At 53.8% G+C, this 139,404-nt stretch overlaps 3 protein-coding genes across 14 annotated transcripts; 1 reads left to right on the forward strand and 2 right to left on the reverse strand.

The window, feature by feature from the left end:
• Nucleotides 1-2,088: 2,088 nt before the first annotated feature.
• MPRIP (myosin phosphatase Rho interacting protein) lies at nt 2,089-92,502 on the forward strand. 5 transcript variants are annotated; one of them, XM_081583435.1, is made up of 25 exons: nt 2,089-2,488; nt 24,952-25,029; nt 26,935-27,000; nt 48,019-48,170; nt 54,680-54,764; nt 59,380-59,593; nt 60,658-60,817; nt 64,193-64,334; nt 65,133-65,237; nt 66,543-66,599; nt 67,486-67,554; nt 69,659-69,748; nt 71,330-71,439; nt 73,519-74,053; nt 75,283-75,399; nt 77,823-81,470; nt 84,027-84,174; nt 84,720-84,837; nt 85,776-85,935; nt 86,653-86,772; nt 87,059-87,145; nt 87,583-87,745; nt 88,629-88,714; nt 89,071-89,132; nt 91,888-92,502. In XM_081583435.1, exons 1-24 carry the CDS (start codon nt 2,366-2,368, stop codon nt 89,101-89,103), a joined length of 6,666 nt encoding a protein of 2,221 aa, XP_081439561.1. In that variant the 5' UTR covers nt 2,089-2,365; the 3' UTR covers nt 89,104-89,132; nt 91,888-92,502. The 5 variants fall into 5 exon arrangements, with proteins under 5 accessions (XP_081439561.1, XP_081439560.1, XP_081439564.1 ...); XM_081583434.1 differs by lacking the exon at nt 89,071-89,132 and having other exon boundaries at nt 60,658-61,171; XM_081583438.1 differs by lacking the exon at nt 77,823-81,470 and having other exon boundaries at nt 89,071-89,136.
• An 11,970-nt stretch (nt 92,503-104,472) lies between these two features.
• On the reverse strand, nt 104,473-107,719 carry PLD6 (phospholipase D family member 6). Of its 2 annotated transcripts, XM_081583447.1 has the most exons (4): nt 107,296-107,719; nt 105,228-105,438; nt 104,747-104,819; nt 104,473-104,630 (listed from the first exon to the last, which is right to left on the reverse strand). In XM_081583447.1, the coding sequence occupies exons 1-3, from the start codon at nt 107,711-107,713 to the stop codon at nt 104,753-104,755; spliced, it is 696 nt and encodes a 231-aa protein (XP_081439573.1). In that variant the 5' UTR covers nt 107,714-107,719; the 3' UTR covers nt 104,473-104,630; nt 104,747-104,752. The 2 variants fall into 2 exon arrangements, with proteins under 2 accessions (XP_081439573.1, XP_081439574.1); XM_081583448.1 differs by lacking the exons at nt 104,473-104,630; nt 104,747-104,819 and having other exon boundaries at nt 104,960-105,438.
• A 7,836-nt stretch (nt 107,720-115,555) lies between these two features.
• Nucleotides 115,556-131,669, reverse strand: FLCN (folliculin). 7 transcript variants are annotated; one of them, XM_081583440.1, is made up of 13 exons: nt 131,345-131,421; nt 130,222-130,286; nt 127,770-128,041; nt 126,448-126,594; nt 125,459-125,680; nt 124,513-124,673; nt 123,159-123,250; nt 121,611-121,801; nt 119,677-119,790; nt 118,807-118,930; nt 117,686-117,817; nt 117,478-117,583; nt 115,556-116,836 (listed from the first exon to the last, which is right to left on the reverse strand). In XM_081583440.1, exons 3-13 carry the CDS (start codon nt 128,016-128,018, stop codon nt 116,635-116,637), a joined length of 1,740 nt encoding a protein of 579 aa, XP_081439566.1. In that variant the 5' UTR covers nt 128,019-128,041; nt 130,222-130,286; nt 131,345-131,421; the 3' UTR covers nt 115,556-116,634. The 7 variants fall into 7 exon arrangements, with proteins under 7 accessions (XP_081439566.1, XP_081439568.1, XP_081439567.1 ...); XM_081583442.1 differs by lacking the exon at nt 131,345-131,421 and adding an exon at nt 130,708-131,119; XM_081583441.1 differs by lacking the exon at nt 131,345-131,421 and adding an exon at nt 130,639-130,713.
• Between the last annotated feature and the right edge of the window lie 7,735 nt (nt 131,670-139,404).

Raw genomic sequence — 139,404 nt, forward strand, 5'->3', positions numbered from 1 at the left:
CACATCTCCTTCTGCCCAGCTGCAGACCCTTTCCATTCAAGGTAGGTGCCACATGTGTGTGCCGACTAGAGCTGAACATGCCAGGCATTTTCTTTTTCACTTTTCTTTATTTTCTGGTCACCCCACGCAGCATGCAGGATCTTAGTTCCCAGTCCAGGGATCGAACCTGTGCCTCCTGAAGTGGAAGTGTGGAGTCTTAACCCCTGGACCACCAGCGAAGTCCCCCCCACATTTTCTTAAGGCCTTTAAGTTGGCCTTCAGGCATGGGTAGGACTTTAAAAATTATTTTAAAACAAGTTATGAAGTGAAAGTTAGTGGCTCAGTTGCGTTCAACTGTGACCCCATGGACTGTAGCCTGCCAGGCTCCTCTGCCCATGGAGTTCTCCAGGCAAGAATACTGGGGTGGGTAGCCATTCCCTTCTCCGGGGGATCTTCCCAACCCAGGGATACCACATAATACCAAATCCAAAGAAACAAAAGGGCTCACAGTGAAAATTAAAAGTAGGTCACCTCTCACCACCCAGCTCTCTCCCCAGAGGCCACCATTGGTGTCAGTTTCTGAGGATTCTGTGCAATTCTCTCTGTCCCCTGCCACACACACACTTTTTTATTTTGCAAAAATGTAAACCAACATAAACATTACAAGGATAGGACAATAAACACCCTTTGCCAATTAACATTTTGACACATTATGCTAAAATATTTTATAAGGATTGTGTCATTTAATGGTCACAACAAGCACACAATTATGCCCAGTTTTGTAGATGAGGTAACTGAGGCAGCCGGCAGGTGAAGGCACTTGCCCAAGGTCAAGAGCTGGCCTTTCCGCTCAGGTGGCCACAGGACGTGGATCCACCTTTCTTCAGCTCCCTTTGGAGGGAAGTATTGTCTTACACCGACTTGAAATCCACCTCCCTGCGATGTTCACCGAATGCTCAGTGGAAAAGTACACAGCCCTGGAAGCATCTGCTGCTTCTAAAACCTTCCATTCCCTAAGCAACAGCTGCTGTCCCTGCCACTAACACATGCTTCAATGTCACCTCCTCTGTGAGGCGAGTTGGCTCACCCCCCTGTTTAAAAACTCTGGTGGTGGACTCCTGACTGCCAGCAGGATGATCTTTACCCGTCGGAGCTCCAAACCCGAGGTCCAGGCTGCCAGCCCCATCCCGTCCGCTCCTTCCTCCCTTAACCCAGCCCCTCCCAACCTCTCACCTTCTGCTTGGATTTCCCCTCCTCCCTGAAGCCATCCCTGATCTCCCCGAGGAGCCCCCTCTCTGGGCTGCTGAGCCTTCTGCCTGCGCCCCCTTTACAGTCTTCACCAAGTGGTCTTTTGGTTAGGAGGCTGGAGAGAGGACGACTGGAGTGAGAGTTGGCCCGCCTAGCACAGCGACCCCTCCCTCCCCCAGTGACTTCGGGCGTCGGAGCCTTAATTTCCTCCAGCTCGTCATGGGGGCAGGAATGCCTGGCTCAGTAGCTGGCATCGCGTCAGCCCTCACTAATCTCCCCCAATGGAACTGACAGCTCTTCCAGGCTGACGCCTGTTAGTCACCCCTCGAAACCCTACCTCCCTCTGCTTAACTTCTCCGCTCCTTAGTGTCCGCCCACGTAAAATGTGGATGGGGAGGCTGTGAGTCTCGCGAATATCAAGTACTTGGAACTGTATGGAGCCTTACTGACCGCCACGCGGGGCCCGCGCCCAGTGGGTGTCAAACTAATCCTCTTCGCGTGGGCGCGCGACCGCGAGGTTGCAAGAGCTGTTTGCGGAGCCGGCCGGTAGGCCCCGCTCCTTCCCGCCCCTCCCACAGGCCCCGCCCCGCCGGCAGGCCCCGCCCCCGCAGCTGTCAGGCCCGGCGGCCGCGCGCCCGTCCACCAAGCCTGAACGCTCCACCACTCCCCGCCTTCCTCCGCCTACACAAGTTACCTTGCGCCAAGCCGCCTTCTGTCCCTCCCCCGACTCCCATTGGCTAGAGGGTTTCTTTGTTAGTCGGGAGGTGGAGATGCCATTGGTCCGACGAGGCGCCGATCGCGCCGGGACGCGGGCCCGCCCCGCGCGCTGCCCCGCCCCGCGCGCTGGCCCGTCGCCTCCTCGCGCGCGCCCGTCGCCCTGGAGTGCGCCCGGCGCTCCGTTCCCCTTCGCTACGGCCGCGGGCGCCGAGGGCTGCGCGGGCACCGAGCGCGGGGACCGGCGGGGCGGTGGGAGCGGGAGCGGGCGCGCGAGGCCGCGTCCATGGGCCCGGGGCGGGCGGGCGGCGGCGGCGCGGGCGAGAGGCGAGGGCCGCGCGCTCTCTGAGGCTCTGGCCTGCGTGCGCGGCTGGAGGCGGCGGCCGGGGATGCGGCGGCGCCCGGCCTGAGCCCGCGCCCGGCCATGTCGGCGGCCAAGGAGAACCCGTGCAGGAAATTCCAGGCCAACATCTTCAACAAGAGCAAGTGTCAGAACTGCTTCAAGCCCCGCGAGTCGCATCTGCTCAACGACGAGGACCTGACGCAGGTGAGCAGGCGGCGCGGGCGGGGCGGACAAAGCGGCGCCCGCGGGACGAGCGGCGCCCTCCGCTCGCCGCCCGGTGACTCATGCGTTTCGGCGGCTCGGGGTGCCCGGCCGAGCGCGGGAACAAAGCGCGGGGCCGCTTGCGGCCGTGTGGCTCCGCGCCCCCCCCCCATCTCTCACCGGTGGCACCGGGCGGGGGCGGCCTGGGTCCGGGTCTCGCTCCGGGCGCGACCCTGGGCCGCCGGCAGGAGGGGCTCGCGGCCTCCCCGCCCCCAGAGTCTCCGCTCCCGGCCGCGTCCCTCGTCCCCGGGGGGCTTCGCAGGCTTCGGCTGCGGAAACCCGCCCACAGCGCGGCGCCGGGCCGTCCCGCGTGCCCGGGCGGGGTTGCTGGGGCGGCCGGCCCCTCCGGAGCTGGGCTCTGCGGCCCGGCGCGAGCCCTCCCGCTTCCCCGGCCGTCCTGCCCCCACGCGGCCTCTCCCCGGCCCCCGTCTCCTCGAGGTCTCCCTGGTCCCTCTGCGCGGGGCTGGGAGCTGACTTTGTCGCGGCCGCTCCTTCCACCGGCTCGCCGCTTTCAAGTGGCCTGGGCGGGCCGTTTCTCTCGCTGCGGAGTGGGTGGCCTGGCAGGGATGACGGCATGGGACCCGTCGCCGTCCCCAGCGGCCAGGAAAAAACTCCCGGTACCGAGACCCCACACCCGGGGCCGCGGAGTCAGAGCGTCAGGACCCCAGGGCCCTTTTCCCAGTGGTGGGTAGACTTCTAAGGGACATGCCCTCCTCTCCACCGGACTCCTCGCCCGGGGAAGCAGTTCCTGTGGCGATGAGGGTCCTGGACCAGGACTCAGGAGACCGAGCTTTTAGGCTTGCTGTCACTGGCAACTGCGTGACCTTGAACAAGTCCGTTTGCTCGGTATAGTTTCATTTCCTTCTCCATAAATTGCGATCAGGAATCTCTGGCTCTCTTCCCTCACCAGGCTGTTATGAAAAGTGAGGCGTGATATCTTAGTAAACGTTTTCCTTTTACAGTTTAAAAAACAAACAAGGATCACCTGCAGAATAGTAAACTTGAATTTAGAAAGTTTCTGGTCTTGGCAAGGGTTATTCTGAGAGTTTTCTAGTTATTCCAGGCAGCTGCTTAAATTGGGTGTTTACACCTCAAAGAGCTTGTTTTCTGATTCTTAAGCTTAGTTGAACTGGAATGAAATCTGCATATTTAAAATGTATCTGTTTAAAAAATGCTGATTATTAATTGGATTCGTGGGTGGATGTTACAAATTTAAAAGTACCTTATTCTTGCAGTGTATTCACAGTTGAGCTGTAGGTTTTGAAGTAGGCCTGGGCCCTCCCGGGGCACAAGTGGAATGGTAGTTTCTGAAACGATTGGGTTATTTGTGCCTGGAGGGCTTACGCCAGGCTTCTACCTCCTGGGATCTTTCAGGAAGAAACTGCTCTTGAAAAGGGGAGGGAGACTCAGGCGGTTGCCAACAGCCTTAGCTGCTGCTCCCTGCATCCGGCCCTCCACCCCCCGCCCCATCCTCATGGCTCCATTAGGAAACCTCAGCCAATCGGTTCCCATCAGTCTTCCCCAAGTCCTTGCTTCCTGTTGCCCCTCCCGCCCTGAGCTTATTTTAGACTGTCAAGGCTGGAAGATAGATCAGGGATCATCGAGGCCACCTCCTCTTTAAGGCGTTTATCCTTTAGTAGTTCTCCTATGCATTTCTCTGTGTACATATGGACTCAAGTACAGTTGAAAAAAATCTTTTTTAACCTAAACTGTGTGCGTTTTGGCTCTGCCACATAATTTTTTTCCCTCTTCTTGATGTCTTGTAGCCATTTTCCTGGCCATACATATCAGTGTACCAAACTTGTTTTGCATTTTGTATCGTCAGGGATGTACCATAGTTTAACCATTCCCTTATTGCTGGGCAGCAAGGTTCCTTACTGATTTTGTTGTTATAGATAGTGAATGCTTCAACAAACAGCCTTCTAAGTGCTTTTGTGTATGTGTGTGCACACCTGGACACGCACAAGGGCAAGTAGTTCTCTGGGGGCAGGTCCGTAGAAATAGAATGAGTGAATTGATATAAAGTGCATTAAATATATATATATTTTTTACAGATAATCATCAAATTGTCTTCCAAAAAAGACTGTATATCTTATCATTGCCACGACTGGGTATTATCAAATGATTTAGTTCTATAATAATTTCCCAAGTTACCAGTGAGGTTAAGCCTCTTTTAATAATATTTGTTGGATATATTTTGTTTCTTTTGTGGATTTTCATATTATTTCTCCATTTTTCTATCAAGTTAGTCCCCCCAACCTCCCATCCCATTGAGTTGTAGGAGTTTTCTGTATATATTCTAGGTCAGGAGTCCACAAGCTTTCTGTAAAAGGTCAGATGGTAAATATTTCAGCCTTGTGGGCCATAGACCTTTGTGGCTACTATGGAGCTTTGCCACTGTACCACAAAAGCCTCTGTGTGAAGTTACTGTAGACAAGATGTAAACTAAGGGGTATGGCTGTTTCCAGTAAAACTTTATTTACAAAAACAGGCAGTTGAGAGGATTGGCCTGGAGCCATGCTTTGCTGACTCCCACTCTAGATATTAATTTGGTACTTCTACAGCACACAGGCTCAGCAGTTGCGGCACCTGTTATATACTGTGTTTAAGTGAATGTATGGTCTTTTCTCTTTTTACATGTGTGTGTTAGTCATTCAGTCATCCGACTCTGTGACCCCATGGACTGTATGTAGCCTGCCAGGCTCCTCTGTCCATGGAACTCTCCAGGCAAAAATACTAGAGTGGGTTGCCATATCTTTCTCCAGGCGATCTTCCTGATCAGGGATTGAACCGGGGTCTCCCACAGTGGGCAGATTCTTTACCTTCTGAGCCACCTGGGAAGCCTTTATATGGTAGTTGTAAATATGAATGCAGTTAAGTTTCCATGTTTTCCTTTATAGTTTGTAGTTTTAATCTGATGCTTAAAAAGGTTTTATTTCCAACATTATAAAATAGCCTTTAATATAAGTAAGAAAATATTACTTTGTTTCTGCTTTAACTTTGTTTCTGTTTTTTTTTTTTTGGCCACACTATATGGCTTGTGGAACCTTAGTTCTCTGACCAGGGATCGAACCTGGGCCCTTGGCACTGAAAGGAGCATGATGTCCTAACCACTGAGAATTACGTATGCCTAGCTTTTTAACCCAGTGGGTTTGTGTTGTAGGAAGATAATAATTCTGGCTAAAGGCAGAAGCTCTAATAGATGCTCTTGAAGAAGTCCAGGTAAATGTCCGTAAAGGTCTTCTCCAGGTCAGTGCTGACACTGGGAAAAAGACATTGGCAGTTGATCAGAGGTGGGAATTGAGGAAACCTGATTGGGTAAAAGTACCTTTAATGGCAGTTGAGAATAGCAGATTTGGAGTAGATTTGGGGGAGTAGGGAATTCCTGAGTAAAAAAAGCGGTAAATTTGACTTCAAGGAGGTGGAGGTCCAATTTGGTCCTTAGGTGGAATCACCCACTCAGGTAGTTGGTTAGAGCTGGAGGAGGGGGTTGGGGCCGGGTGGGAATTCTGATGTCATAGGAGTGAATGGAGTCACTCCCGAGGCTGTGTAGAGTGAAACGAGAGGGGGAAGGCTCGTTGATCAGTGGGAGCCACAGATCTGGAACTGAGGGGTCTTGGCTTCCAGATCCTCGTCCCAGCCTGGGTTCCTGGTGGGTATTGGCTGGATGTCTCCCTCTCCAACTGACTTGTGGACCATTAAGCATGACTTTTTGTGAAAGAAATCACCAAACTTCAGTTCTAGTCCCTGGTCTAGCCCTATTTTGTTGTGGGACCTTGGCTGGGTTGTCTCTCTCCAGGAGAAAGAGGAGGTTGGTCTTGATCTTTTCCAGCTCTTCAGTCCTCCTGTGTCTCCCCTCAGCCCGCCAGTCTAATTCTGCCCCTTGTTGTGCTCATACTGTGACGCTGGGGCTTCTGGGGCATTGGGATAGGAATCCCAGACATAGAGGTGGATAGACCGAGCCTTGCTCTCCTTGTGAATCATTTCATCAGTCATTTCATCATTTCTCTTTGTTCTGTGACTTTCTTAGATGTTCCAGGGTATGGGACTTCTTTATTTGATTTAACATTTATCTCAGAAACAACGGGAAGATTTCGTGCCCACCCATTTTAGAAGATTTGTGATTATTCACAGATTGGTAGATAGTTTGGTAAAGGGTGTGTCAGAAGTCCCAGACCTTACAAATGACCAAACAAGCACATGAAAAATGGTTAATGTCGTTAGTCATTAGGGAAATGCGAATTGAAACCACAAAGAGCTACCACTTCATGCCCACCAGGATGGCTGTGGAAGAAAAAGGGAGAGTGTTAAGTGTGGTGAAGATGTGGCAAAGTTGGAGCCCTTGTGCATTGTTTCTGGGAGCGTGAAATGGTGCAGTTGCTGTGGAAATCAGCTTGGCAGTTCCTCAAAAGAATCAGCATGCGACTCAGGGATTCCATTCCTAGCATATACCCAAACGAATTGGCAACAGGTATTCAAACAAATAGTTTTATGCCTATGTTTCTAACAGCACTATTTACAATAGCTGAAAGTAGCACCAACCCAAATATTCATCAGTGGATGAACAGAGAAATTATTGTCTGTCCATATAATACAGTATCATTCAGTTATAAAAAGGAATGAAGTAATGAGACGTGCTGCAACATGATTGACCCTCAAAAACTGATATTAAGTGAAAGAGTCAGACACAAAAGGTCATATACTGTATGATTCCATTTATATGAAATGTCCAGAACAGGTAAATCTGTAGAAACAGAAAGCAGATTAGTGGTTGCTAGGGTTCTGGTTAGAGGGGAACGGGGTGTACCTGCTGATGGGATCAAGGTTCTGTTTTGGATTGATGAAATGTCTTAGAGATGCTGTTTGCCTAACACTATGAATGTACTAAATGCCACTGAACTGTTCTGTTGAAAGTGGTTAATTTTATGTGATGTGAGTTTTGTTTCAATAAAAAGTTCAAGAATCTCTCTCACACACACACACACACAAATCCTAAAACTGCCCTCTGCTTCTAGTGTCTCTGGAGTGAGTATCTGATTGTTTCGTTTCTAGAGTCTTGGAATTGGCAAATACTTTCTTAAAGGGCCAGATAATATTTTCAGCTTTGTAGGCCCACAGGCAAAATTGAGGAGTTTAGGTAGGTACTTATATAACCATTGGAAAATGTAAAAGCCTTTCTTGGTCTTGGGACCTAAGAAAAAGTAGCCAATGGGCTAGATTTGGCCTCTGGAGTGAGCATACATAGCTTTCCAACCCCCAACCCACCACCACCCCGCACCCCCTGCCCCCACCCCGTTAGACCAGCCCTGTCCAGTAGAACCGTGATGCAAGCCAGATAGGTAATTTAAAATTTTCTGGTTGCCACAAAGTAAAAAGAAACAGGTGAGATTAATTTTAATTATATTTAACCTAATGTATCTAAAACATTAATTACCATTTCAACATGTAAAGATGCTGTTATATGCACTTTTACCTTTACAGCACCTTTGGTCCAGACTAGCCTCATTCCAAGTGCTCAGTGGCCACGTGTGGCTGTTGTCTACAGTGATGAATGGGACGGCTTTGGCTGCAGTGGCCTGGCCCACAGCTGGGTCCTTGAGACCCTCGGGGGAAGTCCAGGGTGGGAAGGCTGTGCCTGTGGATTTTTTCTCCTCAGCTCGTGTTTGGAGTTGTGGAGCTACAAAAAGAGTATCAGCTGGGTACTGATACTCTTATCTGCATCCCCTCATGGTGTGTTTTTGCCAACTTCAGGGGGTTCTTTCTTTGAAAGTCGCTTCTTTTTTGGTGACTCCTTTTACTGTATTTGAGAGCTCTGGGCTCTGGTCCCTACTGCCCCAGCAGGGCAGAGGAGAGCAGGGTGCTGGAAGGTCAGGGCTTAGTAGACACATGCTGTGGGGAGCGACTGAGAGCCTAGGGTGGGTTGGTGGGGGCACATGGAGGTGGTGCCTGCATCCCGCACCACCCTTTGTGTTTGCTCAGTGCTCTGCAGCTGCATCCTAGTTGCTTTTCCCAGCGTTCTAGCCTGCTACTTGACCTTTCTTTCCGAGTTCTTGTTCCCTTGCCATGCAGAAGGGCTACAATGGAAGACTTGTGTTCTATTCTTGGCACAGACGTTGCAGGGTGACCCAGAAAGGTCACCTATGTTCTCCTGGCCTCGGTTTCCTACCTCTAAAACCATTGCCCACATTTTGTTCTCAGGAGTGGTCTAGTTCGCTAACGGAATGGGTGGAGAGTACTGACCAGGCCTGTGAAGGCTACTGAATCCCTTTGTGGTAATTAATATTCCAGAAAGGATGCCAAGGGCCTCTGCTGTGGGGAACAGCCTTTGTTTGGGCTCTCTCCAGATCACTGGCACCCTGATGCTGTTTATCTGAAATAAATTTAACTTGGAATACTTATCTTTAAGTTGTTACCAAGTTGCCATCTAGACTTGAAAGAAGAGAGAGCATGGAGCCAGGGAGGAGAGACTAGAAGGAATTGAGCTTCTGTTGCCTCCATCCTCGTGCTGTGGGGGGCGGGCAGGACACAGGGAGGAGTAGGGAGCACTGGGGGCTGGTTTCGAAGCAGTTAATCTGAGAAAACAGGCCTCCTTTATCCTTGAAAACTTACTCTCTGAGCATCACTTTCCCATCTGAGATGACATGGTTGAACCAGGTCAGTGGATTTCAAACTTTAAATTGCGGAGCCTTTTACTCAAAGGAGTCTCATACAGAAATGTTTGAAACAGAAAAAGTGACATGGTTCTGGGTGACATGCAGTTGGTGCTTGGCCTCTCAGCCGTTTGTCCCAGTTTCCCACACATGGGCCCTCCAGTTGTTTCTGAAAGTATGAGGGGCAGGTTTGAAGCCTCTGCCCAAGATTTCATGGTCCCTTTGATTTTAGCAGTGAGGGCTCTGGGAAATGGTCTGGGCTCTTTCACAGCTCCCTGGGCTGGGACCCCTGAATACCCAGCTCCACTGCTCTTATGCTCTCACTTCCTTTGGGGGCAAGAGAGCCAGGGGCTTGGCATTTTGTCTCCGGAGACTGGACTAGACTCTTCCAAACCACTTGCTGGTTTCTTCAGGGTCATCCTAGTTCACATGGAACCATAGCCTGATTCTTGCCTGGAGCCTGTAACTTTTCTGGCTCCTTCCTCCCCTTGCTCAGCTTGGTGTGTGTGCTGTTCTGGATGGTGTCCTGCCCCGGGCTTGGAGGCAGCTCGCAGTGAGGGTGAGTGGACGGGCCTGTGGAATCCTCCTGAGCCTGCGTCGCCCTGGATCGGGTGTTGTGTGTACCATGACCTCCTTCCACTGTCTGCAGCTGGGGAGGCGAGCAGGGCTGGGGGCAGCATGGCCACCTGTGGAGTAGGGACGTGGAGAACCGGTCAGGGTTAGGTTAGATCAGCCTGAGGTCACTGAGCTGCCTAGGGATGGGCTGTGTTCCACCTGGTTCCCATGCCAGCCTTTATACAGCTAGGAGCCCGGCCTCCCTCCTCCTGGGACGGCCACTGTGACTTGTTAACCTGTTACGATTTCAGTAGGAGGCCGAGGTCTGCAAACTAAGTTGAAGCTGTTTAATGGACTTCTAATTCCTACCCCAAGGAGAAGGGGCCTGAGGGGCTGGGTGATCCCCCCACCCTTAAGCAGGTGAAGGATTGTCCCCGTTAGCAGATGGAGCCACTGAGACCCAGAGAGGTTCAGCCTAGGGTCACAGGAAGGCTGTTGTGGAGTTTTCAGAGTTCTGTTTGCCCATTCTGTGTTGAAAGCAAATGTTAACCTTTGCTGTCAGAGACAGGGCCTTGCCCTGACTTGGATTCCTTAGTTGGTGGGGGGCATGGAAAGGGCAGAGCATTTCGCAGGTCCTAACGTCTCAGCTTTGGGGTATTGCACGTCTCCTGGACAGGCTGCTGGCCTGTTGCAGTGACCACACCTTTGGTGAGCCTTGAACAGGAAGCACTGTTTTCCCCTGAGGGATTCCAAATCAGGAAGTAGTTGTGTCCTTGATCTCCAGATCCTAAAGCCTTGATTGGAACAGGGAGACTCCATGTTCTCTCCCCTCCCAGTGTCCTGGTGTGCAGCTCAAGGGGCCAGGGAGGGGAGAAGCTGCTGGGAGTCCCAGGTGAACCAGAGAAAGAGTCCAGGTCCCCTGGGTGTCACTCTCAGAGCCTCTCTACATGAGCTGGCGGGTCTTCCGCTTGGGGACCGCTCTGACCTACAAATCTGACACAGTCCCACTTTTAGTTCACACGTGCTCAGGTAAGGGAATGGGAGGGTTGAGGACGGGGACTTTCAGCTCAGATTTGGGTCTTATGCTACTTATGCAACTTACTCAGAGTCTTAAGTGTCTGCATCCCTTCTCTGAAAATGGGGGCAGCAACAAGACCCACGTCTGGGTGCCTGTGAGGATGGGGGTTGCAGGAAAGAGCAAGCCTCAGCTCTGTAAACGCCTGAGTGTGTGGTGGGCACGTGGTGACCCAGAGAAGGGACCTGCCTCTGTGATGAGATTCTGCAGCATGGCTGCCCTCAAACTCTTTCTGTCTTCCTGGTGCCCACACCACAGAAGCCCAGGCTGCCCCTCTCCTGTGGGCTGCTTGGCACCACTTAGCAGCTGCCCCACATCAGCCCCTAGGGATTGGAAGGACCACAGTTCGTTTGCTTGGGTGGCTTTGATTTTCAGAACATGTTTAAGTATAAAGAGTGAACCAGTTTTAAGAATTTTTAGAGGATGAGAAGCGGAGAGGCAGGGCTCCCCTGGTGGTCAGTGGCTAAGACTCTGTGCTTCCATTGCATGAGGCACAGGTTCAGTCCCTTTAGTCAAGGACCTAAGATCCTACATGCTGCGCCGTGTGGCAAAAACAACAACAAAACTGGAGAGGCCAGGTAGGTTGGGCTAAGACCTACCACTGGAGGGTGTGGGCTGCTCCAGAGGCCAGCAGCCGGTGCAGTAGCCACCCCTGAGCACCTGCTGAGCCCAGAGAAATGCACAGTGCCAATCCCAGGAAGGGCAGTTGTTGTTTAGTCGAATGGCAGTGGCAGGTCCCAATTTCAGAAGTCACTTGGCGTGGAAATGTCTCAGTTGCCATTAGCAAGGTGGCAGAGGGTTAAGAGAAGCTGTTTATCCTGCAGGTGCCCCTGGGAGCAGTTGTCTGGGAGTCCAAGTTCTCGTGCACTGGGCCTGGGTGAAAGGGCCGGAGGAGCATAGAGAGCAGCCTGGGCCTCATACTGAGTCGCTGGGCAGTGAGCAGGAGATTGGGCCAGGCCCTTGGGTCACCAGCTTTGATAACTCGCCTCAGCTGGCAGGTGGGTCCTCTGGCTTCCTCCCCCACTGCCCCACATCCTTTAGGGATCACACACTCTTTCAGGGGGTGGAGCCTTCTGCCAAGGGCACCCTTCTGTGGGGTCTAAACGAGCAGACGTGGCTCCTTGTGAGAGTTTGCAATCTAGCTTGTCAACAGGCAGGTGCCATCTCGGCAGACAGCCTGTTGACTCTCATCCCCACGTCTCCCTTCCCTCCTGGAAACCTGTGAGCTTAGGGTTTTCTTCCTGGGAATGGGGCCAGCGTACCGGCCACATAGCTGTCTCTGGTGTGGTTTTCTATACTTAGTTGGAGGAGTAGTTGATGTGCTCTGGGATTATTTTCTGTGGCAGTGGTGGGATTCAGAGCTGACAGTAATTGCTGTGTGCCTGGCCACTGCTAACTCATTTACATTCATGGCAGCCTTATGAATTAGAGAGATAAGAAAACTGAGATGGAAAGAGGTCCTGGAACTTGCGCAGACAGTCTGACCTGGACCCTCCTCCTAGGGTTCCCAAATGGACCTGAGTGGGCTCAGGCCAGCCTTCTGGACCTTAGATCTCTGGCCCTGTGTGGCCTGTGGCCCCTCATGTCTGGGAGCTGTTCTGTCAGAGTGTGTGTGTGCTGGGAAGGGTGGAGTGGAGGCAAGGCTTGAGCTGAACTTGTTACATTTCCTGTCTCTCTCTTACTTCCTTTCATCAGACTCTCCTGTCCTACCTGTCAGTTTATAGGAAGCACTGCTTTTTGAGGGACAGGGTGTGACTTTTTCCTGCAAAACCATTGGCTCCAAAATTTGTCCCACGCATTCTCTAGCATTCCTCCCTTTGCCACAAATGGCGTCATGTTCCAAAAATCCCGTGGCCACGAGCTCCTAGTCAAGCCCAAACAGGGAAGGTTTTTTTTTAAAGTGTTCCTTTCCCCTCTTCCTCCAGCTGCTGTAGTCCAGGGAGGAGGCCTGGGCATGGACTGGACTTGCAGGGCATGTGTGTGGGCAGAGGGGTGAGTAGGCAGCTGAGCTGGGGAATGAGGGGTGATGGCCAGCAGGCTGGCGGCTGCATGCCCTCCCATCTCCGGGCCTGGGATCCAGTGAACTCTGTATGTGAGTTTTTGTTTTTTTGTGGTAAAATTCATGAAATGTAAAATTAATAATTTTAAAGAGTGCAGTTCGCTTGCATTTAGCACATTCATAATATGCTGAATTCACCAGCACTCTGTAACGTAAACATCTCATCACGATATGCTAAAGTCACCAGCACTCTGTAATGTAAAACATCTCATCGTGATATGCTGAAGTCACCAGCACTCTATAATGTAAACATCTCATCACACCAAAAGAACATCCATTACTACTGACCAGCTTTATCCCACTTTCCACCCCCATCCTTAACAGCCACCAGTCTGCTTTCTGTCCCTACAGATTTACCTATCCTGGAAATTTCATCAAATGGGATTGTAGAAATTGTGATCTTTTGTCAGGCTTTTTGCACCGAGCATGTTTTCAGAGTTCATGTGGTAACATGAAATCAGTGTGCACTGCTTGTTTCTGGATGAATATTGTATTCTAAGGCATAGAACATTTTGTTTATGTCTGTCTGTAGACGGACACTTGGGCTGTTCTTCCTCTGGCTGTTGTGAATCGTGCTGCTGTGAACACACATCTCAGAGGCTCTTCAGGGTGGAGACTGGCTTGTGGGGGTATTGCTGGGTCCCATGGAGATCTGCTGTGAACTGCGCCGGGAAGCACCTCAACAGGCCAGACCTCGTCAGGCCAGACCTCAGCACTGTGGACAGTGGGGTGCAGGGGCAGAGATGGCATGGGCGGGTGGAGGAGTCCAGAATGAGGATCTGGGAGGGCTGTGCCCGTGTACAGGAGCAGCCAAGCCCACCCCCCACCCCAACCTCCATTCCCTCCTGAAGATCCTATTGAGCAGGAGCTAAGCTGGGGCTTCAATGTCCTGGGGTAGGGGTTTGTGGGAGCTGAAGGCCAGGCGATGCAGGGAGATGCTGGTGTACCCCTGAATGGTGAGATGTGGGGAAGCTGCTGGGAGCCAATCTCCAAGGGGCTTGGGGTCAGTTAGACAGCTGTTGTTTACTTCTTTGATCTCTCCTAAAGGATTTTTAACAACGGTCACCAAAAGAGGGAAACAACCCCAGTGTCATCAGTAAACAAACGTGGTCCGTCCACACAACGGCACATTATTTGGCCATGAAAAGGAGTGAGACAAGCACCCACTACAGCACAGCTGAGCTTAGAAAACATCCACTCAGTGAGAGAAGCCAGGCACAAAAGACCATGTGTTACCTGATTCCATTCCTGTGAAGCATCCCTATTAGGCAACTTTGTAAAGACATAAAGCAGGTTAGTGGCTGCTGGGGACCCTGGGGGAGAGTGTGCGGAAATGACAGCTAAAGTGCGCAGGGCTTCTTTTCCGGGATGATGAAGCTGTTCTAGACTTGATGGTGGTGATGGTTGCAATACAAACCTGAATTTGTATTGAACTTTATACCTGTTGTACAACAGAGGAGTTGTATGGTATGTGAATTATGCCTCAAAAAAGTAAGTTGTTACAAAAATAACCCAAAGTCATTGTTACCCCCATCTCAGTTTTGGTTTCTGCTTGTTGTTGTTTTCGATAAGTCGTGTCCAACTCTTTTGCGACCCCATGGACTATAGCCTACCAGGCTCCTCTGTGCATGGGATTTTTCCAGGCAAGAAGCCTGGAGTGGGAAGCCATTCCCTTCTCTAGGGAATCTTCCCAACCCAGGGATCAAACCCATGTCTCCTGCTTGGCAGGCGGGTTTTTTTTTCACCAAGGAAGAGCCACCAGGTAAGCCCAACCCACATTTTGCCAAACCATTATTTGACATCTTTGGTTCCTGTATTTCTGTCATTTTGGGCTTGGCATCTGCTGCCCACGTGTAGCTAACACTACAGATTCCACCTCCGTCCTCTGCTCCATCCTAGTTACCCCAGGTCCCCAGGAGCATGCTGGACTGCCGTGGCATTGGCCTCACCCTGTCACACCCACGTGTGCACGTCTGCACACACAGCTTGGGGCTCAGCCATGGTCAGGTGTGTGGCAGCAGTGTGGATGTGTTCTGTGCTGAGAGCAGTTGGCATTCGGGTGATTGTTTCATCAAGTATTTACTGTCTTTGTCTACGTCCAGTGCTACTTCTGATTTGGCCGAAAGGTGGGACTGTCAGTGGATTCTCGGGGTTAGAGCTCTGGAGGAGGGCCCCAAAGGCTCCAGCTGCATGGCAGTTTGGGATGCGCCCTCCCCCCCAGGAGCCCCACTCTGTAATGTGCTGCCAGGGAGGGGGCGGCACTGTGTGTGAGGCTCTGCTACTTCTGGGGGGAGCGTGGGGCTCCTCACAGGCCAGCTGGCCTCCCTGACCTCCATCTCTGCCGTTGGCCTGTGCTCACTCTGCACGGAGGTCTCTTCCATGCCCTTCCTCTCTGCTCCCTGCTGCCGAGGTCCTTACCCTTAGCTCCATGTTTTGTGTCTTTGTCTCATTGTAGGTATTCTCGGTGGCTTTGTTGTCTTTGCAACCTGACCTTTGGCAGCAGAGATGTGTAAACTGCATTTCTTGTAAGTTTCTTTCTTTAGGCCCATGTGTCCTGGTGTAATTAGTAGGCTCCCTGCTCATTTCCCAGAGTGTCCCAATTTGGATGCTAAATGGATAGAGTCGCTCTACTTATGAGACTCTGCTTTTTCTGGGTGGAGGTGGGAGCCTGTGCTTGCACTTCTGTCTTTGTGTGCACAGATAGGAAAGACTCCTCCTTCTGAAGAAGAGCCCCATGGCCTCTGTCCGCTCCCTAAACACCTTCACAGCCCTTGGTGCCTGGCCACACCAGGTGGACAGCTCCACGGAGGGTGGCTTGTAGTGGTCCATCCTGTGGTGAGCTCCTTACGGGGACCACGAATCAGGGCTCCACGCAGGTCCCAGGCCTCAGGTGGAGGGATGTCTGGGGAAGCCCTGAGTGACGAAGTCAGGGCTAGATCCCCAAGGAGAATACCCACTAGGGTTGTGCATCCTGCTGGGGTGGCACCAGCTTTTACTCCTGGGAGTGGCTCACTGATGTGGCCAGCGTCCAGAGGTTACAGGCATGATACGGAGCCAGGTGGCCTTGACTCACGCTTGCTGAGACACTGACTGCAGTTTCCTTATATGTGAGATGAGGAAGAGTGGCACAGACTGCATGAGTGAGGTACCTGGAGCAGTGACCTGCCTCGTAAGCCGTGGGTGTTGACTGTGTTAGCGCTGGGGAGTAGGACGGCTGGGTAGCAGAGCAGACTGAAGGGCATTTCAGAAAGCCTTCCCATGTGCCCACTGGATGCAGCGTGCGTCCTTAGGGCCACTCACCTGGTGCTCCCCTTTCTCACTCAGAAGTTGCGCTTTCTTTCACCCTGGGTTCTGATGGTGTTGAGTCAGGTGCAGGGACTGCCCCATGATTGTGCTTGTCTTGGCAGTGTCCAATGACCCTCTGCTGGCTTTCAGAGGCAGATGACATGTCCTGGAAGCTCATGCCGGCAGGTGTGCCCATGTGGAGGAGTGTAGTTTGGGTCTAGAACTGAATGGCCGTAAAGCAGCAGGACAGTGTTCTCTGCTGAGGGCTTGAGACCCTTGGACGCATCTTAGAGACGAGTCCCAGCACAGTGGCCCACGTGGTGTTGGGAGGAGAAGCCTGAGGTGGGATCTGCAGGGATGACTGACCCAGTTGTCCCAGCAGGTTTGCTCTAAGTGAGAAGCCCATGCTCCTGAGGTCTTGCCCTACTGGCTTGTGGAAGTGTGTGCTGACCTAGGTGTGGGTCAGGCAGGTGGAACAGGCCTCCCTCTGCGGTCTGCCTGGATGGAGTGTTCTTTCTTAGGTGGCCGGGATAAGGCGAGGGCGAGGCTTCAGACTGACCTGGACGTGTGCCCACATTTCCTGTTACTGACTTACCTCCACATGTCCCAGAAAAGACAGGTGACCTTGAAATCTCCTGTGATTTACATGCTCATAAAGATAGCCAGATGGCTGCTACCCAGGCATCATTTCTCCTTTTGGAATAGAAATGCAGAAAATATTGAAAAGTCTGTTTTTCTATGAGTGCATGAAGCATTTCCACAGAAACTCTTGGGGAAAAGAAGAGCAGGGAGCCAACCTCAGAACCACAGAAGATGCGTTAGCTTCAGTCTACCCACACCCCATCCTTGGAGCATTCACTAGATCCTCACCTCCGGCCTCTGTGCAGCTCCTCATGCTCCAGCTTGTCCCAGAGGTGTCCCCAAGGTGGGACGCTGGCCCCCATAGTATGGGTCTTTCTTCAAGGCTGTGTGGAACCGCTCTCCTTGAAGAACTTTCACGGGGTTGGTCACTGTGCTTGGAGTTGACATGTCCAGCCTTGTGTGAGGGTGCCTTTGTGGGGTTCGCATGCTTTGCCCCACCTCAGAGTCAGGCATCCTGGGATCCCCTCTGGGCTGACCTTGAATACTCTACAGTCCTTCCTTCCACGCTGTTCTGGGACCATCTCATGTACCAGGTCCTCTCTGGGGTTCATTGCCCTGAGCACTGCTGGTCCCTAAGCTCCACCCCCGGTTTGGTCTAAGCTCCAAACCAACACCCGTTTGCTGCTCTGTGTTGTCTCTTTAGGCTCTGTGTCTGGCTGTGGGATTACCAGGGAGGAGCAGGGAGACGGGTTCTCTCCACGTGTGGCCGCCTGCCTGCTGAGAGTGCCGGCTTTCCTGGGTCGTCTTTGCTTTCTGTCGGGGCCACCGTGGCGCACGTGGTGTTGGTGGGGATTGGATTCAGGAAAGGGAGGACAGTGGGAGGCCAGCCCGTCCACGTGCTCCTCAGCGCTCAGCTTGTCCCTCGGTGTCGCTTTCTTCTGGTGACCGGGCTCCATGTGTGGAAGGTAGAGGTGTGGCCTGGGCTCTCCCTGTCCTAGCTCGGAGGCCTTGCAGCAGCACCTGGAGGACTAGTGGGGAGCAGCTGAGTGCTGCCTCAGTGTGTCCACTGGGCACCTTGCTGGACAAAGGTGGGATGTGAAAGCAGGAGGGCTGGAGATGGCGGGGGGCTTGGAGATGGACCTGGGGGTAAGCAGGGCGTTGCTGCAGGATGGGGTTTCCTCTCTACAGAGGCCTGTGTGTGCAGAGTCTCGAGGCCAGAAGACAGTTTTCTGTTCACGGGAGGTGTGAGTATCGGCACAGCTTGGAGGAGGGGAGCCCCAGTAAGTTCTCAGTAAGCAGCTGGCTCTGGGTTGGTTACTCTACTTGAAGGGGCTTGTGTAGAGAAAGGGGTTACTCCTGTCCGTGGAGGACAGGTGCTTGTGGGGGGGGCCTTTAGGGTGACAGGGGTGGGAAGGTGGTACCCACGTTTCTGCATGGATGGTTGTGGGTACAATACTGTGTGATGTGTCTGCCTTTCTCAGGGCCCCTTGCACTCTGGGGCAGGTGAATCTGAGGGGACAGAAGAGCGAGCTTCACAGCCTGTCAGAAGTTTGTCACATACGTCTCCTTTCTTTGAGCCTCAGATGGGCCCTGTGGAGCTGAGAGCCTGGCATGTAATGCCTGGACACCGTGGGGCTGGTCGTGATCACGCAGCTGTGTCCAGAGGCCTGAATGTGTCTGGGCAGCGTCAGGGTGGCAGCTGGGTGATGTTCTGTAAGACAGGCCGGGTGCCTGCTCCTTCCCTGCCTGCAGCCCGCCCCACCCACTTGGCCTGGTGCAACCCAGACCTGCCCCAGGAGGGTGGTGCAGGGGGAAGGGGACGGAGCAGCTCACGTGGTCCAGTCGGCAGCCCTCAAAAACTGCGTGTGCCTGTGGCCTCAGGAGAAGCTGGTGGCCAGGCCAGTGAGCTCATGCAATGCAGCTGAGGCCATGGCAGGCTGCTTGGCCTGAGGCTGGCCCCTGTGGACTGCAGAAGCCTTCGTGGCTAAGCCTCTTTGCTCTAGGATTGCAGTGGGTCCTCTTCCAGGGGCATAAGTCTGTGTGTGTGGAGCGAGTATCCTAAAGTAATAGGTTTTTGGTTTTTTATTTTTATTTTTTAATTAAAATTTTGATTTTGAGATCATTGTAGTTTTGCATGCAGTTGTAAGATACAATCCAGAGAGATCCTGTGTATTCTTTACCCAGTTTCCCCCAGTGGCTGCATCTTATATTAATAAAATTACAGGACATCGTTACAGTCCTCCTGTCCTCTTACCTCTGCTGCCTCCTTAACTTGTGGCAGCTGCAAGTCTGTCTCCATGTCTAGAAATTCCACATTTCAAGCATGTTGTGTCAGTGGAATGGTACATCACGTAACCTCAGGGTTGACTTTTCCACTCACCCTAATTCTCTGGAGACTCATCCAGGTTGCGTGCATCACCAGTTGCCCTCCTTTTAATTGCTCAGTAGTATTCCACAGTGTGCATGGATTAACCACTCATTTGGTGAAGGACATCTGCATTGCTTCCAGGTTTTTCTTGGCCTTTACAAATAAAGTGGCAGTAACCACTCATGTACAGTTTTTGTGAAGTGTAAGCTTTTATTTCTCTGGAATAAATGCCCAGGAATGCGGTTCCTGGATTATGCTGTAGTTGGATGTTTGTTTACTTATTTATGGCTGCACTGGGTCTTCGGTGCTGTGCCCCGGCTTTCGCAAGTTGCGGTGGGTGGGGGCTGTTCTTCCTTGCAGTGCTTGGGCTTCTCATTACTGTGGCTTCTCTTGTTGCAGAGCACGGGCTCTGGGTGTGCGGTTGTAGCACGTGGACTCAGTAGTTGTGGAGCGTGGTCTTAGTTGCCCTGTGGCATGTGGAATCTTCCCAGACCAGGTATCAAACCCATGTTTCCTGCATTGGCAGATGGATTCTTATCTACTGGACTGGCAGGGAAGTCCAGTATTTCATTTTTTTTTTTAATGATTGTAAGTAGTACTTTTAGAAAATATTTGTTTTGCTGTGCTGAGTCTTAGTTGCAGCACATGGGATCTTCGATCTTCATTGCAGCATGGTAGCTCTTGGTGGGACATGTGGGATCTAGTTCCCTGACCAGGGATCGAACCTAGGCTCCCTGCATTGGGAGCTCAGAATCTTAGCCACTGGACCACCAGGGAAGTCTTAGTATTTTAACCCTTCTCTCCTTCTAGGATTCTGATGACGCAGATGTTAGGTCTTTTGTTATAGTCCCACAGTCCCGAAGACTCTGTTCTCTTATTTTTCAGTCTGTTTTCTCTGTGTTGTCTGTGCAATTTCTATTCTTTAGTTTTCCAGCTCACTAATTCATTCCATGGTTCCCATCTTTCTGCTTTTTGAGCCCATCCATTGAGCTTTTGATTTAGTTATTGTATTTTTCAGTTTCAGAATTTTCACCTGGCTCTTACAGCTTCTGTTTCTTTGCTCAGGCTCTCTGTGTTTTCATTTATTCCAAGCATGTTCATAATTTCTTGTTGAACCATGTAGCATGGCTGCTTTAAACCTCCACCAGATAATTCTGACATGCCTGACACCCTGGTGTTGGCATCGACCTTCCCAGTTCTTGGTATCATGGTGATTTTTCAACCTGGGCAGTTTTGTGTCACGCTAGGTGACTTTGGGCTGTGTTTAACCTCTCTCTTTCAGTCGGGTTTTTCTAGCACTGTCCAGCAGGGGAAGCAGGGCTGCTGCCTCCTGCCTCTCGGTGGAGATAGGAGTCTGGCTCCTCACTGGACTTCATGGACACTTGAGGCAGGAGGTACATGGTTGCTGCCATAGGGGGCAGGGTGCAGCCCCTCAGGTGTCCTCCTCAGATAGCAGGGAGAGAGAGGGGACCTTTACTGCTGGGTGGGCAGGGCAGTCCCAGGCCCCTGCCTGCTGTCCCAACACCTCGCCCTACTGAGTAGGAAGTCTCTGGAAGTCTAGCCTCTGCTGGGGGAGGGTGGGAGTGTGGAGGTGTCTCTTCTGTCTGGCTGCAGTAGGCTGGTTACTCTGGAAGAGTTCTGTGTTTTGCCAAGTTGTCCCTTCCTTGGTTCTTCGACTAGGGAGAGCCTTTCCTGGGGCTTTTTCTGTCTGTGCCTGTTGGCACGTCCATGTGGCCTCTCCTCCAGACCCCTATCTGGGACAGTGAGGGCAAAGGAAACCCAGGTTGCACACCTCCCGGTGGTGCCTCGGCCCCTGAGCACCCAGCCCTTCTGCAGTCTTCTCTCCCGCTTTTAAGTCTCCTTAGGTTTGTCTAACATACAGTGTCCAGGCTTTTATTTGTGCTTAGTGGGAGACATAGGGACGTTACATCCACCGCATCTTGAAGCAGAAATGTCAAATGAGCATTTTCGAAAGGGCTTTGGGCTGAGGAGGATGCCCCAGCCACCAGCAAGCAGCCTCTTCCCAGAGGTCAGCGGAAGTGCAGCCTCTGGTTTATTGGTGTGTGAGGCAGGGCTAAGTTTGATGGAATGGAGAGAGGCCCAGCGGGTGGTCCCAGATGGTGACTTTTGCACAGGGACTGGACCAGTGAGCTTCCTCCCGGTGGCCTGCTTGAAACAGAACTCAGTCCCATCCTTTGGGTCCTCAGTATCGAGATGAGTTACCTGCTTCTCCTGTCCTGCTGCCCCTTAAAGTAAACCCCAGTCACCCTGGCAGAAAACAGCAACAAAACTACAGGCCACTAGAAGTTTCTAGAGCGCACTTCCTGTGCCAGCTGCCTTTGGGGTCACCAGAGTGTATGTCAGGTCACTGGGGGCTTTCAGGGGAGGTGAGGCGAGAATGGGAGGGATGCTGCCCTACAAACCTCTGGCTTGATGGGGTAAACCTCTCCTGTGGGGACAGAGGCTGTGTGGGGCGCTTCTGGACTCGCCGGCATGGCCGGGTTGGCTGTTGCCATTTTTAGCCCCTCTGAGAAATAGTGGGGGCAGCAGCTGCATGTCTGGGGCACTCTTCTTGTGGACGGAAGGCAGGTGGGCATGTCTAGCTTGAGGTTCCCTGAGGAGCAGGAGGCTCAGAGCGTGTGTCCCAGGTGCGGCTCTCCAGGATTGTGGAAGGGGTTCCCGGTCTGGAGCCCTCAGTGAGACGCGCTGGCGAGTTGAGGGAGGGCGACAGCCAAACCGGCCCCGCTGGTTGTCGGGCTCCTGCCTCTGACTTCGCTTCAGCCGTGCCGTGGTCACCAGGGCTCCCCTCCCCTGCCTCCTCACAGGTCATTTGTTCCCTGTGTGCTTGCTGTGGACTGTGAACCCGATGGAGGGGAGCAGTGTCTCATCTCTGCTTCCCCACTGCCTGACATAGGCCTTGGTAAATGATTTTTTTTTTAAATAGCTTTATTGAGATGAAACTCACATACCATGTGTAGTTGACTTATTTAAACTGTGCAGTTCAGTGATTTAATGTATTCCCAGAGATGTGCAACTATTATCACAGTCAGTTTTAGAATACTTTCATCCTCCCCAAAAGGAACCCTGTGCCCTGTAGCCATCACCCCCAGCAGCCTGTCCGTCCCCTCTGTCCTGGGCAACCCCATCTGCCCTTTGTCAGTAGAGTTTGCCTTAGTAAACGCTCCTGCAGAACACTGCCCACTTCCCGGGCTGCTGGACCCCTTGTCTCTTGCCCTGTGCCCTCCACTGACCCAGCCTTCCCACCTTTCAGGATGACCTACTCACCTGGGTGGGGTCTGCTTTGGGGTGATTCATATAAGGAAGTCACCAGGTGAGGCGGGTGCTGGTAGGCTCGCCAAGAAGATGTTTGTTGAGCGAATAATGATGCTGCTTGCAGGCCAGGTTCTGAGGGACCTGGCCAAGCCCATGTCTCTCACTGCCCTTTTGAGGGAAGGACAGGTAGGTGTAGCTGACAGTGTGGTCATCCCAAAGCCCTGGAGCCAGAAAAGGAGAGGGTGGTATGTGGTCGAAGCCAGACAGAAACTGAGGAGACACGGCCTTGGGCTCTAACCTCCTGATGTCACAGGTCAGAGACCTGCAGGCCCCGTGGCCATGGTGGGGAGTCACCAGACTGGGGTACAAGGGGTCATCCCCCAGCGCCAGCTCCTCTGTCCCGTGTGTGCATCTCCGAGTGGGGCAGAAAGAAGCCGCGTGTGCTTGTCTGCCTGGGGGACAGCTGGGTGTCTCTGGTGCTTGCTGAGAAAACAGACCTCTGTTCTCTTTGCTTCTGCTTTCCCAGGCAGTATTTCATCCCACGCGCTCCACGGTTCTTCTGGGCCATGTCCCTCTGACTCCTGGTTCCCTGCCAGCACCCACTCCCATGTTTCATCAAAGCCAGTCTTGCTTCCTTCCTTCAGTCTACTCCATACCCCATGCCCGAAAACCCTCTTTCTGTTCACGGGGAGAACCCAGTGCTTTCCCTGGGTCTCAGGGCCCTGCGGGAGCCTAGACATGCTCACCCCACATGCTCTGTGACCTCTGGCGAGTGACCTCCCCTCTGCGAGTCACAGATACTACAGCTTTTCAAAATGAGGTGATGTGATAGGGCCTCCCAGTTTGTAAATGTTGAGTAAAACGCATGCTAAGAGGACTCTAAGGCTCTCCCACGGGTAGTCTGTGTGTAAACAGCAGGCGGAGGGTTTGGGTTTTGATTTGTTTTGCTGATTGTGCCTCAGCCTCCCTTTCTCAGGTCTGGTGTGGCCAAAAAGAGAGGTGGGGTCTGAGTGTCTGTCTTCATCCTTTAACTCCTGCTGAACTCCTACTGCCAGGGTCTTGGGGGAGGGGGCACTCTTTGGATGTAAGAAATACATCATTTATTAAGGCTTTTTAGGCCAGACAGTGTACTCAGGTTGTTTTTTTCCCCCTTTTATACAATTTTTGAGATAATTGACATACCATAAAATTCAGTCTTTTAAAGCATTTGTTGTTTTTCAGTTGCTAAGTCGTATCCAACTCTTTTGTGACCCCACAGACTGCAGCCTGCCAGGCTCCTCTGTCCATGGGGTTCTCCAGGCAAGAATATGGAGTGGGTTGCCATTTTCTTCTCTAAGGGATCTTCCTGGACCAGGAATCAAACCTGGGTCTCCTGCATTGACAGAGCCGCTGGGGAAGCCCTTTTAATACAGTTTAGTAATTTTTAGCATACTTACAAGTTCATGCAAATAACTCCACAGTCTAATTCCAGAGCATTTTCATCACCCCCAAAGAAACCCACACCTGTTATCAGCCACTCCCCATTTCCTGCTCCCTCAACATCCTGGCAGCCACTCATCTGCCTCCTCTTTCTATGGATTTCCTTATTCTGGACTTTTCATGTAAGTGGAATCATGTATTTGTGTCTGTCTTCTTCACTTAGCATGAGGTCTTTAAGGTTCAGCCATGTTGCAGCGAGTGTGTCAGCACTTCATGCCTTTTAACCGCTGAATGCCGTTTCGTTGAACGGATGGGCCACATTTTCCATCCATCTGCTGATGGACACTGGGGTTGTCTCTACCTTTTGGCAATTGTGAATAGTGCTGCTGTGAACATTCACATCCAGGTTTTTACTTGGACACTTGCTTTCAGTTTTCTTGGGTATGTGTAGGAGTGGGATTCTGGGCCATAGGGATTCTAAGTGTAACCTTCTGGGCCATAGGGATTCTAAGTGTAACCTTTTGAGGAACTGCCAGACTGTTTTCCCAGCGGCCTTGCCATTTTCTTTCCTGTGCTGGGCTGTGTTCTACTTGGATTGTTTCATCACTCCTCACATAAGATTCGTGAGGTGCAGATACAACCATTGTCACACTCACCTTTCACATGGGAAGATAGAAACTGGAAAGGTTTTCAGCTCGATATCCTGCAGCTGCCAAGTTGATGATTCTCTGGTGATGGCTGAAGCAGTGTCTCTGCTCCCAGGCTTTGCACCCTCAGGACGAGGGCCTTTGGCTGTGCTGGTCACAGGCTATCCCTGGTGCCTGGTACTCACGTGGTGATGAAGAAAGTGACCCTGGTGGCTTGATCAGGAACTTGCAGGGTGGTGTCTGCTCTGAGGAGTCCTGTGTTCTTCATTTGTTTGGACTCTTGCTGGGTTTTGTGTTCCTGTCTCCATACCAGGTGCTCCAGGCCTGCTGGAGCCTCTTGGTCCCTAGTGTCTCCCGCTGGAAGTAGGTGCGTGCGTGGATGGCATAGAGCAAAGGTGGATTCTCTTCCAGTGGGCACTTGTCAGCTTGGCATTAGCTTGCCCGTTGAACCTGTCCAAGGCCACTGATGACCAGCTCTCCTTTTCTCCTCTAGGCAAAGCCCATTTATGGCGGCTGGCTGCTCCTGGCTCCAGATGGGACGGACTTCGACAACCCAGTGCACCGGTCTCGGGTAAGGACTTCAGAGTGAATTCTTGGGGGAGGACTCACCAGAGAGGGCCTTCTGAGGCAGATGGACCACGGGAGGAAGGAGGTGAGCTGTGGGTCTTAGGATGGTAGGATCCACAGGAAACCCTTACTCAGTGAGCTTGCAGAGCCCACAGTAACAGCCTTAGTTATACATAGTTGCACCTCGCCCTTCATTCAGAAGAATGCTACCTGCTCTGTGGATCAGCTTTAGAAACAGTTAAATGGAAAAGGTCAGAGGGCAGTTCAGCACATGTTTGCATTGTGCTCTTTAAGCTCTCAGTTCCTGCAGTGCTAGAGTCCTGCTCCCGCAGCCCCCTCTTCCCCCCCTTTCCTCCCCAGCTGGGGGCTCAGCAGATGAGCAGGAGTGAAGGGAGGCGGCCTCCAGGGCCCACTTGGCTTCTGTCCCATCTCTGCTGGGCACCCAGCCCCTGGGGGACAGGTCCTGCTGAACACAGGCTGCTGCTCAAGCAGGTCTGAGAGGAGCAGGGAGATATCAGACCAGCAGCACCCCAGTCAGTGCTTATTCCTCTATCAGGGATCCCCTTGGATTTGGCTCCAGTTAAAGCTCGCTTTCCTCTTCCATGCATGCTCATCTGGGAATTGCTGCCCTCCCCTGCCATCCCCTGCTTCCCTAGGGCCTCTGCCCTGCCTCTGGGTCTCTCCTGCCCCAGTCTGAGTGTCACACTCTGGGATGGGGCCATGGTACCCCTAGAACATGCCTTGAATCTGGGGTCTTCAGGCTTCCTCTGGAATGGGTTTTAATTTTAAAAACAACCAACGGGAGCCTTGAGAATATTTCTCTGGAAGGGTGCAGGTGGCCCAGCCTTCTGCAGACCCTCTTGCAAGGCCATGTGAGTGCCCTGTGCCTGCCACCCAGGCATGAAGACCATGGGGGCTACTGTGTTCAGTGGCTGCAGTAACTAGGGGGCAGCCCTTTCTCCTGTTTCATATTTAGGTCACATAGAGTTGCCATTTCCACCTTCTGATGGGAAAATCATTATTATAAATGATATAATTCTGGTCCAAAGCAAAGAGCCATGATATTTTAGTTCTTTTTTTTTTTTAAGTTCATTCTTATGGCCTTATTGCCAGTAGAAGTATGAATTTTGTTGGACTTGTGGAAATGTTGAAGATAGATCATGGGTCTTCATGATGAGCGCTGAGATTTGGGGACTAACAGTCTCACGTTCTAGACATGCCCCCTGCCCCCACACATTCAAAGGGAGGGCCTCTATTCCCCACGTCAGTGCCATTGGACCTCCATCAGCCCTGGTGGCCTGGCCTTTGGGTAGAGGGCAGAGACGGGCCCCTTTTTCTGGTCAGTCCCTCCCTAGATATCAGAACCGTTCCCACTGGTTGCCCCTCCTCAGTTTTGATTTTTATTACTTCTCTCTTTCTCAGTGAATCTTGGAGCCTGGCTCACTTTCCCCTTTCTTACACTCCCTGTGGTTCGCTGGAACAACTCTTTTGTATCACTTTTCCAGATTTTTCAGAAGTGGGGACTCAGTGCCTAGCAATTCTCAGGTTATCCCATAATCAGGTCAGGTAATTCAACAAATTATGAATTCACACATATTGTGTAATAAGTTCTGTGCTGGGTACATGAGGACTAGAGAAAGTTGATCCAGGCATGGCTCCTGCCCAGGAGGAGCTCGCAGATTGAAACAGACCAGGTGGCTTTTTCAGCCTCAGTAACTGGAGACATGCTGGGTAGTTTGGGCCTCTCGCTGGCCCAGTCCTGACTGACAAGGCCCTGCTCTTCCACCCCGGGGCCGCAGAAGTGGAAGCTGTGCTGCCAGTGGGCCTCAGCGGCAGGCCTGTCAGGCACAGGGGCTCTACATGAGGAGGCGGGCCAGAACCTTCCCAACTCTTCTGTGTTCTGTTACAGAAATGGCAGCGCCGGTTCTTCATCCTCTACGAGCACGGCCTCTTGCGCTACGCCCTGGACGAGATGGTGAGTGTCCTCTTCCACCCCATCCTGCCCCAGCTTTCGCCAGGCCTCTTCAGCTGCGTGCTCTCACTGGGGCTTCTGCTCCGAAGCCTGGAATTTTGAAGCACGTGTGGCAGCTAGTTGCAGTGGCCCTCAACAGCCCTGACCTTTGCTTTGAGGCACCTTCTGTGGCCACGGGTGAGAGTCAGTAGTGAGGGAGGAGGTCCTTTCTGTTCAGGGAGAAGGAGCCCCTCAGTTAGAAGTGGAGGGGCTGCAGGGCAGGTGGGGTGGCCCTGGGTGGGCCTGTGCCCGCCGGGCTCTGCAGGCCCCCCTACCCTGGCCCAGGGCTCCTCTCAGGTCTGTGGCTGTGATTGGTGTCGCTCATCCCATTTATTGTTCAGAAGCCTCCTGGCCACAGGGTTGGTGTTGCAGTCACTAAGTTGGGGTGTACAGGCCCCGTCCTATCCTGCCACCTTCCTAGTTTGCTTCCTGCTTCCTGAGCTGGAGGGATATTTACCAACCTGGTGGAATATTCTGGCTTTTCTTTTCCACTCATTTTGTCTCCTGGCCTTTTCTCTAAAGGAGATGGTCTCTCCTAACTGATCCTAACTGAATTCCAAAATAGAGTACCTTTTCCTGTTCCACTGGAATGTGTGAGTGTGTGTGTGCACAGCGTTTTTAATTGGGACGGTTTGGGAACATCCATTCACACGTGTAGCACAGTGGACCCCCCCCCCCTTTCAGAGTGCAGGGGTGTGAGCAGAGGACGCTGCAGTCTGGTGGACATGTGGATTTTTGGTGGTTGTCACAGCGGATACGTGACCAGGTCGTCAGTGCTGTTTCCACGTGGGGGTCCTCATCGTTGTGATGCCGCGTGGTCACCGTTTTGTTTATGGGACATGTTAATGGGTCTGATATCTAAGGAGGCAATTGATAGGTTTGGTACTTTGTTCTGTGTTGACTAGTGCCTTGTTTCCTTCTAAAAAAGAATTTTCTTCTTCTTTCTTTCTGATGAGGGTGTTTGTCAACAAGGATGGTCTGCAGGCGCTTTGCTGTGGACACATCTGTGTCCAGAGCAGCAGGAGGTACTGGGTTGGTGGCACTGTGGGGCTTGGGGTAGAGTAGAATTTGCTGGAGGCAGGAGCAGGTGAGTGGATTCACCTGGATACACGTGTCCTTTGGTGACTGCACTGCCCCGTGTGTTCTCCCGACCGGGCAGTCACCTCGGCAGGCGCCCTGAGGTGGGAGCTGGGCCCGATGCATGGGGGTTTACTTTGTCCTCTTTGTGCCTGGCTAACTGCTCTGAAGTCCTGCAACGACTGACCATGGGGAAGGGGCCTCAAAGTTCACATCCAGGCAGGACTGTGCCATGAACCATCCTGAAAAACAGTTCCTGGACTCGGCTTGCAGACTGGTGATTTTGATCAGAAATCTTTCTTTAGGTCCAGCTGGGGTTTGGTATAGGCCGCAGTCTCTCCAGCTCAGCTGCACAGCATGAGGGCGGCTGCTGTGTAGACACGCAGCGCACACTGGTCTGAGAGCTGGTCCTGCACGGCCGCCCGCGTCCTCCGCACTCCCCGCCGCCTGCCCGTCCTGCGATGCTTGGGCAGAGGTGGGGCGTGCTGCATTCAAGAAGGAAACCCTGGAAAAGCAGGGCTGTGGGGAGGGCAGTGGGTGCCAATTGGAGGAGTTGGCCCTGCTCGTGGGTGAAGAGGTAGGCCGGCGCTGCTCTTGGTGCAGGCATACGGCCCCTCCAGGCATAATGGCACTTCATTTCTCTGTGTGCCAGGGAGTGGTAGCCATTGTGCTGAAACACCTGTAAAGTGACATGTTTCCCTTTTGCCTTAGGAAAGCCCCCAGGGTGGATGTTCTGAGAAAGCCTCCGGAGGCTGGCACTGTGGGGCTTGCAGGGCTGGAGCAGTCTCTCCCACCCTGTGGTTTGTGTCAGGCCCTGTTCTTCACAGCTTACTCCCGCCTCCACCTGGAGCAGGTGGCCATTGCGCCGAAGTTGCCGTGCGAGGCCTCCAGGGCTGCACGACAGAGTTGTCGTCCCGAGTCTTAGCGGCGCCAGGGTGCACAGGTGCCGCTGGACTTCGAGGAGGCCATGTGCTGCCAGACAGAGTGCAGTGCCCAGGACAGCCCCACAACCAGTGCCGGCCCAGAGTCCCTGTGTGGCCTGGTCAGTGGCTTACTTATGTTTTTTTTAAGAGATTTAAAAATGTTTGACTTGTTATCATCTCTGTTCTTACAAGGTTCAGAAGGACTTCCCCATGAGATTTCCTGGGAGTGGGGGAGGTGATGGGGCGGGGTAGCCTGCTGGCTGGGGCGATGTGTGCCAGTGGAGTAGTCCTGGGCTTGTTCCTGCTGTGGGGGGTTTCTGTGGGGTGTCTGCAGATCAGGCAGCTTCAGGGCCAGCAGAGCTGCTTGTGCAGCTCACAGCCAGGGAGCGGACGGGCACCGCTTCTCGCGGCTGCTCAGGGCAGTCAGACCCCATCCCCACCCCGGCTTGTGTAACGGCCATCTGGTTGTTGGTCTCCGAAAGCAGCAGCTCCACATCCGAGCTCTAGCCAGGCCTCCGAGATCAGGCGAACAGGGCCCTGCCGAGAGCCGCAGCTCTGAGCCGCCCCCAGCCACTGCTAATCTGCCACTGTTGCCCAGTTTAGTTTTGCCCCATCCCTCCTCAGCTAATCTATTGCATGTAATAAATTGTAGTGTTTTATGGCTAGACCCTTAACACTTAGTCACAATTTGTTTCAAATTGTTACTTGGGCTTTTACATTTACAATATTACTATTTGTTTTCATTTGCTCAAGTGTGGTGTAACCAACTGGCCGTTTTTCCTGCGTCCCTAGGCCCCCCGGTAGTTCTTGGTCCCCCTCTCTGCACTGTCTGACCTGGGGTCTGGGGAGCATAGGTCCTGTCAAAATCGCTGAGTTGAAATCATCAACTTTGTAAGTGCGTTGCTGCAGGACTTCTGTTAAGCATGGGGAGTAGGTGGGACCTGGGTACTCCTGGGGGAAGGATTAGTGTGTGTTCTGCCTTGAAGCTCTTAGTGGTTCCTCAACAGAGAGAGACCACACTCCAGAGGGCTCAGAGCACAGGTGGGGACTCTGAGTGGGAGGGGGCTTTGGTCCCTGGAGGGCTGCTTGGAGATGCCTTCCTGTGTGGGATCTCCTGCTGGGTCTGGGGCCTCAGGCTAGTTTGACTCCAGAGGTGACTGTTGCCTTTCTCTTCCAGGCAGCTCTGAGATGGGACTAACCTTCGGAATCACTTTTCCTTTTTTGGGAAATTTCTTTCTCGATACACCCACATACCCTGTAACTGGTGGGTGTGGAGGAGAGGCAAATTGCCCAAAAAAGGAAAAAAAATTTCCCAAATGCAAGCAGAGGTGAGGTGGGCTCAGGGCAGCCTCACAGACAAGTGGGAGCCTGAGCAGTTGGGCTGAGCCTCTGGTTCTTGCGGAGAGGACAGAGTGAAGAGTCTGGAAGCCCAGACAGCTCCCCCTCTCCTCTGCCTTTGTTTCTGCCCCTGTGCTCTGCTGTTCCTGCGTGTCTGCCCTTGAGCTGTTGTGCTGGGGTCACTAGAAGGCTTTCCTGGGGGAGCTCCCCATCCAGAGGGGAAGCAGTCCCCAGTCTCAGGTGAAGTTGCTGGGCAGTAAGACTTGGGGCGGGGGGAACCTGTGGCCAACGAGCTCTGGCAGCCTGTCTCTTGATTTCATCTTCTCTTCCTTTTCCTCCTGGAAGCCAGGCAAAAACATTCGTTGTTGTTTGCTTTTAAACTATGGTAAAATATATGCAACAAAGTGTACCACTTTAACAACTACAGTTCAGCGGCATTAAGCACACTCACACTGGTGTGTACCCACCACCACCATCCCTCCACCCCTCTCTGGAGCTCTTCCCATCTTCTTGGGCCAAAGCTCTGTCCCCATTAAACCCTTACCACACACCCTTCTACTTCCTGTGCCTCTGGATTTGAGGACTCCAGGGACCTCCTGTAAGTGGGGTCATGGTATTTGTCCTTGTGTGTCTGGCTTATTTCACTTAGCATATGTCCTCAAGGTTCATTCATGTCGGAGCATATGATAGAATCTTCTTATCATGGAAGGTCTGATGCAGTTAACTCTGCTCTGAAGCGAACTGACCGTGGATCTCTCCTCTGTGATACCTGTGGAGAGGCTGTGCCCACACTTCCATGGCAGGTGTGTGGCGCCCTCCCACCATGTGCTCTGAGATTCCTGGAAAGTCAGCCCAGACCAGAGTTATGCTGAGCTGCCCTCACGGGGGCTGTGCTGCCAACTCTTCAGTGTCACACCCCAGTCGTGTAGTGGGGAGAGCTCTGGTAGCCCTCACATGCTTTGTTGGAGGGCAGCTGTGGTCTCCTCAGTCCCCTGGGCATGGCACTCCAGCCAGAGGAGTCACCTCAGGGTCTGTGCTGACAGGCGAGGCAGTGGGCTTGGTCTGAGCACTCCTCAGAAGAACTGAGAACTGCTGGGTTGTGGGTCTGCCTCCTTTACAGTTTTCTTCCTTAGGACAGTCCTGGAGGATGCTTGCTCCCAGGACCTTTGCCTACTTGGTTTTCCATGAGTTTGGGCCCCAGGGGAGAATGGGGAGGGACTCAGCTTGGCCCACTGCCCGTGAGGACACTCCTCTGCAGCCCAGTCTCCATCATACCCCTGCATCAGAGCCTCCAGATTGCAGGGCCCAGGGACCACAGTTTCAGTTGCCATCCCTGTGACATGAAGAGGTGTAGACACCAGAGCAGCCCTGCTCTAGGTGCTGGCCCTCCCTCCCCTCCACCACCCCCGGCTGGAGCTTTCCCAGGCAGACTGATTATTCTGATTCACTGGTAACCATGGTGGCCGTCATGTCCACAGCAAAGAGCCAAGGAGGGAGGACATGTGGCCACAAAAGGGTCCCTTTCACGGTGAAGCGCACAACTCGTTGGGACCCATGTGAATATTAAATACAAAGCTGAACCACAGTGCGCACCTTCTTCAGGGCAATGGGTGGATTGTGGAGTCAGAGAAGCTTTCTGGAAGGAGTGGGGGCCTTGGCCACCACCCTGCTGGTCATAGGGGTTGCAGGGATGCCATGTGCTCAGCCCGGTGCTCTGTGGCTGCTCTTCAGGCACCTCCTCTAACGTGATGTTTGCTCTAGTTACTGCTTGACAAGTACTGCCCTTCCATTTCACAGAAGAAACTGAGGCCCCAAGAGATGGTGGCATCACTCAACTTGTGAGTGGCAGAACTGGGAGTTTGCAAGCTGGTGAGATGCCTTCTGGGAGAAGGACGGGTCCTTTCCCCGGTGGCACCACCCCTCTGCCCACCACTGCTGCTGCTGTGTCTAGTGGTGGGCGGCTCGGCCGCACCTGGCCACTGTGTGCGGTGTGGGGAGGGGTGCTGGGTGCAGGCTGGCTGGGCTTTTGGCCTCTGGCCCACCGTCGGGTTTGTCTGTGGCTACAGATGGGAGCTCTGGTGGTTTTCCATGTGCCTTCCAGCTCCTTGAACTAGACTCACTTCAGGCTTGCAGTAAGGTGTGTGAAGGTACATTCAGAGATATGTGGAAATTGCAGTAAAGAGTTCATCCTGTGCCTCCAAGAGGCAGAGAAGCTTCCTGTGACCCCCATCTGATGCTTTATGAATCAGTCTCATGTCTTTAGATTTATTTGTAAACCTTTCATGCATTTGGCCTGGCTTTGACCTTCGTACTTTTCCACCTGGGTTCAGCTTTCAGGGCATGGAGGCAGACCGGCTGTGTCGGGGCCAAGGGCCTGAGGGGTGCAGGGAGAGGGCACTGGTGTGGAGTCTGTACCTGAAGGGTTTCCTCCAGTCCCCCCTCTCTGAGGAAGTGGCCGGTTCGCCCTCCACATGACCCCAGGGGCTGTTGGACCCACAGGGACCTGGACTGCTTTCCTTCCCTCCTCTGCTCAGCTGTGCCTCCTCAGTCCTGGTGGTTGCTGTGGTAAAGATGGCAGTTTTAAAAAATAACTTTAAACTTGGAAGTGTTTTCACCCTTATGTCAGCCTGTGAGCAAGATGGGGGCTGTGAAAGAGCGGGGGCCGCCCCAGCCCTATCGGTGCTCCACGTCCCGCAGGGCTCTCCTGGTGCTGTCACAGGCTGGTGACCTCTGTCTTCCCCGTAGAATTCTGCACAGAAACGTAACGGGAGCTTTAAACTGATGCAGTCTGGTGCTACTTCAGTTGAAGCTGTGCATGATCCCACCCTTCCTTCACCACCCCTGACCCCAGCAGCCCTGGCTGGACTGGACAGACCTCCCCAGACAGAATCACCCTGGTGCCTCAAGGCCCAGCCCGCAGCCTGCATGAGCAAGCCTGCACCACCTCTTCCGTGTCCGCCAGTTAATTATTTTTCCAAAATAATGAACTTAAAAAACATTTGCTAAAGTCTGAGTGCTTTACCAGTGTGAACAGCCACCCCCCCCCCCCCATTCTGTGAGTTCTGAGGCCTCTGCAGGGGCTGGGTGAAGGGGAGAGCAGCCGGGGGGGTGGGGGTGGAGAGGGGCAGCTGCAGGACAGCTCAGTGGGAGCACTCGGGAGCCAGGCCCCAGCCAGATGTCAAGAAGGTGACTCCAGGGTTGAGGCATTGCACCCCTACCTGCTTTCATTTTTAGACTTGAGTGCTGCAGCTGAATTCCTTGTCCTGTCTTTACTTAATCAAGACAGCTACACATCATTTTCACCTCTCTGGGCGGGATGTTATCACAGTTAATTCCTTAATGACTCTTAAGTATAAGTGCATTGGGGATGAAATATAGTCTGTAAAGGGCTCTGCCTCTGGGCTTTCTGCAGGCTGCCTTGCCCTAGAGCATCCTTGGGTCAGCTTCAGGTTACTTGGAAATGTTATGGTGGGTGACAGGAAAGGGCATGATGAACCCAGCTGGGACTGGAAACTCCTCCCAACCGAGCCCTGTTGTCCAAAGATCAGGGGTCAGCGGTGGCACTCAGAAGTGTCACGCACCTTCCTTTCTCAAGTATGACTCCCTGAGGCACAGAAGGCTGCACCCATTAGAGTGAAGCATCCTTTGGTACAGGTGTTCCCTGGAGACTGGTGGCCAGACTGTAGGCCCTTCTCACTGAGTGAAGGAGGAAGCCTGGGACACAGGCTTGTTAAGATGTCTGAGCCTGGTGTCTACTGGAAAGTACAGCATTCTGCCTCTGGTAGCTTTTTGTTGTCATTTACCACTCTACCTGCTGTCCTGGGTGACATTTCTCAGTGTGGAACAGCTCGGGGGTGGAGGCCACCAGTGGTTACTTATGGGGCTGATTGGAATGAAGAACAGAGCAGACTCCTGGGAGTTACAGCAGAGGGGTTTCAAGAATGACCAGATCCAGAAATCCGTTTGTGGCTGGGGAAATCCACCAGTAGGTATGCGGTCACCTGGTCCTGAAGGGAAGGGCTCGCTGCTTCCACGGGGCCTGAATCTGGTGCAGGATGGATGCTCTGTGCTGCCAGTGCCTCATAGAGCAGAGAAGTTAGAGGAGAACATGCAGGAGTGAGTGGGTGCAGAGGCTCAGATAGAAAGGAGCACATGCATGCCTGCCAGGTGGGGTGGGAAGGCTCTGCAGGTAACTCTGAATCTTTCAAAGAACCAAGAGAGGACATAGGCACCACTCCCAGGGGGGTCTCCTTCCTCTGTCCCTGGTCCCCAGGACGCAGATTTCTGTATGAGTCTTCCTGCACAGGACAGTGAGTGCTTCAAGGGAGAGCCTGCTATTTGCCTGCGTAGACAGAACCTTAAACTATGCATGTGGGTGTGGGAGAAGCCCGGCACCTGTCAGCTGACCCAGGGGTGGAGATCAGTCTGCCATCCCCTTTGACTCTGGCATGTCTGTCGTAAGCCTCTCCCTGCCCCGGAATCCTCCCTCTTTTGACTTTCAAACTCTACTGAGCGGACCTGGGGACTAGTGGCCCAGCGAGTGCCTTTCTGTGTCCCTGGGACCATCCTGTGTGCCTTCATTCCTTCCCAGTTACCCACGTGCTCAGTCATGGACAGCAGGGTAGAGATGAGCTCCTGACTGTGGCTGGTGCCCTCAAGCCTAATGAGAACCACAGTCCTCTTTCTGACTCCCCCAGTGTGCCCATACCTGTTAAGGGGACACCCATGTCTTGTGAACAGAGGGGCTGCAGGTGATTTTACATCTTCCTGTCCACTTGGTGCCCCTGCCAGCCCTCTGCATGTGCACGGCTCTTACTTACAGTGATGGAGGGGGTCATGGGATGGTTGGAGCAGCAGTTCTGTGAGCTGGTGGAGGGATTTCTGGGGACCTCACTCTCTGCAGGGGTAGCAGCTGAGACTGGGCTGTGGTGGGCATCCTTGTTGGAGGTGCTTAGAGCTGTGGGTGGACTTCTGTGGCGCTGTGACTCTGATCTGAAGGGTGAGCATCTGCGTTAATGGGCTGGGTGGGTCTGGCCCTCCTGCAGGGACAGGAGTGACTTTGGGTTTTAGGAAAGGGAGCAGCTTGGAATAATTGGTTAGGAAGCAAATTAAGTAGCAGCTGGGAGAGAACTGTCGACAAAGTCACTTTATGAGAGTTAGCAGCAGGAAACATTTGGGGTCCAAGAAACAAAACCAAGTGACTGGTATCCGTGTGTGCGTGTGTGCACCCATGGTGCCCCCACACATGCCTATGCAGGGCCAGGTGGCTTGAGGCCAGGCTGCAGAGTCCTCCAGGGCACAGCCCTGCACCCTGACTGCTTGGGACCCCATTATGAGCCCATCCCTCCCTGCCTGGCTGGTTTTTTTTTTTTCACTTTCCTGGGAAACAGGCAATACAAACAGTCTGATAAGCCAACCCATGTAAGGTATTAAATGGAGGGCTAGATCAGTAATGTTTATGTTATTCTGACCCTGTGAAAACTGCCACTCAAGCCATGTAATGACCATGGCTGTGTTTCCTTCCACACTTGGTTTCTCTTGAAGTTTATAGTTGCCCTCCCCCGTTCATTTTGATTTATATTTAACTAACCTTAGTTGAACTTTACACTTCCTGACAGAACTACAAAGTTCTCCTTAGTGTGGGCAAGTCCTTTGGTCAGAGAATCTTCTTTTTTTCACTGTCACAAACCTCATAGAGACCTCTCTCTGCTTGTCCCATTTGGCCTGGCTCTTCTCCAGGCCTGCTGCTTAGCTCTTGACCTGGGGTTCCCTTCAGCCTTCTCCTGAGTGTTTTAGGTTGATCTCTTGTTTTTGGTTTGCTTCTCTACTTGGTAAAGCCTCTTGAGAATGGCACAAGGGAAAGAGTTTTGAGACCTTGCATGTCTAGAAATGCCTTTCTTGCCTATACTCTCGATTGGTAGTTGGACTGGTTATAGAATGTCAGGCTGGAAACAGTTTCCCCTTGGAGTTTTGAAGGCACCATTGTCTCTCATTTCTACCATTACTGTGGAGAAGTTCACCTACGGTTCCTGACCCCGTCGTGAATGAAGGGCGTTTTCTCTCTGGAAACTCTGAGGAGCTACTCGTGAGCCCCTGGGCTCTAGAATTGCATGGGCTGTGCTTTGCTGTGGGCCTGTTTTCTCTCATTGAGCCCCTGGGCTCTAGAATTGCATGGGATGCATTTTGTTGTGGGTCTGTTTTCTCTCACTGAGTGTGTGCCTTTCAGTGAGGAAAGTTCAGTTCTTCTGGTCCAGGAGTTTTCTTGCATTTTTTTTTTTCCTCTGGTAATTTCTTTTGTTTCATCTTCCCTGGTCTTTACCCTCAGAGCTCCTGTTGGACAGTCTCTAATTTTATTATCTTTTTGCATGGCTTTGTTGTTCCTGAGACCTCATTAACCTTGCTGTAAACCCTTCCTATTTCTGATCCCAGTGATCCTGTTTTGTTCTATTCTGGTTCTTATGTCAGCTGTGATACTTATAGTTTCTTAGGGTTCACTTCTTGTTCTCTGTATATCCCTTGTTATAGCATCTTATTCCAGTTTCATGGACGCAGTACTGTCTCTTATAATTTCAGTTATTTTGAAATTCCATTCTGTCTCTGGTCTGACTTGCTTTCTTCTTAGTTCCCTCCCTGCCTGTTTTGGTCTTGGGCTTTCTCAAATGAGTATGACCCTTAGCTGTACATTTGTATTGAAGAACGAGGTTATGTGTGTGCAGGGCTTATGTGGTGATTGACTGGTCTTGTCTTAGAAGGACAGTCAGGCTGGGAACTAGAGAGCCCCCAGATCCAGGTCCTCCCCTCTCCTGTCTGGGGCGACCTCAGCTTTCAGGATGATGACTTTCATGGAATCTTCTACCTCTGCCACCCCCCTCCCAACACACACCCTGCCATGCACAACCCCCCCCCCCACACACACACACCCTGCCATGGTGCTCCCTGCCCTGAGTCCAGAACCTCTTCAGCGAGCACCTTGTGGGTGCTGCCTATGGGAGCCCACCCTATGAGCTGGTGCTCCTTGAACGGGGGCTGCCTAGCCCTCCTGCTCGTCTTGCCTCTGAGGTTGGTGGAGGTGCTGGGCCAGCCCTGAGCATGAGGAATTCTGGAACTGCATTAGTCGGCCCCCCCGGGTCCCTCTCCAGGTGTGCACAATTTGTTTACTATCCCACATCTGCTGCTCTCTCCTGTTTTTTGTCTTTGAGAGTTATACTTTTTAAAAATCTGTGGTCATTTTTATTAGAGTTTTATCAGCAACTTGAATTGTTGCTGTGTGATTTTGGCCGTGCTTGACTGGAGGCCCCTCATGCATTTCAGGAGTCAGTGTCCACCCTGGGCATCCCCCTCATGAGCCCCACTCCTCTGTCCTCTCCTACATCATCTGTGGGGCAGATCGTTGCCCTGGGTCTGCACAGCTCGTGTGCCTGGTGTGGTGTCTTTGAGAGTGAGCGTAAATGTGCCTGCTGCGGGTATGTGTGTGTTCACCTCCTGAATTAAGGCTGCAGTGCCTTTTATGAGAAAGAGATACTTTTCATCTCTTAGGAAACAGTTCTTCTGGTCCAGGAGTTTTTGGATCAAGATGAAATTCTTGATTCTCTGGTTGGAAACCCAAGGGTTAACGATGACCGCTGTTCCAGAAAAGTTAGAGGGAGACAGCCCGTCTAATCTCCCTTTGGTGAATAAGGCCCTTGACTGACTGGGCCCAGGCACCTACTTGCACCAACAATAAGACCCTTGTTGTCAGGGGCTGGGCAGGTTCTGTAACCGATACTCTGGCTGCCTTGAGAATGACCGTGGGGATGTGCGGCGCAGGCCTGTCCTTGCTCCGGGGCCGCGCACACGGTTGTTTCCTTCTCCCATGCCACGTGTTTTCCTCACGATGCTCCCTGCAACCTGAGGAAGCCAGGAGAGGTTGATTTGTTCATTCACTTGCTGTGTGCCGTGGGCAGGCTGGGAGTTGGAAAAATGAAGATGAGGAAGAGTCCTGTCCTCCGGGACCTCACAGCCCATATCAGACAGGAGGGTTAGCCGCCACAGGGGCACAGCGCTGAGAGACACATGCCCTGCCTGGCCCCAGAAGTGCTCCCCGCAAGCTCCGGATCGCCCCGGGGAGGGACAAACTCAGAGCATTCCGGAGGTGGGTGTTCAGGGTTGGTCAAAGCACACAGATGGTGGTAAAAGATGGGACTAAAGAAAGAGGGATTTCTGCCCCCCAAAGCCACAAATAAATATTTCATGGCAAAAAATTTGGGAAACAGTAAAAAGCATGTAGAAAACAATGTTGCCCTATGCCCCGAGGTCACCAGGTAGCTGTATTTACTCTGTTCCATACTGCAGGCATTCAAGTCGCTTTGAAGTGTTTTCTTTTCTTTCTTTCTTTCTTTCTTTCTTCCCTACTCTCTTCCTTTCCTTCTCTCTCAGTATAATGGTTCAGCTGACGTTCCCAGAAGCAGAGTTGCTGGGTCCAGGCTGTGAACCGTGTTGAGACAGTTGATAGTAACTGCCAGATTGTGCTCTGGAAACTCCGTGCTCCTCAGCTGGGAGGAGGGTGTCCTCTCCATTTTCTTCCCTCCATGTCCGGATCCCCCAGATTTGTGTGGTTGTCCTGGAGGTTGTAAGAGGGCTGCTTTCTGAGTGAGGCACCCCACAGACGGTTAGACCATATTTGTAGTCTTAAAGAACTGAGACAGCCTGACTCATTGGAACCCTGATGATAACTGAAAAGCCTTGTTATAGCTTCCATTTCATTCCTCCACAGTCAGACCAGAACCAGCAGCAAAGGAAGTTGGAGTGGTTGGCATCACACCTCGGCCTCTTGCACCTCCCCATACTTCTGAGAGCTAGGGGACTGGAGCAGGCAACTGGGGGGCGGCCCTGCCAGGAGCTGGGCACCACTGTTCCATGCCACAAAGCTGCTGTGTGACCATGACATCTGCCCGGCTTATAAAGCGTGGCAACAGCCTGGAGGGGTGGGATGGGGTGGGAGGGGGCTGCAGAGCCCTCTGCTCCTGCTTGCTTCCTTTTCCCTGGAGTCCAACGCCCCCTCCCTGCCGCGCGTCGCCCCAGGCCCTTCTCTCTGTCACCCACTGGCCTTTCAGAGTTGGATGGAGACAAAGGTTTCCGGCCCCAGAATGTCCCTGCTTGCTTAATTCCCATGCTCTAAAAATATCCATACAGAGCTTCTTCCTGCCCAGTCTCCAGTCTCCTCCCTACAGAACCCGCCTCCCTCCCCCCACCCCTCCCCCGGGGAAGAAATAAGATCTCCATTTCATTGCTCTTTCCAGGCTGAGTGGAATAAATAAGAAACGCCGGGTTTCCACAGTTAAAAGGGGAAAACTGCCTTTGTTCGGCCTGGAGGGCTGCCACCCGCCTGGGTCTGGGTCCACACTCTGAGGATCCTGCCTCCTGCTCTGGGAAGGGCACCAGAGAGGAAGAAAGGAGGGAACAGGAGCCCACGTGGGGTGGCGGAGGGAGGCCAGCCTTCTGCAGCCGGTGGGCCTCCTGCAGTGAGTTGGTGTGGGAGTGAGACCGGGCTCCCAGGCCCCTGCCCGCCTGGTCAGTGTGGACCAAAAAGGAGTCTGTGGGAAGCCTCCACCCTGGGAGGCTGCAGAGGCTCCTGCAGCTTTCTCAGGCATTCCTGGATTGGGCTGGAGCCTCGGCCCCTCCCCCCACCCCCAAACCCTGGATGCGTGCCTAATTGAGGCTTCATTTATTCCCCCATTTTCCCAGCTCCGTAGAAAGAGACAGGCAAGTGGGTGAGGCCTCCCTATCCTCCTCAGAGCATGGGGGTAGTAAGGGGTAGCTGGGGGAGAGAAGTACTCCAGGGTGGGCCTCCTCCATCCCAGAGGGGCTGTGGAGGGGGGAGGGGGAGGGAGGGGAGCCAGGGCAAAGGGGCTGCCAAGCTCGGCAGTGGTGGGAAGAATTTCTTTTTTTCTCCCCACTCAGAAACCCAAAAATAGCCATGTCAAAGGCACAGCCTTGCAAGCTTGGGGCCAGCTGAAAGCCATTTGCTTCTCAGCCCTCCCTCTCTTCCCTCCTCTTCCTCACAGGCCCTTTCTTTCCAAACTCCTGCTTAGTTGCGGGAGGACGGGACCCCCCCCCACCTCCCCCCCACCCCCGCTGCCACCAGCCACAGGAAGAATGGACATCCTCTCTTCCATTGCTACCCCAGACTGCACCTTCACTGGTTCCCACAGGGAAATCTAAACCCACTGCCCTGTACCCTAGTGTAAAAAGTCGCCCCTGCATTTGCTTTTCTTGTAACTTTGAATTTGCTGATTAAGATTTCTTAAAATGAAGCAAATCTGTAGCTAAAATGTAGACAATTAAAAATATGTAAAGACTGGATTGGATCTTGAAACCAGGGGGAGTGGTCATACGCAGGGGAGCAAATGCCACAAAAACTGTTTGCTGTTACAACTGTTTTTCCCAATCATAAAAGTAACATACTCATTGTACAGATTTTGCAAGAACAGGACAGCACAAAGATGAGATGATAATCCGACAATTCAGAAAATTCTCTGATGTGAACTTCTGGAGTTTAAATGATGAGATGCCCTTTCTGGTTTCCTTGCTCAGAGTTACTCCTGCTGGGCATCATGTCTCTGCTGCTAGCCTGTTGCACAGCCCTCAGCAGAGGGCAGAGTGATGTCCTTCTGCAGGGGCACCCATCCTCAGGGGTGCTGCAGTGGGGGCTGACCTGCTCTGTCTGGGCTGCTGTGGCTTAACAGACAACACGGTTTATTTCTCAAGTCCAAGGTCTGTGTGCAGCATGGCCGGGTTCTGGTGAGAGCTCTTCCAGGTCCCAGACTGCTCCTGTGTCCTCACATGGCGGAGAGCAGAGAGGACCTCCCAGAGGCCCTGCCTCCCGGCACCGTCTCATTGAGGGGTAGGGCTTTAGCGAAGGAGTTTTGAGGGGGCACTAACGTTCAGTTCATAAAGAGGCCCTCCAATAACGCTGACCAGGCTCTGCCACTGCCCTGCAGCCTCCTGAGTGTAGGATGATGGCCAGTTAGCCTGGAGACCTGTGTCCCTGCATCCTGGACGGACTCTGTCTCGAGGTCCAGGTTGTCCGAAGCGCCATCAGTCTGGCCAGGGAGAGCACAGCACCGGCACAGGCTGCCCAGGCTCACCGGTTTTTAGGCTGCGCTTTCCCCTCTTGGAACCCGTCGAAATGAAACTGAATTGGCTGGTCCTCAAGCAGTTTGTCAGAAAACACCTGGGTTGTTGTGTGTGGGTTGACTTCCAACTCCGCCTGCTAGCTGACTGTGGTCACTTCTGTAGCCTCACTACATCTCCGTGTTCTCAGTGGTGTGGGGAGAGGGGCAGTGTTTTTCAGGATGAGCGTGGATACTGGACGCTCTGGACGAGACTGCAGCTTCATGGCCTGTCTTCCCGCTGCCCTCCTGTCTCGCTGCAGTGGCGAGGTGGGGGAGGGTCTGGCACTGCTGTCAAACAAAGGCCCGCTTCCCCAAAGGAGCAGCTTCCCCTCAGGTTTAGGGACATCTGTCGCCTAATTAAGAGATAAATGTTTTGAAATAGTACATTCAGATTTTTTAAAGTGTTTATTTTCTGTGTTTTTTTAAAAGAAACAAATTTTTAGAACCATTTTGACAGTAGCATGGACAACAGGGATTCCAGTTGTGTATGTTTCCTTGTTTTTGAAATTATTTTCTGCAGTGGTGACAGCCCCCACCGCAGGGTCCTGAGGGTTCCAGGAGACCCGGGAGGGCGGGGGCGGTGCAGAACACACGTCTCCAGGGTGCGCGCCTCCGTGCCTGGGCAGCGTCTGCTGGTAGCACCTCTCCCTCCCCGTCCTCTGCGTCTCCAGGCAGCTAACAGGTCCGGAGAACTCGGGTGCTCCCAGGCCTCCATGAGAGGCTTCTCTGAGGTCTTGCTGGGGGCAGACACCTGCTCTCAGAAACCAGGTGTGGGTGCCAGGAGAGCCAGTGGCAATGGCGGGGCTCCAGGGGTGTGGGTGGGGCAGACGAACTAGACCTAGAGGAGGTAAGGCGGGAACAGACTGTAAAGGTGGACCTTAAAACGTTACCGGGTCAGCGCAGGGCCCAGGAAGTGCACACCTCCGAGCCCTTGGTTGGGAGTTTCCAAGAGGAGAGACAAGCGAGACAGTCCTTTCTTAGATGAGGCCTCATCAGCCCGCTAGGCCTCAGGTTCTCACAGCCCTTGTTGGGCAGGGAAGTCTTTGCAAGCAGAGAATGAGGCAGAGAACCTTGCTGTCAAGCCCCTTCTCTCTGGAGGTTTTCCTTCTTCTCCCACTGTTGGGAAGTTGAAGCAGGAGGGCATTGGCATTGATGTGCTCCAGGCTTCCTACCCTGAGAGGGAGAGGGTCGGTGCCTGTGGGTTCTCTTGTGGACTGCGAAGCACTTGAGTCTGGGAAGAGCAGGGTGCTTGTTCCAGGGCCCTGGACTCACTCCAGGAGGCTCCAACCTCTCTTGCTGATGAGCCCCACGGATCCCTGGGAAGGAGCCTAGGAGCCTGCATGGGATGGGGCTTCAGTCCTGCGGCCGGGTTTTGTGGGTCAGAGACGGGAGGGCGGGATGCATTGCTCAGCACCATGGCATTTGGGCACAGGCTTGTCCTGAGACGGGTTGGGGATGTCAGCCCCAGTCTCACAACCTGTGTGCCCTGGACCCTTGTGCATTCTTGCTGCAGGTGGGCCTTTGGGTGCCCGAGTGTCCCTGGAGCCTGGGGTCCCTGGGGGGCATGAGGAGGGCTGGGGGGCTGTGGCTGTGCCTGGCCTGTATCCAGGCTGAGAGTGCCCTGCTGGACACTCTCATTACTGCTCTGCTCCACTATGTTCTAAAACTTGGACAGCAGGCAAGGCCCAGTGACTTCTGATGTGGTGTGAGCTCAGAGCAGACTTTCTCTATTGTGTGGATTCTTGGAATAAATCAGAGAATTTCTCCATAAAAACGCTATTTGAAGTCCTTTGGGCACCCACCTTGTATGGGTCCTGCCTAGCCATATTCTGTAGTAGCACCAGCCCCACTTGCTTTCAAGGCTCAGCAGTGTGGTTGACAGGAGGGTGTGTGTGTATGTGTGTGTGTGTATGTGCGTGAGCAGCGTGGGTAACTGGAGGGGTGTGTGTCTGTGTGTGTCAGCAGCGTGGTTGGCAGGAGGCGGGTAATGTGTGTGTCGTGTGTGTCAGCAGCATGGTTAACAGGAGGGGTGTGTGTGCACCCATGTGACCCGCCTGCATGCTCTGTGTGGCAACAAGCTCCCCCCATTCTGTGTTCCAACCGGACACTCACACTGGGTAGGAGCCAGAGGAGCTGGATCCGGTGCTCAGGGCCGGGTGGGGAGGCGGGAGCTTGTACTTGTGTGCGGTCACCTGGGCCCCGCTGGGGACAAGGACTTTCGTCTCATCACAGAAAGTGTGGCAGCCCCACCATGGCCCTCCTTCCCGTGGGTGGTAGGGTTGCCTGGCGTGGCCTTCACCTTCCCAGTTGGTTGAGGGCCACACAGGGTCACCCGAGGAGAAGACTCGTGTCCCTCCTCCTCCCCTCAGGCTGCTGAGGTTTCGTTTTCTTTCTCACTGTGGACTGCAGGGCCTTTGGGGGTGCTAACCCGAGCCTTGGGTGCTGGGGCCTGATGATACCACGCCTCCAGTAGTGCCCCCTCCCTTGTGAACCCCACTGGCCCTCACCCCCAGTGGGCTTGCAGCAGCTGTGTTTTCTCTCTCCTCTCCCCTCTGTTAACGCTTTCATCAGGTCCTCTTTGGCCCAGCCACAAGCTGCCTAGTGACCTAGTACAGCTGGCCAGGGCCTGGGCCAGCCAGCCCGCAGTGCCAGGCCTGCTGTGGCAGTGAGCAGACCAGTCTCTCTTCCAGGCAGTTGTTCCCAGCCTTGGCATTAGAAGCATGAAGGGGCTTTTTGGTAATTCTGATGCCCAAGCCCCACCCCCATAGAGTTTAAATCTGGGCATGGAACCTCCATTTAGTTATCTTTCCAGGTCATTCCATTATTCAGCAAAAGTTGAAAACCATCGTGTTAAGCACTCAGACCTTATAGTTTAGGACCTCTCACCTTCTCTGGTGGTTCCTGGTCCCCAAGAGTCTCTTCTGGTTGCTTCAGACCTCAGCATCGGGGGTCTTTCAGCACCAGGGTGAGCAGGGGGTCCTGCAGGAGGGCTTGCTGAGTGCCACAGCCCCAGCAGCTGCATGGCTTCCAGCCCACCCATAGCAGATGATGGTGTGTTCTCTCCCAATCTCCCTGGAGCCACTGGGCAGGAGACCAGCACTGCCTTCCTCCCGGGCACGGCACCCTACAGACCAGAGCTGGGGCGTGCATTTCCACAGCAGACCCCGCTGCCTGTGTGCCAGTGCCCCCCGCCCCCGCCCTCTGTGAGCAGCCCCGATCTCCATCTTGGCTGGAAGAATGGCTTCTGCTAGGAGGTGCCTTGAGCCCCTGGCCTTTCCCCTCTGTGCCCTCCCTCCTTCCCTCTTTACCCAGCACACCCTGGAAGAGAGGGCTCCGAAACTCATGCCAGAGGCAGGAAGTGTAGAACTAGTGTCTACTCCCCCCACAGGGCTCTCAGATATACAAGGAGCTGTGATGGGTTCTTCTCTAGGACTTCCCTGCAGAGTCCAGGTGGGAATGTGTAAGGTGGTGTGTGCCCTTGGATGTGAGTAGAGTCTGTACAACTGAAGGAAAAGGGATCATGCTGGGTGCCTTGTGCATGGTGGTGAAATTGCCCATGGAGCACTGATTCACAGTCTGGGCCACTTGGGTGTGCTGGGGCCCAGGCAAGCGAGGGGAGAGTCTGAAAGGATCCACGTGGTCCTGGATTGAAGTGGAGGACACCAGTGTGTTTAGCTTCAGAGACACACACTCAGGAGAGAGAGATCCTGCAATTGATAGATAGGAAGAGGTGGGGGGCGGAGGGGAGATGAATGTAGACGTGACTCTGCAGAGGTTATACGCACCTGTGTTTCCTTGTCCGTCATCTGAGAAGGCCTGAAGGCAGCAACGCCCCAAAAGCAATGAGCATACCTAGTTCCTCAGTATTGATTTCTAATTCTGTTCTCCAGTGAAAGGAACCAGGGATCCTTGGAGAAATGGCCGATTCTAGGATCAGGGTAGGTACATACAAGCTAAGCCTAGGGCACCTTACCCTGCAAACGGTGGGACGTGTGCATGCTGGTAGGCCACGTGGTCAAGGCCAGGACAGCTTGAGTCACAGACCCATCGTGTAGTACTGGGTTACAGTCTATACTGTATGGGAGGCAGGTTGCAGTCTAGCAGGGAAGGGGCCCGTGTGGGTGTTCCTGTGCTGCTTCTTCCTGGGCTGGGGGCGGGGGAGCACTGTTGAGACCAGAAGGGCTGGCCCCTGTGAACCTGGACAGGTTTCCCAGGTTTCCTGTCTCTTGCTCCCTCTTCTCTGTGTGTGACAGGATGAAGTCATGCCTGCCTCACGGGAGGTCATATTTAAGGAAGGATGAGAGAGACTATAACTGGGTGACCCCGGTTTAGAGGTGGTAGAGAGATGCTTGTGCCCTTCAGCCCTCACCTTTTATGTCTCTGCCTTTCGTGGCCCTGCTGCAAACTTTGTGGAGGAGGTAGCACCTTCTTATCGTGGATAGGTTGCTGAAAGTCTCAGGGTACAGTTGGTGCCTGAGTCCCCTGATGCCACGGAGCTGCGGGGCTGGCAGGGAGCCTCACCAGGCGAACACTCGCTGTGCAGAGGGACCAGGGAGCAGCTCAGGCTCCGAGCCCTGGAGCAGTGGCCTCTGAAGAGGAGCACGTGTTGGCCGGGGCCCTCTAGGTGGTCCAGTGAGGAGAAAACACTAGAACTTCTGATGATGTACTCTATGGCCCCCACTGGACTTACCTGTTTGTGTTGTGTGTGTGTAACACAGGGTGACTCCTCAGGGCCGTGCACCTGCACTGGCAGCATGAGGGACAAGGGAGGAAGGGCTCGTGCAGGGCGGGGGAGGATGGCAGAGCAGAGCACTGGGCCTGCCCGCTCTTGTGCTCGTGCCTCGCTCCACGCGGTGCCCTGGTCCTTCCTGTGGCCCCGCCTCAGAGAGGCCATGTGTTTTGTCAGGAGTCTGCCTTTGGAGAGGGCAGAGGCCACCACCCAGGGAGGGTTTTGCTGGGCACTGGCACGATGTGGGGGAAGGAAGTAGGGCCTGGAGCTGAGGCAGGCAGGTGGGAAGACAGCACTTATCCCAAGGGAGGTGGGCAACCTGGGCCACCTCCCTCGTCGGCTGCTTGGTTGAAGACCACCCACCAGGCTCCCTTCTCCAGCTTAAGGACCGGCCAGGAGCCTCCAGGAGAGGTGCCACAAGGTTTTACTTCACTCGGGAAGTGCTCAGCTTGGCATGGGTGTGGCCCCCTCGCTCATGCCCACCTGGGGGCACTTCTGAGACAGGACACACTTTGAAGACACAGTGAGGGTGCATGATCTTCTGTGGGCGCACGGCTGCTTTCCTGCCCTGCCGCCTCCATCCTGAGCTGGGCCCCAGGAGGACGGGTGGATCCCAGAGGCCCCACAGAAAGGCTTCTTGGAGTGGGGAACTTACTCCCTGCCCTGCAGTGACCCAGCGAGCTGGTGGTCGTGTCAGGGCGAGGACTCCGGAAAGCCACCGCCTCTGGGGTCTGGCTCCTGGGTGGGGCCCCAGGGGACAAAAAGAGAGTTGGCTGGCGGTGGGTCAGCAGAGCTCGGCATCTCATCTTCAGACCAGGTCCCCTTTCTCTGTGTTGCAGCAGGGGACTGGCTGGCGGGAGGAAGGGAGCGCAGCCACCATGTGGGCCTTTTCTGCCCCTGCTGCTTCTCCAGGACCAGTCCGGAAGTACTGGGCCCTTGGGATGGGCTCCTTGTTGTGGAGGTGGAGGTGGGGTGGGAGTTGGAGCTTGGGCTCCCCTCCCTTCACGGAGTCTTTGTGCCTGGTGTGGTGGCTGCCACAGCCCCCTGCCTCCTTCCCCAAAGCCTCCTTGCGTTCCAAGAGGGTCCTCACTCATCCGCTCGGTATCTTGTTTTTGGATTTCTCTCCCTAATGTCAGTGTCTCACAGCTTTGGCTGATGGGAAAGGGGGGAAGTGCTAGAATTTGTCCCAGACCTGGCCGGGCAGCCCTGAAGGAGGGCCGCCTCTGCCGACCCCAGGTGCATGGCTCTGGTCTGCCTGCCCCCTAGTCCACCTTCAAGGTGTGCTTCTCTCTGGCCCCTCCTAGCCTTTAAAAATAGCCTTGCAATTTCAAAAGCACCTCCTGTAGCTTTTCTCACTGCTTTCTGGATCAGCCACCCTCCGAGACCAGGCTTCCAGCTGCCTCCGTCACCCTAGCTGTCCTCAAGAGGCGTCTCCTGCCTGTTCCCCACCACACACAGCCCCCACCCTCACCCAGCACTTGTGGGCTGTTCTTCTGTAGTGGGAAGGAACATCCAGCTGGCTGTCCTCTGAGAAGAGCAGGCCTGTCACCGCTCCCCCCCCACCCCGGGTGGATCAGTAGGACGCGGGGCTGAGAGGTCCAGACCGAGGCAGCCCACCCCCATGCTCTGCGTGGCAGGGAAGTCTGCACAGCTGTGAGGCCCCAGTGATTGTGGAGAAGCCAGGAGGGTCCGGAAGGACCTGAGGAGACAGGGACGTTCCCTCTGCCCCCCGAGTGACTCCTGCCCTGTCTTCCTCTTGCAGCCCACAACCCTCCCACAGGGCACCATCAACATGAACCAGTGCACGGACGTGGTGGATGGGGAGGGCCGGACGGGCCAGAAGTTCTCCCTGTGCATTCTGACCCCTGAGAAGGAGCACTTCATCCGTGCTGAGACCAAGGAGATCATCAGTGGGTGAGTTTGCTGCATGTGTGTTGAAACGAGGTGCCCCACCTGCCAGGGCTCCTCAGACTGTCTGCGCCTCGTGTCTGCTGAGTCCCTCTCTCCACCCACCTTTGCTTCATCCCCGCCCACAGTCGCCCAGCTGCCCCTGCCGTCTCCCTCTGCTGGCGTCAGTGCGTCTTCCAGGTCTCTCTCTGGTCTCCCGTTCCATCCTCACCTCACTCTGGCCTCCTCTCACTCAGCCATGAGGGGTTCGGTCTCCAGAGCTCATCCAGCCTCACCGCCCTCCTGCCTGAAAGGCCCTGGGGCCCTTCCCAGCCCCCCACCCACAGCCCCATGCACTGCAGCACTGAGCTGCTTGTCACGCACATCCCCTGCTGCCTCTCCCTTGCCCTCCCTTCCATCCTCCAGGCTGTGAGGCCCCCAGGAAACTCCCCTGTGAGGCGTGTGGCTCTTGTCAGCTGGCGCTTATGAAGGCTGGGGTTTGCCCAAGTGTGTTGTCCTCCTCAGCCAGCGTTCAGCCCTGGACCAGAGGCCGTGTCTCCCTCATGACCCCCGTGTCTGCACTCAGAAGTCACCACAGGGTGACCACACGCACTGCTTTTCTTGTCTACATGGACAGAACAAAGTTCTGGGCCACCCACCCCCACCCCCCCACCCTCAGCATGCCCTGGTGGAGGCTGGGGGAAGCCCTTCAAAGTAGAGAGACCCAGATTTCCAGGCAGCCGCCAGCGCAGGGGACTGAGCTCCGTGCTCTGAGCCCTGTCACAGATGCCTCCTGGGGGCCCTGCTCTTCTGTGCACGCAGCCGCACAGGTATGTGACATGGTGCATGACAGCGAGCAGGCGCCCCTAGCCCAGCCAGGAGCTCGGGCACTGGGTCATGGAGAAGCTTGTCATTCTCTAAGGTCCACAGGAGAAAATGAACTCTCGGGGTTGAGGGGCCAGGCTGCACAAGGAGGAAGAGGATTTGGACGTCAGGCACCCTGTGTTCGGGAAATGGAGGTGGCTGTGGGCGATGGGCTGGGCTTTGGGGCCCCATCAGCTATAGCTGGCCAAAGCTGATATGGGAGGAAGTGAGATCTCGTTTTCACTGAGGTGGGTGTGGAGCGGGGGCCAGACCCATGCTCCTGAAGGGTGGGTGGCTTCTTCGTGGGGTGCCAGCTCCCTGCTATAGTCATCTTCCCGTGGGGAGAGGCAGGATTTCGTTTCTAACGCCAGGGGCTGATAGGAGGACCAGTTTCACTGCCTCTCCTTAATCCTCCTCTTAGATTGTCATGGATTATAAGAGCGTAAAGCATTTTCATTGTTGTTCAGTCTCTCAGTCATTTCTGACTCTTTAGACCCCATGATCTGCAGCACACCAGGCTTCCCTGTCCATCACAAACTCCCAGAGCCTACTCACACTCATGTCCATTGCGTCGGTGATACCATCCAACCATCTCATCCTCTGTCATTCACTTCTCCTCCCGCCTTCAATCTTTCTCACCATCAGAGTCTTTTCCAGTGAGTCAGTTCTTCGCATCAGGTGGCCAAAGTATTGGAGTTTCCGCTTTAGCATCAGTCCTTCCAATGAATATTCAGGACTGATTTCCTTTAGGGTTCACTGGTTTGATCTCCTTGCAGTCCAAGGGACTCTCAAGAGTCTTTTCCAATATCACAGTTTGAAAGCATTAATTTGTCAGCGCTCAGCCTTCTTTATGGTCCAACTCTCACATCCATACATGACTACTGGAAAAATTGTAGCTCTAACTATACGGACCTTTGTCGGCAGAGTATTGTCTCTGATTTTTAATATGCTGCCTAGGTTGTTCATAGTTTTTCTTTCAAGGAGCAAGCATCTTCTAATTCCATGGCTGCAGTCATTGTCTGCAGAGATTTTGGAGCCAAAGAAAATAAAGTCTGTCACTCTTCCATTGTTCCCCTGTCTATTTGCTGTGGAGTGATGGGACCGGATGCCCTGATCTTAGTGTTTTGAATGTTAATTTAAGCCAGGTTTTTCACTCTTTCACCTTCATCAAGAGGCTCTTTAGTTCCTCTTTGCTTTCTGCCATAAGGGTGGTGTCACCTGCATATCTGAGGTTGTTGATATTTCTCCCGGCAATCTTGATTCCAGCTTATGCTTCATCCAGTATGGCATTTCACGTGATGTACTCTGCATATAAGTTAAATAAGCAGGGTGACAGTATACAGTCTTGACGTACTCTTTCCCCAATTTGGAACCAGTCTGTTGTTCCATGTCCAGTTTGAACTGTTGCTTCTTGTCCTGCATACAGGTTTCTCAGGAGGCAGGTAATGTGGTCTGATATTCTCATCTCATTAAGAATATTCCACAGTTTGTTGTGATCCACAGAGTCAAAGGCTTTAGTGAAGTCAGTAAAGCAGAAGTAGATGTTTTTTTGGAATTCTCTTGCTGTTTTTGTGATCCAACGGATGTTGGCAATTTGGTCTTTGGTTCCTCTACCTTTTCTAAAACCAGTTTGAACGCCTGGAATTTTTTGGTTCACGTACTGTTGAAGCCTAGCTTGAAGAATTTTGAGCATGATCTTGCTGGCATGTGAAATAAGTGCAATTGTGCAGTAGTTTGAACATTCTTTGGCATTGCCTTTCTTTGATATTGGAATGAAAACTGACCTTTTCCAGTCCTGTGGCCACTGCTGAGTTTTCCAAATTTGTTGGCATATTGAGTGCAGCACTTTCACTGCATCATCTTTTAGGATTTGAAATACTTCAGCTGGAATTCCATCACCTCCACCAGCTTTGTTCGTAGTGACGCTTCCTAAGGTCCACTTGACTTCACACTCCAAGATGTGTGGCTCTAGGTGAGTGATCACACCACTGTGGTTATCTGGGTCATTAAGATCTTTTTTGTAATAGTTCTTCTGTGTATTCTCGGCTTCCCAAGTGGTGCCAGTGGTAAAGAACATGCTTGCCAATGCAGGAGACATAAGAGACGTGGGTTCAATCCCTGGGCCGGGAAGATCCCCTGGAAGAGGGAACAGCAACCCACTCCGGTATTCTTGGCTGGAGAATTCCATGGACAGTGGAGCCTGGTGGGCTACAATTTGTGGAGTCGAAAAGAGTTGGACATGACCGAGCGACTAACACTTTCACTTTTCTGTTTATTCTTGCCACTTCTTCTTAATATCTTCTGTTTTTGTTAGGTTTGTTCCATTTTTGTCCTTTATTGTGCTTATCTTTGCATGAAATGTTCCCTTGGTATCTCTGATTTTTTTGAAGAGATCTCTAGTCCTTCCCATTCTGTTGTTTTCCTCTATTTCTTTGCATTGTTCACTTAGGAAAGCTTTTTTCTCTCTCCTTGCTATTCTTTGGAACTCTGCATTCAGATAGGTATATTTTTCCTTTTCTTCTTTGCCTTTCGCTTCTCTTCTTTTTCAGCTATTTTTAAACCCTCCTCAGAGAACAATTTTGCCTTTTTGCATTTCTTTTTCTTGAAGATGGTTTTGATCACTACAGTGTCATGAACCTCTGTCCATAGTTCTTCAGACACTCTGTCTATCAGATCTAATCCCATGAATCTATTTGTAACTTACACTGTAAAATCATAAGGGATTTGATTTAGGTCATACCTGAATGGTGTGGTGGTTTTCCCTACTTTGTTCAATTTAAGTCTATATTTTGCAATAGGGAGTTCATGATCTGAGCCACAGTCAGCTCCCAGTCTTGTTTTTGCTGACTGTATAGAGCTTCTCCATCTTTGTCTGCAAAGAATATAATCAGTCTGATTTCGGTATTGACCATCTGGTGATGTCCATGCATAGAGTCGTCTTGTGTGTTACTGGAAGAAGGTGTTTGCTATGACCAGTGTGTTCTCTTGGCAAAACTCTGTTAGACTTTGCCCTGCTTCATTTTGTACTCCAAGGTCAAACTTGCCTTTTACTCCAGGTGTCTCTTGATTTCATACTTTTGCATTCCAGTCTCCTATGATGAAAAGGACATCTTTTTTTGGTGTGAGTTCTACAAGATCTTCTGGGTCTTCATATAAGTGTTCAACATCAGCTTCTTCAGCATTACTGGTTGGGGCATATACTTGGATTACTATGATACTGAATGGTTTGCCTTAGAAATGAATCGAGATCATTCTGTCATTTTTGAGATTGCACCAACGTACTGCATTTCAGACTCTCGCGTTGACTCTGAGTGCTAGTCCTTTTCTTCTAAGGGATTCTTGCCCACAGTAGTAGATACAATGGTCATCTGAATTAAATTTGCCCATTGCTGTCTATTTTAGTTCACTGATTCCTAAGATGTCAGTGTTCACTCTTGCCATCTCCTGTTTGACCACTTCCAATTTACCTTTATTCATGGACCTAACATTCCAGGTTCCTACGCAGTATTGTTCTTTACAGCATCGGACTTTACTTTCACCACCAGACACATCCACAACTGGGCGCTGTTTCCGCTTTAGCGTAGCCTTTTCATTCTTTCTGGAGCTATTTCTCTCCTCTTCTCCAGTAGCATATTGGGCACCTACTGACCTGGGGAGTTCGTCGTTCGTTGTCATATCTTTTTGCCTTTTCATACTGTTCATGTGGTTCTCATGGCAAGAATGCTGACGTGGTTTGCCATTCCCTCTTCCAGTGTCAGTGGTTCTGCAGCTGGAGACAGAAGGCCAGAGATGAAGGGAACCTGATCTCCCCAAGCATGAGTGGCAGCAGAGCCAGTCGCGGGTCCTGGTTCACACCTGCTGCCATGGCCTGTCTGGCAGGCACCCTTGGCTGAGGTTTCACTGCCCAACCAGACTCCTCAAGGAGATCTAGGCAACACACACACACACACACACACACTAGTTGGGAGGGGTCTGGGTGACGTAGGACAGGAAGGGTGTCTGAGGTCCCAGGGCACTAGGAGATGGGAGCCGGGGCCTAGGTCAGCACCACATGGTCTGGCCTCTGATGGGACCTCCATCTGGCACTTGGCAGGGGCTTCAGGAGCTCTGTTCAGTCAACTGTGTGGCCGTGGTGCAGGTCTTCTCTCCTTTCCCCTCAAGGCCCTGTCATGTAAGGTGCACAGGTTTGCCCAGCTCGGTAGTGTTACCAGTCAAGAGCGACAGGGCCATTGTTCATGGGCTCAGGGCTCCCTGACTGCTTTGCACATGCCTGCCGCAGCCCTGTTCCCAGGCCCTGGAGGATGACGTGACTTCGCAAGCAATCTCTTTTCCCCTCTCAGGTAGAGCCTGGAGAGGGGCCCTCTGCAGGCGGGGTCCTTAGTGTGAACTTGACAAAGGAAATTTGTTCCCTTTGCCAGGCTAGAAAGCAAGTCTGTTAACCCACAAGCACTCGAACTCCTCAGGGTACATGGGTGAGCCCTTGGAGCCTGCTCATCTGCTGCTGTGCAGAGTGAGCCGTTGTCTCCTGGCTTCGGGGCCCTGGGAGCAGAGCCTGTGCTCAGGTCTCCTCATGCAGGGCACTCACTCGCTCACTCGCTCTCAGGCCCAGAACCCCCGCTCTCACCTGACTGGGCCTCAGCTCCACTGCTGGAGGGGTGCACTCCACATGCAACCCCTCTCCCAGCTGCCAGCAGCACAGCTGCCCCAGCGGCACCCCACACACAAACACATTAAAGGAGCACTTCTGAGAACTAAAGACAAGCTCTTCTGCCTGCCCTGGGCTTGGGGTGCTGGTCTTTGCTGCTGCCTCAGCCAGTATGCTGGCAGTGCAGATCCTGCCTCCGTCAGCAGTTCGGCCATTGCCGCCAGGCCGTTGTCACAGGCTGGCTGCAGGCCCACACAGACCCTTGTGTCTGGGCAGAGTTGGCCCAGCATTCCCTGTAGTACTGTCCCTTGTGGAGAGAGCACTGCCCCTCCCCCCATCACATCTCCTCTTTCCCCTTGCTCCGACCTTCCCAGCTACCACAGAGCTCCAGAGAGGCAAGCATTCCCCCCCTGGTTCCAGAGATGAGAGGCCAAAGCCCCGAGGGCTAGGAGCCACCTGGATCTTGGTTTGAGGGGAGCAGAGCCAGATCTGAGTCCATGCTTCTCCCTGTCTTCCCTGCTGCTGGTCCAGAGTGGACCTTCCAGTGTATGGGCCCTGGTGTTGGTCCCTGGGCATTCTGCCAGGCCTTCCCCAAAGATGCTCCCGAGGTGCCCCCAAGGGTGAGGTGAGCCCCTCCAGAGTGTGGGAGGTCAGCTGCACAGTGCCCAGAAGTGACCACCATGGGATAGTTTGGCAATGACTCCTAGGTTCTTGCCCCCATGGTCCTTGGGGCTTCCCAGTCGCAGCGTGTCTGTGCTGGCCAGCCACACTCCAGGAGGGTGATTTTAGAGTGGAGTCTCAGCCCCAGAGGAAGGCTGGTAACAAAAACAGTGCCAAGTCCTCACCAGGCCAGCGGTCAGCCTGCCACCGTGCCAGTGTACTCTCTGCTGGTGCTGTGGTCATTGCATGGCCAGTGCCTGGGCGTGGTCTTGGCTCAGCCTGTCTGTGTCCCAGCTGTGCTGCTGGCACTTCCTGCCTTGGAGTGGCAGCTCTGGTCTGACTGGTGCCATGCCCTCCTCTCTCCCAGGTGGCTGGAGATGCTCACAGTCTATCCCAGGACCAACAAGCAGAACCAGAAGAAGAAGCGGAAGGTAGAGCCCCCCACACCACAGGTGAGGCATCCCCTCGGTGGAGGTGGGGCAAAGAAAGAGCGCCCTGGAAGATTGGGGGATTCAGGACCCAGCCTAGAATTGGAGGCAAGGGAAGGAAGGGGTCATGCCAGGGCTGAGGCAGCCCTCAGCCCAGGGGTTTTCGCCTTCCTTCTCCAAGTCTGTGGGCTGCCTTCTGCATACTCCTCTGCAAGACCCAGGGCAGGACCCCCACTTGGAGAGGGTGGCCTGCTGTGGGGCTGCCCCCAGAGGCATCACCACACAGTGCCCATCCCTCCCCTGACTGTCCTGCCAATTGCTGGGAGCCAAGAGCATGCTGGGAGGAGAGGCTCAGCTCAGCTCCACCTTTTGCACAGACAATTCTGCAGACAGCAGGCTGGGCAGGGGGCCAGGAGGGGTGGTCCTGCAGTGCCTGGCCATGGGGGGCTCCCAGGGGAACCAGAAATGGAAAGCACTGGCACAGCCTTGATTCTATGCTCCTACCAGCTCCCACGAGGCCAGACTAGGAGGTGGCTGGGGCAGTCCCCCATGTCCAGGGCTCCCCTCCCCTGGCTGGTCTGCAGGGGCTCAGGGCACCAGAAGGGCTCAGGGCCTCAGTGGACTGATTTGTGAAACGAGCCTGTTGAAATCGAGTTCTCAGATTACTATGAGCAGTGGCAGAAGTGCCAGGCCCCTCCTGGGTGCTTAGTACAATGACCCTGGAGCTACACAGGTTTCCACTCTGGGAGTCCACTTTGTGTGGACTGTTTTCAATAGTAAATCCTGCAGGACTGCACAGTCCTCAATTGGTTGAATTCATGGATGTGGAACTATGGGTACCGTGGGCCAACCTAAGTCGTGCTGGATATCTGACTGCTTGGAGGGTCAGCGCCCTAACCCCGCTCATTCTAACAGTCAATCTATTGTGAATGTGCACCCTCTGCCCCACATTTCCCTGTGACTCAGCGTGCTTGCCTTCCCTGCCTGAGCCCTTCCACACCCTTGCAAGGGAACAGGATACAGACCCGGGGCCTGTCGGCATCTTAAAAGCCCCAGAGCCTGACAGCACTCCCATGGAGAACCTGGCAACCCCTGCGCTCAGCAGTCCCTGCCGGCTCCTCTGGGCTTCCCTGAGGGGCAGCCTGGGCAGGACAGGGTGGTATGCCTGGCCAGGGTCCCCCTCCCTGCACACCTCTCAGAATCCTCTGGCCTGCTCTCAGCTGATGGTCCTTGTCTGCTCTCTGCCCACCCGTCCTGAGGGGATCCCAGGCTAACACCCTCTTGGAAGGTAGTGTCCCTGGCAGGAAGTGGGCAAAATGCAATTGCAGTCATTCCCGGAAATGCAAAGTGGAGCTTCCCGCTGGGAAACAGCAGATATAGGAAATCCCCCAAAACTTCTAGTTTGAGAGAACCCCAAGTGGGATCACAGCATTTAGTGTTACATGTGTTTCTGCAGCGATGCCTCAGGAGCAGTGTCAGGCAGAGCTCCTGCCTCTAAATTGGGCAGCTGCACAGCAGGAGACACTCCAGCCAGACTAGGGGATCTTCTCCGCTGTCCCCATCCCCATGAACACCCTCTCCCCTCAGTGTTACTTCACACTCTGAGTGGGGACATCACCCACTTGCCGGAGGTTGTCTTGGCCCCTGGGGCATGGAGGGCCCCAGCCTCCTCTGCTCAGCCTCTGGCTTCCTGAGCATCGTGCCGGAGGCTGCGGGTTTCTGGCATCCGTTGAGTTTTCATCAGGGACCATCCCCATGAGTCAGTCTTGAGTAAGGATGTGGGGCCTCTCCAGAGGAGAGCTGGGGATCTCTGGGCCAGCCCCCTCGGCAACCTGAGATGGAGCTGTGAGGAAAGCCTAATGCCTTAGGGGCCCTTATAGAGAGAAGAATCCAAGACCCCAAACCTAGCCTTTTTCTCATGGCCCCAGAGTTTTGGGTCAAACTAACAGGGAGCTGGGGGTGTCCCTTTGCTGTACCCTGCCCTCCAGGAACTCAGGCAGGCAGGGGGCCCAGGGTCCTGGTTCAAGGAGGGCGTTCAGGCATCTGGAGTTGGGGCCATGGAATAGGCAGGCACCCCTCAGGCCAGAGGGAGGTCGAGAATGGGGCTGTGGGGGAGAGCAGACACCCCTCGGCCGGGGGCTGGGTTGCAGCAGAGCCCAGGGCAGTGGGGAGACAGGCTGGCCTAGGCCTTTAGAGCTGGAGCCTGAGAGGCATGGGCTCCCAGGAGCCTCTTCCTGCTCTGGCTGTTTGAGGAAAGGCGTCCTGGTACCTAAATGCCTAGAGAGGAGTGGTTATCCACTCAGGGTGTGACCAGGGGTTCCCCTCTCCATCTCCCTAGACCCCAGAGCTGGGAATTGGGCAAGGCCAGGGGCTGTGTGTTCACCCAGCCTGGTGTGCAGTTTAGGGGCACACATCCTTGGGCGGAGCTCTGGGAGACCGGCTCCTCCGTCTGCTCACCCGCTTGGGCTCTTGGCCCCTGCTTCTCGGTCTTTTTCAGGGATGTGTAAAACACCAGGCCTCTCGCCGTGATTGAGGCTCCAGTCAGGCCCTGGTCCGACCCACCTCAGGCCCACACATTTGCTGTGAGATGCCACCTCTTTTCAGGCATCTTGTTTACCTGTTGGGACCTGCTGCCATGCCCACTCTGGGTCAGAACCCTCCTTCTTACTGGCCCTCTGCTCAGCTCCCACACCCCAGGGGTAGAAAAGGTGGCTTTCTGTGGGAAACCTGCTCAAGAGGGGCCTGCTTAGCGTGTGAAGGCTGCAGAAGCCCCTTGACTGGGCCTTCCTTCCTGCCCCATTTTCTCTTTCCTCTTGGCTGACTTCTTTATGGTACTGAAAGCCCTAGGCCTGCAGCAGTCCTGGCCACGCAGAGAGGGGCACCTTGGGGCTCTGGGCCTTTCCCCCACCTCGCCTGGGCACCAGGGCTCTGTTGGTGTGAACGCCAGCACCCCCCACCACAGTGGTGACAGTGTGGGGAATGGCTGTGGTGCCATGTGGCCCTGGCCCCGCCCTTGCCGAGTCTTTTCCATCCATGTACTCTGGAGGAGAGAAGTGACTACCCAGAAACCAGCCCCTGCCCTGCCCCTCTGCCCCTGCTGACTCGGTGAGGCTGGGCACACAGGCCAGAGACAGCACGGCTACCACAGGAGACTTACCATGGACCTTGGCGGCTCCAGGGCCCTTTTCATCTGGGCTGAGTCCTAAGAAGGTCAGGGGCCCAGGAGGCAGGCCTGGAACTGCCTGGTGTGAGGAAGCCCTGTCACTGACCCTCACATCTCAGGCCTGGAATTTCCACTTGGAGATCCTCACCAGCACCCTGCCCAGTGCTGGGTTCACCTCAGCATCAGGAAGGCTTGCATGTGCCAGGGCCCTACTCTCATGGGCACAGTGCTACCCTTCCTCCACAGCCCATGTTGGCAGCCTCTGTGTCCTTGATCCAGTCCCCCTCCACTGAGGGGACAGACTCGTCAAGCATGGTCTCCAGGTAATGCCCACATGGCTCCACCCTGAGCCCGCAGAGCCATGCCCGGCCTCAGAGCGTGGGCCCCAGGTCATTGTGGGGGCACAGCAGGGCACCCAGAGAGACCTTTGCTCAGAGCAGCATGGCTGCTGGGGTGTGGAGCCAGGGCGCTGATGACGACAGGCTCAGGGGCTGCAGGGCCAGTGTCCTGGGGTCATTGGAGCTGGTTCTGTTGGAGCCTTGGGGAACCATTAGAAGCCGTGTTCTTCCAGGACTCTACCTCTTCAACCATGGCTCAGAGCGCTCAGGAGTCTCCAGCCAGGGAGGCATGGCTACTGATGGCTGTGACAGAAGGGGTGGTGGGCATTCCCGGGTCTGCGGGAGAGCCATCCTGGCTTCATCTATCCCAGGAGGCCTGAGACCCTTGTGGAACTGAGGAAGCTCTGGACTAGGCAAAGTGCTGGCTGTCTCACTGTGGACACAGGTGCCCACCCAACAGGCAGCCCCCGTCCTGGGCCCTTCTCCTCTCCCAGGGGTCCCTGGGGGTGCCAAATGCTCAGAGCCCCACTCTGCCTCTTACTGGCCATGCAAGCGTGGGTTGCCACCTCCTCTCAGCCGAGGTGAGCTCCCTTTGTAGGAGCTTTTGGGGTGGCTGGTGGGGACTGTAAGGTGTGGTGCTAGTCAGAGCCCAGCAGGCAGTCTGTTTTGGGGAAGGACCGCCAAGATGTGCCTCACTTTGGGGGGTGCCCAGAGCCATCCTGCTGGTGGTGGGTCAGGAGCAGGCACCCCAGTGCCTGGGTAGGCAGGGGCTTGGGCCCGGGGCATGGGCAGGTGCCACAGGCTTACAGTGTGGAGTTACACTTCTCTGTATGCTCTGGCTAAGTACCTCGTACACAAATGCTGTCCCTTGGGGCAGCACCAGCTCCAGCTTGGGCTCCCACCTGGGCTCCAGGCTCCCATTCTGCGTGCCTAGAGGCTTTGGGTGCTGGCTGGGGCTGCAGAAGAGAGAAGGCTTCCAGCCCAGCTGGGACGTCTCTGTGCTGAACCTTGCTTTCTGGCATCTGGGCCTCTGACACTGCAGCTGACCTTGGTGGCCAGGTACTCGGGCAGCCCAGACCTGTGCGCTGGCTTGGGCAGGGTGCTCCGAGGCTTGCGTGGACACCGCTCTCCCCTGCAGGAGCCAGGGCCGGCCAAGATGGCTGTCACCAGCAGCAGCAGCAGCATCCCCAGTGCTGAGAAAGTCCCCACCACCAAGTCCACACTCTGGCAGGAAGAAATGAGGGCCAAGGACCAGCCAGATGGGAGCAGCCCGAGTCCAGCTCAGAGTCCCAGCCAGGGCCAGCCTCCTGCGGCCAGCACCCTGAGGGAGCCAGGGCTTGAGGGCAGAGATGGTAAGTGGTAGCCAGGGTGGCCACCGTGCCTGTATGTCTTGGTGCCCCACCTCCGAGCACTAGGACGGGCCTCCTGACAGGGCGAGCTGGTGCTGGGGCTCGGGCATCCTTGTGTGTCTGCTGGCCCTCCAGCCTTCAGGCACTTCCGAGCCCCAGCCTGGTGTTATGAGAATCGGGATGCTCTGTAGTGAGCTCTGTGTCCAAAGGAGCCTCTGCTCCCCATGGCTGCTTTGTGTTCAACGCCTGGTTATCTGAAGCCCACTGTGTTCTGCGAGCAGCAGCAAGGGCTGTGCAGTCCTTCTCCCACTGTTGCACCAGGCGCTGGCTGAAGCAGGGGAACAGCTGGCACGACCCCATGTCTCCTTCCAGGACTTGTAGTTGTCTGAGCAGAGCGGGGCGGCACTTGGTCTCCGTTGTCCAGGCCTAGAGAGCTCTGCATGACAGGCTGGCTTCCCCATTTCCATCTGTCCACTAAAGACACATGGACAGCTGAGACTGCTCACTCAGGCAAGATGCACCTTGTTCAGGCTCTGGACAAAAGGCTGCTCAGTACTCCCCAGCCGTGGGTGCCCACCACATCCAGGACTGGCCCTTCCTCTGCTCCTCCCGAGTGCTCCTCCCTACCCCTTAACGACACACTGAGAGGCTGCACGGCCTCTCATGATGTACTCTCCGTCATGATGTACTCGGTTTCCAGCTTGACTGTGTGATATTGGGGATCTCAGTTCCCCAACCAGGGAATTGAAGCGCACCCCCTGCAGTGCAGCGTGGAGTGTTAACCACGTTCCCTGGGTCCTCCTTGGTGTTCAGTGGGAAGTGGTTGTTGGTGGGATGTCCCTTCCAGGGGATCCTGCTGTCCCAGCTGAGCCCCCAGACTAGAGCTCAGGGACCCCTGGCCATCTGGCTGAGAGGTACCCGTTAGGGAGAGGCAGGTAAGGATGCCCCATTCCTTTCCCGGGAAAGGGCTCTGCCCTGGGGGGCCTTGGACCTGTACGCCTTCTCCAAAGGTCATAGAACCAGAGGTGGCAGCAGGCTGAGCACGGTTCTTGCCCCTCGTCTTCCAGAGGAGAGCACCACAAGCGGAGACCGCGTGGACTGTGGCCGCAAAGTCCGGGTGGAGAGTGGCTACTTCTCCCTGGAGAAGACCAAGCAAGATGTGAAGGCTGAGGAGCAGCAGCTGCCCCCGCCGCTCTCCCCACCCAGCCCGGGCGCCCCCACCAACAGGTACAGCGACTCCAGCCCACCCTCCCGAGAGCCTGGCCATCCCCTTCCTCCCCCAGGTCCTCAGCCCCCTGCCCGAACCGTCTGCAGCAGCTCCTTCAACTCCTTGGATGTGGCCAGCCATCCCCCTGCCCATGTGGACTCCAGCAGTGCTGGGGGGCGGGGAGCAGAGAGACTGGGGCGTGCCTATGCCTTTAAAGCCAGCAGGCAGTATGCCACCCTGGCCGACGTCCCTAAGGCCATCAGGATCAGCCACCGAGAAGCCTTCCAGGTGGAGAGAAGGCGGCTGGAGCGCAGGACTCGGGCCCGGAGCCCTGGCAGGGAAGAGGTGGCCCGTCTGTTTGGCAACGAGCGGAGGTAAGGGCTGGGGGGACTGGAGGGCCAGGGGCTTGCACACACTCTGCGCACTCCTCCAGCCCCTACTGTGCATACTCAACATGCTTTCTCACAGGTACCCACATGTGCACTCACACACTCGTACATTCTGTGACATTCTGTCACCGATTTGGAGATGGGCCAAGGCCAGGTGGAGCTGTGGTCTGAGGCAGGGAGGACCCTGCATTTGTGGAGAGCGAGGGAAAGAGCATGATTCCATCTCTGAAGTCTCCCAAGTCCAGGCCTGGACCAGAGTGCCCCAGTGCCCCTTCCAGTAGAAGCTTCCAGCCCCACGTGTAAACAGAGCCTCTGTCCAGCAGCAGGGCTCTCACCCTGGCGTGTGGTGAGCTGTGCAGGGGTTCAAACCTCCCAACATGATTCCAGAGCCTGTAACATGCTCCGGGAAGAGGAAATCGAGGTTTTCACTCATTTCCAAAGAAGCTGCTTTCTAAGGAGGAGATTCAGACCCACTGTTAGCGTTGTGTCCTCCGGCCCCACCCCCAGGCCCAGAACTGGAGCGAGTGGGGACATCGGCTGACCCTTTGCAGAGCCCCGGTTGCTTTGCTCCCCTGCTCCTTCCCACCCACCTGCCCTCCCAGGTATCCCCTCCAGCACTAGGAAAACACACTTGAAGAGAGAAGCAAACAGAAGGTGCCTCAGTCCTGGAGGGGTAGGGGACACGCCCTCCAAACAGCATCTCCGCCTGGTTTACTAGTAACCCCTTGAGGTGTGTGAGCACTCCATACCCAGGGGTGCAGGAGCAGGGCTCCTCCTCACGGGAACAGCCTGGGACAGCAGAGCTGGGGCAGGGCTGAGGTTGTCCTTAGTGCACTTAAGTGAAAGGACTTGCTAGATGTAGGAGGCCAGTGGCCTGGGCAAGGGGGCTTCTTACTGAGTCCTGGAGGCCCCCAAGCAGGCAGCCACACCTTGGTTTGGCGGGGACCGAAGAATTAACATTCAGCATACCTGCTTGGCTTGGAGTTCCTTCCCGGCTATGGCTGGGATAGATGGCACCTCTGGGGCTGCGCTTCGCCTGCTCTGCCACCATGGGGAGGGGCTTTCGCCTGGTGCAGCTCCCCTGGGGCCCTCTCCTCTGCATCCTAACACTGTCACATCACTTCTCACTGCTCTCGTGTCCTCTGGCTGCTGTCCTGTCCGAGGCCTGCTTTCTGGTCCTGAGCCACTCCTGGTGCTGGACCAGATCCCTGTCTTGTGGTGCAGATCAGAGCCCCAGATGGGCAGGACACCAGCCACCATACCCAGGGGGCGGCTGCCGGAAGCCTGACTGAGAGGCCTCAGGGTGGGTGTCCTGACCAGTCCTGGCCCTGAAGTAGTCTTTGGACTGGCCCCCGAGCCTCCCCAGTGTTTCTCAAATGGTGAGCTGCTGCTGAGCTAGTGTGGAGGGATGGCTGGTTGATCCGCTGGTGACTGACACCAGGCCCAGCTGCCGAGGTCCCATCTGCCCCTTGGCTGGGAGTCCGGAGCAGGCTCACCGGGATGCCTTTGCTGTCCCAGCTGTAGGACTACAAGGACCTGAGCTGAAAAGGCCCCACTTTACAGTCACCTGAGGCGGACTCCCCCAGACCCCTGGCAGGCGGCACTTGCCTCCCTCTTCTGACCTCTCTCATGGCTGGCCCGGCCCGCAGCATGCAATTGGCCTGACTCACTGGCCCCTGCACCTCGAGCCCATCGTGGGCTTTCTGGTCCTGAGGTCGGTTGGAAGAGCTCTTGTTCTACCTGTGAGCGGGTCTGTCCTCTAAGCCTAGCAGGACACTTGGGACAGGCCACCTTGGGGGCGCAGCCAGTCCAAGCACCAGCGAGAGCTCCCCATGGTTCCCAGGCGCTCCCACGCCGCCTGGCTTCCTGCACTCGCTCGCTCGCTCCCCCGCTGCACCTGCTGCTGGCCTGCAGGAGACTCCGCGGGAGCAGAGATGGCTCCACAGGGAGCTGGTCCCTGGGAGTTCTGCCTTCTTGAGGAAGGACCCCCAAGAGCCCCTTCTGCTGGTCCCCTCCCAAGGACGAGCTGGCCTCCGGGTTCCCCTCCCCTTCCTCATGAAGTTAGGCTTCAGGCTACTGGGCGCAGCGGCCCTTCACTTGCTGCCCTCGACTCTGTTAGTCCGATGCAAGGACAGCCCTCCCTGTGAGACGTCTCAGGGGGAACAGGCCTCTGGCCTGGGGACACGTGGGCAGCTCATGAGGGTGCATCCACCAGGCGGATGCGCGTGATGCGGGGGCAGGACAGTCTCCCTCCTCAGTGATCGCCTTGGGTTTTTGCTTTAATTCTTGGGATGATTTTGATTTACCATATTTGATTTTTACCAGCAGTTCTTTCTGTTTATTCATTCTCCAGCCTTGTTTTCTTCCAGGTCTTGCCCCTCTCCACTCCTCCTGCTGTGTCGCTGTGACGTTCCTCGCCCCTCCTCCGCCTGCTTCGCTCCCATCTCAGCTCCGTCTCCAGCCGTAGATGGCCTGATGATGCCGCCCGCCCTTTCACACGAAATCAACTTGCTTTGTTTTTAATTTGGGTTTTGATTCTTTTTACTGTTGGCAGAAATAATGTTAATTCGTGGGTCTTTTTCTTGCTAAATTTTGGACGCCCTAGGGTGGGGGCTGCATCCGATCTGCTGAGGAACGTGGTGAGGACGGGGCGCCTGAGGTGCTGGCTGCCTTCCACCAGTCTGTGGCTCAGGAGGGGGCGCTGGCGTGTGAGGGCCAAGTGTGTCAGCACGACAGCCCGTGCGGCGTCTGCGGTGTGGGGCTGGGAGGCAGAGGGCAGGGCCATGTCCAAGAGCTTCCCCGTGTGGAGGTGGGAGAGGAAGTAAGGGCATCAGGCGAGCTGGCCGAACGAGGTGTGTGTGCGGCCAGCACCCCACACGAGGGTGGCCCAGGAGCTGGGGTGAGCCAGCATGGGGTGCTGGCTGCAGGAGCCCCTCAGACTCTGTGTCCCCTCAGGCTCCAGGGACCCTGTCTCCCTCCTCAGTGGCCTCGTGCCCTCTCTTGCAGGAGGTCCCAGGTAATAGAGAAGTTTGAGGCCCTGGACACAGAGAAGGCAGAGCACATGGAGACCAACTTGTCTGCCGGGCCCTTGGCCTCAAGTGACACTCGACAAGGCCGCAGCGAGAAGAGGGCGTTCCCTAGGAAGCGGGTGAGCGTCCGGGCTCTGGGCAGTACTGAGGCAGAGCAGGCGGTGGGAATGGGCAGCATAGGGCCCCCCATACAGCCCACTCACATGTGGGTGGGTGCACTTCTGCCTGGCTTCCTGCTCTCGTTTCCTGGTCGTTTCTTGCGCCTCTCACCTTCTTCCCCGAGTGAACTTCTTGAGGGTGAGGCCTGTCTTCTTCATTTTCCTCTCGGAATTCCATCCATCTCTGCTCAGAGCTGCTGTCATGTGCCTTGGGTCCCAGGTCCTAACTAGAGCCGCTCTCTTCCTCTCTGAGGCCACCTGGTCTCCTCTCTTCTTGTCTTTTCCGGCCATGGCCACAGCCCTCATTTCTCTGCTGAATCTCCAAGGTGGATTCCACTTCTGAAACTCCTCTCCAGGGCCCCTACTTCTTGAGGCCCTGCTAAGTCCACCCTCTGTCTTCCTCCCATTCTCTCTGGGCTCTCCTGCTCGCTGCACAGAGCCCAGCTTCTTCCCTCTCTGAACCTGCGAGGCCCAGGGAGAGTGGGGACCAGGAGAGCCAAGTGGCTGGTACATATGCAAGAAAAGGCTGCCCTGTCCACCAGAGCGGCTCAAGCCCTGGCAGGCAGTTGGAGGCTCAGGACCAGGAGTCTGGGCGCGGGTCCCATCTGCACACAGGTCCTGTCCACGGGGGCAGAGGTGCCGAGGCACCAGACAGCAGAGCCCCACTCCTTGCCTGCAACACGGCCCTGAAGCCCGCCCTCCTGTGGCTCTACCGGACAAGGGACTGGCTGGTGCTGACGGGGCTGCTCTCTGCCACAGGACCTCCCCAGCGAAGCTCCTCTCCCAGACGCCTCGGCCTCCCCCCTGTCTCCACACCGAAGAGCCAAGTCACTGGACAGGAGGTCCACGGAGTCCTCCCTGACGGTGAGCCCGGGCGCCTGTGCTCCGAGGCCTGGAGACGTCGCCCCTGTTGCTTGTCATGGGGCTCTGTCTGCTGGTGTCCGTGCTGGCTGCCCCCTGTGCACGGGCCGTCGTGTCTGTGTGAGAAGCAGATGCTGTGTTTCTGCTCCTTCTCTGGGCTACGTGGGCATCCTGAGCTCTGAGATCTCCGGCAGAGGAGGCTGCCAGGACCGCAGAATTTCGGCTCCGGGGGTTGGGGCCACAGCACGAACCTCTGTTCTTCTCGTTTTGAGTGTTTGTCTCTGTGACGTCTTAGAGGCAGGAGCCCCCTTCCCACTGGGCACGTCTCTTGTTCGTGGGGTCACCATGGAGGGAGCCTGGCCTTCGCTCCAGGCCATGGGAGCTGTGGCCATTGGGTGGAGATAGGGAGTGGTCAGGCAGGTCTGCGGGACCACCACACCCTCAGGGAGCCCCGAAAGGCAGGTCAGAGCCCCAGGAGTGAAGACAGCGGCTCACATGGGTCCCTCTTGCCTTCGTCCTCGGCCTCCTGAGGAACCAGGGCTAGTCCCACTCCTCCAGGCGTGGGGCCCCCAGCGGCTCCCAAGCTGGGCCAGGGCACATGCTCTCTCACCTGGAGTCTGGACTTTGCAGCAGAGGCTCCAGGGCACCCACAGCTGATGGGTGTCCGGCCCCGGGGCACATGTTCTCTTAACTCTCCTTGGGTCCTTGGACATTGCAGTGCTGCATCTCTGTGCACCTGGCCTTGCCCACACCCACACAAGAGACACCAGCCAGGCCCAGGGCTGCGAGGGCCCTCCGGGTGCTCTCAGGTGCTGTCAGCACCTGCTGTCCTGGCTCTGCTGCTCGTAGGGAAGCAGGGGCTCAGGGTCATCCTGGCAGGCCAGTGGCTGCAGGGCCCTGGCAGCTCACTGCTGCGTCGTGCTCACACCAGGTGCTGTCAGTCTTCCCGTGGCTTTTATGAGCCTCTCAGTCTCAGCCATCACTGCTCATCTTCCCTCCATGCGAGATGCCGGGTGGCTCTGGACTGTTCTCTGCTTCCTGGAGGCCCTGCTGCGCTGCTCATGGGCTGAGGGGGCCGCATCTGCGCCTTGTGCGCAGCCTGGGCCTCCTTGGAGATGCACAGCCTGGAGTGGCCTGGGCAGCCCCCGCCAGGGCGAGGAGCCACATGTGCTCATCCGGCACGCGGAAAAGCCCCGTTTCCTAGGGCCCCTCACCAGGAGAGAAACGCCTGCCTCGTCAGTCCGCTTCTGCACAGAACCAGACACCAGGCTGCTTTTCTCTGAGCTGTTCTTTATTCCTCTCTCTTAGCCTGACCTGCTGAATTTCAAAAAAGGCTGGCTGACCAAGCAGTATGAGGATGGCCAGGTGAGTGGCTGGAACTGCCGTAGCCCCAGGCACCAGGGAGCAGGTGTGAGGTCCAGCTGGCCTTGTCCCTGTGGGTGTGTGAGCACTGGCCCTTGTCCACCACCTCCAGGACTGTGACCACGACCCCATCTCCTCAGCATGTGGACTGCTCTCCCGCTTCTGGTGGGCATCAGCCTCAGGCCTGGGGATGCCCTTCAACATGAGCTTCCCACCTGGCCACATTCTCCAGAGGTTTCCTGAGAGCCCAGGTTCCCCAAGAACAGGCTCCCTGGTTGTGAGGTGGTAGGCAGCAGCTGAGATGCAGCCGCAGGCCTGGGAGGAGCTAGTGGACTTGAGCAGAAAGAGTGAGCCACTAGGGGCTGCTGGGGTGGAGACCAAGCCTCCCGGGAGGCAGGAGGAGCCTCAGGTCCCTCTGTGAGACCCCCGGATCCCCCTCCCGGCCCTCCTTTTCTCTCTCTCTCCCCTCCGTATCCGCTCCCTCGGCTCTGCCTGCAGACTCAGCGCCCCTGTCGTTCCTCACAGTGAAGACTGGGGAGTCTGGCTGGTTGTGATTGGGTCACCCCTGCTGGCAGCAGGTGGGCAGCCCTCTGGCTAGATAGTAGGTGGCTGCAACTCACAGGCTGCCTCCTTGGGCTTGGGGGGCCTGGCTCCCCTCTGCAGCCACACTCCTGTGGGTGGAGTGCCCACACTGCCTTGTCACCGGGGAGAGGGCGTGTGCATGTGGCTGCCTGTGGCCTGAGCAGAGTCCTGTGTGTGTGCCCCAGCCAGAGAGGCCGTCCACTATCTGTGTTCCCTGTGCTCAGGGAGGTCCCCCAGGACCCTGGCTGTGGAGCGCCTCGGAGCAGGAATGTGGAGTTCAGTCTTGACTTTCCCCTTCTTTTTTTAGTGGAAGAAGCACTGGTTTGTCCTTGCTGATCAAAGCTTGAGGTTCTACAGGGATTCTGTGGCTGAGGAGGTGAGTGTCTCAGGTCCACGCTGTGTGCTGACGGGAGGCCCAGTCCAGCCCTAGGGCAGAGTCTGATGTTCTGGGACTGGCTTCTGCTGGAAGTAGGCTTTCCAAGCCCTGCTTTAGCACCAGGGATGGCGGGCTTCAGCTTTTCTTGTCTGTGTTCTTTGAAAAACACTGAAAGATGTCTCATTTTAAAACTCAGGATGAGCAGTTTTGTTCTTTCTACATGGAAATATTGTGGTGAATTGTCTTGCAAAGAACCAAACTAATATATCTTGTCCCTTGTTTTGTGGACAAGGATGGGATGTGGCAGGTGAACTTGGCAGCCTGGTTGAGAGCCCTGGTTCCGTGGTTGAACACCAAACAGAAGGGCTTTTTCTTCACCTACAAAAAAAATCTTCTCTTCTGAGTTTGGCATTCTGTTCCTGCACCTTTTCCCTTGCTTCCCACTCCTTGCTTCTCCTTTGGGAGATACACTCCCAAGTATGAATGACGTTAGTGGTTCTTATGCCTCTGTAAGCGCAGGCGACAAAGGCTGGTGGGAAGGCAGATGGGGAGTAGCGTGGGCGCCAGGGGCCGCAGGAGCACACGCAAGTGCTTAGTTGTTCTCACAGTGTGCTTTATGGACCCCTGGAGACCCGTCCAGGGTTTTATAACAAAAATAGTGCTGTAAGACTACAGTGCCATTGACCTCTACCCTTGTGCTGACCTTTGTGCTGACGGTGGGTGCCTTAGCCAGCCAGGCTGCAGGAGCAGATAGCCAGTGTGTCCTTCACAGCCACACATTTATAGCCTTACAGAAAGGGCCTTCACAGGACAAGAAAGGTGCTGATGTATTAGTCTCAGCCTTCAGCACCCGCCGGAAGCTGGCGAAGTCCCTCGTGCTGCTTGTCCAGGCGTGACGCCACCTCATGGGGAGCACCCGCTGCGACCGCGCTGCCCTCTGCAATCCCCCCTCCTCGCAGCCCACCATCTCTGCTTGAACACCAACGCACAGATGCTCACTCGATTAAATAAACCGAGTCTCTTCCTTCAAGGAAAACAACTGACAGAACTGATATCAATGATTCAGTTTGAGCTTTTAAGAAAAACTGGAACTTTGAAAAACTTGTATTCATCATCGCTCACCTGACAGCGTCCCTGAGCCTAGACTTTTCCTGATGAAATAGGATAGGTAGTGATGACAATAGACACAGCGTTTGCTCCGGAAGAAGGAAATGTCAGTGTCTGGGGACTCTCCCAGGAGACGAGACATGGTGTCACCAGGTCACGCGTGGGTCAGAGGTCCATTCACAGAGCAGGGCAGAACCATGGGTTTTAACATAACAGCAAGGACAGAAAGATTCCACTATGCAGTTCACCTTTAAGAAACTAGCACTTGTCAAAGAAGAACAGCCACAACTGTCTGAAAAGACTTAAAATTCACCTCTCTTTTCGAGTGAGTCTGTGTGAGCCCAGGCCCTCCTCATACACTTCAGCCAAAAGCTACCAGCAGACTGAGTTCAGAGACCCATGTGAGAATCCAGCTGTCCTCGGAAGTTAGGCATTAAAGGCAGGTGCAAAAAAACCTCTTGCTGTTTTTTTTTCAAAATCTTTTTGATGTGGACCATTTTTAAAGTCTTTATTGGATTTGTTACAGTGTTGCTTCTGTTTCATGTTTTGGTTTTGGTTACAAGGCATGTAGGATCTTAGCTCTGCAACCAAGGATTGAACAAACACCCCCTGCATTGGAAGGCAAAGTTTTAACCACTGGACTGCCAGGGAAGTCCTGCTGGTTTTTTAAAATAATACTTTTTATTTATGAAATGGGTTTGTGCTCTTAAATGAGTAAAAATTTTTCTTTTCCCTTTTTTTTTTCAGTTCCTAATATGGCAAATATCAATAGATAAAACCCCCATGAACAAAAGCTCTTTGGGGCCCTCAGTTTTTAAGAGTGTAAAGGAGGCCTGAGAACCCCAGCCTGGATGTCCCTGGCAGATGGGGGTGGGGGGTGGCATGGATGCTTCTAGGTGGTGTGTGGTCGGCAGCACCTGCGAGAATACCTGTCCAGTAGCCATAAAGCTCACGGGACACTGACCTTTACCTTCTAAATCTCTCATCTTCTCTGCAGGCAGCCGACTTGGATGGGGAAATCGACTTGTCTACATGCTGTGATGTCACAGAGTACCCAGTGCAGAGAAACTATGGCTTCCAGATCCATGTGAGTGGGGTGGGGCTGGGTGGCAGGCTGGGTGTGAGGGGAGGGCCATGGGCCTGAAGGGTAGGTACCCCATCCTCTCCTTTTCTCTGTCCTGTAGCTCCTCACCCCATCCCCACTCTGTGATCTCAGCAGAAAGCAGATGTCAGCATCTCCCCCTCGAGGCTGTCCAGAGCCTTTGTAGTAATAGGGTCTTTCTTTCAGTAGAATAGGGACAGTTGGAAAGAGGTGGGGTATGGGGAGTAAGAGTGAAGGTGTTGCTTCTTCAGCTCTCAGGGCACTAGCTTCTCATGCACTTACTCTTCGCTCATCGATGTAGCCACTCACCGGAGTCTTTCTGCCCCACAATCTTGTGAAGGACTTCAGTGTGCAAGGTGCTGTCCCATTCTCAAGAAAATTATTTGACTGGACAGATGGAGAAATTCTCAATGGCCACTTCATCAAAGATGGGGATTCAAGGACTATTCAGGGGTAGCCAGACTGGAGGTGAGGGCACAGACCCCAGGCTATGCCAGCTGGCTGATGGCCACTGCAAGTCTGAGGGTGCCCTGGACCCCCCACATGTCCGATAACTAGCCGGGAGGACTCAGAACACAGGGAACACTCTCCTTAGAACTGTAGACACACTCTAGCAAAGGGTACAGACTGGGACCAGCCCGAGGAAGCACCTCATGGAGAACTGCACTGAACAGGAAGCTTTCATATCCTCGGGGACAGTCTTCCTATTGGTGCTGACGTTTGGTAACACACAGAGCTTCCGGCCTGGGGAGCTTGCTTGGGCTTAGGCCTGGCACCAGGCCCAAGTATGTCCAGAGTGTTCATAGCAGCTTCCTAACCCATCAACTGGATCATCCAGCCCTTCCCTCAGAGGCCAGCTGACATCACACAGCCAGAGCATCTCCCTCTGCCTGGTCCTTCTGGCCTGGCTAGCCCCCAGTCTGCACCACAATGGTGCAGGGCAAAAGCCAGACCTGTCTTTGTGTACTGTGCTGTGTTTAGTCGCTAGGTTTCCTGAATTGCAGGCAGATTCTTTACTGACTAAACCATGAGGGAAGCCCAGACCTGTCTTTGGGAAAAGCTAATTCCTCCCTCCTGAGAGCCTGAGGTGTGCGACGGGCACCCAGCTGCCTGCCAGCTGCCACCCTGGGCTCCCGGGCTGGGACTCCCCTCCTGACGTTTGGGCCTAGATCCAGCATGTGGCAGTGACCAAGGTTAACCAAACTCAAGAGGAGACGGAGTTCAGACCTGAAGGCCAGTGAATTCATTAGAAGGAGAAATCCATCCCCCAGTCCATTGGGCTGCAGGGCATCTGGCAGGGCACTCCAGCTGTGACTTGGTGGCTCCGATGATTCCCTGTGCCCGTCGTGCAGGAGGGAGAGGCATGCTCAGTAAGCTAGACCCCTAGCCACCTCTGCAGGTGGTGCCAAGTTCCCGCTCTCTGGACCTCCTGCTGAGATCCCCTCCCTCAGCCCCACCCATCAAGAGCAGTTCCTCTGGGAGGGGCATCCTGGGGGTGAGTCTTTCCTGCGAGCCCTTCGGGGGCAGTGAGGGGCACTCATGGTTAACGCCTTGTCTTCCGTGCAGACGAAGGAGGGCGCCTTCACCCTCTCTGCCATGACGTCCGGAATCCGGAGGAACTGGATCCAGACCATCATGAAGCACGTCCACCCGACCTCTGCCCCGGACGTGACGAGGTGAGTCAGTCGGGTGCCCAGGAGGCTCAGTGCAGCCGCCCTGTCCCTCTGTCCGTTACTTGCACTGCCCCCACCCCCTGCCAGCCCTGCCCAGTGCATGAACTCCCTGGGGCCTGGGTGCAGGGCATCTCCGGCCACTGAGCTCTGGTTGGTCAAAGGCAGCATCAGACGCTGTGTCCACAGGCCACCTCAGCGTTGCCTTTTCTTGGTCTTCCTGCCTCACTCCTGCATCTGTAGGATATCTGTGCAACCAGGACAGATGTCCCTTTGGAGCTCTTGGTGCAAGGGGCGAAGCTGGGGACGTTCCCGTGTTGAAAGCCATGCTCTGGGAACCTCATCGTTTGCCCCACACTTTCCTCCTACCCTGATGGTTAGAAACCTGTTGTTTTCATTTCACAAAAAGCAGACAGGACAGGATCTCTGCATGCGGCTGGTTCTGTGACACCCAGAATTCTGCTGCCCTCACCTCCTGGCCTCAGTGCCTTCACTGGTCCTGAGAGTTTCTCCCTCACACTTTTCCCTCCTGGAGTCCCAGTGCTTCTCAAGTGCCTTTCTTAGGTTGGAGGCCATGCCTGGAGGGTGACCCTCGTGCCCACAGAGCACTCACGCCTCTTCCTGGGGGTGGCTTCACACCTTTGCCAAGTCCTGCCTCCCGGCTGGTGACCTACATTTTTGAACAGAGTCAGGAAGGGATCCTAAAGGGACTCTCCTCTCTACTCCTTCTGTCCTGTGCTGACTGTATTCCTTCTTTCATTAGATGAACAGAATATCTGGTTGTTCCTGAGTCTGTACGACCAGGAGCAGAGACCAAGGCCCTCTGTGGGCTCTTTGAGGGACCCCGTGTAGCCGGTCCAGCCCCAGGTTGGGGAACGTCGGCATCAGGGTGTCACAGAGCAGGTGTGGGGCTCTGGCCTCAGAAGCAGTGTGGAGGACGTGCTCAGGCCCATGTGGCTCAGGACAGGCATCTCCCCTCCATGTCAGGGCCACAGCGTCCTCCTGACAGGAAGAGACTCCAGTGTCAGTGGTCTGAGCCAAGGTGCTTGCCTCACTGTTTGTTCTGTGTGGGGGCTTTTACGCTTTGATGAAAGGATAGATTATTTTAGTGCAGGTAGGCCATGTCCCAGGAAGGTGTAGACGCCAGAAGTTGTAGCTCAGTCCAAGTGCTGTAGCCCCAATCTGGTGGGGTCGCAGGGGCTTCCTCTCCAGAGAGAGTGGCAGAGAGGTTCTGTGTCGTCCTGACCATCACACAGTTGGGGCCCTGGGCCAGCTTGCAGTTGGGTGTTGTTGAAAGGTCCATCCTGGAGAAGTGTGTCCAGGCATGTGGTCCTGACCTGGAAGGCCCCAGGACAGAGGGCACCTCTTCCGGAGGCTCCTTGTCTGTGTTCCCTGGAGCCCCCCAGCCCCAGCCCTTGCCACTCAGGGGCTTCCCACCCTGTGCTTAGGGCTTGGGTGGGACCAGAGGCCACTCTGCTCAGGTTGAGGGGGGGATCTCGGGGTCTTGTCCTCAGACAGCCACAACTTATGGTTGTGGGGGAGGGGTGCACTCAGCTGCTGGGCAGGCGGGGGTGTCCTCCAGCATCCGGCCCAGGTGGGCCACCCAGTCTTCTCAAGTCCTGACCAGTGAGCCCCTGTGTGGTGCTGGCTCGTGGGAACCACCTGGGTCAGCCAGCTCACTGGCCCACAGGTGGTCCCAGGGCCGTCACGCCAGCCACCAGAGTGGTTTTTTAAAACACAGACCTGACTGTGTTCCTTACCTGCTTATTGAAAACCCACAAGCCTTGAGGAAAGTAGCTGCTCCCGTTCACTCTGTCACTGCTGGCCCAGCACACGCTTCCCTCCCATATGGCCTCGTTGGGATGGTGGCTGTGCCCAGCAAACCTGACAGGGCTCTCAGACCCTAGCATCATCCAGCAGGAAACCTCTGGGCCGTTGTCTGCGGCTCTTTCTCTGCTGGCACGGCTCAGAGCCCCTTGGGATTCCCTCCAGGGACCGCAGCTGAGCAGGAAAAGCACATAATGACAGCAGGGGCTGGGCCTGGTGGTGGGGGCCCCACCTGACCACTGTATCCGGCCCCCGCAGCTCGCTGCCGCAGGTGAAGGCCCGGAGCGGCTCCCCCTCGGAGACGAGGCCGCTGGAGAAGCAGGACGGGGAGCTTGGGGAGCCCGACCCTGAGAAGAGGAGCCGGGCGCGTGAGCGCAGGCGCGAGGGCCGCTCCAAGACCTTCGACTGGGCCGAGTTCCGCCCTATCCAGCAGGCCTTGGCCCAGGAGAGAGCCGGTGGCCCTCGGGCCGAGGCGGAGCCCGGGGAGCTGGAGCGGGAACGCGCACGACGGCGAGAAGAGCGGCGCAAGCGCTTTGGGACGCCGGACGTGGAGGGGCCCAGCGCAGACGATGTGGCCCTGCGCATGGAGGTCGACCGGGGCCTGGGGCCGCCCACAGCTGCTGAGCTCAGGACCCAGAATGTGCATGTGGAGATCGAGCAGCGCTGGCACCAAGTGGAGACCACCCCACTCCGGGAGGAGAAGCAGGTGCCCATCGCCCCCCTGCACCTGTCCTCCGAGGACGGCAGCGACCGACTCTCGACGCCCGAGCTGACCTCGCTGCTGGAGAAGGAGGTAGCGGCCAGGGCGGGTGCGAGGGCAGGTGGGTGGGCTGGCTGACTCCATGCAGCCCCCTTCCTTGGCCTCCTCTGTGCCCAACAGTGTAGGAACCATGGGCCTGGGCCCAAGGGCTTGTAGACCCCTCAGCAAACCAGGCACACAGACAGGTCCCAGATAAGTATTAGGGGGAGGGTCGGGTTGGGGGGAGACGTACACCAGGCCTTTCTATAGACCAGAGGGGTGAGTACTGCCATTGAGAGCCAGAGGTGCCAGAGGTGGGGGTAGAATGGGGTGTATGTTTTACCTGCTCTGTTTCTGGGGTGCACTGGCAGAGAGAACGGCGAACAGGTAGGCTCCCGTCTGGGCACATCAGCCTGGCACCCTGGGTGAGCCCTGAGGGTGTGCATGGCCGGCCTGCCTGCTGATTCAGATGTGCTGTTGACTTTGGGGGCTGATGAAACCACAGGCTGGGCACCTGTCCTGCCTTCACCTCTCATCTTATTTTGTTAGATTCATGAGGCTGATATTTACCACTAGCATCAACACTTTTCTATGCCTGTTAATACAACAATAGAGGCAAAGCACAGTAAATTAACAGTCTAAAATCAGATTGCTCTAAACAGCTGGACTGCAGGTCAGCAGGCCACATGCACTGGACTCTGAGACTGTTTCAGACAGCAGGGTTTGATACAAAGGTCCCCATGCCAGTCAGAACAGCCTGCTGCACACCCAGCTCCCCACTGACCAGGGTGCTGCAGCTAGAAAGGGGCAGTAGGCGACAGCTATACTCGCAGCTGCTAGGAGCCACAGTGAGAGGCCGCTTGCTTCTTGAGGACCCATCCTCACCAACATGATTTTATACAAAATCCATCGTGTCCAGCTGGTCGAAAGGGGTTCTGTAGGAGCTGAGGTAGAGCCTGGCACAAGGCCTGCCTAGAGTAGCACAGGCCTGTTTGGCCATGCTGAGGACACTCAAATGACCCAGTGGGCAGTCCTTCCTCAGACACAGGCATGGAGTCCTTGTTCCTGTAGGGCCTGGCCTGGTGCAGCCCCCAGCAGCTGGCAGCTAGTGGCGCCCATGCAGATTCACAGCCTGAGCTGAACCGTTGGTGCAGTGTAGACCCGACAAGCGCACCTGCCGGCAAGCTCTACCACGCTGTACCGGGAGGACCACAAGGGCCATGCTGCGCTGCTCCTGACCACTGCTGCCGTCCTGCTTCACACGTGTGTCTTTCTGCCCGCAGTTGGAGCAGAGCCAGAAGGAGGCCTCAGACCTTCTGGAACAGAACCGACTGCTGCAGGACCAGCTGAGGGTGGCTCTGGGCCGGGAGCAGAGCGCCCGGGAGGGCTATGTGCTGCAGGTAGGGCTGAGGGGCTGCCACCCTCTGGGCAGCCACGGGCTTCATGTGCAGGACCTAGGCAGGCTAGGAATGTGCAAAAACCTGTGCCAGGCTCCAGGGCCCTCTGTTGCAGGAGCAGGCGCTCTGGACAGTGTGCTTATGCTGCTCATATAACATTGGGAGAATCTGATGAACCCTCTACAGCTAAGGCTCTTTTGTTTTTTAATAAAATAATTCTGGTTGTCTTTCTCTTCAGTTCTCAAAGAGCCCAACATATATTTATTAGTCAATGTCACATGTTTGCAAGTCATTTCTAACTTCACAAGAACAGCGTTAGTCTCATTTTACAGAAGAAACTGAGGAATAGGCAAGTGCCTCCTTAGGATCCGCCGTGGCAGAGCTAGGACTGGTCCCCTCCCCCGACTGTATCTGTGCCCCGTCCAGGGGGCAGCCTGGGACTGTCTACTCGCCTAGCAGCCCCACTTCTTACTTTCTGCCAAGCCTGACGTTTGAGGGGGAAACATGGCTGCCCAGTCCCGAGCCAAGAGTCCAGACCCATCGTCTCCCCAGAGGTCTCTGTGCCAGAGTGCCAGCCGCCAGGTGGTCTCAGGGAGCCGCGGGTGTCTCACCAGGCAGGAGGGCATCTGGGCAGGGCAGGCTGGTGTGAGCTGCCAGTCCCGCAGTGCTCCAGGCCCTGCTCCAGTTCTGGGGTACAGCACTCCGCTGCCCCCTTAGCAAATGTGTGGTGAGGAGAGGTGACAGACAGATGAGCTCCAGGAAGAGCAAAGCAGGACGGTGGGACTGAGAACGTTAGTCTCGTCATCCAAGGCTGAGGTCCAGTCCGGGTCCTGCACCCCGCCCCCCAGCACCAGGCTCCTTGTCTGTGTAGACCGAGACACGGTCCCAGAGGGCCCCCTGACTCTCCAGGCCCCTGAGTTGCTGTGATACGTCTCTGCATCTGCAGACCGCAGCACACTGGTTTCCTTGGTCCGGTGGACCTTCGGGGCAGTCTGTCCTCCTGCCCCTCTCCACAACACCCTCTGGTGGACGTTTTTTCTGCTTTCCTTTTCCCCAGCTTTGGCCTCAGCCCTAGGCACCCCATGTGCCCTGGAGCCTCCTCCCAGCCCTTCAGCCATAGTTGTTGCCATGCCCCGTTCAGACCCTGAGGCCCTGGGACTTGGTGTGGGGACACCCCTCTTTCCTGCACATGTCACTCCAGGACTTTCTGGGACATCTGTGCAGAACCCTGCGGGTTTGGGGATCACCTTTTTAAACCCCGGTTGGGCTGCCAGCTGACATCAGGCCGAGAAGATACTGGCAGGAGATTTTGCACATTGCTAACCTCAGAACCCACTTGTGTCTGACCTGGATGGTTGCATGAGCCTGCTCCCAGGCCAGACATGTTAATAGTTCCCTGCCAGGTCGGAGGGCGGTTACTCTTAACCTCCCTCTGCTTTCACACTGCTTACGATCTCAAATCTGGGTGAGCCAGGAGGGCCTCTGGGGTAAGGGTAAGGAGGGTCATGGTGGCGGGTGGGCGCCGTGCTGCCGGCCGGGAGGAGGAGCCGGCATGTGTGGCCGTGGAGTGTCTCTTAACTTACGTAACTGAGTGTCACACCTGTGGCTTCCCCGCCAGCACATCTTGAGGGAGCCGTGGGCAGGCCAGTTTTCAGGCTGAGCTGTTCTCACTCCCTTCATGTTCTTGTTTTTTCCTCCGTTAATTAGTTCTGTCTATTTTGCATGCCTTTCAGTTTGAGGAGTTTTGTTTCAATTGTTTTATTTTCTGCATGCTTCACTTTGTTATTTTGAACTCCACAAAGGTTTGTTTGTTTTGTTAACTCTCATGTTTTACTCCACGGTTTCCGTTCCCCCTCGTTTTGTCTTCTTGCAGGTAGAGGTTAGTTCTTCCTGTCACTGTGGAGGACGGGCGCCACCTCCCACAGGAGTGTCTCGGATGTCACCTCACTGACGTCCACCAGCGGTGCCACCCTTCCTTCTCCTGTCCCAGAAGGAAGGGGCAGCGTGTCGGGTGCTGCGCTCTTGTGGGGTTTGTGGTCTAGAGCCATGTGCCTTTTGTTTCGCAAAACAAATGATGCTCTGCTCTGCTCCTGCCCGCGCCTCCTGCCAGAGTCTCTCGTCCTGCAGTCTTCGTTTGCTTACCACTGTGCTCCATTATTCAGTTTTGTTTGGTTTATTTCTCCTAGAAGCTGTGCAGTTAGAGCTGTTTTGATGTTACTGTTCATGTTTTCTGTTTTATCTGGAAACAGCTGCTTACCAAAAAAATTGAGATGATTTGTTAGTCTTTTTTAAATGGGAAAAAAAAATTGTGCAAAGGATAAAAGACCCACAAAGGAGCCTTTCTGTGGTTGACCCTGGCCAGAGGTGTGACACTCAGAACTGGGAGGCCGAGTGTTACTAACCCGTGTTTCATCGGTTTTTTTAAGACCGAAGTGGCCACCTCCCCATCCGGCACCTGGCAGAGGCTCCACAGAGTCAACCAGGATCTGCACAGCGAGCTGGAGGCCCAGTGCCAGCGCCAGGAGCTCATCACACGGCAGATTCAGGCCCTGAAGCGCAGCTACGGGGAGGCCAAGGATGCGATCCGGCACCATGAGGCCGAGATCCGGAGCCTCCAGGCACGGCTGGGCAACACCGCTGCCGAGCTTGCCATCAAGGAGCAGGCGCTGGCCAAGCTCCAGGGTGAGCTGAAGCTGGAGAAGGACAAGGTGCGCGAGCAGCTGGAGGAGCGGCAGCACAGTGAGGCCGCGCTCAACGCCCAGCTGCGTGCCAGCGAGCGAAAGCTCCAGAGCGCAGAGGCCCTGCTGCTGGGGAGGACACAGGAGCTGCGGGACCTGGAGCGGCAGCAGGCGCTGCAACGGGACCGGCACAAGGAGGTACAGCAGTTGCAGGAGCGCATCGCCGACCTCAGCCAGCAGCTGGGCGCCAGTGAGCGGGCCCAGAGGCTGATGGAGGAGAAACTGCAGAGGAACTACGAGCTGCTGCTGGGGAGCTGCGAGCGGGAGAAGCAGGAGCTGCTGCGGAGCCTGGTGGAGGCAGAGGATAGGGCCCGTGCCTTCGAGGGGCGGCTGCAGCAGCACGAGCACCAGGTGGAGGCGCTGCAGGAGGCGAAGCCGAGCGCCGGGTCTGAGGGCAGCGAGGCGGTGCAGCGGCTGGAGGAGCAGCTGGAGATGAAGGAGGCCAGCATCCAGAAGCTGGCCGAGCATGTGCAGAGCCTGCAGGATGAGCGTGACCTGACGCAGCAGCGCTTCCAAGAGCTGCTGGGCCGCATCACCCTGTCCGACGGGGATGTGGCTGCACTGCAGGAGAAGCTGAGGGGGAGGGAGGCCGATTACCAGAGCCTGGAGCACTCCTTCAGGAGGGTGGCCGGCCAGCTCCAGGGCGCGCACACACGGCTCCAGGAGAAGGAGGAGGAGCTGCGGCGCCTCCAGGACGCGCACGGCAAGGCACTAGAGAGGGAGGGGCGGGGCCTGCAGCAGGCTCTGCTGGGGACGTCCACCCTGGGGAGCAGCCTAGATGAGGCGGACAGGAAGCTCCAGGCAGAGGGAGAGATTGAACGGCGACTGGCCACAGAGTCTCTGGAGGATGCCGAGGACAGCCTTGCTCGTGTGGGCCTGCAGTGCCAGACTGCCAGCAAGCCTCTGGGCCTGCCCTGCTCTGGGCTGGAGGATGTGGCCCCAGGGGAGGAGCTGGGGGACAGCAGCCCCATCAGAGAAGAGAGCAGACCCCTGAGGTCGGAAGTGTCCTCAAAACCTGACCAGGGAGCACCTGGCATTAAGAGGCAAAGAATCCGATTCTCCACGATCCAGTGTCAGAAGTACACCCACCCTGACGGGTGCGAGAAGACCGGGGCCAGCAGCATGTCCTCGGACACCAGTCAGGAGCGCTCACCCTCGGAGGAAAGTATGTCATCGGAGCCTACCCCCAGCTCACTCCCCATGCCCAGTGACCCGGACACTTACCTGTCCATCATCCACTCCCTGGAGACCAAGCTCTATGTCACCGAGGAGAAGCTCAAAGGCGTGACAGCGAGGCTGGAGAGCCAGCAGGGCCAGAGCCAGGAGGCCCTGCTTGCGCTGCACCAGCAGTGGGCCGGCACCGAGGCGCGGCTCTGCGAGCAGCTCCGAGCCAGCCTGCTCCAGGTCACTGCGCTGGCCGCCCAGCTGGAGCAGGAGAGACAGGCCAGGGCGGAGGTGGTCGAGAGCCATGTCGGGAAGCTCAGCGACTTCCAGGTGAAAAACAGCCAGGCCCTGGCTTGCCTGGAGAGCTGTCGAGAACAGCTGCGGTCCCTGCCAGGGGACGCAGGAGCGGGGCCCTTGGCTAGTCTGGAGAGTCTGCTTGTGGGTGCTGTCCAGGCCCTGCATCTCCAGCCAGCTTCCATGGGGGAAGCAGGCTTCTCAGAGAAGGAGAAGGCGCCATCCCAGCAGCTGCCACACATGCTGACGCTGAGCGAGCAGGAGCAGCTGCAGCTCCTCTCTGAGCAGATCGCTCTGGAAGCCACCTTCATAGACCAGATCGCAGACTCCCTACGGAACATGACGTCAGACATGTTGCACGTCTTCCTGGAGATCGCTCAGTCAGGACAGTGGCCGCTGGAGTCTGAAAGTGCTGTGGTCTGTCCAGGGGCCCCAGCAGATGCCTGGGCCAAGAAGGTGCTGGTGGATGGAGAGTTCTGGAGCCAGGTCGAGTCCCTGAGCCGGCACCTGGAGACGCTGGGCGGAGAGGCAACCAGTGCCTCGGGAGGCAGGCAGTCGTGTGCCCGGCCAGCCCCAGCCCCTGCCCTGGTGGACGCCACATGGGTCAGGGCTGAGCTCAGTCTCGCCGCGTGCTCGATGAGGGAGTCCCTCCACCGCAGGCTCCAGAGCGTCCAGGAGACCCTCCAGGGGACACAGGCGGCCCTGCAGCAGCACAAGTGCATGCTGCAGGAGGTCCTGGGGGCCTACCAGACCCCTGCCTTTGAGAGGGTGATGCAGCAGGTCTCGGAAGCCCTGCAGCTTCCACTGGGCACCAGAGACGGTGACCAGGTGTCCTGGGCCAGGCGCCCACCGGTAGAAGCCCCGAGTCATCAGGACCCAGCTGGCTCCCTGGCTTGTCCCTTGTCCAGCCAGAGTTCTGGGGTCTTAGCTGCTATTCAGGAGGAGCTCGCCCTGCAGCTTAAAGATAAGGCCAGTCTCCTGGGGGAGATTTCTGCCTCCCTAACCTCGCTTCCCTCTGCGGAGGCACTCGGGGATTGTCAGAAGCTCCTCCAGGCTTCCCAGCATCTCTCGCGCCGTGCTTGTCTGGGAGGCCTCGGCCAGTATTCTTTATTAGTTCAGGATGCAGTTCTTCAGGCTCAGGTGTGTTATGCAGCCTGCAGGATCCGGCTCGAGTATGAGAATGAGCTCCGGGGCTACAAGGAGTCCTGGCTGGGCCAGGGGGCCCCCTACCAAGGGCATGAGCAGGCCTTGGGGGCCCTGCAGGGGGAGTCCGAGGAGCTTCTCCGCAAGCAGAAGGGCGAGTACTTGGACGTGATCGCCTTCGCCCAAAGGGAGGACGTGGAGCTCCAGACCAAGGTCGCCCAGCTGGACCAGCAGCAGAGGCGACTGGAGTTGGCGCATGGCGAGCACGGCAAGAGCCTGGCTGCCCCACAAGAGCAGTTCAAGGAGGAGGTGGTCCAAGTAGAGGGCGTGCTGCAGGCTGCATGTGGCGGGGTCCAGGGCCAGCCTGACGCCAGGGCCAGGGCCGAGGAGGACCTGGGGGGGCGGCCTGTGGAGCAGGTGCAGGCCCTGGAGGCCAGGTTCCAGCTCAAGGTCAGGGAGCTCCAGACCATCCATGAGGAGGAACTGCGGGTCCTGCAGGAGCACTACTCGCAGACCCTGCGGTGCCTGCAGGAGACTCTGTGCCACTACCAGGGCCAGCCCCCCTCCGGCTCACCAGCCGAGGGCGAGGCCGAGTCCGTGGCGGGGCTGAGGGAGCGCGTCCAGGAGCTAGAGGCACAAGTGGACGTCCTGCGGGAGGAGCTGGAGCACAAGGACCCGGCGGGCGGCGTGGCCTCGCTGCAGGAGGAGCGCCAGAGGGACTTGGAGAGCCTCAAGGTCTCAAAGCAGAGCGGTCGGGGTGGAGCTGGGGCAGGGTTCTTAGCTCTAAATGCGCTGTTCCCCCTTGACTGCCTGTGGGCTGCAGGGGGTCCCAGCAGAGCCCGGGGTGGGGGGCCACCCTCACCTCCAGGCTGTGCAGACCTGGACTTGGCAAGGTTCCTCTCCTTCTAACTGTCCTGGGAGCGCAAAGTCAGGCTTTTCAAAGGACAGGGATGTTTGCCACACAGTGTCAAGGGCCACTTCCCACCTCCCTCCCAGGGGCCGCATCCAGTCGGGAGCCTTGTGCGGGAATGGTTGTTTTCTCAAGGAGATGGAGCCTTCTTTTCTCCACAGGTTTGGAGAAGTGACCTTCCCCCAACACATCCATCCTGTTTCACACCCCTCCTTGGTGGGCAGGACGCCATGGCCCTGGCCTGTCCAGGTGACGTTCCCAGCCCTGGAGCATTCAGCTGTGTGGAGCTGCCTGGGCTTTGGGCCACCTGCTCTTGGGCTCCTCACCTGTCCCCCTTCCTCTAGCCGGCACCATGTGCAGTGCTGAGGTGGCTCTGTGCTGCTGTGATAGGCACTTGGGCATTAGCAGGCACTCTGGCACCTGCCAGGCTGTTTCCACTGCCTTTTCCCAAGTCAGTCCAGACCTTTTGAAAGCCATTCTGAATCCCAAAGAAGCTTCAAGGGCTGATGGAATGTGCTGCACGGTCCCGTGCGGTCAGGGCACACCAGCAAGGCGTTTGAAAGTAACATCCCAGCTGCTTCCCCTGACACTCAGGGTCTGCATGGGAGGCAACTTAGACAAGGCCCAAACCAGCCTCTCGCGCAGTCGGCCTGAATTCAGGAGGGAAGAAGCCGCTGTGCTGATGTGGGCACATGCTGGGCCCCTGCGGGGATGTAGGCTGGGCTGGGGACTTGGGTAGCATTCTGTGTCCTGAGTCTGTTCTCGTTGGGTCCTGTGAGACACAGGAATTACAACCAAACTGCTCTCCTGGGTGCCAGGCTGACAGCAGTCACTTGAGGGAGACTGGGGTCTCAGTCCCTCTCCTGATAGCTGCAAGCTGGTGCCTTTTCTGGCAACTCTGCACAGTAGTCATTGAGGAACCGAATGACCCCAGGGTTTACTGTCTTAAAAGTTAGAATTGTGTTTACAGATTAACATATGCTCTCCAAGGAAGTACCTGAGTGTTTCTGTAAGAAGAGTTCTGACCCTTCCCTTATCTTGAAATACTCTAAAATATTCCCATCAAACTATGACTTAGACCCTCCCCCGTGTGTTGACCGAGAGGCCATGCTGAACCAAAGCAAGTGGGAGGGCAGCTCTAGGACTCTCCAGGTGTCCAGGGGTGTGAGAGCTGCAAAGAGAAGACAGGGGCTCCATCTGGAAGCCACTGTGAGAAGGAATGCTCAGTGAGTGGTGGACAGCAGGTCTGTCCCAGGGAAGTGCAGACTCCGAGTGTGAAAATGCTGACTGGGGAGTCCAGAAAGGCCTGTCCACTCCTCTGTCAGACAGAGGTGCCCAGACACAGACTGGATTCCTGGTATCCTTCCTGGATCCGGGCACAAGAAGATCCCCCAGACTTACATTGGAGGTGACGTGGCCACATTCTCGCAGCTCTGAAAGAGGACTGAGAAGCACAGTTCCAGCGCCTTACTGAGCGAAGCCCTCTCTTTTAGAGAGGTCCCATTGTGCCTCCATCCACAAAAAAGCTGCACAGACCAGCCCTGACGGCCACAGGCACACTCACTCACCCAGCGCAGAAGACTGACCTGATACGCCAGGCCTGGGGGATTCAGGGTGTGTGTGTGGGGTAGTTGGACCACTTCTTAGCTCCCCAAGCCCACGTCCAGGTCATAAACCAACCCAGGCTGGAGCAAGGCACAGACCAGGCCGGGGAGCAGTTCTGCCATAACCTCGATGCAGTGAGCAGAGGCACCTGGTAATTAGCCCCCTCTTTGTACTCCTTCACGAGGAAAAGGAAATGTCCCACACCCTGATCTAATTCTTTCAGCGCATGCCTGAGAAGTTCAGTGACCATCTCAGAGTGGCCGGCTGGGCAGTGGCAGGGCTGGGTCCCCAGCTCCATGTCCTGGGTCACTGTCATTCACAGGGTCTCTCAGCTCCTGGCAGCTGACCAAGACTCATCTCTGTTCACAACTGTGCCCAACACCCGGGGTATGGTGGTGCTGCGCACATCAGTGGTTAATTCAGACCAGACATGCCAGCCTCTGCCCATGCTCTCTGTCGTCCTCCTATCAGTCCTACCTGGAAGTCACTCCATAAAGGGCCAGGGTGGGCTGTTTTCAATTCCACGGCAGCCTCCTCCTACCCACAGTACCAGCTCTTTGCAGAGAAATGGAACTCAAAACAACCACAGGAATCAGGCAGGACTCACCGGGTGAACACCCTTTTCTAACTGCTCTGGGAGTGAGTTGGTGTTGGGCTCAGCTCCAGAGAGCAGCTCCCTGCCCGGTGGCCAGGCGGGGTGGGGCTGTGGTCTGCTCAGTCACAGTTTGCTCAGGGAGCCGAAGGGAAGTGGGTAAAGCCCCTCGTGCACCTTTCAGGCTACGTGCGAACGGGGGTTTGCAGCCATGGAAGAGACGCACCAGAAGAAGATCGAGGACCTGCAGAGGCAGCACCAGCGGGAGCTGGAGAAACTGCGGGAGGAGAAGGACCGCCTCCTGGCTGAGGAGACCGCGGCCACCATCTCAGGTGGGAGTCGCGCACCCCGGGATGGGTGATGGGCTCTCCTGAGCTGGGTACAAGCTCTAACACTTCTCCAGGGGGACGGCTGGCTTAAGGAGCCCTTTGGGAGCTCATGAGCCCCGAGCCAGTCACACCTGTGCACCGGAGGGGCTGTCCTCGTCAGCCTCTTCGCTGGTACTTCTCTGATAGCGGACACTTCTGCAAGGCCTTGGTCCGTCAGAGCCTGGAGCGTCAGCACCGAGCACTGGGCCTCGGCCGGTGCACCCTCCTTTGTGTTCCAGGGCAGCCTTGGGTCTTAGCACCGAAAGAGAAGACAGGCCAACCCGAAAGCCTGCTTGTTCTATATTATATTGGACGTTTATGGAATCAGTTTTTGTGGGTTTTTTTAAAATATTAAAACCAAACCACACCTGATCCTTTTTGTTGGGGAGTTCCCTGGGAATCCTCCTGGCCCAACTGCCAACGGGCCAAGCCTCAGTCATGCGGGATGTCCCCTTCCTGTTGGTCTCGCCCCAAGCCTCTTGGTACTGAGGGCCACATCCTGTCCACAGCCATCGAAGCTATGAAGAACGCCCACCGCGAGGAGATGGAGCGGGAGCTGGAGAAGAGCCAGCGGTCCCAGATCAGCAGCGTCAACGCAGACATCGAGGCCCTGCGGCGACAGTACCTGTGAGTTGGGCCGGCCGGCTGGGCGGGCGGTGCCTTCTGCCTGTCTTTGTACAAGCCTCTGAGACATGGGTCCCAGGAGTGCAAGTGGAGGCCCAAGGCACTGAGGCCACTCAGAGCCTCCTGTTCAAGGTGCCCCACACCACCCTGGCCTAGCACTGCTCTCACGACCCAAGTGGTCCCATTACTGAGCTGAACAGAAGCCAATCAGTAAAACATAAAGAGTAAGATGCGGCAGAAGAGGTCTTACACTGTCAGATCTCCAGGACCCACCTGGGAGACCCCTGGATCCCTTCTCTCCATCAGCTGCCGCTGCTTCAGAAGCGGGGGGGGGATGGCCACAGTGCAGACACCCTGACTGTGCGTGCAGATGCAGCCACAACCCCCACGTCTTCAAAGAGCACTCACTCCAGTGCTCTCTGCCGAGGCGGCAGGGTGAACCGCATCCACCCCACGGCCACTCTTGAGCTCTGCCCTCAGGGGAACCCAGCACCCCTGGGAGCTTTCCCCTCGGCCACCACAGGCCATGCAGAGCTGCCTTCACGGGGGCCACATTCACGGCAGAGGCGGGCAGGTAGCAGCAGCAGCTCACCTCAGCTGGAAGCAGCCTGTAGCCCCTTGGCCTTGGTTTTCCAAATCTGTGTAGAGCTGGTGTAGACTGTCAGCCAGCGCCAGAAATGGCCCAGTTCTGACCTCCGTCAGAAACAGCGCGTTTTGGGTGCAAGGGTGAGGCTCTCCCAACACTGAACTTCAGGACAGGAGTTCAGACTACTGGGGGATGGACAGAGCCACCAGGCCGGGCTGCACACCTGCAGCTGTGATGGGGCACGGGGCTCTCTCGTGGCTGCCCTGCCTGGTGGTGTCCCATCGTCCCTTGAGTTCGTGAAGGGGACGCTGGGCCCAGGGTGTGGCCAGAGGAGTGAGCAGTGCCCTCTCCCCAGGGAGGAGCTGCAGTCTGTGCAGCGTGAATTGGAGGTCCTCTCGGAGCAGTACTCGCAGAAGTGCCTGGAAAACGCCCACCTGGCCCAGGCTCTAGAGGCCGAGCGGCAGGCCCTACGGCAGTGCCAGCGCGAGAACCAGGAGCTCAATGCTCACAACCAGGTGAGCCTCATGGGGGCCCCGCTCTGCAGGCACCACCAACGTCCGGCTTCACCAGAGTGTGGGCGGAAGTCACCACCGCTGCTAGCCTCGGGCTCTGTTTCTCTTTTCACTGTGTGGTTTGGGTCCAGGGCTCCATCCCCAAGGCTGGGACTGTGTTTAAACACTTCCCAGTCAAGACCATACAATGCTCACATAGGATTTTGTCAGATTATTCTCTTAAAACGTGCCTGCTGCTTAGAAAACTGGGGCACACGTAAAATACTGGCAGATGGGACAGCTCAAGGTAGATCTAGTCTGAAGAGAGCTTCTCTGTGTGCACTGGACCACTCATCCTCCCAAGGCACTGAGCAGACAGGCCTGTCGGCCTGGCCCCGGCTCGAGACCCCGGGGGCCCACAGCTGCCTGCCTGGTCACTGCAGTGGCCAAAGGCGACCACCTGTCAGCTGGAAAGAAGGAACACAAAGTGAGGGCTGAGGGCAGCAAAAGGCCCCAATCCTGCAGAAACTGGGGGACAAACGGAGCTGCTCAGCACTGGCTGTGGTGACAGAGGGGCTGGGAGCATGGCTCCTGCCAGGGCAGTTCCACGGAAACCTCTGGCCCATGCAAACGGCTTCTGCACAGGTGTCACAGCTCACATGCTCACTCAGACGCCCAGCTGCACCATGATCACAGCCCCAGGCAGCTCTGAGAGCTCCTTGTGGTTGTCGCTGTCTCCAGGAGCTGAACAACCGCCTGGCTGCAGAAATCTCACGGCTACGGACACTGCTGACTGGGGACGCCGGTGGCGAGGCCGCTGGTTCACCCCTCACACAGGGCAAGGACGCCTACGAGTTAGAGGTACGGCTCAGAGCCAGGTCCCTTCAACAGCTTGCAGCGCATGAGTCACACATGGGACCAGGGTGGCCCAGCTTACGGGAAAACCCAAGTCATACCAGGACACAAAGAGAGCAGTTAGCCTCCAGGCAGCATGGGACCTCTCGAGGCCCCAGCGACCTTTACATTTAACCCATTCTCACTCACCTGCCCCTCTCCCTGGTTTCCACTGCCTCACAAGTGCTGACCTCCAAAACAAAACACTGAACAACTGCGTGACACTGCAGCTCCCTCATTTCCCTCTCTCTAGGTCTTATTGAGGGTCAAGGAATCAGAAATTCAGTACCTGAAACAGGAGATCAGCTCCCTCAAGGACGAGTTACAGACGGCGTTGCGGGTAATGCACGTCCCACGAGGGCCTGGAGGCTGGGGCCGCCCGTGTCCAGATCGCGCGCAGAGACTTGAGTACGTCCACCGTCACGAGTGTTCTCGGACGGTGGCCCTCAGGCAGGGGCAGCGGACATGAGAAAGGGCCAGTCCTGACCCCCGCCTGGCGGGGCCCAAGGCCCCAGTGCATGGTCATTTCCTGTGGGTGCTCCTGGAGGTGGAGTCACTTGGGGTAGCCAAGACAGGGATTTCCAGCCTGAAGCACAGAGGTGTCCTCAGGGTCAAGGCAGCACTAGCCTGCACAGAGCCGGGGCCCTGCCATGCCTGTTGTACTTTGTGTCTGGTTTCTGCCTCCGCAAGATGGGATCGACCTGCTTTCTCTGCTTCTGGAGGCATCCCTAGTCCAGCCTGTCTATAACCACTCTCTGCTGTCCTTTTGTCCCCAAGGACAAGAAGTACGCCAGTGACAAGTACAAAGATATCTACACAGAACTCAGCATTGTGAGGGCGAAGGCCGACTGTGACGTCAGCAGGTTGAAGGAGCAACTAAAAGCCGCCACAGAAGCGCTGGGTGAGAAGTCCCCGGAGAACCCGCCTGTGTCCGGATACGGTGAGTCCTGCGGCTCTGGATTCTCTCTCTCTGGAAATTGGGTGGTGGGGCTGCTGGCCCTTGATCCAGCAGAGGAGCCCTCTCTGTGTCAGACTCTCTCCCTGGCTGAATGGCAGGGCATGGCAGGTGCCAGCTCACGAGGGGCAGTCACTCTTCGGCATGCATGTTCACGACAGCAGGCCATGTTTTTCATTTTCCTGACGGACTCCCTCGCTCTGGAAGTGGCTCTCACTGGTTCGTGATCTTGGGGTTTCACCATAAAACCTATAAAAGGCCTCAGGGCGAGGACTGAGGCCATGTCCAAACTCACTGATCCTGGAACCTCCCCCTCAGCCAGTGAGGACCCCTGCTTGGTGGTCTGCATCACTGCTGGGCAGGCATTACGAGTTCTCCCAAAGGCAGGCAGGCAGGCCACAGGCAGCAAAGTTCAGCTCAGATATAACACTGGCTGCTTCCTAGGAGTCTGGGGGCCAGAGGACTTTGGGTTAGCCAGAAGCGCATGCATCCTGTGACTTGGCACTTCACACAGGAGCTGGCTTAGCTTCCACGGTCAAGGGCTGGCCCGCTAGTCACCACACAGCTCTTCACAAGAGAGGGAGAGCGAGCCTTAAGTACAGGAAGCTAAAGCCCGGGTTCTCAGGAGAGCAGGCAGCAGGGCTGCCCAGCAGCAGCGGGGGCCATGGCCAGCCTGGGGCCGTAGTCATCCTCCAGGTCTCCTGTGCCTTGTTCTGAGGCTCTTATGACGTAAGGTTATGGGCTTGGCATTCCCCTGGTTTGTTGAAGGAGGTGTCACGTGGGTGATGATGCTAAGCTGGGAAGCCCTCAGACTTGTGTGTTCCGGGGGGTTTACAAAACTAGCACCGTGCCCGCTTCGTCTTCTCAGACATCATGAAGTCCAAGAGCAACCCCGATTTCCTGAAGACAGACAGGTCCTGTGTCGGCCGGCAGCTCAGAGGCCTCAGGTCCAAGGTGAGTCTGGGGGCCCGCCCTGGGTGTGCAGAGCCCACTGGGGGCTGCACGGAGGGTCCCCAGGGTGCCTCAAGTCATCCCTCTGGGTCAGAGCCGGGGCTTCAGGCCAAGTGCCCCTTGCACAGCAGCAGGACTGTCTCCTCAGTGACGGCAGGGCTCCCGGGGCCGTCCTGCCATCTGGACCGCTCCTCACACGTCTACAGTTCACACTGACACCGTCCACACACTTCCCTCCACATGGGCCCCTGCCCCCTGCGCACCCCTCCGTGGGAAGGTGGGGTGGAGGGTGGGGTGCCCAGCTTGTTGCACTTAGGATTTACTGTGTGTGTGTCTTGTTTTTGCTCTTCCCCTGACAGTCCGTAATTGAGCAGGTCTCATGGGATAACTGAAACGACCCGCTTCCTGGCCCCCCTGTCGTGTAGGTAAACCTCCTCTCACACCACTCGCCTGCCGCCCGCGAGGGGCGCTGCCTGCATGCACTGCTCACTCCTCCACGGGAGCTCATTTTCCCATCACTCTTGTTCCTCCTGCTCAGCAGCACAGACAGGATCCATGTGAAGTTTCTTACCTCTTCTAGGGAGTTAACTGCACTGTAACCTCTTAACAGAGGGGTGCTCCCCCAGCCTGGCAGGCTGCCCAGAGCTGCATCCCGGGGGGCGCAGGCGTGTAGCCCTTCACCCCACGTGTGTTGAATGGTGTGCGCTCACGTTCTCTTGGGACACCACTGCCCTCTGTCAGGAGGCAGGCTTGACAAGAACCTCCCATCGCTGAAGTAGTTCCCACTCCCCACCCCTAGGATTAACAGGCCAAGGGGGCCGATGCCTCGTGCCTGTAGCTTGGCAGATGCTCAGCAGAGCAAGGGGACCACAGGCGCTAGGGGCTGAGCGTTCCCCAGCCCTGAGGACCCAGGCACCTCAGACGGGAGGCATGGGCTGAGCACTGGCTGCCTGACTCCGACACTGCACCTGGACACTCCTGGCTCCCACAGGCCCAGGCGGCCAGGGCCCAGGGTCACTCCCTCCTGAGTGGGTTCACCAGCTCGGCTGACCTGATCTTGTTGACTCCCTGGTAATGAAGCTGAGAGCAGCAGGAAGGGCTGGGCAGAGGGGCTGCTGATGGGGCCTCAGGGCCAGACAGCAGGTGCCCCCGGCTCACCGGCAGATTGCAGGGCCTACTTCAGGAGGAGCTGAAGAAAACCCAAGCAGTTTGTCCTCAGTTCGGTTTCACTTAGTTTCCTACAGTCCTGAGTCACTTACCACCAGATATGGTTCAGACTGGTCAAAAACTTGGGGCTTTTTTCTTTAAACGTGGAAGCAATTCTGTTTAGCAAACCCAGACTTGTTCTTTGGTTTCTCATTTTGTTCTTTGGTTTCTGGTTTTCTTATTGACGAGTGTTACTTCCTTGCCTGAGGCTGGCCTGCCGTTGCTACAGGTTCACCCTGAGTGCTATGGGCCTTCTGCTTGTGCCTGTAAACGACAGGACCCTCAGGGAAGCCTTGCTCCAGCGAGCCCGCCTCCTCAGGCGGACCACGTGTCAGGGGAAATAAAGTACTTTGCAGGACTTGCCTGGCAATCCACTGGTTAGGACTCGGCACTCTCAGTGCCAGGACTCAGGTTCAGTCCCTGGTTGGGAACTAAGATCTTGAAAGCAGTACAGCAAGAAAAGGAGTTTGGGCTCTGGACAAAGGGCCAGATCTCTGTTCACAAGGCCTCTGCAGAGGTGTGCTGGGAAGGCCTTGCACTCTGGTGGAGGTGGGGCAGGAAGCGAGGGTCTGTCTGTCCGGGGCTCTCGGCGAGGCTGGACCAAGTGAGTTGGGGGAAGCTCAGGGACAGGGTTCCCTAGAGTCACGTTTAAGTCAGTTTGGCTTGGCAAGTTTTCGACATAAGAACAGCATTCTTGCTGGCCCAAGGAGAAGCTGGGCCCTTGCTGTCTTCCTCAGGGACACCACTGGCCATGGCACTGGGCCTATGACGTACTGTCAACAGCCAGCCACATGGGTCCTGTGTGGCCCTCTGTCCTGGTGTGTAACACCCCAACCCCCGGCGGGGAGACAGGAATTAAATCACCCAGAAACTAACCCTGTCCCCAGGGCTTCCTGAACCAGAGTCTGCTCTGTGGATGTTTGCCTTTCCTGTAGGCTGTCTCTGTACCTGCCTCCCTCAGGGACAGGAGGGCTTGGCCCCACTGGGTCAGCAGCTTCTTGTCTTAAGAGCAGCCGGGCTTCTCTGGGACTGAAAGCAGACGAGATGTGTCCAGGGTCCTCACGGGGAGGGTGGGTGGGGGAGGCGTCTGGGCGGCTGCGCATGGAGTCACAGAGGTGCTGGGTGGGCGGCAACTGACCCCTCCCAGCCTGTGACAGGGCTCTGAGGCCTCTGTCCTCAGGTCTCGGGAGTTGGCGGTCTGCTGCCACTTAGGGAAGGAAGTTCCCAGCTAGAACAGCATGGGTGGCAGGTGCCAGGGCCAGCCCCTGGGTGAGACTGGCTGCTGTGTAGACAGCGGCACTGACCTGAAGCAGGCATGCTTGGGAGCAGAGTCTCGAGAGCACGTGAGGCCCTCGTGCACGTTAAGGGGAGTCACAGTGGGACGTGGGCTTATCCCCTTCCTCTGATCACTCAGTGGCGTCAGAATTAAAAAACAGGTGAGCCTCACTGTCCTGGGTGAAGCTGGGGCCCCAGGGAAAGCGGGCCCAGACCTGCCCTCATGCTCAGGGAAGCCCGCACATGCCACGAGGGTCTGGATGTCCTTCACCTTTACCGAGGTCCACACGAACATGGACAGGCTTCCGTCCTGAAAGGCTCAGGAACAGCCTCCATGTCCCCAAGCCCCAAGAGAGACCAACAGGGCCCGTGAGGCCAAGGAGCAGGGAGGCTGTCCACCCTGGAGCGTGCTCGGGGCCTCGCGGGGCCAGACATGGGCACATTGGGTGCCTCCTTGTTCTCCACAGGGTCTTCTCTCCAGCACCATCGGTCTCATCCCTTGCTTGTTGACAGAGCCCTAAGCTCAGCATCAGTCTTGTCTGACTTTTTCTTTCTCGTCCAATAACACCACTTCCTCGGGGGCCATGGCCCTCCTCTCACACCCACTAACCCTCCGGGGACCCGCGCCATGCCTCACCACTGGCTGCCTGCGCCATGCAGGGCCGAGGCCAACAGCCTGTCTGTTTCTCCACCAGAGTCTGAAGGAAGGCCTGACGGTGCAAGATCGCCTGAAGCTCTTTGAGTCCCGGGACCTGGAGCGCGACTAGTTGCTCCCGTACAGCTTGGACACACCTCCCGGCCAGAGCCCCCGTGCCACTCCTGTCCATCCCTTCATTTTTTATTGTCGTCCTTGTTCTTGGTGTTGTTGTCTGCATTGACTGTGGTCGGATGCATGAGAGACTGGCCTGTGGGTGGCTCGCTCCACTCCCTGTGATCTTCATCCAGGCTTTCCCTGGTTTCTGCAACCTGCCCTGCCTTGCCCTGGCTCCCTGTCAGTATTACGGCCCAGCAGCCTGGGATAAGCTAGCTCTGTCTCACCCCGTGCGCAGGCGGGGCAGGAGGGGCCATGAGGCTGTGCTGTGGGTCCCGTGCTGACCGCTCGCAGCCCAGGGAGGACCTGGACGCCCAGGGTGGGGCTGAGCCTGCACCTGCCCCATGGGCTTGGAGCGAGGGCAGCAGCTCTTACACATCCACTGACACCGCTTAGAGCCACACCCCAGACCTTCGTGGTAAACCCTTCACAGCCTGGGAAATGCTGAAAGCAGCCACTCCTATTTTTGTCTCTTTTTTATTAAATCTTGCACAAAACACGGCCCCTCTCATTCCTTCCTATGCTCATTCTTTCTTGGTCACCAGGAACCCTACTCTTTTCACATAAGGTGGATGCTGCCCTGCAGCCTGGGTTCCAGACCAGAATCACAGTGACAGCACGTTTCTTCAGAGTCACTGGAGGAGAAAGCTCACTAACCTTTCTGGAAAGAAGCCCCCACTTGCTTTGGGGAAGGTTGACTGGAGACCCTGTTATGTCAAGAAGGCAGAGAGGACGTTGGAGCTAAATGGAAACCAGCCGTTGTGACGTGTGCTCAATTGTGCTTGGTTCACCTGAGCTGAGGCCCAGGGCACCAGTGCGCCCACACAGGGCCTGCACCCGCACTTCTGTGTTCTCGGTGGCCTGAGTAACACGTTTCTAACCACCACTAGGCACCTTCTAGCGCTCCGTAAAAACTAATTCTGTGAGGAGGGGAGCAGGAACACGGCCCCAGGGGGAGCCCGCGCAGCATCTGGTCAGTGCTTGGGTGAGGGCCACAGCCTTGGGGTACGCAGGTACTTTGGGGGTGAAAACATACACATCGTTGTGCAGTTTCTAGATAATGTGAATACATGAGGCCACGTGGGGTGTTCCTGGAGGCAGGGCAGAGGCCCCGGGGTGTAGAGTGCACGGCCCTGCCCGTCTTCTTGCTGGGACAGCTCAGAGCACCCAGCTGCAAGGCCTTCCCTGTTCCCGACCCTATGCTGGCCACCGCATTGCTGCTGTTGGTCCATCAGACACCCGCTACACCAGTGCATCTCAGATCCGCCTGTGTGGGTGATGGGGGCTCTGAGGGTCTGACGGGGGGGAGGGGGCCCTCTCTGAGCACTGAAACTGTGCCACCGCTGCCTCCTTCCAGGGTGCAGCGTCCGCATGGAGCTGCTCCATCTGCCTGTGGGCCGCACGCTGCCTCTCATCAGGGCAAAGGAGTTTCTACCTCCGTGTTTCCATCAGTGACCCTGGGGTCTGACCTAGCACTCCACAGGGACCCTGTCAGTGCTGCCCCCGCACCCACAGGCAGCCAGGAGCCACACTGCAGAAGCTCCGGCCACAGGGGCTCCCCAAACCCCCACCCTCTGCCCCTGGCAGTGCTGGCCATTGACTTGAGGTGAGGGCTGCGTATGGCTGGAGGCAGCAGGCTGGACACAGGGGTCCCTGCTCTGCAGTGTCCTTGGCACACCCCCTATAGGCACCCCAGCTCCTACACAGGGGTCTGCCACAACTGCAAAAGAGGAAAGAGCACAAGTGCGGAGGCAGCCTTGGAGGTGGTTTCTGTGCTAGCAGAGAAAGGGCGCCCGGGGGGGCTGTGGACAGGGAGGCACGGGTGACCCCAAGCCAAGGGAGCTCCCGGCCCCCACCCCACAGGGAGAGCATCCCCATGTCCCCATGGATGAGAGGGGACCACTGCATCGACTCTTCCTATAAACGTTCACTCCTTCCCTGGGGACCTGCAGGCACCTGCATCTGAGCCACGCCACCCGCCAAGGGGACAGCTGGACAGCGTGGCGTCACCTGACCGTTCTGTGCGCCTGTGCTCCTTCAGCACAAGCACCAGGCTTGTGCCCCCTCCAGTCGTGCATTCCGCCAGCCACGGGTAGGGCTGAAAGCCAGCGTTCTGGGTGACCATGCTGGCTGCAGGGTGACACTCGAGCTTGTGCCACTGGGCGTCAGAACCAGTGTGGCTTTGTGGGGGGAAGCGATGGCCATGCTGGGGAGACCCGTGGAGGCTGAGCTGGGCTCAGCAGGTGGGAGGAAGAGAACATGGGAAGGCCTAGCCCCTGGCCGGCCAGAGAGAAGCCTGTCATTTGCAGCATCCAGACCCAGGAAGAGCGGGAGTGGCAGTTTGTACAAAAGCGCACTTGTGACCCTCAGGGTCTGCCTGAGCAAGCCGAGGCCAACATGCGCTGGGCCACTGTCCTGTAAAGGGACCACCACCTTCCCATTGCGCCCGCCCAGTGGCCCCGAGCGCAGGGCGCCTGGGACACCCCCGCTACAGCGGGCCTGCCATCTTCTCGGGGTGCGGGGTTGCCCTTCTGTCTTCACACGTACACACTGTTGCCAGGCTCTACCCTCCACAGCCTGAAGGGAGGTCTATGAAACCACACGTTTCGGTACTCTGACAGAAGACGGGACAGAAACCCAGGACGGATGTGAACTCTGTCAGTCTCTCGAGAACAGCAAGTTTCTCTGTAAAGGGAAGGCCTCCTCTTCCCTGAGCAGATGGCGGCCCAGACACACAGGTGCCCACCCCTCCAGGCCCCTTAGGTGGCTCCCTGCTCCTCTGTGTGGAGAACAACTGGGACGTCATGCAGAGCAAGCGGTGTCAACAGTGCTCGGAGTCACTGCAATGGATTTCTGTGACAAAGTCTGTGTGGGTGGGTTTTTCTTTCCCCTTATACAAGCACTGCTTTTTAAGATGAGAAGAAACAGCTTGGGTACGACACAGTTCCAACCAACATGACAAGGAAACATTTTTAATGACTGACCTATCTTTTATAAAGCCTGAGTGATTTATAGGTGGTTCTGTTTCTTCCTGAAAGATCTTGGTAATACCTGTTCCTCGTTCTTGGGAAAGTCACTCAAAGTCTTGAGGGAAAACCAGGAGGAGGACGCAGGAGCGCCCCTCTTTGCCCAGGCAGTGCGCACGGTAACCCAGGCCGTGCCAGCAGCCTGCCACATCAGGGTCTGTGTCAGGGCACTGCGGCCGCGTGGAGACCACCAGCTCTGGGCTTGGTGTGGCGGCTTCACACTGCTGTCCCTCCACCACGTGGACCCGCAGGCCTTGGGGCTGAGCCTCCTGCCATGCTGCCTGTCCGTCAGATGTCCCTGCCATCCACCCTCACCTCTCCACAGCTAGCGGGGACACACATCTGCATTTTATTTCATAGGAAGCTGGGAACAGAGTACAAAGAACACAAAACTCATTCTTGTGTTATGTTTGTATCACAGCCAATTGATTTTAAGATTTACCTTAGTATTAACAATGTATCTACTGACTGTTAGGATTCAAAACCAGTTAAGTGATAAGAGTTTTCCTAAGTAGTATTTATAAAATGTAAGGTTCTAAGTGGCTCCTTAACAATTAGAATTCTCAGAGATTTTCCTCACAGACACACTTCTATCAGGGTGACTGTCTCAATCCAGACTCGAGACAACACATGCTGTGCCTGACTGCTGGGCCCAAGCAGTCCCTGGACAGAATGGGGACACGGAGACAGCAGCTGCCGCTGCGACGCATCTGTGGGTGGTCCCTGGCTGCAACCATGCCTACCCCCACCAGCTGTTCATTCAGGGGGCACATGCTCAGAGAACAAGCCTGCATCGCTCTGTACTGATGCTAAAAGAGAATGCTCACCAGATAGGGCTGCACTCAGACCCCGAGAGCCCGCCCTTGGGAGGCCCAACCCTCATGGGGGCAGCAGGGGCCCCAGGAAGAGAAGAGCCCGGGTCAGCTTGCTGCTCTCTGACAGTTCAAAACTTTTACCATTTAGTTTGAGGCTCTTTTTCAAAACCAAAATTTCTGATCAAGTGTTAGCTACAACTGAAGTGTTACTTTGTCAAAATATTTATTCCTTTGTGTGACATGCTAGATTCCCATGGATGTAGCTGATCATTTCTACTGTAAATATTACCTAACTTTACATAAACGATGTCATAATAAACTATTTTTGCATCACCCTTTGTATGCTGTGAACAGAGATTTTGTTTAACAGAAGGACACAAGGCAAAACAAACATTTAGGTCAAAAGTCAGAATCTGGGTCAGGAACCTAGAGGTTTATAATGGAGTTTTGGTTTAACTTTTACAAAACCCATTTTTTAACTTTTGGATGAGTTGTCAACATTTTAAAATCATGAGATTTCACATGTTCACACACAGTGAATAGTTAAAAATATTTTACATCCATAATCTAATTAAGACACACTGGCTCAGTTATAGAAACTTTCAAGGGGCCAAAAGGATGGAAAGAAATACCAACCAGAAGAAGGAACTAACTGCCCCATACCTGCCCCTTTACTAGCAGATTTATTTGCAACAGCTTTACTTTCTGTTTAAAAAAAACACACATACTTCATTATGACCTAGTAGGCGTGCAGACCCAGCCACAACCATGAGTTCACAAAAGAATGTGCCCTTCCTGGGATATAATCTGAAGTCTCTATCCCACTGCATTTTTAAAGTTCTGGCTGTGACTTGCTATATAAATTTAAAATAAGAAACTGCCCCCCCACCCCCACTCCCCGCAATACTATTGTTGGGAATAAAATGTGTGAAAATGTGGGGAATCCAAACTTTCACTCAGCTAAACACAAACTAAAGTTTGACTATTAGAAATCAACTGTGGTATCTGTAAAAGGTAACAAAAGTAAACTTGAGATGCAAATATTTCCAGTACTGGTCCAACTGTTGACAAGATGTTTCAATAGTCTTTTTACCCATTTAAAAAATTATTCTGGTCAAACAAATGTACACATGGCTTTGGGACACTGATCTAATACAGCGGTGTTCAGCTTTAACACACACTGTATTTTAAAGCAATGTAAAGTACAATTTTAAAAATCAGTTGGCAGTTGGGAAAGTGATAAAGACACTCAACAAATGAGGCACAGAAGAGCGCACCCTCAACATTTCAGGACAGCTATGAAAAACCCAGTTGCCATCACACTTGACGGTAAGACTGGAAGCTCCCCTGTGCCCAGGAGCAAGACAAGGATGTGTGTTCTCGCCACCTCTGCCCACTGCGCTGGAGACCAGCCAGAGCTCAGGAGGAGGAGAGGTGGCCGTGCAGAAGGAAAGGAAGTCTACCTCCACCTGCAGATGGCAGGACCCATGTTCAGGAAATCGAAGGAATCCACCAAAAAATCATTAAACTAAAAATGAGCTCAGCGAGTGTGCAGGATCCAAGGCTCATATACAAAAACCAACTGACTGCTCTACACTACTAACAATCTGAAATGGATACATCTTTTTAAAGTGTTAAGACTTGTATACTGAAAACTATGAAACATTATTGAAAGAAATTTTAAAAGACTTAAATAAACGGAAAGGTGTCCCTTGTTCATGAGATGGAAGATGCAGTATTGTTAGAAGAGCAGTACTCTCCAGTTTCCTCTACAATTCAAGGCAACCCCTACAAACCCCAGCTGCTTTCGTCAAGTTGACCAGCTGGCCCAAGGTTCCTGTGGAAACGTACAACAGCCCAGAGCGATGCTGGGGAAGACAGATGAAGTGGAGGAGTCTTTCTACTGGGTCCCAGGACAACTGCAAGGCTTCCGGGATCAAGACAGCGTGGTACCGGCATGAGGACTGACATACAGATAATGGGACAGAACCAAGGGTCCAGAAATAAGCCCCTACATTTACAGTCGATGGATTTCAACAAAGACATCAAGATCATTCAGTGGGGGAAAAACAGCCTCTTCAGCAAACAGTGCTTGGACATGCAGCTACCCACAGGCAAAAGAATGAAGTCAAACCCCCTAATTCAGGGTTCCCCAGTCCCTGGCTGCACAGCAGGAGGTGAGCGGCAGGAAAGCAAGCAAAGCTCCACCTACTGTACCCCATGGCTCGAACCACCGCCTGGCCACACCTCACCCCGCCACGGAGAACCAGTCCCCGGTTCCAAAATGGTTGGGGACCACTGCCCTACATCCCAGCACATACAAAAATTAACCCCAATGCTTCACAGACCTGAATATAAGGCTTTCAGAGAAAAGAGCAAACATTTGTGATCCCTGGCTGGGCACTGATGTCTTACTTAACACACCAAAACACAAACAGGAAAAGTAAAAATAGATAAACTGAACCATACCAAAATAAATAACACACACTGCAAACAATTCCACCAAGAACGTGAACAGACTACCCACAGGTGGGAGGGGACACCTTCAAGTCACACTTCTGATAAGGGACCAACATACAGAATATACAAAGACTCTCACAATGCCAACAAGAAACAGGCAACACAACTTTTTTTTAATGGGTAAAGGATTTGAATAGACATTTCTCCAAAGACTATATAAAAGGTGAAAAAATACACGAACAGAACTCAACATTACCAGTCCTTCAGAAAATACAAGGTAAAACCACAAGAAGGCAGCACCTCACACCCAACAGGCTGGCAATGGTAAAGTTAGACAGTTGCTGGAAAAATGGCAGCCTCATGCAAAACAAAGAAACCAGGACATTTCCTCACACCATACACAACAATCAACTCAAAATGGAATAAGGGCCTATTGGAGACGGTGTGGAAAAAAGAGAACCTTCCTACATTGTCAGTGGGAACGTAAACTGGTGCAGCCGCTACTGAGGACAGTATGACAGTTTCTCAAAAAGATAAAAACACAGATACCATAGAATCCTACAGTCACATTCCTGGGCATGTGTCTGGAAAAGACAAAAACTCTAATTCAGAAAGACAACACACCCCAGTGTTCACAGCAGCACTATTTAAACAGCCAAGATATGGAAGCAACCTAAATGCCCATCAACAGATGAATGGATAAAGAGCTGGCAGTACATATAAACAATAGAAAATTATTCAGCCATAAAAAATAATGAAATAATGCCATTTGCAGCAACATGGATGGACCTAGAGATTATCATGCTGAGTGAAATAAGTCAGAGAAAGACAAATATATTACTTCTATGTAGACTCTAAAAAAAAATACAAATGAACTCATTTACAAAACAAAAACAGACTCAGAGACATAGAAAACAAACTTGGTTACCAAAGGGGGTATAAATTAGGAATTTGGGATTAACAAACCCTACTGTACATGAAACAGATTTTTAAAAAATGACTTATCGTATGGGTAACTACATTCAGTATCTTGTAATAACCTCTTACGGAAAAGAATCTGAAAAGGTTAGCAACATATATGTATGGATATACACACACATATATATACACACAACTAAATCACTTTGATGTACACTTGAAACTAACACAACATTGATTTTAAATCAACTATACTTCCATTTTAAAATAATGGATTAAAGACCTAGATGTAAGACCAGAAACCATTAAACTAAAAGAAAATATAGGTGGAATATTCTTTGACCTAAATTGTAGCAATATTTTTTTGATGTCTCTAAAGCAAAGGAAATAAAAGCAAATACAAACAAATAAGACCTAATTAAACTTAAAAATTGCAATGCAAAGGAAACCATCAACAAAAAGACAAGCTACTGAATGGGAGAAAATACCTGCAAATGATATGACTGATAAGGGGTTAATATGCAAAATATATAAACAGTTCATACAACTTGACATCAAAAAAACAAACCACCCAATTTAAAAATGGGGAGAAGACCTGAATAGAAATTTTTTATAGCATTGAAACATGTATATTATCATATGTGAAACAGAACACCATTCCATGTTCGATGCATGAGACAAATGCTCAGGGCCGGGGCAATGGGATGACCCAGAGGGATGGGATGGGGAGGGAGGTGGGTGGGGGGTCCAGGAAGGGGAACACATGTAAACCCATGGCTGATTCATGTCAATGTATGGCAAAAACTATTACAATATTGTAAAGTAATTAGCCCCCAACTAAAATAAATAAATTTATTAAAAAAATAAAAATAAAAAAAATAAAAATAAAAATGGGGAGAAGACCTGAATAGAAATTTTTTATAAATGAAACATACAGATGGTCAACTGGCACATTAGTAGATGCTCAACATTGTTAATCATCAGGGAAACGCAGATTAAAATCACAATGAGACACCCCCTCACATCCGTCAGAATGGCCATCACCAAAAAGACTACAAATAACACATGCTGATGTGGATAAAGAAAACTCTCCTGCACCACTGGTGGTAATGTGAACTGGTGCGGCCACTACGGACAACTGTATGGAGGTTTCTCAAATTAAAAATTACCATATGACCCAGTGATTCTACTTGTGGGCATATATTCAATGCAAATGAAAACACTGATTAGGAAAGATATATGTACCCCGATGTTCACAGCAGCACTATTTACAATAGCCAGAAACTGGAAGCAACCTAAGTGTCCATCATAGATGAACGGATAAAGAAGATCTGGTACACACATACAAAGGAATACTACTATTTAAAAAAAAAAAGAAATAACGCCATTTGCAAAACCATGCATGGACTTGGAGGGTATCATGCTAAGCGAAGTCAGAGAAGGACAAATACTGTATGGTATCACATGTGGAATCTAAAAAATAAAAGACACTAGTAAACAACAAAAAAGGAAGAGACTCAGATATAGAGAACAAACTAGTGGTTATCAGTGGGGAGATGGGAGAGGAAGGGGTAAGATAAGAATAGTGAATTAAGAGGTACAAACTTCAGTATACAAAATAAGTTACAAGCATATTTAATACAACATACAGTCAGTATTTTATAACAACTCTAAATTGACTATAACCTTCAAATATTATGAATCACTGTTGTATGCCTAAAACTTACATAATATTGTACCTCATTATACCTTCATTTTAAAAACTAACTTAAAAAGTCAAATAATAGCTTTTTGCTGGTGATGATGTGGAGAAAAAGGAATCCTAATTCCTAAATGCCTCGTAAAAAAAAAAAAGAAAAGAGAGAAAAAAAAAAAAAAGGAATCCTAATTCCTGCTGGTGGGAATATAAAATGGTTCAATTGCTTTGGAAAACCATCTGGCAGTTTATAAAACGGTTAAATAGAGTTTGATGACCCAACAACTCCACTCCTAGGTATATACTCAAGAGACTCAAGAACATGTCCACACAAACACTCGTATGTGAGCGTTTACAGCACATTTACAAACACTTGTATGTGCACGTTTACAGTATTATATTTACAACAGACAAAAGGTATGCTGCTGCTGCTAAGTCGCTTCAGTCGTGTCCGACTCTGTGCGACCCCAATGTCCATCAATTGATAAACACACAAACACAATGTGATCTGTCCACACAGTGACTTATTATCCAGCTATAAAAAGAAGTAAAAAAATACTGACACCTGCTACAACATGGATGGCCCTCAAAAACACTACACTTAGGCAAAGGAGGGACACGCTGAGATCACACCGAGACTGTGTGTTGTAGGATTTATACAAAACATCCACAGCACATAAACCCACAGAAACAGGGTTTCTTTCTGGAGTGAAGAAAATGCTCTGAAAATTGATGGTACTGATGGCTACACAACCCTGTTATTATAGTAAATAACAACCAAATAACCCTGCTAACATACTGACAACTAATACTCTGTTAATATACTATCAATACACTCAGCTGCACACTTTTAAAACAGTGAATTTTATGGTATGTGAATTTCAATGAAGTGTTATTTTTAAAGTAGTCAGTTGCTTTAAAAACCAATTCAGGGGCTTCCCTGGTGGCCCAGTGGTAAAGAGGGGCAACTAAACCTGTGCCCTAAAACTATGGATCATCGAAAAAGCAAGAGAGTTCCAGAAAAACATCTATTTCTGATTCATTGACTACGCCAAAGCCTTTGCCTGTGTGGATCACAATAAACTGTGGAAAATTCTGAAAGAGATGGGAATACCAGACCACCTGACCTGTCTCTTGAGAAACCTGTATGCAGGTCAGGAAGCAACAGTTAGAACTGGACATGGAACAACAGACTGGTTCCAAATAGGAAAAGGAGTATGTCAAGGCTGTATATTGTCACCCTGCTTATTTAACTTACATGCAGAGTACATCATGAGAAACGCTGGACTGGAAGAAACACAAGCTGGAATCTAGATTGCCGGGAGAAATATCAATAACCTCAGATAGGCGGATGACACCACCCTTATGGCAGAAAGTGAAGAAGAACTAAAGAGCCTCTTGATGAAAGTGAAAGAGGAGAGTGAAAAAGTTGACTTAAAGTTCAACGTTCAGAAAACTAAGATCATGGCATCTGGTCCCACCACTTCATGGGAAATAGATGTGGAAACAGTGTCAGACTTTATTTTTTTGGGCTCCAAAATCACTGCAGATGGTGATTGCAGCCATGAAATTAAAAGACGCTTACTCCTTGGCAGGAAGGTTATGGCCAACCTAGATAGCATATTTAAAAGCAGAGACATTACTTTGCCAACAAAGGTCCGTCTAGTCAAGGCTATGGTTTTTCCAGTGGTCATGTATGGATGTGAGAGTTGGACGGTGAAGAAAGCTGAGCGCCGAAGAATTGATGCTTTTGAACTGTGGTGTTGGAGAAGACTCTTGAGAGTCCCTTGGACTGCAAGGAGATCCAATCAATCCATCCTAAAAGAGATCAATCCTGGGTGTTCATTGGAAGGTCTGATGTTGAAGCTGAAACTCCAATACTTTGGCTACCTCATGCGAAGGGTTGACTCATTGGAAAAGACCCTAATGCTGGGTAGGATTGGGGGCGGGAGGAGAAGGGGACGACAGAGGATGAGATGGTTGGATGGCATCACCGACTCGATGGACATGGGTTTGGGTAGCCTCCGGGAGTTGGTGATGGACAGAGAGGCCTGGCGTGCTGCAATTCATGGGGTTGCAAAGAGTCGGACACGACTGAGCGACTGAACTGAAAACTACTGAAGCCCACACACCTGGAGCCGTGCCCCACAATGAGAAGCCCGCATCCTGCAAGAAGAGGAACCCCTGCTCCACACAATTAAGAGAAGCCCTCGCAGTAACAAAGTCCTAGCACAGCCAAAAATGAATAAAAAAACTATTTAAAAAAAGCAGTTCAGCACGAGCAATGTAGCTGCATGGTTTCATTCCAATGTTCTCCTGAATTTGACAGGTACAGGGAGACGGACAGAGCCACACTATTACTACCAGGACGATTTCTTTTATCACAAAGTTCTCACAAGTTTAAAATATCTTACGTGTAACGGTGCCAACATTCCACGTATGCTGTTAGGTTGTATCCCTGTCCCATGGTTAAAATGACAAGCTTGAACCCAAACCACAGGCTGAACGAGAGGCTGTGGGGCGGGGGGGGTGGGCAGTAAGAGGGGGCCACCTCTAGTCCTCTTAGGGAGTAACTGCCAAGCCTCCTGGGGTTGACTACTTCCTGTAAAGGTCCTGTTCATGCCAGAATCTGGTGGACAAAGCATGTAGCTTCGGACACACGCTACACAAGTCCCCTCCCAGCCTCTTGCCCTCCAATTACTGCCCCAAAGCATGTCAACTACACTTCCAGGGTCTCCTTAACGTGCTTGCGCAGCTCTGGACGCGCCCCGGAAAACTGCCACCCAGTACAAAGCCCCAGACTCGGCCTGAACTGCCTTCTGCACCAAGTGCACACCCACCGCTCAGCTCACCCACCCTCACCAGTGGGAAGCCTGGGACCTCCCCCGGCCTCAGCAGTGACGCCCACCAGCTCGCTGGGAGGACTGACATGCTGGGCTCGGCCCAAGCCCTGCTGTAACCCAGCTGCCCCTCCTCACGCCTCTCCCGTCAGAGTGGGGCTCTGCTCACCTCATGCAGTCACCCACCCTCAGCGGGGACAGCCAGCCTCCACTTTGCAGGCTGATTTCAGTGCTCACCTCCTCAGGCCCTCAGAACAGAAGGCCTGTTACCTGAAACTTACATTAGGTTCAAACTCCCACCACAAAGATAACTATAATGAAAACAATATAAATCAAATTAAATGAAATAAAACATTACGTGGGATGAAACCATTTCACAACTTTGTCAACAGCAGCCTTCATGGTGGGGCTGGTCGTAGGTGGTTGGCGCTTCTGGAAGCAAGCCCTGCAGACAAGGGGCTGGGGGTGCTGAGCCCCATGGGCCGGACAGGCACTGAGGAGCATGGCTGGGAGTCAGCTCAGCTGCTCAGAAGACACCAGGGTCCCCCAAGTCTTCACTCCTCTCTGGGAGACAGTGGGGTCCCCCAAGAACACCCCCAGATCGTCACTCCTCTCTGGGACACTCCTATCTTGGCCAGTGGTTTCTAAATAGCTGGATGCTGTCCTCACCCCGCAAAGTCACTATTTGCATGAAAAGGCAGACACACACGCAACTGGACAGGAATGGGAGCAAGTTTATTCAGGGGGACCCAGCTCAGGGGAGAGGCACTGTCACCATGAAGCCACATGACTTCCAACCCAAGAACCACGCTTTACAACTTCAGCTGAGTTCTGTCTGGGTTTACCTGTCCGACATCCTAAGTCAAAGATAACTGTAAATCGAGAGGAACACGCTACGTTGGCGGGGGGGTGAGGGGAACGACACTTCAAAGATGTCACATCCATGCCAGAAATCAGGACAGCCAGTGAGGCCACCCCTAGGACCCACCTTGCCTCAGGGATACTGAGCACGGCCTCGGGTGTCATGGTGAAGGGCAAGTCTACCCGACAACCCAATTCCCCTGAATGTAAGAACATCAAAAGTTACAATCCTAACATGTGCAAACGGGAGCAGCTTCTGGACGCTATTCAACCAGGTTCTGAAGGCTGGATGCGGGGGAGGGCAAGGGAGCGTGGGGGGGGCAAGGGAGTGTCGGGGGGGGGGGAACCCAGGAGGCCTCAAAATCAGGAAAGGGACTCGGATCTGCTGCCTCTCCAACCCTGATGGAGGCACCTGGTCCGAAGCACCTCCCTTCCACCACAGGACAGTCTCTGTCCTTGCTAAGCTCGCGCTCTCTCTAAGGAACATCACTACTTAATGAAAGAGAACCACCCTTCCTCACACGAAGCTTGGCAGGACTCCAGCCTGGGGGCCGCTGGCCTGGAGCCCGCCTCAGCGAGCCCTCTCCTTCTGAGGGAAGAAGGAGAACCTGGTGGGGTTGAACTCCTCCCAGATGCGCTCGAACTCCTCGAGGAAGAGCTGCACATACTCCTCGTCCTCCATGATGAGCACGTTCTCCCGGTTGTTCTGAATGGCCTGCGTGGTCCAGTTGAGGGAGCCAGTGATCAGCACCTTCCTGTCCACGATGGCAAACTTGTGGTGCATGTAGCCCAGGTCCTGGTCGTGCCGGACCTGTATCCCTGCAAAGGGCAAGACATCACTGCTGCCCATCCACCGACTGAGCTGCTGGCCAGGCAGGGGCTCCAGTTGCTCCCATACTGGAGCCCCTCGCTCCTTCCCCAGCCCCTCCTCTCGCTGTCCATCGCTTGGCTCTTTCTCCAGCGTGAATGTGTTCACAGGACTGACTGCTGCTTGTGTCCAGTGTCATGGACACCGTCAGGTCTGAGTGGTGACAGCAGCTGAGCCAGGCAGGGGCCCGGCCCACCAGCCCTAGGAGGAGGGCTGGCCGGGAGCAGGGACAGGAGAGTTAGTTCCTCTGGAAACGCCTCCAGCCCTGACTGGGGGAGGCTCCCCACCCCTTCCAGTGTATATGATATGCATCACCCTCCAGTTACTGGTTTCAGGATGAGCCAGCGGCGATTGAAGCAAAACCCACTTGATCTCAGGTTCATGTGCCCCTAAAGTCTCACTCAGGCCCAGAAGCAGATTTCCCCTGTAATCAGGACCTTGTGAAGTTGGGGGACCAACCCGGGGGGCCCCGCGCATAAGACACCAGGCCCCAGATCTGAAGCCTCAGCTTTGGCCCCGTGACCATCCAGCTGACGCAGCCTCCCCTCCTGCTGAGGCTCAGGGCCCCTCGTGTGCCCGCCTCAACACGCGCACCTCAGCCACAGGGTTGCCTGTCGCTCCTCGCACCACAAAACAGGCCCTCACGCAAGTGACTCCTCAGAGCGGCTGTCTGTGCCCCTGCCCACGACCCTCCCACGCACCTCCAGAGCTCCTGCTCCACCAGACCTCCCTGCCGTACTGTCCTGTTCTGCAATTGTGGACCCGGAGCCTGGAACCTGTCCAGTCAAACACAAGGAGACGGCTGAGCGGTGAGAGAAGAACGACCGCAGGGACGCCCTCAGAAGAGAATCAAGGTTTAGCTGGAAATCTTGCCAAATCTGAGATCCTACGGTTCTCTACAATAAAACGGCTGTGCTGAAACAGCCAAGCTTCCCTGACAACAGAACCAACATAGGATCGCAAGGCTGCCAGGAAGAGCGGAAACCAACGTCCTCAACACTGAAAGGGAGTCTCCATCCCGCCCCCGACAGATGAGAAGACCAGGGTAGTACACACCTGTGTTCCCATCCCAGGTGAGCTGAGAGCAGCCACGACAGTTTTCAAGAGCCCCATGCGCCTGTCACAGTGGCCACCAGAATGGGCAGGTCACATGGCTGCTAATGCAAGAATGACCTTTGCAGGGGCCTCAATGACTGAGAGAAGGGCAAGAGGTTCAGACTCCAAATCACTCGCGCAGGACACAGCATCACACCGGGGCAGGTGGAGGAGTTTCCAAGTAAGGCAGGTGTGAACTTAGAACATCTTCACAATTACTCATACTCCCGGGTTCACCGTTCCCACTCCTGTGAGGGGCAGGTCCGCCACAGACCTGACTTCCCTGCCGTTTGGCAGCTGAAGAAACAAATTACCTGCTCACTAACTAACCATTTCAGCCCCACGTCTTACCTTATTTTAAATATTGATTTCAGATGCCCCAAAAGAAGACTCACTAGTGAATTTAAGAGAAAACACCTTCTCCTCGGTTTGGTCCTTAAGCCGACGCTGCATCTCCGCGCACCTGTGCCCTCAACAGACCTCTGGGTCCCTGACGGGTTTTGCTTGCGGACCTGCTTCCAGCCTCAGCCCCTCCGGGGTTCATGCCCAGGTTTTGGGCTAAGACTCTGCACAGAAGCTCCTCTGGACACCCCGGACTTTCCCCAGACCCTGCAAGGCTGCCAAGGGACGCGAGTGTCTCCCCAGTCGTCCGACGCTGCCCCAAGCGCCCCACCATCCTGCTTCCACCTCCCGCGGCCCAGTGCCCGGCCTACCTGCCTTGCGGAGTAGGCCAATCTGCGAGCCGTTGAGGGCCATGTAGTCGCAGTCGGTGACCACGCGGACGCGCACCCCGCGCTGGTGCAGCAGCTGCACGGCGCGGCCGAGCTGCGGGCTGGAGAAGGCGAACAGGCAGAGCTCCAGACTGGTGCGGGCGGCCAGCAGGGCGCTCAGCAGCCGGCTCAGGGAGCTGTCGCCGTGGGGCAGGCTACACGGGCAGTCAGAGGCCGCGGCACCCGGGGGCCGCAGCAGGGCTTCTGTGCAGGTCACTTGCGATGGGAAAAACAGCACCTCGCGCCGCGGCCGCCGCTGCCGCCTGGCCCACAGCCAGCGCAACATGGCAGGCAGCGTCTCCAAGGCCAGCGCGAGGCCGGCAGCCGCCACCACAGCCACCTGCCAGCTTAACGGCCGCATGGCGTCGGCAGGTCCCGAGGCCCTACGTGCCACGTATGCTCGCCGCACCCTGCGCCTGCGTGCCTGCCACGCACGTACGTCAGCCGCCCATTGCGCCTGCACGCCAGCAGGTCACGTGTACCCACCGCCAACTGCGCTTGCGTGGTCGTTTTTCGCCAGCTGCCCCCTGCAGTCTTGCGTCGGCTGCCCACGTGCTCCCACCTGCAGCGATGTGAGCTCGCCGGCAACTGATCTGCTTGCGAGGTCACCGCCTGCCTCCCAGTGCGTCTGTGCCCACCACCCGCCGCCCACTTGCGTCTGCATAGTAAGCGCCATCACCCACTGCGCCTGCGCACCTGGCCCTGAGGGATGCAGGTGGGAGTGGTGAGGAACCCACAAAGGTCCAAACTGGAACAATGCGAGGACTGTGTAAATAATGCAGAACTGGCTTGTACCCGAGGTGTAAATGTGCATCCTCTATGGCAGAGTGAATGAGCAAGGAAAGAGGAATTGCTCTGCCCGACAGAAGAATCCCTCGTGATCCGTGGATGCTTGTCCTGAGGGTGCTGCCAGGGGCTGGGGGTGGTGGGGGGTGCCGTCTGCGAAACAAGGACATCGACCCTCACACGCGAAAAATGGGCAGAAGGGTCACGTCTGAGTGCCCGAGAGACTTGGCCGTCTTTCCCGAAGCCGTGACCGGGTCCAGTCAGAAGGAAAAACCCACGGGAAGCCCTGGTTAGAGGACTGCTTTCACTTCTCACGGGACACCTGGCCAGTGTTATTCAGGTCGGCCAAGGGCACTGAAAGAAAGAACCAGCTTGGACGCTGTTACAGGCAAGCGCAGACTGAGGAGACCTCACACCTGCGGGTCCTGCACTGGATCCGGACACAGAAACATGAAATTGATGAACAAGGTGGTGAAATCCAAATAAAGTCTGGAGTTTAGTTAATAATAATGTACCGATGTCAGTTTCTTCACTTGAGGAATGAAAGTAAAGGAAGAGGCTAGGAGGAAGGGAAACTGAGTTGAGGGGTAAATGGAGGAAGGGAAACTGAGTTGAGGGGTAAATGGAACTCTGTGCAATCTTCAAAACTCTTGGGGAAATCTAAAGTTATTCTGAATTAAAAGTTTATTTAAAATATGAAGCACACACCTTCCACCTGGTGCAGCCATCCTGCTGCATCCCACACAAACACATCCTACACAAAGACTTGGACACAAACGTTCACAGCAGGCTTGCTTGTAATAACTCAAATCTGGAAACATAAATGTCCCTCAACAGATAAATATTTGCATATCAATGTGACAGAATACTATTTAGCAATAATAAGAAATAAACCATTAATACACACTACTACAACATGGATGAACTTCAATTATGCTGGGATTGCCTGCAGAAGGGAGAAGGAAATGGTAACCCACTCCAGTACTCTTGCCTGGAAACTCCCATGAACGGAGGAGCCTGGTAGGCTGCAGTCCATGGGGTCACTAAGGGTCGGACATGACTGAGCAACTTCACTTTCACTTTTCACTTTTATGCACTGGAGAAGGAAATGGCAACCCACTCCAGTGTTCTTGCCTGGAGAATCCCAGGGATGGGGGAGCCTGGTGGGCTACCGTCTATGGGGTCGCACAGAGTCAGACACGACTGAAGTGACTTAGCAGCAGCAGCAGCCTGCAGAAACCTACAGTTCTGCTGGCAAAAAATGGTGGACTCGGTTGTGAATGAACTATGAAAACACACAGCCTCACCAGCCCAAGCTTGCAGTCCAAGTTGGGGGAAGCAGCAGATGAATTAGAAATCTGACAGACACCCTGCAAGTGAGAGGACCATGAAAGGGCCAAGTCATGGTCTCCACACAGCCCTGGCTGACTGGGGAGCAGCGTACGAGTGGGAATGACCCACGAAAGCACAGAGAGAAGTGAAAGCAATGGAGGCTTGAGAATGTCCCACACCCACAGACGGATCAGCAGGGTGTGAGGCCTGCAGGCTCCAAGTATTTGGGTTAAACCAAAATCCCCAGTGACTCCTACATTCAAAAGACTCACAGGTGCCCCCTACGAACAGACGAAAATAAAAAGCTGAGCAGACACACCAGGGGCTGCTCACTGCAGGGGAAGAGATGCTGGAGTTTAAGTCCAGCTAAGTTTCCATCTGAATGCAGAGTTCCGAAGAATAGCAAGGAGAGATAAGAAAGCCTTCCTCAGCCATCAATGCAAAGAAATAGAGGAAAACAACAGAATGAGAAAGACTAGAGATCTCATCAAGAAAAGTAAAGAGATACCAAGAGAACATTTCATGCAAAGATGGGCACGATAAAGGACAGAAATGGTATGCACCTAATAGAAGCAGAAGATATTAAGAAGAGGTGGCAAGAATACACAGAACTGTACAAAAAAAATCTTCATGACCCAGATAATCACGATGGTGTGATCACTCACCTAGAGCCAGACATCCTGGAATGTGAAGTCAAGTGGGCCTTAGAAAGCATCACTATGAACAAAGCTAGTGGAGGTGATGGAATTCCAGTTGAGCTATTTCAAATCCTCAAAGATGATGCTGTGAAAGTGCTGCACTCGATATGCCAGCAAATCTGGAAAACTCAGCAGTGGCCACAGGACTGCAAAAGGTCAGTTTTCATTCCAATCCCAAAGAAAGGCAATGCCAAAGAATGCTCAAACTACCACACAATTGCACTCATCTCACACGCTAGTAAAGTAATGCTCAAAATTCTCCAACCCAGGCTTCAGCAATATGTGAACCGTGAACTTCCAGATGCTCAAGCTGGTTTTAGAAAAGGCAGAGGAACCAGAGATCAAATTGCCAATATCCGCTGGATCATTGAAAAAGCAAGAGAGTTCCAGAAAAACATCTATTTCTGCTTTATTGACTATCCCAAAGCCTTTGACTGTGTGGATCACAATAAACTGTGGAAAATTCTAAAAGAGATGGGAATACCAGACCATCTGACCTGTCTCTTGAGAAACCTGTATGCAGGTCAGGAAGCAACAGTTAGAACTGGACATGGAACAACAGACTGGTTCCAAATAGGAAAAGGAGTATGTCAAGGCTGTATATTGTCACCCTGCTTATTTAACTTACATGCAGAGTACATCATGAGAAACGCTGGACTGGAAGAAACACAAGCTGGAATCTAGATTGCCGGGAGAAATATCAATAACCTCAGATAGGCGGATGACACCACCCTTATGGCAGAAAGTGAAGAAGAACTAAAGAGCCTCTTGATGAAAGTGAAAGAGGAGAGTGAAAAAGTTGACTTAAAGTTCAACGTTCAGAAAACTAAGATCATGGCATCTGGTCCCACCACTTCATGGGAAATAGATGTGGAAACAGTGTCAGACTTTATTTTTTTGGGCTCCAAAATCACTGCAGATGGTGATTGCAGCCATGAAATTAAAAGACGCTTACTCCTTGGCAGGAAGGTTATGGCCAACCTAGATAGCATATTTAAAAGCAGAGACATTACTTTGCCAACAAAGGTCCGTCTAGTCAAGGCTATGGTTTTTCCAGTGGTCATGTATGGATGTGAGAGTTGGACGGTGAAGAAAGCTGAGCGCCGAAGAATTGATGCTTTTGAACTGTGGTGTTGGAGAAGCCTCTTGAGAGTCCCTTGGACTGCAAGAAGATCCATCCAACCAGTCCATCCTAAAGGAGATCAGTCCTGGGTGTTCATTGGAAGGACTGATGTTGAAGCTGAAACTCCAATACTTTGGCCACCTCATGCAAAGAGTTGACTCCTTGGAAAAGACCCTAATGCTGGGAAGGATTGGGGGCGGGAGGAGAAGGGGATGACAGAGGATGAGATGGTTGGATGGCATAACCGACTCGATGGACATGGGTTTGGGTAAACTCTGGGAGTTGGTGATGGACAGGGAGGCCTGGCGTGCTGCGATTCATGGGATCGCAGAGTTGGACACGACTGAGCAACTGAACTGAACTGAACTGAAGTTTCCAAAGGACAGCAACCTCAGAAAGACAAAATAAAATTCAGAGTTGCTGCACTCTTATTATCAAAAAAGCCCAGTCTTCAACCAGAGCTTACCAACATGCAAAGAAAGAGGAAAAGTGTGACCCACATGCAGGAAAACAGAAGCCAATAGGAATTGATTCGAGTGGATTTGGAAGTTGAATTTAGTAGGAAGGGACTTCAAAACGACTCTTACAAACACCCTCAAAAAATTAAAGAAAAAGGAAAAATACGACAATGAGCAAACTGACTCCATAAATACAAAGTATTTACTAAAGTCTATGCAAACTGTCTAACTGTTTAGTGGCAGACACACTAAAACTAAAACTACAGAAAACTAGCTAATCTGATCACACGGACCACAGCCTTGTCTATCTCAATAAAACTAAGCCATGCCGTGTGGGGCCACCCAAAACGGATGGGTCATGGTGGAGAGGTCTGACAGATTGTGGTCTACTGGAGAAGGGCATGGCAAACCACTTCAGTATTCTTGCCTTGAGAACCCCATGAACAGTATGAAAAGGCAAAAGGATAGGACACTGAAAGATGAACTCCCCAGGTCAGTAGGTGCCCAATATGCTAATGGAGATCAGTGGAGAAATAACTCCAGAAAGAATGATGGGATGGAGCCAAAGCAAAAACGATACCCAACTGTGGATGCGACTGGTGATAAACGCAAAGTCCGATGCTGTAAAGAGCAATATTGCATAGGAACCTGGAATGTTAGGTCTATGAATCAAGGCAAACTGGAAGTGGTCAAACAGGAGATGGCAAGAGTGAACGTTGACATTCTAGGAATCAGCGAACTAAGATGGACTGGAATGGGTGAATTTAACTCAGATGCCAATTATATCTACTACTGTGGGCAAGAATCCCTTAGAAGAAATGGAGTAGCCATCATGGTCAACAAAAGAGTCCAAAATGCAGTACTTGGATGCAATCTCAAAAACGACATGATGAATGATCTCTGTTTGTTTCCAAGGTGATGGACAGGGAGGCCTGGCGTGCTGCAATTCATGGGGTCGCAGAGAGTCGGACACGACTGAGCGACTGAACTGAACTGATGCAAACTGTCAGTGTAGGTTTTTTAATTGTAACAAATGCATGTCTTGGGTCAGGGGTATATGGGAACTCTACCTTCCCCTCAATTTTGCTGTGAACTTAAAACTGCTCTAAAGAACTGTATTTTAAAAAGCCTATGCAAACCACATATCAGATGAGGGTAATTCCCATAGTATTTAAGGAATTCCTACAACTCAATAGCAAAAAAATAAAATAAAATAATAATTCAATTTAAAACTGTGCTAAAGACTTGAACAGACATTTCTCCAAAGAAGACATGGCTGGCCAACAGGTATTTTAAAAGATCCCCGACATCACTAACCATCAGGGAAATGTAAATCAAAACCACAATGAGGTATCACCTCACACATGCTAGGATGGCTGTTACCACGGATGTGAAGAAATCGGAACCTGTGTACTCTGTTGGTGGGAATCCAAATGTTGCACCTGCTATGGAAAAAAAATTAACATAGGAGTACCGTATGATCCAGCTGTCTCACTTCTGGAACTGAATTTGGGATCTAAAGAGATATTAGCACTCCAGTGTTCAGTGTGGCACCATTCACAGTAGCCAAGATGTGGAAACAACTTCAACATCTATCCACAGATGAATGGATAGAGAAAGCATGGAGATATCCAACTGCTCTGGCCAGAACTCCCACTACTATGTTGAATGAAAGTGGTGACAGTGTGCATCCTTGCCTTGTTCCTGATCTTGGCAGAAAGGCTTTCAGTCTTTCATTGTTGAGTATTAAGTTTCCTGCAGGTTTTTCACATACAGCTTTTATGTGAAAGGGAGTTTCCTTCTGTTTGGCGGAACTTTTTTTTTTTAATTACGAAAAGGTGCTTAATTTTTCACGTGCTTCTTCTGCATCAATTGAGGTAACTGTGGGGTTTTTTCCTTTATTTTGTTGACAGGGAATATTACATTGATTGGTTATTGTATGTTGAACCATCCTTGTATTCCAGGAATAAATCCCACTTGGTCATGGTGTCTAGTTTTGTGGTTTTTTTTTTTTAATATGCTGCTGAATTATTTTGTTGGGGATTTTTGCATTGATGCTTATAAGGGATATTGGTCTGTAGTTTTCTTCTTGTATCTTTTTTGGCTTTGGTTTCCGGGTTATGCTGGCCTCATCGACTGAGCTGTGAAATGTCCCCTCTCCTTCAATTTTGATTCAAGTTTGAGAAGGACTGATATTAATTCTTTAACTGTTTGGTAGAATTCACCAGTGATGCAATCAGCTTCAGAGCTTTTCTTTACTGGATTTTTAATTATTGATTCAATCTCCTTACTAGTTATAGGTCTATCCAGATTTTCTATTTCTTCATGATTTAGTCTTGGCAAGTTTTCTGTTTCTCAGCATGTTTCAGGGTTATCTAATTTTTTAGCATACAATTGCTCATATTACTCCGTTATAATCCTTTTTATTTCTATAGAATAGGTAGTAATGTCCCCACTTTCATTTCATTTCATTCAGTAACTTGAGATTTTTTTTTTTGAAGTACATCTAGCTAAATGTCAATTTTGTTGATCTTTTTGAAGAACCAAGCTTTAGTTTTCTTGATTTTTGTTTGTCAATTCCATGCATGTATGTGTGTATTTAAATCCATGAGCTAGAATTAAGGGAAAAAGGCGTAAGAAGGAAGAAAACAGATCCCTCTTGCTTATCATCCAGGTTTCACCTCTCCCTGTGGAGTGAGTGACCCTCCCTCACTCCCCACTGCAATATTGCACTGCTTTCTCTCACTACTCTGTCTTGGCCTGTTCACAGTAAATATTTTCACTTGTTTAAGCTGTTTACTGTTCACTTCCTCACAAGATAGACGTTTCAAAAGAGCAGGAAACTGTATTTCTAGCCCCTAAAATAATGCCTGGCATATAGTAAGCACTCAGTAATAAGTGGTTTTCTGTCTTTGTATCAATTTCCATTTGTTCACACATTATTTTCTTGACTTTTTCTACATCTTCCTTTAGTTCTTTGACCATCTTTGTTTTGAGCAACTTTAACACAAATGTTTTAAAGTCTGCCTAATATATCTGCCGTTAAATCTTTTTCAAGGACAGATTGTTGAATTCATTTTTCCTTTCAACATGCTATCCACACCTTCCTGTTTCTTTGTATGTCTTCGTTTTGTTGTTGTTGAACACTGGACGTTTAAATCCCCCTTCCCAGGGGTTTACTGTTTTGTTGTTGTTGTTGTTGTTATTTTTACTTTGTAGGCTCTTTGCCAAGGATCAGCTGAAGATGTAAACTTCAATTTTTCTCAGATTTTTTTCTGAGCCCTTCCCTGGATGTGCACAGTCACTTTTTAATTTTCTCATTCATGTAAATTGTTTTTGAGTGTCCTACTCTTTAATGTCTGGCTCCTGAGAGGGGGAAAGAGGTCCCCAGCCCACTATCATTCCCTGACAGGCACCTCATCCGGGGGTGGTGGGGTACAGCCACAGTGGCTGCCCCTCTTCATCTGCACTCTGATCAGATGCAGCGATCAGGCACAAAGCCCTGACATCCCAAGGACACCTACCCTCATTCCCGCAAGCTATATGCAAGTTGATCCAAGAACACGTGCACGGTCCTGCCACATGGCTAGGGGGAGGAGAAGGGAACCTGCAATTGTACAAAGAGCTGAAACTGACTGAAAATTAATCACAATTTATTTTGTCTTCCCCTGGAAATTGTAAGTCTCCAGCAGAGTAGAGAGTTCCAAAACAGTTCTATTACTGGTCTTACTCTAACCATATTATTTTCTGTGATTGATCCCAAGAAAATCTGAGGTATCAAACCAATAAAACCATGTAGTCAACAATTTATAAAAATATATCTTTATTATTTTGATGTTCTTGCACAATATATATACCTAGTCATATAAACATGGTCTTTCTGTTAAATATAAGTTAAACACAAAAAACTATGCAAACTATGAACAAATCAGCAAAATTACTGGAAAATCCTTCCAAACCACAAATTCTTATTAAAAATGTACACAGGGACGATGAACCTGTCTTAAGACACCAAAATTAGTTTTAGTGTCTAAAGAAGCCAAATGTAGACATTTAAAGAAGCAACGTAGACATTTAAAGAAGCAATCAAGGGCAGAGTGATATGGAATAAAACTACGACGGGTGTCTCAGCTGCGTACACAGTGACCCAGGCCACTCAAAGGACTCCAGTTGGCATTTTAGCAGAATGTCATCTCTGTGCAAAAAGATCAGGGCTTGGCCTCAAGCTCAGGGTACTCTCAAAGCAACCACAGCAGAGAATGGCCAGAAGAGTGGTGGTCAGATAACTTAAAAACAGGAATTCCAGACACTCCAACGATGAACATGGGACATCCACTCCACCCAGAGCCATTCCCAGAGCCCTGACTTGAAGCCAGGTTATTAGCAGTGACTCCAGATTAGCACATACTCTGAAAACCCATAACTACAGGGAAACTCACGACACATACAAAACCTGGAAAACCTTTGCTGAATTTCAGAATAGAAAGATTCAACTGCTAACCTTGACAGGATCTGATAGTGAGGCTGACGTACCTCAGGCGAGGCTGACCAGACAGGAGATACATACTTTCAGTCCGTTCTTCTCTCCCAGGGGGCACGAACGCAGGGGACAAACTGTCACAAGTCTCCAAATGCCCTCTTCAGGGCTGGAGCAGCTCAAAGTTTGTGGGATGGTGCCAAGAACTACACCAGGCGTGAACCCCACACAGAGAGCAGAGTTCAGCTCAAACAACTTCACTCCTTCTGAGCAAACAGGGTCAGGTCGGCATTCGGATACAGGAGGACCACCTGTGACCGCCATCAGAGACTTGTGTCTGAGCGTCACAGCAAGTTGGCCATCACCACTTCCCAGTAGGCCACCTGGATGCTCGTTCCCATGGTGGGGTCAGTTGCGAGGCTCCAAGGCCGTGGGGCTACGGACCGTGGACATGAGGTGTGACTTGTAGGTTTTGCTCAGGCCTGTCATCCAGAACTTGAGCAACTTGACGTTGTCCTCCTCAGATGCTCCGAGGATACTCAGGAGCTTCTGTGTGTCCTCTTTGGGCCGACTATCCACCTTGGTGAATTTAAAAAGGACCTTCACTTTGCTGTAGGAAATCAAAACCAAACACTCAGCTACAGTAGAGCCATCAGCAGTGTTCTGGTCCCGGGGCCTAAGAGGCTTCAAGACCAGCAACAGCTTGATAAGCAGAGCGGAACAGAAATGGGAGTCAGCACAGCACAGCAGCAGCTCACGCCTGCCCCGGCATTTCCCACTTGCCCAGTTCTAATGTTGCTGCATCCAGACGGAGGTTAAAAAAACAAACATTCCTTCCTGTCATGAAAGGAACTGCCTGCTCTGAAGCTTCACTGCACTATTTAAAGTCAGAACGACGTTTGGCTAATTAATTGACAAAAAATTACTAAGAAGGCAGGAGGGAATAAAGTTATCTGCTGTTAATAGAATGGGAACTATCTGATCTTTCAACTTTTTAAGTTAATTAACCATCAAAAACAACTGCTTCCTTGGAAAACACAGAGCAGCTTGAGGCCCAGGTGCCGAGTCACCTGCTCAAGGTCACCCAGCTGGCTGCACAGGTGGCAGACTCGTAACCTCTCCCCTGATGCACCACCCTGGCGCCACAGCCTCAGCTCTTTTTCTGGTTTTCCTCAGCAGAACACCGTGCTGTTGGCACCCCAGCCCTCCCCAGAAAGCAAGACTCCAGGAGCCGCGACAGCGCCTGCTTACTTCATCCACTCTTCCTTGAGGCACACGAGGCACTGGTCCACTACGTCCACGGACAGGTTCTGGTTGGTCAGAGCAGCCTCCATCTTATTCAGGATGGTGGGGCCGACTGGGGACGGGGCAGAGGTGGTCAGCACCAGGAGAGCCTGAGCACCGACCCCCTCACCCCCCCAGCTCATTCTGGGATGAGGCAGCCCACTCTGGCACTCACCTCGGTCTGCGGCTACAGGACTCCCACTGGTCACCACAAACTCATACTTGCTGAGAGGCTGCTCACCCTCACACCCGACCGCATGGAGGCTGGAGCGAGTGGCCGTGTGGACCTCCACGACCACAGCAAACTCTGGGGCAACACAGACACACTTCTCTGTCAAGTGTGCCCCTTCACCGCATGACAAGCCCACCTGACTCTGCAGCTCCGAATCATCTCAGACCATCTTGGGAAACAGTCCAGCCACCCGAGGTTAATGCTTGGGCCTCTAAAATCTTCTGTCGTTTGTGAACACAGTTAAGACTTCACTTTTGACTCAAACTAACAATGCATCAAGTGACAATAACTACTGATTATGTCATATACTTCAGTTGGCTTAATACTAAACTGCTCTGTGAGAGGGGTCCTGCTATAATCCCTACTTCATAGGCAGGGAAACAGACAATCTAAGTGACTTGCATGAGGTCACATGGCTACGGTGGTAATAACACAAGCCCATCTCTGAGACTAGAGCCTGTGCTCTGCATACTGCCTCCTGGACTCACAGCCCAGCCTGAGTGCTGAAGGACGGCAGCTCTGTGACCAACTGTCTGACCATCTCATGGAATCACCAGAGGAGCCTGGACACACCAGGAGGTAGGGATGGGTGCCCAGGCTGATTCCCAAATGGCCCCAACCGAACAGGGACGCCAATGAGCTTCCTGGCTGTTTTTCTAGAGCAGTAAGCTTGTCCATCCCAAGGGTGGAGGTGAGCAGAGCAAAGGCCATTGTGCTGATGGGCAGCAGGGACAGATTTATGGCAGATAAAACAGGAGACCAGAAAGAGGAAGGAAGACCACAGGGCAGAGGGGTCAGTCCAGCGGGACTCCTGAACCATCCCCAGGACGGGACATGCCCCCACGGAGAGCCACACCCCAGCAAGCTACCCCAACCATGAGCTTGTCCAGCCCAACCCGCACCCATCTTAAAGACAAAAACCAGAGGCCAATGCCATTGGGAAAATGGGTCCTGCAACATGGGCCCTCCTGCCTCTGAGGCCAGCAGGCGTGGTCCTCAAACACACAGCTGACACCCAGCCGTGTGGTCTCACTCTGAGTCCCAAGGACCAACGAGGCACGTACCTGAGGCCAGCACGTGTGGAGGGATCTGCACGTGGGGGCTGAGGCCCAGGAAGTTGCAGCGGTAGGCCTCCTCGTACTGGCTGCTGTAGGGGATGATACGGACACAGCCCACGGGCAACATCGTCTGCAGGGACACAACGGCCCAGGGTTGATGAGCACTGCCCCAGCTGAGTCCATCCCCACACCCCAGTGCACTCAGCACTTGTGCAGAGCCCCTTCCTCCCAAGGTATCCCTGGTCTCCTGGCCCCAGGCCATCTCCCACACAGCCCCACCCTGGCATGCTCAGCAGGGTTAGCTCCTCCTTCATTCTCCAGCTGCTTAGCTTTGTGTCTCTTCCCTCATCCCCAAAGCTTTTTGAGAGACTGATCTCGTGCCCTCAGGGCCTAGACAGAGGGCGGTGCGATGCACCCTCAGAGCCAGACCCGGGCCATGGCACCACACCTGTGGGGTGCACCGTGGCGGCCCATCGAGAACGCGGTGTGCAGAGGCCCTGGGGGCCAAGCTCACCCCCGTGGAGGTGGCTTCTCAGAGGGGTGGGGATGGGGAAGCAGATGGGATGTGATCAGTCTATGAAGACAGCAGATTCCTCACGGGAAACATGGTCACAAATCACTACCTTTTGTTTTTCTAAATATTTTGGGGCTGAGCTGTGTGTCTTATGGAATCAGTTCCAACCAGGGATGGGACCCAGGCCCTCAGCAGTGAAAAGGCAGATGGCCCCATATTAATGGTGGAGAAAAACACAGAACTTAGATTCAGGTAACCAGTCTCTGACATGTCCTAACACTCACATCTGAAGTCCAGTTAATAAAACCCACCAGGCCAGTACTGTCTCCCCACCACCACGAAGAGAAAAAACACCCTCTTACCCGAAGGACTTCAAAGGCTGAATGGACAAGGTCTGAGTCTCTGCTCTTCCAGATCACCTGATTCCCCATGAGGACATGCCAGGCCAGTGTGCGGAAAGACGGGGCACCCAGGACCTGAAAAATACAGTGTACAGCTTTCCATCCAGAAACTTTGCCTGTGGAGCAAAGGAGGCGGGCCAGGAAAGAGGAAGTCATCCACCTTCAGAGGGGGGAGGGAGAGTTGGGTGATGTGCCCAAGGACAGGAAGAGGCAGGGGGACCTCTCTACATTCACACCTGAAAGCCTGACCCCAAAGCTCTTGCACACTTCATCTTTCCCCCAGTTTTACTCTTAAAAATTTGAAGCTGTTCATTCTAAGCTTTCTGCAACATGCCTTCTCTCTCTACACACTTAACTATGGCTGAACCACTTAAAAGCGAACCAGAGTTGTGACTCTTCGGCACCAAGGAAGAGCAGGATCTCCACACCGGCTCACCCAGGGCTGCCCTGTTCAGTGTGGATCCACATCCAGAGCACACCTCCACCCCTCCTCCTGGGAGTGAGACTCCTTGATCTATCCTGTCTCTGTTGTCGTTCAGTTGCTCAGCTGTGTCTAATTCTTTGCGACTCTGTGGACCATAGCTCGCTAGGCTCCTCTGTCCATGGGGTTCTCCAGGCAAGAATACTAGGTGGGTTGCCATTTTCTTCTCCAGGGGATCTTCCCGACCCAGCAATTAAACCCGCATCTACTGTGTCTCCTGCTGCTGAGCCACCTGAGAAGCCCATCTTGTCTTTTTCTTGCTTTAATCAACTGATTAACCCTGTGGCACTGACATTTTGCTGACAAAGGGCTGCCAAAGAATTGATGCTTTTGAACTGAGGTGCTGGAGAAGACCCTTGAGAGTTCCTTGGACGGCAAAAACAAACCAGTCAATCCTAAAGGATATCAACCTTGAATATTCATTGGAAGGACTGATGCTGGGAAAGATTGAAGGGAGGAGGAGAAGGGGACGAAAGAGGACAAAATGGTTGGATGGCATCACCAACTCAATGGACATGAGTTTGAGCAAACTCTGGGAGATGGTGAAGGAAAGGGAAGCCTGGAGTGCTGAAGTCCATGGGGTCGCAAAGAGCCGGACACGACCGAGTGACTGAACAACTCACAGTTTTGAAGAGCTCATCCTGTTACCCAACCCCACCCGCCCCCGAGGACCCGCCTCCAGGACCACCCCTGGCAGAACCTCAGACCCCTCCCAGCTGTCACCCACAGAAACAATCAGCATGGCCTGAAGCCTAGTCAAGCCTAGTCAGAGCTGAGTAAACGGTTTTCACCCTGAAGTCCCACAGAGAACCTGTTGTTAATCAGGCTTTACTTAATTTTCCAAAAAACAAATCACTGTCTTCTGACAGAATTCATCCTTGACATAAAAAGAAAGCGTCTAAGAAGGAGCTGTCGGCCTCTGTGACCCAGCAGTCCCTCCCCCAGCACCCTCAGTGGTCATGCCCCACCCCACCCCCACTGCCACACAGGCTCCCTCTTATACTGAATGACAAGCCCTTGTTTGAATGCAATTACTAGAGTCGGACACTCAGATCTCTGATTCTTTGTAAGAACGCCCACTGTTTTCAATCTGCGAAGCATCCACGCTGCATGCAAACCAACAATGTTGTTCAATTCCTTTAGAAGGTTCCAGAACCACAAGATTCAAGACTCACGAAAAGCCGACTGCTGGGCCTTTCTTTAAAGACACCCCCTCCATCCTCACTGAGCCTGGGGCTCAGACACCCCAGATGCCCACTGTCATCTACAGTCACCCACTGAGGTTCCTGGTCGCTCCTGAGCATGACAGGCCTGAAGGACAAGGTGTGCCGGGTGGAGATGAGCCGGAAGCAGAGGCGGGGGCTCCTGTCCCAGTGTCTGACCCCTCTATCTCCCCGCCCCCCCCACCACCTACCTGCCTCATGTGCCGAAGCGATTTGAACACGGAGAGCTTCTGTGGCTGCCAGGCTCCACAGTCTGAGAGCAAGGAAGACTCCACTGGGCACTTGGTCAGCTCCCGCCCCTCTGCCCCCTCTGGCAGGGCAGGGCCTTTCTCCTCCTCTTCAGCCTCAGAGTTGTCCCAGCTTTCTGATTCCTCTTCCAACTCTGCAAAATGGATGACAACTCAGTTTCGCAGCATGCAGCCCTGGGTTCCTTTACTCCCTGGACGTCACAGGACCACTTCAGCCCAAGGCACCTTGTGGTTAAACCAACCAGAAGGCTACTGACTTCAGGTTCAGGCCAGCTGGCTACACTACTTGCTGCCTCTGGAGCCCTGAAGGGCCAGGAGCGGTCAGTCTGTGTTCTGTCCACAGCTGGTGGAAGAAGTCGAGCCAAGGCTGAGCAGAGCACGCAGGTGCTACCCTGAGGGCTCCACACGTCCTGCCCTGAAGTCAGCACCGTTCTCCTCGCCTTACACCGTTCTCCTGGCCTTGTCATCTCAGTTCACATCACAGCAGCCCCATGAATGCAGTTTCCTCACTCCCTGTCATGCATGAGGGGCAGTGCCTGGCCAACACAGAACATATACGCGTCCCAGAGCCGGACCTGAAGGCACATCTGTCTGACTCCAGCCTGTGCTCTGAACCCCTACACTCACCTTTTTGACAAAAATACAACCCAAGACGTGACACACCTGCACCCAAGCCCTGTACCTCTCACCTCTTACACACCTGCAACCCAAGCCCTGCACACCTGTACCTCTCTCAACACTCTCGGCTCTCTAGGTAAACAGATCTCACCAACAGACTGCCCTTGCCCTCTTTACCAGCCGAGAAATGCATAATCACTACGATCAATGGTCCATGGTTGACTGCACCGTGAGAGCACCGTGGTGGACTGTGATCCAGGGCCCCAGCCTTGCAGGAAACCTGTTCAGATGCAAGTCACTGATGACAGGAACAACCTCAAAACAGCTCCAGCTTGTCAAGCATTTCCAAGAAGCAGCTCATCAAGCACATCACGAGTCTTGTTCACCCCACATCACTACATCACTGAAAATCCAATCATCTCCAAAAGAAACCTGGACTCTCAGACCCCTGGGCGGTTATCCAGATGTGGAGAGCTGACCACAGACCTGAGGAAGGTGGCCCAGACACCAGGCTTTGGAGCCACTGCCCTGATGAAACCCTCAGGTCCTGTGAAGCACAGCACTCTACGGTTACAGAGCAGAGCAGGGAGCAGGCCCCATCCAGAGAGCCTCGCTCACCTGCCCCCCTGTCCCCGACCCTCTTCACCAGAGCAACAGCCCCGGGGGTCAAGGCAGGCCTTTCCAACCTGCCTGGACAGACTCTCATGGGACCATAAAGGAAGATAAGACAGGAAACCCCAATAAAACCATGAAGAGCAAAAGGGCCAGTTTCTGCTCCCAAGGTGCCCTCCATCAGCTCTCTCCCAGGACAGAGGGGTGGGCTGAGCACAGGGCAACCCCACAGGCTCCCAGCATGAGCGCCTCCCTGCTCACCTGCAAGTTGCTCCATCTGGACCAAGGTGTCCTCGGTGGGTGCGCCTTCCAGGAGCTTCTCAGTCAGCCGGCTGCCACATGCTTTCAGGAGCCTGAGAACAGAACACTAACTATGAAGTGTTCTTGCTAAAAGGAAAACAGGACTCGAAACCAGTGGACCCTGCTGATCTGACTACCAGGTAACAGAACACTCGGGCATAAGGACGCAGCTGAGCACCGCCCAGTGGTTGCGATCAGCCAGGGGTCCAGCAAAGCCGGGAGCAGGGGCACAGGAGGAGCTGCCCCTGACAGAGACCCAGCACCACCTGCGCCCATGGCGGTATGGCTCCCACGCCAGGTCAAGCCTGAGGCAGCACAGGACAGCGAGCATGGATGGGGCCGGAGGAAGCGACAGAAGGAGTCTGCTTTGTAGGATGTGATGATTTAATGGCTGAGGCATACAACTAAGATTTGCCTTAAAAAACATTCTAGAACAAAAAAGTGAGGGAACAGATGAAAAAGCATTAAAACACTGATAACTGCTAAAGCAAGACAGCAAGGGTATGTAGTACTTATTACATGTTGAGTCTGTCTGAAAATTTCCATAATTAAAATGGTTTTTAAAAGATAGAACACTTGGGTGGGGAGACATATTTCTCCCTTAGTTTGCAGGTTCTCAGGAGCTGCACTCAAGGATTTCCATGTGAGGACATGGCTTAGGCGACACTGCACAGGAATGAGAACCTGGGGTGATTGGAAGGAACATACCCTGCAGGGAAGGAACAGAAACAGTCTGTGGCGGGGGGATAGACTGCAGCGGTTTCCAGGCTGTCCACAAGTCTGTCCATACTCTTCCCTCCACACGGTAGAGACTGAGCCTCCCACCTGCCTCAGGCGGGCCCCTCTAATGACAGCAGGTGAAGGCAGGTCTGAGGCCACTGAGGCCTGGGCATAAGAGCCGCCAAGCCCGCCTAGCTCCCCAGGGTCACTGGCACAACCACAGTGAAGGGCCGAGGCTGCCCACCCACGGCTAAACCAACCTGCTAGCCCTGAGAGGGAGCCAGCTTCAGAGAACAGAAGTTCCTCCTGAGATCAGAGCAGCCCAGGTCAGCCCCCTCCAAATCCTGACCCGCAAGAGCCAAGCACTTTAAGCATTCACTGCTGTCCCAGGAGAGGAGAGACCACCAGCCTTGGCCTGGGACCAGCACCCGAAAAGTAGCACCTTCTCAGTGACCTCTGCATGCTCGGGGCCAAGGACGACTGGGTTAAGCTCAGGCTCACAAGCCACACACAGATGCGCCCAGCAATGGTCCCCCTAACCTGGGCACAGTCCAGCCAACACCCTAGCAGCCACGAGAAAACCGAGTGTGGTTACCAGGCGAAGGAGGTGTGCAGGCAGGCCCACAGGCTGTCATCGTTGGTCAAGGACGTCAGAGAGCGGGCGGCGTTGCCGTTCCTCTGGTGCAGGAATGGGGTGAACGCTGTGTTCATCCTCTGGGCGCGCTGCGGGCACCCAAACTGCTCCGCTTCAAACACCTGAGCGATGGAAGGAGGGGACGGCCCTTCAGGACAATCCCAGCTGGCAGCCCAGGCCCCTCTGCTCTCTGGACCCAGAGGAAAGACGGGGCCACCATTCCCACCCAGCAGGACACTCTGTCCCTGCGCGGTCAGAAGCTTCCTGAGAAGAGCATCAGTTAAGAATTTCTCCCGCAGCCTCCCTGCTCAAGGTGGCCATGGGGCTTCTCTCCCAGTGCTCTCGGCTCCCCCTCCAGGCACGGGGGCTCCCACTGCTCAGACCCTGTCCATGGGGGACACGCAATCACCCCCCACAAGGAGAGGAGCCAGGCCTCCAGGCCCAAGTGCCTCCCAAGCAGGCACCTGTGAGCAGCAGGCCCCCACGGCTGCCACCCCACCCACCAGGCTGACACGGTGAGCAGACCCCTCTCGCCTGAACTGGACACAGAGCATCAATAAGGCACTGGGGTTTAGGGACTGTCTGCTATCAGAGCACCACCAGCCTGTCCCCCCAGGTGGCCCTTGATGTCCACCTGGAATGTGGGTCTGCCACACTATTAGTGGACAGGCTTCTGAAACGATGGTGAGAGGAAGGAGAGATCAGCCAGAGTGTCTGACTGCAGTTAAGACAGAGCCGAACAAGAACCAAGGCAGCGAGACTCGAGAGAGACAGGCTGGCCTCCAGCTTGTGGCCACAACTCCGACTCTGCAGTGGTCAGGACCCCAAAGCAGGCACGCTGCCCCACTCCTGTTCCCTCCGCGCGCAGCCCTCCCACCCCGCCCCCACCGCCCAGCCTCCTGGCCACCTTGAGCGCCTTTCCCTGAAGCTCGTCGATGATCCCGCGGATCTTGCCCAGCAAGAAAGGCCAAGAGTTGATGAGGTAGATGCGGTCCATCATGATGGCAATGATGCTGTACCAGCGCTGGAAGCCCCGGGCCAGGCTGTCCTTGATGAAGAACGTGTGGCTGAACACGAAGCCATGCTGCTCATCCCCAAAGAAGATGGGGCCCTCACGGCCAGGGCAGACCTGGGACACAAGGACAGAGCTCCAGGACACCACCCTCTGTACATAGGTGACTCCTGCTCAGACAGTTCTTCCTCCACTAACGAACCAACACCGATTACAGGGAAAGGAGGATGAGAGAGGAAACATCCACTTCCATCTCTCCTGTGATCAAACTCCCCAAAGAGAACGTTCATTACTGTGGAACGCAAGGGCCAGTGGATTCCTTAATTTCTTTCTACCTTGAGTCATATATAACTCCCGTACAAATATGTGATCTACCCCAGGCTCAGATTTGCCAATATCACTCATCTGCAACATATCGGAGGGAGGACAAGCCTCGAGGGTCTGAAAGTGGGTACAGTGACAGGAAGCATGAGTGAATAAACTACAAATTCTCTGTGACAGAGACGTACAAGCTAAGACTGAACACAACAGCAGCAGTCACATGTCTTAGAAACACCCTGACTCACTCCCTAGTCAACTCAGAGAACACGTGACGGGCACTGAGGCTGTGACATGGCGGTGTCATCTGATGGGAGCAACATGGCCTACACACACTCTACACATTAGCAGTACATCCAGGAAGAACAAAGAATGCAGGCCCAGTGCTTACAAAGGTGAGCTAGCAACCAGCCAGGGCACCCCAGAGCTCACTCTGGAGGCCTGCCTGCCTGCACTCTTCACGACAGGACTGCCGGCTGCCTGCCTGCCCATGACCAACACTGATGCTGCCCAGGCTGGAGTGTGTTGGAACGATTCCTCAAAGGGCCCAGGTCACGGACGCTCACCTCACAGCTCAGGCTCCGTACGCAGGCCTGGCGGACGATGCTGAAGAGCTGGGGGTGGTTGGGGTGCTGATGACTGACATACTTGATCGAGGTCTCCTTGTCATGGCTGATGTAGCCGGGGTGTCCTGCAGCAAGTGACCGGCAGCCCTGCTCATGAGAAACAAAACCAGTTAGCCAGGAAGCAAGCAACAACACATTCTTCCCCCTGTGCGAATCTCAAGCAAAAGAATCCATTTTTGTAAAAAAACAACTGGCTCCTAGAGTTACCCCTGGCTGAGGAGCTCCCTGTTTTCTGAAGAGGAAAACTGGACAGGGGCCTCACAGAGGTCATTGGTCTAGTCTACCACACACCCACAGCAGGAGTCCTGGGGAGCTTGGTACCCACTACTCATTTAACTCGAGGCGTGAACCCAAGACAGTCACACAAGCACCCCCACCTTCAAGGTAGCAAAACAGGCTCAGAGCCGAGCAGCGGCTCACACAACCTGTGCTGGCCTCCACTCGGATCTGGACACAACACTGGGTGGGGCCTCAGGAGGGGGCCACACTCTGAAAACTCACACTCAAGACCCCCCTGCCATGGAAGTAGGTGGGGCCAGGGGCCCTGCTGCTGCTCCTGAGAAGCCACGGCCACGCTGGTGCCAAGGCTGTGCATCCCCAAGGCGAGCCCTCCCTGTGTGATGTAGGAGTCTCCCAAGGCTGTTCTAGTTCAAGGACCCTCCCCCAAGATTCCACTGCCCAGGCCCCTCTCCTGCCTGCCTCCCTGTCAGAGGTGTCACCTGCTCACAGCAGAGGCCCCTCCCCATCTTTGCTCCCTCCCTCTCGACCCCGCCCCCAATTAATCAACCTCAAGCTCACTGACTGCTTCTCAACAGACCCAAACTAACAATGGCTGGATTTCTGTCCACCTTGCATGGCAGGTCCAATGCCACCCCATTTCCAGTCCCAACCCAGGGCCTGCACGTGAAGAATCAGCCTGGTTTGGGGACCTGATCTCTATCTCCCAGGGCTCAGGAAGCAGTCAGGGCGCTTGAGAGAACACCTGGCTGAGGGGACAGGAGAGGAGGTCGGCAGCGCGTGAGCACTGTGCAGAGGGAGGCCAGAGAGGCAGACTCTGCGATGGTGGCAAGCGCCTGCTGGCCCAGAGGGGCTGGAAAGAGCAAGAGCTGGCTTGAGGGGAAAAAGCCAGAGGGAAGAGAGGCAGCAAGCGCATCCCAAGGGCCCAGAGCTATGAGGTCACATCCATGACCAGGAGGTCAAGCTCAAGCCCCTGCAGAGAAGAAATGCGCCCCCCACCCCCCGGGGACCCAAGAGACACTGGCCTCACACATGTCCGACTTCTTGGGCCCCGGGCTGCTGGACTCCGCACTGGCACCTTCTGCTGGGCTGTGCGCACGGATGCGACTGCTCATCTGGATGCCGCCCTCCTCCTCATCCACTGGCTCACCCCGGCCGGCACCGTCTCCACTACTGGCCCCCTGAGGCAGTGGGGCGTGCAGAACCTCCGTGCAGAAGAGTGTGCGGGGGCCGTGCAGCTCGCAGAAGTGACAGAGCGCGACGATGGCGTTCATGGTGCCCTAGAGATGGCGCTTGGCTGTGGGAAGAGGAGAAAAATGCCCTAGATGGCCCCAGAATCCTTCCACTCCAGGGCCTAGCGACTGGAGGGCTGTCCCTGCCCAGTGGGGGCAGGTCATCCAGCCGGGCAGCACTGCTAAGCACCCAGTCTGGACCAGCATGGCATCGCATGCAGGGACACAAAACAGACACCGTCCCTGCCACGGGGAGTGAGGACAAACAAGACACACAGAACTTGGGATCACACAGAAACCCTTCAGTCAGGACCGTGATGGAAGGGCTCATGGGGACAAGAAGTGAAATGCCCTGGGGCATCTGTTCCATGAACAGCTGTGGGGCAGCTCCAGTGCCAGGCAGCATTTCAGGTGCCATGATGCTGCCTCACGGAGCTCACCTCCCAGGAGAGGAGGGAAGCAGGGCTATTGCTTCCTCTCATGTGGCAACAGCATCAGGGAGACAAGGACAGGGGTCAAGGGCAGAGAAGCCCTGGAGGAGGCGGGATGTGGTTTCAGACAAAAGGGCTCCTGACTGAGAGCTGAAGGAGCAGAGGGCACCACAAGGGCTGAGGAAGGGGCGTGAAGGGGTGTGAATGTTTGCAGAGCTGGGGGTAAGGGCAGAAGTCAAGCAGGGGGTGGGTTTTAGGGCCATGATAAGACCCCAAACTATCTTTCAGAGATTAGAGAACCTGTGGGAATTCTGATGAGAAATACAATAAATCTGAATGTTACTTTAAAAGGTCATTTTGGCTGCTGTCCCAGAGGTAGACACAAGGAAGCCAGCTGGCCCGGGCCAGGCTGGGCAGGGGAAAGTGGTGAGGACAGTCCATGCGTGACTGTACCCCAAGGAGAAAAGCAGACGCTGCTCATGGATGGGTTGTGGAGCACGAGGAAGGAAGCAGGCACGTGGGAGCTGGGAGCAGAGAGCAGTGCTGAGGTGAGCCCCCAGTGGAGGAGATGATGACAGGCCAGCCGTGGTGGGTGGAGGGGGGGCGCTGTGTGGGGCAGTCAGGGCTGGGGGACCCTGGGCCTCTAGAGCTTAGACGTGGGAGGGAGGAAGAGCTGGTCAAAGTGACAGAGAATGACAGGCAGCGAGGCAAAGTGCACTGTCACTCCAGGGACCACGGAGCAAAATCCAAGTCACGAGGGAAGCAGAGTCCTGGAAGGGCTGGGGGGCAGGGTGGTTTGGGCTCCAAGAAGGCGGAGATGGCAGGTGGGGGTGCAGACACAAGTGTCCTCTGCTTGGGAAAACCAAAAAGGTCGGGGGGGTATTCACTGGGCTGCAGCAGTACTGGAGGCACAGAGGTGAGATGGTGACAGCCCAGGGTACCTGACATGTGTCACACAGCAGGGCCTGGGAGGCAGGCTAAAATGGAACAGTCTGTTGTTTACCACAGCAGTAAAGTGTGGTCAATCACTCAGCCATCACTGCACTGGAGCGTGAGGGTCACAGCAGAAGGGGCAGAGCCAACCCAACAGAGACACCTGAGGACCAGACAGGAGAAGGGGTGGCTGGAAGGCACAGCGAGCCAGAGTATGGGCGAGGGGAGTCCTAGAGGAAGGTGGGCAGTGGGAGAGAAGATAGTTTAAGATAAGAGGACACTTAGCTGGAAGACCTTGAGTTCCATGGGGATTCTGGAGAGCAGGACGAAGACGTAGGGCTGGGGAGAAGGGTCCAGAATGCCGCCCCCCAAACCAAGACCTCCACTGGCTCACTGCCCCTCCTAAGTGCTCACACCCACTGATCACTCTCTCCCCTCTCCCTGCTTTATTTTACTGGATCATATACTCTGTCTCATCTTCAGCAGTTCCTTGCACATAGCGGGCACCAAGTTAACACGTGTTAAATAAATACGTGAATTTAGGAGCTGCCTGGAGAGAGGACAGTTGTTGCCACAGAAAGTGGAACACTTGTGGAGGGTGTCCACATGAACCTCTATACTTATCAGGACTACATGGCCACCATCCCACCTAGGCGACAGCCAGCAGGGCCATTTGCACATGAATTGGGCAGGGCAACATGGTCGTACCTCAGCTTCAAGACCTGCCATTTTCTAGGCAAGGAAAAGTACCAGAGCCAATTCTAAGAGCAGTGGGCATGGAAAAAAAAAAAAAAATTAAGCTGCTTACAGCCAACCTCAAATGAGAACATGGAAGAGGACGTGGGGACCCCACAGTTCTCAGTGCTTCAGTAGGGGCTCACCTTGTAAGCAGCGGCCCACAGAAAGTTGATGATGCGATCAAAGAGTCCACAGTAATGTCTGATCCCTTGTGACACAAGTATTTATGTTTAAATGTCCTTGTAAAGTTTAAGATATTTAAGTACATAAAGTCATCATCCTTCCTACTCTTGGTTACACATCATGACCATTTAACCCTTCAGACCACAGCCCCGCCTGTGGGCAGAGGTGATGCTGCTAAGCTTCTTCTGAGCATCCAGGATCAAACTGTCAGGCTACTCTGACTTTTTCTGAGCGATACCCACTCCTGTCTGACAGGACTTCTGACTCCTCGGATCACAGCCGAGATAAAACTTAGCCCTTCAGCCGCGCACCCACAGACTCAAGAAAACCTCTCTCCAGCTCCGAGTAGCCAGGTGACGTCCAATGGGTCCAAATACCTCTCTCAGCACCAGCCTAAAGCTGAGCGCCAACGGCGTTGGAGGGAACCACGGCCCCAGGCACCCTACCTCCGGCAGCGCGAGGCCAGGTCTCCGATTCCAATCTCTACCGGATGCCCAGCAGTCATTCCTCCCCAACCGGCTTTCCAGAAGCCAAGGAAGAAGCAGAAACCCTCCCCCGCCTGAGACGCTCCTCAACACAACTCGTCGGGCAGGGTCCTGTCCACGCCCTCTCCCACCGCGACAGGAACGTGAGCACCCCTCCCGCAGGGCATCCCGGCCGGGTGCCCCCGCCCCTGCAATCCGGCCGGAGGACCGCTTAGGGTTAAGGACGATCTGACCACCAACACTCGACAGACAAGCCCGGTTCACGGCCGCTCTCGCCCCATATCGGACGCGCTGCAGCTCCCCGACGGCGGCCTGGCCACCGGTACCAGGGACGGGCGTGTGACCCTCGAGGGCACTCAACCACTAGTGACTTGGCGCCTGAGCACGTCCACCCCGAGGTCCCCGCGCTGGGGACCCAGTGCCGCCGGCCGCCGCGACCCACCCCTTCCGCGACAAGGCCGCGCCCGACCTCACTCGCCACGCTGGGGGCCTCCTCAGCTCCAGGCCGCCGCCCCCCGTCCCCCGCCCCCGGCCCGACCTCCCCGACCTCCCAGCCAGCGGGATCGCCCCCCTCACCCGGAACAGCGTCCCTACTAACCAGACAGGCTGCGGCACCGCCCCTGCTCCGAGCCCTCCGCCGCGCCGCCCCTCTCGGATCTCCGCCCCCCCGCACCCGGGCTGCCCTCACCAAGTCCCCTCACAAGGGGCCGCGCCCGCCTCAGGGCGCGTGACTCCCTCGGGCGGTACCACCGGCCGGGGCCGCGGAGGGGGAGCCGGGCGGCCGACGCCCCGTACCCGAGGCACGCGGAGCTCCGCCAGACCCGCATCCCGAGAAGACCGCACGGGCACGGGAGCTCCGAAATACGGTGGGACCCTGGAGCGGTTGCCAGGCCCGCCCTCTCCACCGCCCAGCCCGCGCCCCCACCCAGAAGCCAGGAGTGGTTGCGCCCGCGCGGGCGGGCGGGAGGGAGGTGGAGGAAACCATTCCAGGAGGGGGAAGGATGTGTTAATTTAAATAGCATTTTTTAAAGAGAATTGAGGAAAAGTAGATCCATTCTAGGACTCCAGGCACACACCGACGGAAGAGAGAAAGAGGACGTCGCGAATATATAGGATGCTGTAATTTCTTTTGGTTTCACCGATTTCATTAAATTTCCGATGGAACCAGTGTTCGGTGGAGCGCGCGGGCCGGGGGCGGGGCAGGAGGCGGCCACAGGGTGACAGGAACAGCGCGACGCGGGGGCCGGGGCCTGGGAGCGCGCAAGCGCGATTCACCCCCCTGCCCTCACCCGCCGTAGCACGTCAAGTTTTAAATACATATAACTATGGTGTGACGATCCCTGGTGGCTCAGTGGTAAAGGATTCGCCTGCCAATGCCATGAGACGCGGGTTCGATCCCTGGGTCGGAAACACCCCCTGGAGGAGGAAATGGCTACCTACACCAGTATTCTAACGTGGAGAATCCCATGGGCAGAGGAGCCTAGTGGGCTAGATAGAGTACATGTGCCGCAAAGATTCAGGCATGACAGCGACTGATCAACAATCTTTTGTGTACTTAAGAGATCGGTCCAAAAGTCTTCAGCTCATAATGTGTTTGGCCGAGGTGAATGGGAGCACGGCGGCCAGGAGCCGAGGGCCTGTGATTGACTTGCGGGCCACATCTCTCTGGTTTCTCTCCCCAGCGGGGACGCGTTGTTTTCTGTCTGCTTTTACTTTGTGGTAAGATGGGAGTACCAAACCACCTTACATGTCTCCTGAGAAACCTGTTCACAAGTGAGGAAACAACAGTTAGAACTGGACTTGGCACTGCTGAAAGAAAGTGAAAGTGTTAGTCGCCCAGTCGTGTCCGACTCTTTTGCGACCCCATGGCCTGTAGCCCTCCAGACTCCCCTGTCCATGGAATTCCCCAGGCAAGAATACTGGAGTGGGTAGCCGTTCCCTTCTCCAGGGGATCTTACCGACCCAGGGATCGAACCCGGAGCTCATGCATTGAAGGCGAATTTTTTACCCTCTGAGCCACATTAGATGGTTCAGTTCAGTTCAGTTCAGTCGCTCAGTCGTGTCCGATTCTTTGCGACCCCATGAATTGCAGCACGCCAGGCCTCTCTGTCCATCACCAACTCCCGGAGTCTACCCAAACCCATGTTCATCGAGTCGGTGATGCCATCCAACCATCTCATCCTCTGTCGTCCCCTTCTCTCCTGCCCCCAATCCTACCCAGCATTAGGGTCTCTTCCAATGAGTCAACTCTTCGCATCAGGTGGCCAAAGTATTGGAGTTTCAGCTTCAACATCAGACCTTCCAATGAACACCCAGGATTGATCTCTTTTAGGATGGATTGATTGGATCTCCTTGCAGTCCAAGGGACTCTCAAGAGTCTTCTCCAACACCACAGTTCAAAAGCATCAATTCTTCGGCGCTCAGCTTTCTTCACCGTCCAACTCTCACATCCATACATGACCACTGGAAAAACCATAGCCTTGACCAGACGGACTTTTGTTGGCAAAGTAATGTCTCTGCTTTTAAATATGCTATCTAGGTTGGCCATAACCTTCCTTCCAAGGAGTAAGCGTCTTTTAATTTCATGGCTGCAATCACCATCAGCAGTGATTCTGGAGCCCAAAAAAATAGTCTGACACTGTTTCCACTGTTTCCCCATCTATTTCCCATGGAGTGATTAGATGGTACTTTGGTTCAAATTTGGGAAAGGAGTATATTTCCCAAGGGTGACAAGGCTGTATATTGTCACCCTCTTTATTTAGCTTCTATGCAAAGTACATCATGCAAAATGCCAGGCTGGATGAATCACAGCTGGAATCATGATTGCTGGGAGAAATATCAACCTCAGATATGCAGATGATACCACTTTATGGCAGGAAGTGAAGAGGAACTAAAGAGTCTCTAGATGAGGGTCAAAGAGGAGAGTGAAAATGCTGGCTTAAAACTCAAAGTTCAAATAACTAAGATCATGGCATCTGGTCCCATTATTTCGTGGCAAATAGAAGGGGGAAAAGTGGAAACAGTGACAGATTTTCTTGGGCTCCACTGTGGACGGTGACTGCAGCCATGAAATTAAAAGATGCTTGCTCCTTGGAAAGAAAGCTATGACATACCTAGACAGTGTATTAAAAAGCAGAGACATTACTTTGCCAACAAAAGTCTGTCTAGTCACAGCTACAGTTTTTCCAGTAATCATGTATGGATGTGAGAGTTGGGCCATAAAGAAGGCTGAGTGCCAAAGAACTGATGCTTTTGAATTGTGCTGGAGAAGATTCTTGACAGTCCCTTGGACAGCTAGGAGATCAAACCAGTCAATCATAAAGGAAATCAACCCTGAATATTCATTGGAAGGACTGATGCTGAAGCTCCAATACTTTGGCCAGCAGATGCAAAGAGCCAACTCATTGGAAAAGACCCTGATGCTGGGAGAGATTGAAGGCAAAAGGAGAAGGGGGTGGCAGAGGATGAGATGGTTAGATCGCATCACAGACTCAATGGACATGAATTTGAGCAGACTCCAGATGTGGAGGACAAGGGAGCTTGGCATGCTGCAGTCTATAGGGTAAACATAGTCAGACACAACTTAGCTACTGAACAACAACAAAGTATAGCTGTGCCTTTCCCGTTTCTAAAAGAAAACATTTCCAACATCTGTCAAGGTGAACAGGATTCACCCTGAAAATGGCTACAGCAGCAATTCTTAATACAAATCTGATCAACTGACTTCCACACTAATAAAGAACAAAACTTTCTAAAGCTTTGTTGCCATGGCTGTTGTTATTTAACAAGGAGATAACTAAAAAAATCCATGAGGCTTCCCTGGTGGCTCAGTGGTAAAGAATTCACCTGATCCAGGAAGATCCCACATGCCTCAGAGCAACAAAATCCCACCAGCCACAATTACTGAGCCCATGGGCCACAACTACTAAAACCTGCATGCCTAGAGACTGTGCCCCCAAACAAGAGAAGCCACCACAATGAGAAGCTTGTGTACCACAACTAGAGAGTAGCTCTGACACGCTGCAACTAGAGAAAAGCAATGAAGACCCAGCACAGCCAAAAATAAATAAATAAAAATTTAAATCCAATTGCATATTCTGTTGCTTTAATCAGGAAGACAAATCTTTTTAAAAATTTTTTTAATTTTTAGTAATCCGGCTTTTTCACATTTTCTCTTAGTGGTAGGTGTTCTTGAAACTAACATTGGTCAGTCAAGTTTTAAACCAAGAAAAAAAAATTGCTTTCTCATCTTGTAACTAATTCCAGGAATTCCTCATTTTGTGTGGAGGACATTACCTTGCTCAGATTATCCTTATTTCCATGGTGATAGGCTAGTGAAGGTCCCAAGTAAAGGAAGGTTTATTCAACCACTGTCATTTTCAGTAAAAATGTGCATTCAACTACAGATGGATTCCATTTATGTCATTAATATCTTTCCCAGCATTGCTTTTGGAGGTCCTTTCTCAAATCTATAAATCTGTTTAACTACATGTCAACTCCTTGAATTAGTGAATTATACCAAGGTTTAATTAAACTGGACTCTCAAAGAGGATAAACTTCTAAGGACATTCAACAAAAGAGACATCTTAGAGGTCAGAAAATGTAACCCAGGGGTACTCTTTCTGCCCCCTTCTGATGCCTATGTCAGAAGCTTTCTCTGTCTCCTTTATACTTTAATAAAACTTTATTACACAAAAGCTCTGAGCGATCAAGCCTCGTCTCTGGTCCTGGATTGAATTCTTCTCCTCTGGAGGCCAAGAATCCCGGCATCTTTTCGTGATTCAGCAAACAACCTTTCATCTTGGGGTCTCGTCCGGGATTCTTCAGGACAAGGTAAGGAATCTCGGAGCTCTAGTTCTCCTAGCGAACACGTTTTCTGCTGTACTTTACTAACTCTGCAGTGTGCTTGTGTGAATGAATGAAACGCCCTGTGCGAAGCAGTGAGGAGTCCTGCTCTGCGGTTCCGCGGTGATCTCATACGGCTTATGGCAGAAACCTGTCGGGGGTTTATACCGACCTGCCAATGCCAAGAGGTACCCAATGTCTCCTTTGGACTGACCAGAAATAGGCAAAGCGTGTGGACCGAACTCTCCTTTCTCGGTCAAACTTTTCGGTCTCAAAAAAAAAAAAAAACTTTTCGGTCTCTTTGACCATTTCATGCTGCTGCTGCTGCTAAGTCGCTTCAGTCGTGTCCGACTCTGTGCGACCCCATAGACGGAGCCCACCAGGCTCTGCCGTCCCTGGGATTCTCCAGGCAAGAATACTGGAGTGGGTTGCCATTTCCTTCTCCAGTGCATGAAAGGGAAAAGCGAAAGTGAAGTCGCTCCGTCGTGTCCGACTCTTAGCGACCCCATGGACTGTAGTCTACCAGGCTCCTCCGTCCATGGGATTTTCCAGGCAAGAGTACTGGAGTGGGCTGCCATTCATAACTCCTTGGAAATTAGAAGTACTAACCTAATCTATCGGATCATAGACTTCCAAGGGACTTGTGATCTATGCTGTTACTGTGTACTGTGACTTAGGTCCCAAGCTTGGATTGGTAGTCAGGAAGTGCCTAGCCTCGTTAGGAATCGAAAGTTCAGAAGTTAGACGGAGCTCTAGCTACAAGAACATCCCTGAGGTTAAAGGATATTCGGATTGGAACTGGAATGGTTATTTCCTTTGGTAGCGCTGGCTCTTAGTGGACCAGAGGAGACTCATACTGGTGTGGTGACACGTGGAAGGAACATCTCAGTTTTATGTTCGTATCGGTCTTATTGTGGTCAGGAATATACTCAGGGTCGTGCACAGGCACTCAGGTGAGGAACGTTTCCCCCAGCGGTCTTAGCCTGGGAGGCATTCCGGAAGGTTACTCTGATTGCACCCCGGGTGGAATCAGAGGCAAGCAAGGTTTTAACGGTGAAAAGCTGGATGTCAGTTAAGGATGCCATCAGGTCTACCCCTGGTGCATCCCCACCCCATCTCAGTGGTAGAACCGAGAGGGACTAGTTTGTCGCCTGCGTCGGTAAGGGACAGACTAAGTCCGACCAGGAAGGAAAAGCTTTGGTGTAAAGTCTGTCTACACCTCCATCTAGAGCAGGGAGGGACGCCTCCGGTAGAAAGAGGGGCTGGTCACTTTTTTTCTCTCTTACAGATGGGGCTAACAATTCCAGCCTCACTCCTTTGAACTGTATCCTGAAAAACTGGGATAGATTTGATCCCCAGGGCTTAAAGAAGACACACCTAGGCTTCCTATGTGATACTGCATGGCCGCGGTACACATTGGAGGACAGCGAACGGTGGCCGGTTGGAGAGTCTCGTAAGTATAATACTGTTTTACAATTCGACCGGTTCTGTAGAAAACAAGGGAAATGGGTAGAAGTAGCATATGTGTTGCCCTTTTTCTCTCTGCGAAATATACCAGACTTGTGTCCTAAGGGTATAGATTTGGGTGTGACTCCTTCAGCTCCCTCCTGTCCTCCTACTTTGCCCTCATACCCAGGGCTCCCAACTGAACAAATTGAAAGCCAGAGAAACCCCCCAAGAAGGGCTGCCTTGGTCTCAGTGGAAACCCAAACTGAGATTCAAACTGCCCATGTAGAGGTCCAAACAACTCCTGTCTCAGTACGACCTCAGACTACTCTGGGTTCAGTAGAAACTCAGACCATCGAAGTAAGAGATGAGAAGGAGGACAGGAGACAAGGAGATAAAGTAAAGCAGGTTTCTCCACTCTATCCCTAGGATCATATGTGCAGAGCAGCCAGAGAGACTGAGGAATAGCTGCACAAGCTGTTGCCTCTTCATGAAGCACCCACCGGGAGAAATAATCAGTATATGAGAGTTAACAAGCCTTTTTCTTATCAAGAAATACAAAGAATTAAGGAGGATCTGGGAGACAATTTAGAGGACCCAGAAAAATATATTAGAGCTTTTAAAGGTGTTACTCTGCTTTATGACCTTACTTGGAAGGATGTGATGTATATCTTGGGAAAAACGCTGACTCCCAACTCAAAGAGCCGAGTTTTGGGGAAAGTGGTTGCTTATGGAGATGAGTGGCTTGGTAATGAATCAGTAGGGAAGAGGAGGACGAGATAGCCGCCCCCCCCCCACTGGGAATCAGGCAGTCCCAATTACAGAACCAGACTGGGACTACAACACAGCTAAAGGAAGATGTGATCAGAGTCATTTTGTCAGATGCATTCTTGAAGGACTCAGGCAGGCACGTGCTAAGCCTTTAAACTATGGCAAATTGGCAAGCATAGAACAGGAGAAGGAAGCTTCTGGTAAATTCCTAGATAGACTGAGAGAAGCCCTTCGCAGATTCACTGAGATTGATCCTGAAAGTGAGGAGGGAAAAGTGATCTTAAAAGATAGATTTCTCACTCAGTCGGCTCCAGATATCTGCCGTAAGCTGTTAAAACGGGCATATGGACCTAACTAGTCTTTAGATAATCTGTTACAACTGGCTCAGACAGTCTATTATGGTAGGGAATATGAGGAAAAGAAAGAAAGGCAGAAAAAGACAAAGGAACAGGCGGAAGCCTTTGCAATGGCTGTAAGAACTGTTCTTAAACAACCTGAAAAATGCCCAGAGAGACCCAGGTGAAAAGGGATGGGCTTGCTATTACTGTGGAAAGGAGGGCACCTCAAGCGGGATTGCCCTCAGGCATCTAAGCAGCCCCTGGCTCCAAGTCAGGTCTGCAAGGGACCACACTGGAAGAGAGACTGCCCCCAGAGGCATAGGTTTCAGGGGTCGGACTCTCAAGACAATCAGGACTGAAGGTGCCCAGGGGTCCCCACACAAGCTCCCATCCTAATTACACCTGAGGAACCCCGGGTATTAATAACTGTGGGAGGCCAACCCGTCGATTTCCTTTTAGATACTGGGGCGACTTACTCCATGTTTACTGAAGCCCCTGGCCCACGTTCTTCCCGATCCGCTTCCGTAATGGGACTGTCTGGACGAGCCAAAAGATGGGCCTGATAATCTATGTGAGCCTACCACTGCTGACGCCAAAGATCCTGAGTCTGCCGTTTGATCCTCAAGACAATGTCTTCCTGTCCTGGGCTCACTCCTACGCTGCCTTTCATAATCGGTCTAACTGCTGGGTCTGTGGAGCACTCCCCTCTTCATCAGTGGAAGGCTTCCGGTGGTGGACATTTCCACTTCAAGGAAAAGACTTTCTCCAAGTCTGCAAATACCTTCAACAACAATCGCATGTGATGCCTCTTCTTAAACTGATGACATCTAACAACCTTAAGATGGACTGATGTAACTATGGACATAATGTGACTTTTCATTTTGATTTTAACTTGGTTAAATGACTATTTTGCCTTACGTCTGTAACTGTATAGTGGGGTTTTCTAACCATCTAAAAGCTTTTAAGTTACAAATGGTTGTCTGAGCTCCTACGAGTGCCACAGCCTCCTCCAACTATTAATTGGAGCCCCTGGATCACAGACTCAATATGAGGGTTAGGAGAATATGTTGCCTCAACAGTTCAGGAACTATGCCCCTAAACAGCAGGAAGTAGTTATGGAATAAAAATGATGCCCCTTTCCCTTGGCAACATAATTCTCCTAAAAGAAAAGGGGGGAATGAGAGAGTCCTTTCCTAGGCAGGTTGATAAGAAGTGTAGGGGTCCCCAAGGAGTGAGGGGTCTGGAATTCTCAAGGAGG

This window comes from Giraffa tippelskirchi, chromosome 3 (assembly GCF_054371585.1).
Source record: "Giraffa tippelskirchi isolate mGirTip1 chromosome 3, T2T-mGirTip1v1.2.pri, whole genome shotgun sequence".
In the NCBI taxonomy this organism is placed as follows: domain Eukaryota; kingdom Metazoa; phylum Chordata; class Mammalia; order Artiodactyla; family Giraffidae; genus Giraffa; species Giraffa tippelskirchi.

What these genes read in the sequence shown, in the direction of transcription:
- MPRIP (XM_081583434.1), top strand. Translation starts at nt 2,366, where the DNA reads ATGTCGGCGGCCAAGGAGAACCCGTGCAGGAAATTCCAGGCCAACATC. An exon ending in ACTATGGCTTCCAGATCCAT is followed by an intron (nt 69,749 to 71,329) that starts GTGAGTGGGGTG and finishes TCTTCCGTGCAG; the next exon opens with ACGAAGGAGGGCGCCTTCAC. An exon ending in TCAGAGGCCTCAGGTCCAAG is followed by an intron (nt 88,715 to 91,887) that starts GTGAGTCTGGGG and finishes TTTCTCCACCAG; the next exon opens with AGTCTGAAGGAAGGCCTGAC.
- PLD6 (XM_081583447.1), bottom strand. Translation starts at nt 107,713, where the DNA reads ATGCGGCCGTTAAGCTGGCAGGTGGCTGTGGTGGCGGCTGCCGGCCTC. An exon ending in TGGCCTACTCCGCAAGGCAG is followed by an intron (nt 105,439 to 107,295) that starts GTAGGCCGGGCA and finishes TGCCCTTTGCAG; the next exon opens with GGATACAGGTCCGGCACGAC. An exon ending in GAGGAGTTCAACCCCACCAG is followed by an intron (nt 104,820 to 105,227) that starts GTTCTCCTTCTT and finishes TCTTACATTCAG; the next exon opens with GGGAATTGGGTTGTCGGGTA.
- FLCN (XM_081583443.1), bottom strand. Translation starts at nt 128,018, where the DNA reads ATGAACGCCATCGTCGCGCTCTGTCACTTCTGCGAGCTGCACGGCCCC. An exon ending in CGCTTCGGCACATGAGGCAG is followed by an intron (nt 119,791 to 121,610) that starts GTAGGTGGTGGG and finishes TGTATTTTTCAG; the next exon opens with GTCCTGGGTGCCCCGTCTTT. An exon ending in CTCAAGGAAGAGTGGATGAA is followed by an intron (nt 116,837 to 117,477) that starts GTAAGCAGGCGC and finishes GATTTCCTACAG; the next exon opens with CAAAGTGAAGGTCCTTTTTA.